This window comes from Fundulus heteroclitus, chromosome 10, assembly GCF_011125445.2.
Source record: "Fundulus heteroclitus isolate FHET01 chromosome 10, MU-UCD_Fhet_4.1, whole genome shotgun sequence".
In the NCBI taxonomy this organism is placed as follows: Eukaryota; Metazoa; Chordata; class Actinopteri; order Cyprinodontiformes; family Fundulidae; genus Fundulus; species Fundulus heteroclitus.
Window position 1 is genome coordinate 12,694,713 of NC_046370.1, and position 144,179 is coordinate 12,838,891.

General features: G+C 39.0%; 3 protein-coding genes across 4 annotated transcripts; 2 read left to right on the plus strand and 1 right to left on the minus strand.

The window, feature by feature from the left end:
• Nucleotides 1–12,679: 12,679 nt before the first annotated feature.
• gpr142 (G protein-coupled receptor 142) lies at nt 12,680–23,831 on the minus strand. Its single transcript, XM_036142038.1, has 3 exons — nt 23,648–23,831; nt 15,678–15,832; nt 12,680–13,649 (listed from the first exon to the last, which is right to left on the minus strand). Exons 2-3 carry the CDS (start codon nt 15,814–15,816, stop codon nt 12,703–12,705), a joined length of 1,086 nt encoding a protein of 361 aa, XP_035997931.1. The 5' UTR covers nt 15,817–15,832; nt 23,648–23,831; the 3' UTR covers nt 12,680–12,702.
• A 13,547-nt stretch (nt 23,832–37,378) lies between these two features.
• Nucleotides 37,379–43,005, plus strand: LOC105926410 (BTB/POZ domain-containing protein 17). Of its 2 annotated transcripts, none has more exons than XM_021316507.2 (3): nt 37,379–37,544; nt 38,305–38,596; nt 41,129–43,005. In XM_021316507.2, exons 1-3 carry the CDS (start codon nt 37,466–37,468, stop codon nt 42,201–42,203), a joined length of 1,446 nt encoding a protein of 481 aa, XP_021172182.2. In that variant the 5' UTR covers nt 37,379–37,465; the 3' UTR covers nt 42,204–43,005. The 2 variants fall into 2 exon arrangements, with proteins under 2 accessions (XP_021172182.2, XP_012718175.2); XM_012862721.3 differs by having other exon boundaries at nt 37,380–37,544; nt 38,302–38,596.
• Nucleotides 43,006–45,498: 2,493 nt separating this feature from the next.
• map2k6 (mitogen-activated protein kinase kinase 6) lies at nt 45,499–89,948 on the plus strand. Its single transcript, XM_012862848.3, has 12 exons — nt 45,499–45,880; nt 74,824–74,887; nt 75,945–75,993; nt 76,455–76,568; nt 79,113–79,232; nt 80,300–80,416; nt 80,512–80,563; nt 81,579–81,706; nt 81,949–82,026; nt 82,629–82,768; nt 86,504–86,549; nt 88,795–89,948. Exons 1-12 carry the CDS (start codon nt 45,790–45,792, stop codon nt 88,870–88,872), a joined length of 1,077 nt encoding a protein of 358 aa, XP_012718302.1. The 5' UTR covers nt 45,499–45,789; the 3' UTR covers nt 88,873–89,948.
• The last annotated feature ends 54,231 nt before the right edge of the window (nt 89,949–144,179 follow it).

Below are 144,179 nucleotides of genomic sequence, written 5' to 3' on the forward strand. Positions count from 1 at the left end.
TGAGAAGTTATCTGTCCAAGGAAACCCAGTTGATTGCATCAAGTGAGTGATTTTGCAGCAATCCCTGGATAGAGCCTGTGGCAACAGGGATGAGGAGCCACCTTTTGCCATGGTGTGGCAGGGGTTAGCTCTGCTGTCTCATAAGAAAAGGAGCCTGGGTTAAAATTAGTGTAATTTGAATGACAGCCCTTACTTACATATTCCAAAAACATGGTTGGTTAACTGGAGATTCAAAATTATGTTCTCCCTGTAGTGGACTGATACTCCATCTAGGGTGTGTTCCCCCACCTTTCACCCACTGACAGCTGGAGATAGGTGCCAGCAGGTATGGCACAAAGATGGCTGAAGGAAGGAGCCGCAACTTTTGAATTCTGCCAGGAGACGATGCTGGGAGCCACTTTCAGGGTTTTTTCTGCAGTTTCGGAGTAAAACATCTCTGGTCTACTTGAACATATCAGTATGTGTTTAGCAAATTGATTAGACTTGTGTGAACTGACTCACTGTCCATGCACTTGTTTTCTTTGCTGGAATGCAGTAAATCATGGCAAACACAGATTAAAGGTTCCATCTGGCTGGCTTGAAAAATGAGCAATTTCAAAGGTAGATTTATAATCTAATAAACAGCCCATATAAAGGATACATTAATCTTAGCTCAGTTGCAGTAAAAGAAAAACTCACAAAAGGCGTCTTAATCCTGTTTATTTTCTTGCAGTATAATTGACCGCGTTATGTTTCTTTATTTTACACTTTCAGCTCTTTATGTGCAAATTAGTACAATTTTAATGAGTTTGTAACCCACTAAACTATTTATCATCTTAATATAACTCATTTATTCCTTTATTCCTTTATAATGCATTCTAGGGATGAGTACTTGTTTTTGTATTACCTCATACAGACAACCTGCAGATTATTCTATCCTGATTTAACCTCAAGCAAAAGTATGAAACATTAAATGTCAAGTTTACTGAAAATGTCTTTTTCATACGTTATCTCAACAAGTATACTTACGGAACGACTGGATACTCTTATTGTGTTTCATAGAGACATCTAGTGGCGGATGTAAGAAATGCGGCATGATGAGAACAAAAATACATACAATGGCTATGAAAACGATGTTTTCAATTTCGTAAAATTTATTTTCAATGCAGTTGAATTCATTTATATTATATATATTATATTATTCAGAAAAATCTAAATGTCTCACGGGTTTAGTCATATTATGTTTTTTTTTAAAAGTATGGGGAGATGAGTCTCTCAATATTGCACAGAAAATTTTAATTAATCACAGCTCATCCAACTAAAATACATGAAAACTACAGCATTGGTTGAATAAACTTTTCATTAACACAAAGGAATGAAAACATTACTTTTGACATTTAACACACTCTCCGGAATGTATTGTACTTTTTCCAACATATTAAGTCATGCAAACTACTATGTTTTCAAAATCCATGAAGTTTCTGAAACTTAGTCTCACTGAATAGAGCTAGCCAGAAGCCATGATCTGCTTTGATAATGAATTTGACAAGTTATAGTAGGTGGAAAGAGGGGAAGTGGAGGTGTTAGCAGTTTCCTGAGCATCCAACACTCAGAGACCCAGAAGATACTCCATAGACACACAGAACCAGCACTCGGCAGATTTTTATGGGAGACTTTTTGTTGCGAAATATGGTCAAACTACCAAAAAGCTGCCAAAACAAATTCAGCTGCAGGTGAACAAATGAATATACCCTGTATCTCAACTATACAAATTAACCAACAGGGTGCAGCAAATAGTCCATCAAAACTACATTCAGTTTAAGATTCACCCTGAATGGAATGCAAGACATGTCCTGAAATATATAACATTTGACTTCAGGTTGTCCCTTTTTTCTTACTTTTACTACTTTTTCCTTTTGCTTCTGTATCTGGTTTTATTCGTTTTGTTCCACTTTGGATCTCCCTTGATGAGAGGATTCTCTTACATTTCCACTTTCTGCTTCTTTTTTGGATATAAAATGTTCTCCACCCTCATTGGCACCCCTGTTAAAGATGCGTCAAACCCTTTAAATAAATTCCTCTTTTAGTGTAGCAGTGCATTTTCACACTCAAAAGTACAGAAAAATCCCTCATCAGCAATATTGTTTTTGAACGACATCAGAAGCTCAACACCTATCGGCAACCCTAAAAATTAAGTGTGCTGTATTCTGTTAATGTCAGTGTAGTAATTATCCAGCATAAAGCAGTGGTTAACACATTTTTTTCTTTGTTGTAACAACGGTTCGTAATACGTCAACCGTATGCCTGTTTTCCCTTAAATGGTTCCAGATTTCTAAGGAAAATATACATATTTGTGGTTTGCATCAATGAAAAAAAAGGGCCAAATCCTCACTGCTAATGCCAACCATAGAGGATTTGGCTGGGAAAAAGTGCTGTAGTTTGGGGCTACATGTCACTCACTAGAAAAGCAAGGCTTGTCACAATTGTAATCTGAATCCAGACTGATGTTGAGCCAAGTTGCTGCATATTTTCACCCCTGAGGAGGGAACGTTATCCTCCATGATGTCAACGCTTTCTTTCGTAGAGTGAGGTTTACCACAAACTAACACAAAATTTGAGGAGTGGAGAAAATGGAAGGGCCTCCCTGCGGTCCTGACCTCATCCCAATTGAACACTTATGGGATCATCTTGGGTGTGCTGTTTGTGCGCCCACATCCCCATTGGCTGACTAGCTGCAAGTGCTGGCTGTGGAAGGGGATGCACTCCCACAGTAGCGTTTGACCAAGCTGGTAACCAGGATTATGAGGAAGAGGTACCAGGCTGTTCTGGCTGTTTGTGGCTCTTCAAGGTTCTATAGTGGCACCTTTTCGTTCAATAGAAAAGTTCCAAATATGTCTGTTATATGATCTAATAAATGATACCAAATACAAGTCTAGAGCAGATTTAGCAGTTTGCCACGGCCAGAGAGGATTTGGCATATTTTCTTATGGCTAGCAGCCATAAAACTCTGTTGCTTAACCTACAAATGCCTTTTCTTTAGAAATATTTTATCGTTTAAAGGTAAATTAACAGGTTTTCCGGCAGTATTAGATGTTTCAAAGTAGCATTGTCAGAGTAAATAGTCAAGCTAACACAAATATCTTTACTTTATGTACTAATTTTACATGTTTTTTTTACTTTGTTGAACTTTAGGGGTTTATTTTGATAATTGTCAAAAATGAATTGAAATTCATCATCAACAGCAAATGCTATTGTCACATTTGATAAAAGAAAATTAAGATAGTAGATCATTGACTTTTTGCTTTTTCGTTTTAAGATGTAAGTAACGGATAGTCTTGTTACACTGACATCAGTTCAAAGAAATCCTGTGTAAAAATAGGAAAAATGTCAAATTAATTACTGCTGGGGACAAATCTGCAGCCTTTAATCTGCATGTATTCAAAAATATGCTGCAGTGATATTGCTGCAAAGAAAGATAGAAACATAGAAAAGACTAACATACATTCAAAAGAAAGTGTGTAAACTAAATAAACTACGTCTGAAATCTGTGTTAAAACAGCAGAATGTATTAACACAATATTTCAGTCACTGGGCAGTTGTCCAATACAAAGTAGGAACAAAAATCTTTGTGCATCTTCAACAGCAAAATCAAATGTAACCACTTTCAGTTTGCTGGTTTGCTTAGAAGAAGATGCAGAAGAAAATATGCAAGCTGAGAGCTGAAGAAAAAAGAAAGAATTGCAATCACAGTTTCTTTTTTAAATTGTGCAACACACTTTTGAAAATTGAAGTCAACATACTTTTCCACAATTAGCAAAATGGAAACAGCACAGTTTGTACATTTGAAATGATTCACAGTATTTTTTTACAATGTTGTTCATGTTACTGAGAGTTTATCATTCGATCTGTCTGAACAATGAAGCTGTTTCACAATTATTATCTTTTTCTTTAAGAAAACAATCAAAGAACAGTACAAATATATATAAGAAGAATGCTTGGTTGGGTTCATCTAAACAGCACCGCCCTGATGTAGTTAGCAGGTTTTCTGGAGACAGCTTGTACGTGCTGATAGTACCTTTAAGGTGTGTTAGGTTTCAGTCAATTATTAAAGGAACAGTCCGTGCAGAAACTCACACTTGTTGCTCAAGAGCTGATTTTTGCAGCTTCATTTGTCCCATGCAGGGAGGCTGATCTTTGTGGAGTAGTTTGAACCGGCTCCTCCATTTGGCCCTTCACCGATAGGAAGTCGTGCTTTTAGCTTTCCATTCCCCATGATTAAGTCCTCCACCTGGCCTTGGATCCTGTTATCTGGGCTGCATTTCTCTCATCGCTTCCCTCCGCTGGGTCGCTCAATTGACTTTTTCCAGATATCCATCAGGAAACATCTGAGCTCCGCTTTATCTCATTCTTGAGTTCATCCCATATTACATCATCCGTGCAGGTCTTTCAGGCTGCTTTCATATTGATCACTTCACCGTCTCCTCAATTCAAATCCCTAGGGAAGCATTGAAGGTAAAGTATTGTTCTTTTTAGAGTCCCTAATCGAGCAGCTGTATTTTACATGGAACTGGTTCATTATCGATTAAACTTTACATATTTTAAAACCAGAACCCTCTCAGTATGAACTGAGTAAAGTTTTTGATGACACTTATGGTATAGCTGCAAACAGAATGCATCTGTGTCCCTTTGTAGAAGTTTTTTTCTTTATATTTTAAAATAGTTTTAAAAACACTTAAAGTGCTAATTATTTGCATGTAAGATATTTCAATACTGGGGTGGATGGTGCCTATCTCCATTGGTCGTAAGGCAAGAGGTAGAGTTCACCATGGACAAGTTGCCATTGGGGAGAACACGCATATTTAAATTGATAATAATCACATAATTTAAAATGATCACATTTACTGAACAATGCACTTTTTTAGTGTTGGATGTTGTTTTGCTGTTGTTGGTAGACCAAAGTGCACGTAATTCAATTCAATTCAATTCAATTCAATATAATTTAATTCAATTCAATTTTATTTATATAGCGCCAATTCATGAAACATGTCATCTCGAGGCACTTTACAAAGTCAGATCAATCAGATTATACAGATTGGTCAAAAGCTTCCTATATAAGGGAACCAGTTGATTGCTTCAAATTCCCGACAAGCAGCATTCACTCCTGGAGAAGCGTAGAGCCACAGGGACAGTCGTCTGCATTGTACATGGCTTTGCAGCAATCCCTCATACTGAGCAAGCATGAAGCGATAGTGGAAAGGCAAAAAACCATCCATTAGCGGAAAAACTTCCAGCAGAACCGGGCTCAGTATGAACGGTCATCTGCCTCGACCGACTGGGGGTCGGTCGAGGCAGATGACCCGGTGATCTGTCTTCTCTTGATGATGTCACAGTTAACAGAACGTCAGACCAGGTGTTCCCACTATGAAGAAAAAAGAGGAAAGATGACAGACAAAGGGGTCTGTCCAGTCATATTCTAGGGTTTTTGATAATGCCCCTCCTTCTGAAATACAGGGGTTGGACAATGAAACTGAAACACTTGGTTTTAGACCACAATAATTTATTAGTATGGTGTAGGGCCTCCTTTTGCGGCCAATACAACGTCAATTCGTCTTGGGAATGACATATACAAGTCCTGCACAGAGGTCAGAGGGATTTTAAGCCATTCTTCTTGCAGGATAGTAGCCAGGTCTCGACATGATGCTGGTGGAGGGAAATGTTTCCTGACTCGCTCCTCCAAAACACCCCAAAGTGGCTCAATAATATTTAGATCTGGTGACTGTGCAGGCCATGGGAGATGTTCAACTTCACTTTCATGTTCATCAAACCAATCTTTCACCAGCCTTGCTGTGTGTATTGGTGCATTGTCAGCCTGATACACGGCACCTCCTTCAGGATGCAATGTTTGAACCATTTGATGAACATGGTCCTCCAGAATGGTTCGGTAGTCCTTGGCAGTGACGCGCCCATCTAGCACAAGTATATTGCGAAATGTTGACAGCGGAAGTCTGTGCCGTTTTTACGTCACGTCTGCAGTTTCTCTGATTGGTTTACTTTGTCTGTGAACCCCGCCCCAGAAGAAGCCCTCAGTGGGAGCAGTTCCAGACTAACTTCAGGCGTGTCGAAGAGAGGCAAAAGTTAGTTGGACTGGCCATGCTAGGAAAACTCCCCTTTAAAAGGAAGAAACTTCCAGCGGAACCAGGACCAGGCTCAGTGTGAACAGCCATCTGCCATGACCGACTGGAGGTTTGACAGGACAAAGACACAAAAAGAGCGCACAAGCACTGACTATGTGAAAAAAGAAAAAGCGTAATCTGTAGGAGAGAAACACAGCTTGGCAGATCAACACTGAGTCAGTTTTGACGTCTCGATGATGAAAGAGAACAGTTAGTCGCAGTAATAGCTCAGTCAATAGCTACGTCTAGGAGAGAGACAGGGTGAAAGACGGGGCCAACTGTCTCATCTATAAGTGAACATGAAGTTGTTGGCAGCAGTAGCTCAGCCAAGGCCCCCGTAAACAATGCCTGGCCAGATGTAGCTAATATAGCTATATGTAGCTAATATAAAGAAAAGAAACAGAGAGAGGTCTGAAATAATATCAAAAAATGCAAAATTGGACAGTAGTAGGAGAATTAAGCAGGGTGAGGAAAAGTGGTCTTGATGTCCTCCAGCAGCCTAAGCCCATAGCAGGACAAGCTAAGCCACTTTAACCATCAGCTTTATCAAAAAAGGACTGTTTTTAAGCCTAGCCTCAGAAGTAGAAAGGGCATGGCTGTGGGAAATGGGCGTGCTGGGGATGCTGCAGCACCCTCTAGTGGCGAGAGGGCGATTATTAAAAAAAATATTAAAAATACTTTGTACAATTTTTAAATTTCTTAAGAATATTTTGGGAAATTATTTAGACTTTTTTATTTTACTATTACATGTATTTGGATTTAAATTTAATTATTTTGAGTCCAAATCAACACAAGTTCATGGCAAGTTGCTCCCCCGGCAGCAGACTAGTAATAGGCCGTGGGCCAGAATCTGTATATAATCTGTATATATTCACCTGAGAACTGATGATGTCTGTGTGTTACAGACCCTGGTTGCGTGCACTGAAGTGTATATGACAAAGTAGTGAATCTCAATCTATTTATTTATTTTTAATTGTATTTTAAATAGGCCTATAGGCTCATAGTTCTTTTGTCCAAAAAAATAAGATAATTAGATATCCCAAAAAAATTTCACAGCACCCCTTGTTCAAAATTACTTCCAGCGGCCCTGTCTAACAATATCAGACCATACAGAGACATAAAAAATTTTGAACAGTCCTTTTTTTACAATCTCTATATTGCTACCATGTCCTCTCTTTTGATCTTTTGTCTTTAACTCACAAAAATGTTCTCTTTAGGATTAAGTGGGAACAGCGATTGGCATTGTAGGAGGTCGGTTTAGTCTCTTTGAAGTCTCTCAGTATTTCAGAGCTCAATATGCAACGCACTTTAGTAAAGTTTCGGGGACCTTCGGTAGAGAAACGGGCCTAAAGGATCACAAATCCTCCACTCTGTCCTACAGCAGGCCATGAGGCCTGTCCACATATCCGTCCTTCATTTCTTGCTTGATCCATCGGGAGTGTTTGTTGTTAAAAAGCTCAATCTTAGTCTCATCTGAACAAAGGACACAATTCCAGACAAGGAAGAGCTTGTCGAACTCTACATCAAACGACACATGTTTACATCTGCAACAAAAGCACAGTAAATTACTTTTTCTGGCATGCCTCTCTAACAACCAGTTGGCATGAACATCAAGTCTGCTGGTTGCTATGGAAATTTGGTGATGCCCCTAGATGCAACTTACTGCTTCACTTCTCTATCAGAGCTTTGGAAATTCTCGTTACCTCCAATGCCATCGTCCTCCAAGTACATGGCAGCGAGTCTTGCGGCAATTGACTTGAGAAAAAAAAGAGTCCCTGGCTCCAACGGACTACTTTCAAAAATAGGTCCTTTTTTGTCTGAGTGATTGTTGTTCAGTTGGTTGCCTGCTACTGGGAGCTGTAAAACAAATTGCCCTATAGGGACAATAAAGGTTCCTTGACCCTTGAACATAGCTCCTGTTCCTAGCTCCTGTTCCTTGACCTTTCATGGGGTCAACAATAAGAACTCTATCATGGAGAGGAAAGGAGGTTTGGACCGCTGTGCCGATTTTGAAAGGCCTTTAACACCGACGTCATTATGTGACGAAAATGCACACGGGTGATTCGAGTCAAACATGAGCCTACAGCCATGCCAAAATGCTTTTTTCTGTTATCGATTGATACAATAGTAGCCACAATTTTTTACTTGAACAAACAGGGGCCTCAGTTCCGCGTTGAGGAATCTTGCAAAGCCACAGCGGCCTGTCACAACCTCATCCTAATGGTCACCAGCTTGGTCACACGCTGCTGTGGGAGGGCATCACGTTCCTCACCAAACCTCTGTTCCAAGTAAACAAGTACGGTTGTGCTGATTATGCTGGGTCAATCAGCAACCTCAAGGTGATCTCACAGTGGTTGAATGAAGTTGAGATCAAGACTCAGGGCAGGCCGGTCCATCCCCTGCAATCATACATTCTGGTGGCATTCTCTGATAAACCCTTGAAGAACAGAATTAAGTCATAAACTGTGAACATAGGGAATTGCCAGTTGCTGTAAAGTTGTCCTATGAGGGAGATGCTGTCCCACACTCAAACTAACATGGGTGAATATCACACTCAACATTTTCTTAAACAACTTAAGAGTAAATTATCTGCTTTTTCAACTGCACAGATTGACAAGCAGCATTGTTACAACAATGGAAAAAGGCTTCCAAACACACATTTCCTTACTTTTTCTGTGTTTGCTTCTCTTGTGACTAATTTCCAGGGTACAGTGCGTTTTGAGCAGACTAGGCGAACTTCCTTTGAGTACCCATTAGGTTGAGCTTCCTGTTTCTCTTGAGTGAGTGAATCTGTCACCGTCTGAAGTGTTTCATTTGATGCTTTGTGACAGGAAGAAGGGCTGAATGGGAGCTGAGTCAGGGGATGTCAGCAGGTGTTTGAACAGGCACAAAGAACAGGTGGCAGGCAGGCAAAGGGACGTGTCGCTGTGGGGGTTTACCTGCTCCGTGGAGCCCTCACCTCCCACCTGTACTCTCTGCTGCCTGACACCATAAGCAGCGAAGCAGCAGCTCTGATTTAACAAATCGAAGCCTGTTCAGACACCTCAATGGCAGATTGTGCTAGTTCATTCATCACTTCACACCCCCCCCCCCCCTTCCCCCGCTGTCCCTATGAGCATCAAATTGCTATCAACGCATGCTGTCTTAGCCCCCACCTCTGTTATTGTCGGACAGCAGGAAGTGGCTTCAAAGAAAAGGTTCATATCATCATCTGCGCATGAAGCCCAAGATCTGAGCTTAGGCCACATGAGCCAGACTTCAGGAATGAACACTACGTCTCGTACTGTTACTGTAAACACAATGGTGGAGCAGACGGTTTAAACTGAGAGCTTCAGATGAGAGAGTGTGTGGGAGGATGAAATTTAGAACGTATACAGAAAATAAAAATGCTACACTCTTAATATTTGGACCGATAGCTTTGATTATAACAATTTATTATAGTCATTTTAAGTCATGTCACCACATTTATACCCATTCAAAGCTGCATTCTTTTTTTTTTTTTGTCAGTGCTTTGTCCTGAAAATACGCAAGTTAAACAGCTGTGCAAAGTCTTCTCCAGCATGTCTTCAAGATTCATCAGGCGTCCAAAAACAATGTCTCCGTCTTCCCGAATCACTTGTTTTTACAGTTTGAGTCTGAATCCTGGAAATGGCATCTGAAATATGCTGATATACATCCAAGGAAGCGAAACACAGTCTATTTCAGGTAATCAGCTGACCTAATTGTCTGGTCACATGATGTTGCTGAACAGTGACCTCACCAACTGAATATCTCCAGGCTTGGAGGAGAATGGCGGCAGCAGTGGTATCTCATCCATGTTGTGTTCGCTGTGCTCAGAGAATTTGAACTTGGACCTACCATGCTGAAGCTACAACCTCATCGTCTCACACAATGTTGGCAGCAACAATGCTAGCTTGGCTGCTAAGCACACCGTCACCTGCCACCGCTCTGGCTTCAATACAAGCAATCTGACCGAACGGCTGACACAAACAATCGGCAATTTCTGCAGTGTTAAATGCATTGCAACAATTCGACTCATTGCACATAAAGGTCAGTGTTTGCCGGTCTCCTCTTCCAACTGTTGTGAAGCGCACTCACCTCCATATTGGGCATATAAAACAAGTTGATGTGGGTCCTAGGCATATAGGTTGTGAGCGTCTCAGGCTGCATTTTCACTAGATGATATATCTCTGCCGGGGATTGTTTTTTTTTTTTTTTTTTTTTTTTGCAATAAGGAGGGTCGATAAGGCCAACGCAGAAGCTCATATAGTTTATTATAATAATTTACAACAGATTCTGTGTTCCGGCTTTAGAGCCTATGTGATCAGCTTACACTGCAAAAAGGGAACTTAAAGTAAGTAAAGTTTTCTTGAAATTAGTATATTTCCCTTGATTTGAACAGCTGAATAACACTTTTTGCCAATGGAATGAGTATTTTTATCCCTAAAATGAGATAATTAGATATTCTGCACTTGAAATAAGACGATGGAGATGAATTGTTCTTATTTTAAGTGCAAATATCTTATTCCATTGGCAAATAGTCTTATTCAAGGAATATCAAGGAAAAATACAAAAAATGCAAGAAAATTTTACTTATTTCGAGTTCCCTTTTTGCAGTGTATAAATTGGCAATATAGATAGATGTTGGATTTTGAGTACATGCTACCTTCTGAATGTGCAAAGAGCACGCCGCCTGGTTAAAATAATTTCACAAGATGCAAAGTGCTCTGAACAGAGCACTACCTGAGTTGCATACTCACACTGTTTATGAGCTAATAGAAGTCCGAATGTTGTTTGTTCCTCCACAGCAAGGCTGAAACATGGGGGTGCTGAAACCTCCCATAAGCATAGGAAAACTATGTTGATTGTTTCGAAACATCTTAGTGCAGATCTGACATTCATGGCATCAAAAGCAGCAGGAAAAAACATCAAAATAACCTAGCAGGCAGAAACCATGAAGAAAAGACTGTGACAACTAAAAGAACAGCTTTCTGGATCATCAACAAGTCCTGTGCTGAGGCTCAGTTAGAGTAAACAAGACTTCAGGATGCCCAGGATGTGTTCAGCCAGTTCCAGGGGGGTCTCCTAAGAAAAGAGGACACTACAGAGTTATTTCCCCTCCAGATCAGAGAGTGCTTAACACTTCAACCAGGTGGATGTGGGGGCATTTGACTGCACAGTGAGGCGATCATGCTTGTTCATGAATGGCAGCACAGCGGCCACATGAGAAAAATACCAAGGACAGATGGGGATGAAGATTAGCGCATAAATAGTTTTTCTTTAAATCCTCCTTCTGATTGTTTTGGTCACCAGGATGATGGACTGTTTCACGGCAGCAATGAAACAAGTAAAGACAAATGCCAAATACAACCTCAAAACACACAAATGAAACGATCAAAGAGTCTGCTTGGGTCAGTTTGTCATTCCAAAGACCGATAAATGAAGATTTCAGAATTCATTTATAATAAAAAATTTATTTCAAATAATTTTTTTTACAAAAAAAACATTTAACATTAACTTCCGTCTTAACAGAGAGTGTTGCATGAACAATAAAAATAACACATTAGATACGATACGTCACTTTGTTAACAATCAGGTGTAGCGGGAACTGTCGTAAACACACAGTTGCAGGTAATACGTTTAAAGACAGTTGTACCTGATGCAGCTTTCACGAGGCCTCATTGATTCGCTGCTTTGCTGCGAGTGGAAATGTACCAGCTGGCTATGCGTGCACATGGTCATGCATGCATGAGAGGCTTGTACCGGGTTCTCTGCGTGTGTTTGCGCACACACCCGTGGCCGATCTGCAGTTTGCTTCGCCGGAGCTGAAGTGGTGTTGGCTGGTGTCGCAGCAGATTGAGGGCTTGTTTAAAGAGCGGGGTCTCATCCCCCACCTCATAAACAGCTTTTTCATTTTTAGTGTCCAACGGGCTGCGTTTAACGGAAAATCTACTCCCGATTCAGACAGCAGCAGATTTTGTTCCTGAGAGCGTGCTGTGGTGTAAAATTGCTTTGCTCGACTGGCGTAGATTAGTGTTGTATGACTCCATATATAACCCAACTGCTTACGAGTGAACTGGTCACATTTCCAACTTTTTCTCTTTTGCTAGACTCACATAACGGAAGAGACACAGCAGACTTTTTTTTCCTTTTTTTTTTTGTTTTTTTACAGCTAGCGGCACATATGATTTATTCTTTTATTTTCCTCCCCTTGATGTCAAAGTTTGAAAAACATGTCACATTTCTACCATGTATGGAGAAGGGAAAAAAAAACACCCACTTTTATTTTATCACATTCCTTGTAGCAAAAATAAATAAGCGTCCGTGCTGTTTGATTTACTGAGACAAACAGCATCAGGTCAGAGAAGAACAAAAACCATGAGAGTTCAAATCGTTTCGGAGCCCTGTGAGACAGCTTCGGGGCAGACTGGCTGCTGTCCACAGTTGCCTTGGAACGCAACGCTGGTCCCTGGGGTTTGAAGTGCACCGGGACCGTGGGACGGCGGGTGTTTTGGATTAATGGGGGGGGGGGGGGGGGGGAAACACCGGGTCAAGAGGGCTTTCTGTTCCGGCGAGGTGACAAAGGAGTGGAGTCCCGCTGCGAGCGCTTGTTGTTCCCACTGTACAGAGAGGAGATGGAGGCGTTGGTGGGGGCCTGCTGCTGGGGCAGAGCCCGGCCTGGGTGCAGCGGCCCTCCTCGGAGCAGCATGATGTCCCGCACGGCGCCGCGGAAAGGCCTGCTGACGAAGCAGTACAGGAAAAAGTTGACCGCCGTGTTGAGCATGGCCAACATGTTGGACAGGTCGTAGGCCAGGTGGACGCGCCAGTCCTGGTGAACCGAGGACACGTACAGGTGGTAGATGACTACGACGGTTCGAGGGGCCCACAGAACCGAGAACATGGAGGTGAGGGCCATCAGCATGGCCGTGGTTTTCCCCAGGCGACGCGGGGGCCCGCGCTCCTCCTGGCACGGCTGCTGTCTCTGCCGGATCCTCAGCGTGTGGATTATCAAAGAGTTCAGCACCAAGAAGATGCTGCAGGGCAGGAAATAAATGATGGTCACGTGCGTCCATATGAGAACGGCGTCCAGCGAGGTGGGAGGGTGGCTGTCCCTCCAAACGTCCGACCACCAGAAGAAAGGCACGCCCGACGCGAGCGACAGCACCAGCACCGCCGCGATGATCTTCCTGGCCCGTGCCGGGTAGCTGATCTGCCGGTGGAGCAGGGGGTGGCACAGCGCCACGTACCGGTCCACGGTCAGGGGCACGGTGGACCAGATGGAGGCGTGGTTGGCGGCAAACTCTGCGGCACTGACCACGTGCAGCAGGAGCGTAGGGACGTCGCGATGGAACACAGCCGTCTCCAGCAGGAAGCCGACGAAGATGATGAAGAGCTGGGAAAGGATGTCTGAGCCCGTCACTGCTAGGAGGTAGTAGTAGAGAGCTTTCTTGGTGCGGGCTGCCAGTCGGCACAAGGCCACCGCTGTGAGGATGTTCACTGAAATAACAAATAAATAAAAAGAAATTATTTTACCCATAGAGGAGGCTTGTCCAGCTACAGTCTTCGTGGTCTCATATTAGTTTAAGACAAAAACAAAAACGTTTCATTGTTTTATTGTATATAAAAAATTAGTGGCATGTTTTATTTAATGGTTATAATGATTCTTGTATTTTATAGTGACCTCTCGCTTTAGGTGCTATAAAATTATTGGACAAAATGTAATTAGAATTCACAACTCTAGTTAATGAAAACATTTCCCCTGGTATAAACTTGGAACTAATTCACTGGTTGATCTCAGAAATTGGCAATTATAGTCAGTTAAACATATTTGTAATGTTCTTACTTTTCAGCAGTAGTATACATAGTATTATACACGGCTTTGTATAGTCTGCACTTCTGTTTCTAGAGAAATGTTTGTTTTTAATTGTTTTAATTATCAGATTCATGCAATTTTTAGTAAATCTATCACCATTTGTTACATTCAGTTCCATTCAAAAATACAAAATTAGGAGTTAATGCTCAATATTTTTGCTACAAACAAAGAAAAAAAAAACACTAAAGATTTTTGAACACTCTACACACCAATGAACAAGATTAGCTAAAGCCTAATGTCCAAAATCTGAGTTAAAAAAATTACGTTGCCAACATTTAACTGCTTAATTTGGTCATTCTTTGTCTTACTGAGGCCTGCTCCGTTATGGGCCATAAGAAAATCATCAATCACATTTTGTAAACAGCGTGGCTGCTACTTTATGACAAGAAGCTGAGGTTGCTAGTTCACTTTTATTTTGGCTAAACCTTGTTTATATATAGAGGAGGAAAGAGTAATCACAGGAAACATAAATTACGAAATAAAAAGTAATCACTGCATCTATTCTCATAAAATGTCTGACCTTTACATTTTCAACATTCCTATTCTAGTTTTGGGTTTATTTTTTGTGTAGGCCTCCCAATTGGAATGTTTCAATGCCAAAGGGTTCTGGACAGATGGCCTCCAAGTGAGCTGTTAAAGATTCTCGTTGAGCCCTGCTCTCTGCGCTGTTTGTGTCATTCTTCATCCAATAAGATTCATTCATAATACATGTCAATCAAAGTCACACCCAGCTTAGATGCGTAGGCGCGAATGTCATTTAAACATACAAATGTAAATGGAAGAGTTAGACAATGACGACAAGACAGGAGAGAATGATGCAGCAAAAGAAAAATGGGTAATTTCTTTACAAAATTATAATTTCACAAGCCTTTTTCTGGAGGAAAAAAAGTGGATAAAGGAACTTGGGCTGGACCAACAAAACTTAAAAATCCAGCAGTAGGCAAGTGACCATGGAAGGATATATGTTCAGATAGAGTTCAATGCTGAATTTGACCTTTAGTGGGATTGTATTAAGGTTTAAAACAATGCTGTACTTGTTTGGTATGTATGTGTACCAAACCGAAAGGGCTTTGGTGAACAGTTTTTTAGTATGAATTTGCTTACCTTTACACCCCTGGTATATATGTAGGGCTATAAACTGTGAAACATGTATGCATTGTACATAGTGATCATAATCTAGTATTATTCATTTGATTATTTAATGGACCTTTGGTTTTAAAATCACATTGGGAACAGAAACAGAACATCAGTGTTAATGGTCTTTTCAATGAATTGTTGTCGTGTAAAGATCACTTAAATGTGATGATGCCTCTTCTTCTTTTTTATAGCCCCTTTGGATCAATATCAAATGGCCTTTGGATAGGAAGAAGCAATGAATTAAGCATTTGTCCATCATGTATTTGCCCTGAATGGCTGAGCTGGTAAAAAAATCCAGGAAAAAAAACTGACAATGGTTGGATTTATTAATTATTTGACATATTTGGCTAAATTCAAATGAGCATAACCTGTAAGAAGAACCATCAGCACACATTGCATGATTGTAGAACAGTACGAGTAATATGCTGCTACTTCGCCTTTTGTTTTGATTATTTATTTTGTGTCCAGTTCTGCCCTTAGTTAAATCTAAACTGTGAATTAGTCGAACAGTATACCTGGTACTCCCACACAAAGCAGAACACTGTAGTAAATGACGGGAAAGAAACCAAGGACACATTTGGATCTCCGCAGCTCCTCAGGTTTTAGGCCCAGCTCCTCATTGCTGGACTCTGTCACATTAGGCCAGTCGATCATGGCCTTGGTGCTTCCTCTGAAGAATAGAAATGACAAAACACAAGGCAGAGAGAAAACTGAGTTCAAGTTTTTGAGAAACAGTCGAAACAGCAGAAAATGGAGATCTAGATCATATATTCTATGGAAAGTCAGAGTAATGGGAACTGTCTGGTGGAAACTTTTGGTTTTGAAGGCTTACTTTGAGTGCTTATGGTCTATAATTCCTGCTGAAAAAGTAAGAGTCCAGATTTTAGAGCTGTTAAAACATCAAAGTGTGACCACTTATTAGCCTGCAGAGCAACACACTTTAAAATCAGGTCTGCGTTGCTTTCCTTCTCTCTGCATGACTTCTTTATACTTGGACTGTTGAAGTTAACCTTATGTTGTTACGCTCCTGAGCCACCAAGGGTGCCTTTAAAAGCTATATTTGGGCCGTCACTTTGCTGATTTTTCTTGTGTAGGCGCACTTGATTGCAGGACATGGCGAGCTCGAGTGGTTGACTTGTGAAAGTTAAGAGAGCTTGAAGAAAGGCTTGTGCTTAAGTGACGTAAATGAAAAAGGTCTTTTGTTGTAAAGCTGCCACTGTTTTGATTATACAAAACCTTTTTACATTTCAGAGTAGCTTTTTTTTTGGTTAAAACAATAACAATTTTAGTTAGGTTTGTATCTACAGTGCCCTGCTAAAGAATAGATATAAACCTTTTAAAAATTTTTAATATTGCAACTTTAAACCTCAATATATTTTACAGGTATTTTATGCAATAGACAAACAGAATGTAGTGCACAGTTGTAAAATGGAAGGAAGATGATACATAATAATGTTTTACAAAAGTAAAAGTGTATCTATTTTCATCAAAGAATGAATGCATTTAAGTGTTTTAGCAGTACCTTTTGAAAATAACCTTTAAGCAGATGCAAAACACACTTTTCATAAAGCCCACATTTATTAAAAATGTATTTTTATTGAAATTTCTCATATTTATCATTGTCCACTAAGAATGATTGAATCTGGATACTATGCTGCGTCCCAGTTGCAGTCGGGAACTCGGAAATTCAGACATCCGAGTCAGAAGAGTCAACTGGACTGGCCCCTAAAGTCAGACTTCCCACTCAGAAAGTGGGAGAAATTTTTTAAGGCCTATTGTCAGATCCAATATGGCAGCTCCACGCATCAACAACAGGAAAGCTTTTTATTTTCTAAGGTACAGTCTTAAGAGTGCATCTAAAATGTTACATGTATTGGCTGCAATGCTGAACCGCGCAAATTAAAAGTGGTGTTTCCATTTGGAAAGTACAGCTTTAAGGGACGTTGGTAAAGGGTACTACAAACAAAACAACAGCTTTCCGAGCCGTCGCCACATTGGAATCCAGACCTTTAATTTTTTTGTTTTTTGAAATCCCGACTTCTCCGACTGTGTTAAATGGACCACTACTAAGTCAGGTTTTACACCATTCCCATCTCCTAGTTCCGACTTCCGGGGTAAATGGAATGCATCATTAAATCCAGGGTATGAGGTAAACAAGGAGGAGACTTTCCAACCTCTAACACTGGGAGTGAGCTCCTCACAAATAGAAATTGTCAAAATATCAGTGGAAATACGCAGAAAGTCCTTAGCAATTATAAGGATTTGACTGCTGTAATGCCAACAAAGATTGTTCCACTGATGTTTCCAAAGGGTATACATAATTTACAACATGCCATTTTTTAGTTAGAATTTATTCAAAACCACATTAAGGATTTTATCCTTTTGCATTGTTTCATTATAGATGGATGATTCCTATCAGCCTTGCTCCAAGAAACATACTTAGCTGAATAAAAATATTTTTTTGTTTAAACCTGGAAGGGGTATGAATAATTTTGCAAACAATAATTGATTATACTGACGGTATTCTCTTGTCTTTGCCCTGTTTTTGTTGTCCACTCGGAACACTACTACAGGATTTGTAATCGCTTTTTAAAATCTTTTCATTTTTGCAGACAATTAATAAATCACATATTTAATTTAAAAGAGGTTTTGTTTGATTAACACTAAAGATACATCTTGCAGACTAATAAATTGTTTTCTGCAGCAGAAGTAATGACGACGAATATATTGGGGGGAAAAACCCTCAAATAAACTACTTTGCAGATGAAATGCTGCTGTATGTTAATGCAAATTCTCGAAAGGTCCTAGAGAAACGATGTTTGCACAGCCAAACGCATATAAACAGTGTCAGTCAATGCACTCATTCAGTTAAACTGCACGTTCACAACAACAGATGGGCTGACGCATTGACCCTATTAACCTCCTATTTCTCAATATACCGCTGCCTTCTGAGTATGACCTTTTCACCCAAGTGACGTTCACTCTTTCTTTATCTGCTGATGCACGGCCAGCCCCCGAATTTTCTTCGCTCATCCATGTCACCAGATTTGGACTGTACTATCTCCCAGTCATTTGTAGACACACGCCCGGCATAAACAGCACTTTCGAGTCAACTCATTCATGAAACCTTCTTCCTGATGTGCGCAGGGCAATCACTTCTCTGAGCAGTTTGTAGTATTTAATTACTGCCACAGTAAAGGTGTTTTATGTGCCAAAACCCCGAACAAGCACTGGATGACTGACACTTTTATGGCCTGCGGCAGTAAATTGATGATAAGCCTGAGCGGCATCGAATTCATTTGCAAGCGGCTGCTTTATTTCATCTTAGCGGCGGCAGAAGGGCTTGAACCAAATTGAAGTTATGAAGATCAATGAACGGTGCGACTGCACGTCTTTCTGAAATGAGTTCCTCTTGATCTGCAGGCATTCTGGAGTGGAACCACCTGTCAGAACTCTGAATAGATCTTGATTTACTTGTCAGCTTTTTAGCTCCATAAAGCACTTATTCACAGACACTGATTTCCATGAAACTTTAATATTCTACAGGTTTTTTTTTTTCATCTGCCAAAGACCTAAAATGACTTGTCAGACATGCTAGAAGACATTCTAAAACTAAACAGTAATTTATTTTGCTAAGTATTATTTACATAAATATTGAGATCAATTTTCTTTTATTTACAGAGTTACCACTTAGCTCAAGGATTTTACACCAAGCAGACGTATGCTGTTTTGTTTTAATTGTCTGCATCTATTTAGTTTTGTCCTGAATGCATCACCCCCAAACTTCAAATATATTTCATAAGACTTAATTCATGGGGAGATGTTCTTCCGTTGTATCTCATTCTTTCATTAATATTAATTTATTTGCCATCTTCTTGCAAGCAAGGGGATTTTCACAGGTTGTTGGCTTTTGTTTTGTTTTTTGGGAACTTTTGCTGACTGATCAGACAGAGCTGATAACAAAAAGGAATGAAATTAGTTATTTTCATGTTAACATCTAGTGCAACATCCACTATCTCTCCACCCTGACCTTCACATCTTCTGTGTGGCACTGAATACAACAATAATTCAAGAATGCTTTCAAAATTGAATGCCACTTTGAGATGAAATGAAATATCTCTACAGGCAGTTTGGGAAGCCTTGATTTCATTTTATTTATTTTTTTATTTTGCAATATGGGTGCAGTCGGGTCGAGGAGGGGTTTTGGTGTAGGGCTACTTTTTAGGAGCTTGGCCCTGTCCCTCAGTTCCAGTGAAATTCTTTAAGACTTCAAAATACCAAGACATTTCAGAGCAATTTTATGCCCTCAACTTTGCCTGGTGGAACATGTATTGGATGGATTAGGGTGGAGACCTTGAGCCGTGGCATCTCAGCTAGCATCAGTGTCTGACCTCACAAACACGCTTCTGGAAGAAAATTCAAAATCCCCAAACACAGACTCTTAAACCTTGTAGAAGACTTGACCCTGTTGTAGTTGCAGTAAAAGGTTTTTGTGTTAAAAACAGGATGCCGTTAAAGCTCAAGTGTGTGTTAAGGCAATGGCCTCAATACCTTCGGCAATATGACACAGATGTAGTCACCTACTGACAACTGAAAAGCGATGAGACGCACTGTGGTGTTTAAACTTTGCAGTGTTTTGCTTCACAAGATTTCAAAGCACTTTATTTGGAATACATTTGGGAAACTTATGTATGATATGGTTTAACCAGTTACTGTCCACAACTCTCTACCATATGTGAAAACTGATGCTTAAAGGATCTGAAAAATGTTCAGTTGCATTGATCCATGAAATTAATATACTGTGATTTAGCTTTTTTTTTGTAAACAAGGAAAAAAAAGCAAAAAGGAGGTTTGATTTGTTTTTTTGCAAACACTTTTGTAATTCTGAGTAATTCTGTTTACTCTGCTTCGGGGGGAAAGATGGACGTCTGCAACATCTGCAAGGTCAGGAGAAAAGGACAAAGACACACTGAGATGTTTACGTAACATTTATCGGACCAAAAAGCTCCAGAACACAACTTTCAGTGGCTGTTTTGTCAAGAGTGAACTTTCACAGAGACTTCAATCCGGAACCATAAATAGCTGCCACATCCCCGAACTTTCGGGGAAAACAAGAGCTTAGAGTCGTTCCAGTTTCTTGCTTTTTTAGGCGGTTTGTTTATCGATAAAAAAGCCTCTCGTATTTCCCTTTGCTTTATCTAATAGGGTAGAGAGCTGCGATAAGATGTCCTGTTCAGTATTAATAGGTACATACAGCTCCCACAGGAGGTGCAGTGTGTGTTTGGAGGGATACATCATCCCTGCAGTTTTACACAAGGCGCCACTGTAACATGTGAGCTGCAGTCTTACAAACAGCATCCACAGTCCTGCGTTACATCTCAGAGTTCACTCAGTTTACTGATTTAGTTTTGTTCTCTTATATGTGCACCATTCAAAGACATGGTGTTTGAGTTACTATTATCTAAAGACTAAAAACGTCTCAAATTATTTCACATAGATATTCCGCAGTAGAAACGGAATATATTTACCTTGCTGATTTCCTTCACGTTGTTCTTACAGCGTATCGCAAACAAATTCATACCGCTTACGTTTCTCCACATTCTGTCACAATATGGCCCCAAACTACAAAGTAATTGTCTGAGAGTTTTTGTCACTGGCAAATGCAAAGCTACTCATAATTAGGAAGTTGACGGAAAATGATACGTGACCCCAAGATTTGACCTGCTATTTCTGCTGCAGGTCTTTTGGGGTCTGTCTCTAACAGATTTGCACCTGTTTTTCCCCCTTGTTTGCAAAATAGCTAATTCTCTGTCAGGTATAACGTCTTGCCAAAGTTTCCCAATTGGATTTAGACACGTTTCCATGTCCCTGCTACAGGAAGGCCTCCCCACAGCTTGATGCTGGCACTACTGTTTGTCAAGGAGAAACTTTCTGTCACAAATAGGGTGTTGGATGTTAGTCATAACGTTCAGTTTTAGTCTCATGTGACCGTGAATGTACTTTTGCATGTTTGCCCTCTTCCCCACATTTATTTTAGTCCAGTGTATTTATATGGTGCTGATTGACAACTAATGTTGTCTCAGGCACTTTACGAAACAAAAAGATCCAATTTCTGTACAAAATTGTGCCAACAATTCAATCCAGTCATAAAGATTCAAGGTCAATTATATACACTCAAAATCAATCGTAGATCTAAAATTCTACAGTGAAGTTCTGCCCATTGTTAATTATTCTTTCTCTTTAAGGTAGATTACACTGAGTCACTGATTTTACAGCGATACCCTCTCCTGAACGAGCGTGTAGCAACAGTGGACAGGTAATTGCGTTAAGTCGCTAGGTTACAAGAATCATTCAGCTGAAACAAATCACTTTTTAGTTTTTCTTTGAAGATAAGAGTGCATCAACAATGAGCAATTACAACAGAAAGATGAGTATTTGTTACAGATGTTGAAGAAGGAGTGGGTTGAAGTAAAACTTAATTGTTCCCAAAAGAGTCTATACAAAAAAAAAAACTAGAAGCACTTGTCCAATAGTCCTTTCTATAATAAGACAAATAAGAGGTATAGTAAAGACAGCAGTTGCTCCTTTAGTGGCTTCGTCTAGGATAGAGACATGGCTAAGCATGTAAGCTTTGAGCCAGTAGTAAAATATATGCCATGAAGAAAATGCCACATATAATTATAGGTAGGATAGCCACTCAAGCTGCTTTATTCTGGAGAGAGACGGGGTCAGAGGCAGAAAGACAGAGCTAAGTGTGTAATAAGGAGAGAAAGAGAGCGCGTAATGTTATTAGCAGCAGCAGCTCACTCCACAAAGGTAAGACGTCAGACCAGATGTAACTTCTACAAATAAATAAAAAACTGAGAGAGAACATGAAGTTAATACCGTAGTTATAACCACAGGCGATGCACAAATGGAGAGCAGTAGGAGAAGAAAAGCAATGTGAGGAAAAGTGGTCAGTATGTCTTCTAGCAGCCTAAGCCTATAGCAGGATAATATTAATGCCTTCTTTGCTTGCCCTCTCAGTAATGCAGTAACATCTAAAGACAACTGACTGCACTAGATTTTATTCAGGGGTAAGAGTAAAGGGGGTAAACATGAAGTCACACCACACCTGCCCCATTTTGTTTAAAATCAAAATCTATGTCAAATTTTCTTTTGCACTGTACGAAAATGCAAAACTTTGTGTTGGTCGATAAGATAAACGTTCATTAAAATTAGGTAATATCCGTGGTTGTGACATAAAAAAGATGAAAAATTGGGTGTGTGCAAGACACTCTTTATCCATTAACCCAAGAGTGCCGTCACTCATAAATCAGAAAACAATTTTTTTTTTTAACATTAAGATCTCATTTTGAGTAACCGTACTGGCAGAGGTTGTGCCCAAAATATAGTCTTCACAATTTGAGCTACAATTGAATATTATTTCTCTTGCCAAACCGTCGGCCTGTGACGACACCCGATCTGTTTCCTCGCTCGCCTCGGCTCAGGACCAGCAGTGAGAAAGATGATCGCTATGAATGAGAAGGTCGTAGGGCTGCTGGCTAAATGTGAGACAAAGACCTGCGAACACTACTGGTGATCAATAACCCTGCAGACGTCCTAGAGACCGGCCAAAAAGAGTTCTGCATCTCCTGCATCTCAGACAATTCCCTGACACCTTCATTCCCGAGAGCGCCGCGGATCCTGGAGGCAGAGATTCTTTTCTTTTCTCACTTTTCTCGCTCCAGACGTGTTTTATTAAATCATCCTGCAGACAGCTAAAGATGTGTGACACAGAGGAAATAAAAACAACTCAAAGCCTCAACGGAATCATCTCCACCTGTCAAGTGTCAGAGCAGAGGAGCTGCAACGGGTCAGTGGGATGCTTCCAATCAAAGAGAGGAAAAAGTTTTCCCAAGACCGAGATGCAAGCGGAGGCTGCAGGACACGGCTCTGCAGGGGGTTGGGGGGGGGGGGGGGGGGGGGGGCTCAGAACCCAGGATGGCGAACCAAACTCTGCACGCCTCTCAATTATTCATCACCTGAAACAACAGCATAAGTGCACAACGGATGGATCAGCGCTTCGCATGACAAGCATGACTCTACGGGTTTTTGGAGAACGGTGAAACGTTTCTTTATGGATATATTGTGGGAGGGGAAGAAGAAATCCCAGGAAAAGGAGCCGCTGACAGATGACAGTGGAAAGAAATTTTTTTGTCCAGCTTGGTTTTGGAGTTGGACGCCACAACGCTGACCTACGGTGGGAGCTTTTAAAGGAGATTGAATCCAGAAGTACATTCTGACACCAGAAATGAGGATGAATGTGTTTCAGGAAAATGTGTGAGGACGAAGTAACAAGAAAGCAGTTAGAGTCAGCTTTTAAAACGGAGACATGCTTCCATAAAATACTTAAACTCACAACTTTCTCCAAATCCAGAACACTTTAAAGCAGATGTGATACACATTTATTAACATACACTCCTTTCCCAATATGCCGTGTTACCTTCAGATCCAGCTTTCAGGGCGTTTTTCTCTCCTCCTGGATCACAACCGGTCCTCTTCAGCTTTGCTTCCCCCCAAACGCTCCTACAGAGTCCCAGCCGGGCGACCAGTGAGGAGACGAGGAGGAAGATGAAGAGGAGGAGCACGGAGGTCCAGGCAGCTGGTACATTGCTGCAAAAACTGAACCGAGGGAGAGGGGAGAAATAAGGTAGAGTGGGAGTGAAAATGAAGAGTGGAGGGGTCGAGGGGGAGAGGAGGGGGGGAGGAGACTGATGTGTGAAGAAGGAGGGAACGGCTCAGATGAAGTGGAGAAAACGAAGGGAGACCAAACCGAGCCTGACAGGGGATATAAAGTGGCCATCTTTCATGCTCAGTCAGGGATCTAATGGGAATTCGGTTTGAAGTGTTTTCTCACTGGAGAGGTGACAAAATAAAGTCAAAGCTGCCAGACTCCAATCCATAAACTAACCTCATCCAACTGAATTATGCAACCCCGCTGAGAGAATCTGCAGGCCTGAACAGCCGTAATTTGAGGTGTCCGTGCAATTTCTTTTGGTAGATTTTTTTTTTACCCCCTTATTTGAATTCAGGTTAATCATAATTATTAAGAAAAAAGTAACGAGCAGTGTAAACATAATATTTTCTCATTCATGGTTTCTTGTAACATCAAGTCAGCTGTCGGCCCCTTGATGACAGTTTAGCCTTTTTGGAGACTACTTTTAGGGTCTCGAGGTCTGATTTAAATGTCCACCTCTTGCTGCATATTTTCCATTCAGGCTGATTTCTTATTGTTTAAACACTTAGGGTCTTGCTACATCTTCCTTCTAAAGGCCCCCGGCTTCTTTTTCAATTTCACCACGGTGTTCATTCTCACTTCATCAGTCAGGAGCTCACCAAACTAAATGTCTGAGGTTTAAACAAGACAAACTTCGTTCAGAATGAGGCCTGTGTCATTCTTGTCAATCTAAGCAAAATAAATGTGGGGATCATCTACTTTATCCCTCACAAGAAACAGCTCATTACATTTGTAAAAAACAAAAAACAACTATATTTTATTTTCAGCATTGTCAAACTTGATTAAATATCCATATGTCCCAATATGGTGGATTATCTACGATTTTTGTTATAGAGCGTTGTAAGGTTTTTCCACATGACCTAATCTGTGTTTACTTTTTATCGTTTAATTAAATGTAATAAATTAAAAGAATAGGTTTTTAATTCCATGGAGAAATTACACTGATTAAATCATTTCAATTTCAATGTATAATTATTATTACCAGTGTTCATTTGTGTCTAAATTATGAAATTGTCATTTTATATTAATAATTGCTTTGGAAATAACTTTTTGCATTATTAGAATAATACTTGTAATGCATTCTTACACCTTTGTTATTCATTCTATCATGAGATCATTCCTTTCTATTCCAATGTATTTATTTTAAACAGTTCTATTATAACAACTTGTATATAACAGTATAATTGTACCTCAAAAAGCAACAGTCCTCTTCAGTTTGTATAAATGCATTATTGAAACAGTTAATCAGATCGTCAAAGTTCCCTTGTCAAAGCTTTTATTATTATTATTATTATTATTATTATTATTATTATTAATAAGTCATCAGTCTCCTTTTCCACTTTTATTTTTTTGTGAATTTATTAACTCTGTTAATAAATCTGTTTTGTTTCTGAGGCAGAATTGATTGGTTGAGGGAACCTCACAAATTCAAAAGTTTTTAAAGTGAAATGCCACGTGTCAACCTTTAGAAAACTGGATTTAGCTACTCTACGTGAAAACAGCATCTTAGCATACAGACAAAGACAGGTCAGGTTGCTAAATGATGAATCCACAATAAAGTCATTGAATTATTGTGGCAGTATTAAAACAACCTGGGCCCCTCAGAGAGAGAAGCAGAAAAGATCACAATTATTTAATGTGTATATCTTTATTTCGCTGCTTCCAGCCAAAGTGGCGGCTTTAATTAGAATTTTTAACAACATTTTATCAGTTGTTGCTAATTATCACTTGTGGTCTAACAGGGATTGCGTAGAGAAGATCTTCCTCAATCCGACTCATGCTGCGTGATTTTATTTACCGTATGAGCACTTATTATTTAAACTGGTGTCATTATCTCGAGCACAAATTTCTGTTTTGAGCAAAAATGACAAAAAGGATGTCATTAGGTTGACAGCAAAACAAATGTCGGCAACATTTTCAAATCTAAAAAGTCTTCTATGAATTGACTGTTGGTTAAAATAAAATGTTAAAGGGGAAAAACAGAAATGCTCACCTGTGCAACAGCCCAAACTAAATTTACCACAAACTGGAGGTGTTATTCCATCATTATCATACTCTCAGTTATGTTGGCAGCGGATTGGGAAAGTTGGGGTTAGAAAATATTATCCAATAGATAAATAGCCTGATCTCTCTGTGGGCCCATTTTTGATCTTCAAGAAAGGCAGAATCGAACATAGAAGAGGGAAAATTAAGTATTTTGGACTTTTCAGAGTAAAAAAAAAACAAGATGTTTGTAGTAAAAGACCCAGACAGTTCACCTACCGGTCTGAGGTGATGAGGAAGTGGTTTCCTGTCCTGTGTCAGGAGACAGGAACCGAGCAGGAGACAGCTCCTTCAGCTCAGGTTTACATTTCATCCAAAGCTGGATCGCATTAAATACACCGCATTAAGCCACCAAAGTTAGCCTGGTAAAGGAATGCTCTGATTATTCGCAAACATTTCAACTGAGGAAGTAAACCAAGTCAACATAAATGAAGTGACTACAGAGGCTTGAGTGAGGTGTGTAAGCACAATTTCCACGTGAAAAAGACAAAATTAGTCTCTGTTGGTGTTATTTGCTTTTTTATAACATGTCTTGGATACCATACTGTCGAAAACTGACGGTGATCAAATTTTTTCTGATGTAAAACCCAGAAGGCTATCTAATACAATGCCGTTTTTTCAGTAAGGAGATGCTATGAGATTTTTTTGTTATTTGGTGTGAGAGTAAGTTTGGCTGCAAAGACACAAAGTTTTCTTCCAGTAAAATTATGTTTTATTTTCCGAGAGCTCTTGGGGCTTTTAAATTTGAAGCTTAGTGAGGCTTTGCACTGAATCAGAGGCTTGGAGTCTGTCTTCTATGACTTTTATGTATTGTTTTAGAAATTAAATAAAACACTAAGGTGAAAGTAAATCAGAACATTACAGTTTCAGATAAACACATATAGTAAACAGGGGTACGATAAAATTCAACAGACATACTCAATTTAAAACTGTAAAAGTTATGGATACATTATTTTATATTAACTGTAAAAACTGAAATTCAGCTATATTTGGATGTTATTATCAATTTTAGATCATACAAACCCTTTGTTAAGTATTTAGAGTAGAACTATAAATCAATGCTGTGCGTACTGACAGCACTGGCTCCAAACTGTATGCACAAGAGACTTTTAAGATTTTAGGTGTGAAATAAGCAGAATTGTTGAAGTTATGTGTTTTTCCCAAACGTTTAAGCGCATCCAAAACGCTGCATCTTATGCACAAAACCCATTTAGTAGATGATCATGAATGGAAAGAAAAGATGTAAACGGGTTCATATTAGAAATGCATCTTGCTCAAAATCAAAAAAAATCTGTTATTCACCTTGAGACTGGGGCACAGCGGTGTGTGTAATGTCCTCTGGGAGTGTCAGCCTGCAGCAGCAGCTTTCTAATTTCTCTCACGTATTCTTTGCAGCATTTGAAACTAACACAATTACATGGGAGCAAATCGGCACCATCAGTGGATCTGGGAGCCGACTTGTTGTTTTGAGCAAGACAAATGTTTCCTTAATTTAACTAAACCCTTTAAGGAAGCACGTCTCAGGGCTGCAAATTGTTGACGATAGCAGAGCTCCAAAGCAAACAGAGCGTCAAATGAGCAGATCCGACGGCCTAATTCATCCAAAGCTTGTTGAGGAACCATTTACAAACCTGATCCCTACGTGAGCTTGCTATGACCCAACATGGCTGACCCTCAGCCTGCAGCCGCATATTATTGAGTGTTTATCCGACATACAGTGTTATAGCCCTGACCTTGCCCTGCAGCAGGGGTCAGTCAAGCCAATAATGAAGCGTGCAGCTGATGATGATTCACAGACACGACTCCATCAATCAGACATGCTGGGAGTGAAGAAGTAAAAGGGATATATGTTAATCTCCTTTTATAGGCAGGAATAACAACAGAAATCTAGAATCCTACTGCTGATCCCAGACATGTTCTTTTTTTTTATATATTGCAATTATAATGTAGGATTAATGATGGCTAATTTCCCCTCTAGTTCCTCTCAGGGTTGAAGATCCTTTTATTATTTTAACAGCTCTCTCATGCACACAGCTAGCTTTAAATACGAGCAGAGTAGTGATCTCAGACCAGGGCTGTTGATAGATATGGGGCTATACCGTATTTTTCGGACCATAAGGCGCACCGGATTATAAGGTACACTGTGAATTTACGTGTCTATGTGTGTCTTTGTCCACACATAAGCCGGACCAGATTATAAGCATTAAATATTCTTCCCAAAGTGTGTAGTATTACTCCAGCCCTTCACGGCCCTGAAAGGGAGAGCTGTCTGTCTCTGTTGGGAGGACAGAGTAGCTGGACTGCACTGCCCTGTTTCTGACATAAAGCCTAAATAAACATAACTTTTATATTGAATTAACTTACTTGGTTTATTGTTGCTAGCGCATACTGCGGGCTAGTTCTGCCTTACACTAATGCACTTCTAGTTTAGACATTACAGTCAGGCAGTCTTGTAGACTACTCAGGGGTCCTGTTACAGGGTCGACCAGGTAGTGGCTGGTAATGCTCTGAATAACCATTAAGTGGAGCGGCTCCATTGCTAACCAAAGTCATATTTATACATTTTAACAGATTTTTGAGCACATTGTACCACAAAAAAATCAGTCAGTAAGCACAACAGTATCACATATAAGGCGCACCAGATTATAACTCGCACCATCAAGTTTTTAAAAAAATTTAAGGATGTTTAGGAAATTTACGTGCGGCTTATAGTCCGAAAAATGCGTTAAACTAAACTGTGGCCAACATCCGCAGAGCATGATGCTGCCACCACCGTGTTTAATTTTAGCTAGAGTGTTTTCAGCATGATATGAAGTTTTTGTTTTACACCCCACAAAGAAATTTGCGCCTTAATCAATATACCCCTCCTCAGACAATCAAAAAAAAAAATCTTTATTGGCATCATGCTCTGTATAAGTATCTTAATGTTTAGAAAAACTGTCTGTACACTAGATTAAACATGCAAGTTGGTCAGCAAACTGCAAAGCCGTGACAGCTGTATTGGCATTGAAGTTTTTTCCATTGATTACTAGAAGGGTGTTCATAGTTTTGTAGATGCCAATTTTTAATAAAAAAGTTAGTAATTCTATTAGTAATAATTGATACCCTTTTATATATTTTTTTTTATATTTTGACAGGGTCAATTTGATTCAATTTTATTTATTTAGTGGCAATTCACAAGATATGTCATCTCAAGTCACTTTACAAAGTCAGTTCAACTAAATCATAGGGACAGATTGGTTAAAACGTTTTCTATCTGAGTAAACCCAGCAAACTACATTGAATCAGTGACTTGCAGCATTCACTCCTCCTGAACAGTCATCTGTACTGTGTCATTGAATTTGCAGCGATCCCTCATACCAAACAAACACGTAGACACAGTCTCATTTCCGCAAATAAAGAAACATCTTGGCCGAAAAACTATTTCAAACCTATACCTGCCAGGCATTTGAAGAACTATGGCCCTTTTGAGATCACATATTTCTGTCCACAATAATAAAAGCACAAAACCACATTTTCTCACTTTCTGACACACGGCTTTCCTGTTGTGGGTGTGTTTAGGATGACCCAAATTCTTTATTTAGCAGTATTTAGGAGCTACAATTCAAATTGGAGTTTAAAGGTAATCAGATGTGAGAACATAACTTCAACTGAGTTGTGCCTCACTTGAAATCAAATGTAAGATTACACTCCCTCTATCCACGCAGCGACATATTTTCTATATTCTGTCATTTTTGATCGACTCAGGTAAGTGGCAAACTGGTTTTATGATATTAAATCTTCTAAAGTGAAGCTGAGGTTCAGTACCCCTAAAGTTGCCACATGCTTACTCTGTGAATATCTTGTAAATGCTGCTGTGTGGTTGGGATCACTTTTTAGACAAGGACTAAGAAAAACACTGTCCAAAATGCTTGGGTGTATGAAGCTGGCCCCAAGAGTGTGTGCCCTAATTAAAAAAGTAGAGTTGGGTTTTTAGAGTTGGCATAGAGTCCGATGAGCTGCACTCAGTCAGTCATCAGGATCTGATCTGCTTTACCTCCGCTCTGCCGCACTGTCAAATTCTAGCTTCTGCTTCAGTCATTATTCTCACCGGTGTCTTTTGGTTTTCATCATTTTCTTTTTCCCCCTGAGTCTTATTTTTCCCAGCGTTAATCCTAAACTCTGTTTTTCCAGTAAACCATCCCGCTCCAAGCGCAGTCCCAGATCTCAGCTTCAACGCTTCGTTTCCATGCCGCATCCAAACCGCAGCTCTCAGTTCCTCTGTCCGCTCGAAACACACGTGAAAATCCATCTGCGCAGATCACTTATAAAAACTTAAAAGACAACAAATCTGAATCCTATCTCATTCAGGCACAAAAAAAAGCAACCAAAGTTTGTGGATAAGCTTCAAAACAAGCTTCAGAGAGACTGAAGAACTATTGATCAAAATCACTTTAAAGGATTAGAAGATAGTCCAGCTCATTGGAGGCAAAATAAAAAGAAATTAGGGGTGCTTTAATCATTGTTTGCAAAGTAACTTTTCTTGAATTATGAATCTGCAATTAAATGTGTTTCATTTGTCTGATTGATGACTCATTAATTAACCATGATTCATTGTACAGTGATGCTTTGATAAACCTTTAAATACTAAACCTCTTTCAGCAGAAGATCCCCGTGTAATTCACTGTAGATAATTCATCGTCAGGGAGCTTGGTGCATGGATTTAAGATTCATGACACCAGTTGCACGTCCCTATGTCTGTTTGCAGCTAATTTATATTCGGCCTTTACCGGCATGATGCTGTGAAAGAGATACAGCTGCTAGAGGAGTGGAAGACAGAGAAAACGGAGCTCACGGTGGCGGCTGAGTGAGATGAAGCGATGCTGAAGCCGAGCTCGTCTCCCGGGTCACCCTGAGCCTGGACGCCTGCCATAGCCTCCTCCCTCCGAACTGTCCCTGCGTGCAGCCGTCCTGCAACCAGACACTTGATCTGTAACTGCAGCACCTTTGCAGACAAACAAATTATCTCCCATCAGACACTCACTTTGACTGCACTGAAACACCAATCCCTTTGAAAACGTCTGACAGAGATTTGTGTTTTGTTCCCGCTTTTGCTTTATATTCACGATTATGTAAATCGATTATTGTGAGTGAAAGGTTTTAATGGATCCAAGAAATGGGGAAAGTATTTTCAGATTTTTTTTATTAAAGGAATTGAGCTCCTGATCGCAATTCAGAGCTGATCAGGGGTTTTATTGGAACATGTTTAATTTTAAGTAGTGCCGTGAAAAGGTTTTCACCCCCTTCTGCATCCCGTCTGTGTTTGGATTATTATCACAATTAAATGTTTCAGCAGATGAAACACTTTTTAATATCAAAGATAACTTTATCAAATACAAAGGGCAGGTTTGAGGTGATAATTTCATTAATAAAAGAAACAGTTCAAACTCGCTCCACTCAAATAACCAAAGTAATTAGTAATCCCCCTTAAACATAATAACTAGATTGCCACACTTGGAGGCAGCCACGGCTATCGAGCATTTGCAAAGAATTTTGCCGCACTCCTCTTTTGTAATTAGTTTAATTAAGCCACAATGAGGTGGTTTTGAGCGTGAGTGGTCTATTTAAAGATGCAGAGAATCTGAATTAATTTGACTCTCGTTGGATGGATTTCATTCCGCAGAGCTCCACACATCCATCTTGGATCGCTCCATTGGAGATGTATTTCAGAAGGAAGTTTCTTATCAAAAATTCTTGCATATGACTGGATAAACGTCTTGTCCGTCATCTTTACTGATGCGCTACTTCAACCACTCTCATCGTAACCAACCTGTGACGCTGACGAGAGCGTCGCAGGAAAAAAACAAAACAGAACAGCCGCCATTGTAGATATAGTAAGACGCCGGTAAATTACCAATGTCGTCTGTGCGTGGAAAATCTGGGTATAAAAGGCTACATTATGTACAGGGACAACACTGATGAAATACCAGCATCAATGTTACCGCTTGCTTCCTTGCTGCAAGTTGCCATTGTTGATTGAATCCAAACAGTCGCTTCTCTGATCACTTCTCCGCCCGCTGATCCTGATTGGCTCGTCCACTTCATGTGGTGTTGAAATCCCCCCCAATGGCAGCAATTCCAGATGGATGTGTGGAGCTCTGTGGAACTACATCCATCTGGCGAAAGTCAGGTTACAGCTGCAGTTTAACTCCAATGGATGCTATTTTTGCCCATTGAAATTGTTAATGTGGGATCATGAACACTGACCTTATCAGTGGCAAATGAGGCCTACAGTGCTCTACTCTCTGGGTTCTTTTGGTTTCCTCTTGAATTAGTTGCTGATGTGCTCTTGGAGTAATATGGGTAGAATGGCCACTCTTAGAAAGGTTTGCCATAGCTTCATGTTTTGTTTTTTGTTTTTTTTTACTAACCATGGATCTGACTGTGATTCACTGACTTCCCAAAGACTTAGGATTGGCTTTTGAAACTTTTCCACAATAAGAGATATAGATTACTTTTTACCATCTGTTCTTGAATTTTTTTAGCTCAGGGCATGATGTGCTGTTTTTTGGGGATCTCAGCCCGACAGGTTTAAAGAATTGGGGTTTCTTGACTCCACAGGTCTTGCTGCAATCATGCTTGGGAGAGGCTATCAAAAGTGTTCACAGCTTTTCAGAAAATGTAGCTAACCACAGTAAATGTATTATTTGACATGTGGAAATTACTTTTTCCACACAAGGGTAGGTTGTTTTTTTCTTCTTTAAACATGTAATGGAACCATTGTGTACTTACTCAGGTTATCACTGATATTAGAACATTTAAACTGACCACAAAAGCAAAATCTGAAAAAGCCTGTAAGGCCATTGTAGCACTGTATTTGCATTATTGAATATAGAATTACTTCAACCGGTAAGTTTTTCATTGAAAAAGAAAAATCTAATTTCTGTTTTATCAGTCATACCAGAGCAAGGACTCCAGTGTCACATTAATTCCCTAATTTGGATCTGTACTTGACTTTTTGCTGTAAAGAAAAGAAGACATCAGTCTTAACATTATGACCAGAGTCCACGTGATTACAGACAGATTTAAACACCGTTGTAGATGAAACAATTAAGTTCATGAATTTATTTAATAAAGACAAAGAGTTGTAGAGTAAAAGCAGGCAGCTTTATATGTATGAGATAACAACTTTCCACTTTCATATATTTGGATTATGAGTGTTGGGTGACAGTTTTATAGCAGAAATGTAAAAAGAAGCATTTTATTGTCAGTTGCTGTATATAATCAGCTACATAAAATAAAATATGCTTTTGCCCTTTCTTATAATCATAAAACACATAGAGAGACACCCACAGACTGGACAAGGTCAATAGGAGGGCGAGCTCTGTGATTGGTCTCAGACTGAAGATCCATTATGGACAACCTGGACTGTCCCCCCCCCCCCCCCCCCCCCCCCCCGTCTCACACTGGACAGACAGAGGAGCACCTTCTCCAACAGACTGTCACAGCTCCTCTATCGAACAGACTCATACAAAAAATCTCTCCTTCCACATGTCATCACCCTGTACAATAACTTACTATAACTTTTACTGACACTTTTCTGAATCACCTATTGCTGACTTTCACTTGCATGCTGCAAACATTGCACATTACTTTTAATTTCTGCTGCACAATTGCCCCTATAGAATGTAAATACGTCTGGATATTTTAAGATTTTCTACTTCATATCTCTCAGTCTTATGTTGAGCTTGTCCCTGTTGTGCTATGTTATGCTTCAGTCCAATACATTCCTAATTCGGGGATCAATAAAATGCGTCTTGTATTATCGTATTATCTTATAATAGGTACAGCTGTAACTTTATTGTTTATCATGATTTTTAAAAAGCTACACGAACAGCTTGCAGAATTAGTTGAATTTTAGAAACATCAACCTTCTATCCAGATATCCAGTTTGGATCCCCCATTTATTTAATCCACGTGAACATAAAGCTTGCAGGTGAGTGTGCCCTAAATTAAATTAGTGTTAAAGTTTACATTTTACAGTGGATACACAAAGTCTATGCAATACTTTTGCGATAAGACCAAAATAAATCGTTGTAAAATATTTTCCTTATCTTTTAGAATTCACCTGAAAAAACATGATTGGTCAGAGGTACACAAAAAGCTGGTTTACACTTGAAATATATACATACAATTTATCCCAGAATTATACATACCACAGGCAGATTTACATGAATAACTTAGTTTGAGGCAAGAATCTCTCAAAAATAGCGAAACAATGTGAAGTAGTATAGCATTAAAAAAAATAATTGTTATTTTTTACATTCAAAAATGATATGTCAGGAATCACATATACTCTTTTTAGCAATCACTGGAAAAATCTTCAATGCTTAACATTGAAGTTCCAATTTTCCCCTTCTGAGCAAACATGTGCTTCTGTCTGTGATTCACATCCAAGATCCAAGCTAAAGACTCGATTTGCAAATAAGTAAAAATAAAAAAAGTTAAAAAAAACTGCTTCAAACTAAGACTGGCTCAGTAAATGTATGGATATCCAGGAGGATGCTAAGTTATTTAAAACAATAGAAAATAGAAGCAGGTTTAGAAATAGTCCAGCATGACACATGTCCATGCTTTAAACTTTAATGATTCTCTAGTTCCCTGATTCATCCAATGTTGACTGATTCATTCCACTTAAAGCCTGGGTTCTGATTACCGGCTAACTTTTAATTCTAACTGCAGATTTAAAAAAAGAACAGGAAAGTAATAATTACATACTAGTTTAAACAATAGCTTGCGTTATTGTCACTGTCTGCAAGCTACAGTCAGAATACCCTCTAGTGGAAGCAATATGTAAGTACAACTCACAGAATATCAGTGGAGATTGTTGGTGTAAGCTGGCTGTTGCTGTCCTGTAGTTAAACATCTTTTTCAGATTACAAATTTAACTATAAATTCAGCATCTGGCGAGCCCCTGAGGACAAGTTTTCTAAAGATTAATGGTTTGGATCAGTTCTTTTGTTCCTTGTTCCTTTCTTTGTAGTGTCTTTATATTGTTCGGCTACTTCTACTCTTCCCAGTGTCATTACTTCTTTCCTTTCTTATGTTATTTATTTCTGTCTTTGCCTACTTTAATGCTACCTCACTTCCTCCCTTGTGTCCTTACCTTCCTTACAGCTTCTGTCTTTCCAGAATCTATCCACTGCCATCTTTAGAAATGTCTGCCATAAATTCATACTAGATATTTTAAGTCAAAAGATAAAGGGCTGAGATCTCAAAACTTGATTTCCAGCCCAACTATGGAACAGTGAGGAAGATTTAAGCGTTCTGATCAATAAAGGGAGTTGTATGAACTCAGGCACGCTTTGCCTCACATTTGAGGGTTCTGCGCTGACAAACACAAATAGAAAACAGCCGAAGACTCTGTGGGCATGTGCTTCATGTTCAAAGGTGTTCAGACCAAATGTCTGCATGCTGCGAGCGCTGTAACTAAAGTCAGATTATTTGATTGTGCCAACAATCATGGCCACTTAATGCTGATTCTGATTCTGAGCTGAAAGAAAATGACATTGAGATAATATTGATTGTGCATCTCACTGTCCTTCCTAATGAGGCGTTTTGTAGCCCGAAGCTGGAAATAAATTGCATTTGACAAAGTGTCACTCTCGTCGGTAGAACTGGGTGGACACACTGACATGCATGACTATGAAGAACCAGTCTCCACTATGAAGTTACCAGACTGAGTGTCAAATCTTAGAGAGTTAAACAAATATTTAAAGAAAAATAAATAATTGTTACTAAAAAGAAATTTTTTACCTAAATTTAGGACACCTGAATTTGGTTGATTAGAGCTTTGAAGCTACAAAATTTGTTTTACTGATGTTTATTTTTTTCACCGAGAGGTTTTCAGTAAGGACCTTATAATAATCATTAAATATGTGTTGTTGGGAAATATTTCATTAATGTTGAATAATTGTCTATATTTCCAATATAAACATTAATTTTAACAGATCTCAAATGTTTAAGTAAATGGGCTATATGTTAACTTTGTATTTCTCTGCCATTAATGTTATGTCAAGGTGTCAAAAAGTGATACATGTAATCTCAAGGCACTTTACAAAGTCAAATTATACGAATTGGTCAAAAAGTTTCCTATCTAAGGAAACCCAGCGGATTGCATCGAGTCTTGACAAGCAGCATTCACTCCTCCAGAAGAAGCGAAGAGCCACAGTGGACAGTCATCTGCATTGTCCATGTACTTTTTTTTAGAATCAGGTTCCCAAAACATGTTTGCCTACAGCTAGTGTAAAACCTGAGCACGTTTTCCCAGCCATTTAGTTTCCATTACTGACTCCCAGTTTATGTCCAAAGTTTTTTATTTGTTGTTAAGCCTCTTGATAATGTTGCCTGTTTTATCTGCATGAACTAAAGTCTCCATATGTCAAGTTGCCTCAGATCAGTAGACCAGATGCTTGTAGAGCTTCCAAAGACATGATGTAAACTGAATGGGTAGAGCTTTTTCTTTAGCAGCTCTTAAATCATGGAAAGCACATCATCCAGGCTCATTTTCTCATTTTAATCCCATTCACTCCATGGCCTTCAACTCAAGGTGAGGTGTTGATGTTTTTCTTTTACTTTTATGGATTTTCTGTCTGTATTGTTTGTCCGTTTACCTTTTGACCTGCATTTGTATTTTATTCTGGGTTTCATTGTGTAAGGTATGTTGGTCAGCCTTCCAATTGTTTTTCAAAGTGCTACATTAACCAAACGATAGGTTATGGTTAATGATTTGGGTTTGCAGCCACAGGAACTGAGCACCCTGCAGTCACTGAATTGACCATGAACTCCTCTTTTACACGGAAGCATGCTAAATTCAAGTGTGAGGCCATCTGTCCGACAGCCGACGCAAACTGGGTCACCAATGAGGCAACGATCCCAAAATCAGCAGCAAATGTACAATCGACTATCAGAAAAACAAAAAACAAAAAAAAAAACAAACTAAAGTGACTCAAAGGTCAAAGTCAAGATCTCAACTTCAATTAATTGCTTTTGCTGGATTTTAAGAGTGTTGCATTAAAGCAATTATCTGCAAATATCAATGAACTATAGCAACATTGGTGAGACGATTGGGCCAAATTTCTGTCCCAACAACTAAAGTGACTGATCAAGTCAGATAGAAATTGGCTGCACAGAGTTATTGATGATTAAAAAAAAACGTTTTCTTCCAGCTCTGGAATCTTATTTATAATCAGTGAAACTCTTTTCTTTTCCCTTTCAGAGTATTAAGCTCTGTGAGGTTCATCAGCCTCATTAGATCAAACGATCAATGCCATCCAACCAGTACTGATGAGGATAGAAAAAGTCAGTCATAGTGATAAGCGCAGCATCAACCCCAGTTTCCGCCCACCAATCAATGATGGTAGCAAGGTCCCCTCAGATTTTCACATAGCCGGGCTCCTGGAATCAGACGTCTAACGGCAGTGAGGACGGGCAAGAGGGAAGATGATTAAACGGGGGGATCTTGTCCACGCAGGAATGTTGCTTCTGACCGTGTGGCTGCAGATGGAGGCAGCTGCTGCAGGTAAGCCATAACTAAAACTAAACCAGTCAGCATTGTTTTCATTTTAGGAGACCGGGCAATATATTGCAAAGGAGAGTTTGATGAGATGTAACAAAACTGAAGTAGAGATAGAGGTGGGGATAAGAAGTAAATTACTCTTTTTTTTTTTACTAAAAGTAGAATAATTGGACTTTGGAGCATTACAACTGAACACAAGAGTTCATATAGTGGTAATCAAGTTAAATATATTTAAAAAAAAACATGTTGGGTGACTCCTCTAAAATGGAAAACCTGAGTAACTAACTGATTTCTGTGACTTTTGGACTCCACTATAAAAGATTTCTGCCGTCTGTGCATTGACTCACTAGGAACCTCACAGCCAGCGGATGAGTTCACAGTGCGTTCTGTCTGCATGAAGCTTGGGGAAGGAAGTGTTACACATTTGTGAGAATCAGAAAGAGGAACCGGAGTTAGACACAAATCTAGGCTCAAACCCCTGCAGTTACATGAAACCGCCCAGTCCAGCAGAAAATGAGCTGCAGGAGGTGGTGAGCTGAGACAGAGATTTAATTAAACATGACCCACAATCCTTCATTATCCACACAGCAAGTGCAGCTGGGCCGATCAATGCCATGGATTTTCATGACACTTCCCCACTATCTGCCCCAATAAATAGTCACATGCAACTGGTTGGCAAGCTCTGAATGTGAGCTGAATTCTGGGCGTGACATGCACTAACTTCCCCAGTGCCTCCCTTTTATTCTTCCCTCTGTTGAAGCAGGCCTGCTGAAAGCTGACCTCGCCCAGGACGGAAGCAGCGACACGAACACCATCAGCCACTCCCAAGCCCTGGTGCAGCGCCTGGAGGCCCTGCTGGTTCAGGGGAATGGAAGTGATGTGTCCCTGCGTGTGGAGACGCCCAATGCAGACGAGGTGAAAGTGATCCAAGCCCACTCCCTGGTGCTCTCCCTGCAGAGCCCGGTGTTCGAGGAGATGCTGCTGAGCCGCAACAGCAGCACCGTGGTGCTTAGAGAGAGCTCCGACTGTGCCGCTGTGTTCGACAGGTTCATCAGGTGAGGCTGGAAGTGTAAATCCTAACCCCATCCCACCATTAGAGCCTAACTGAGTTATCTTGTGACCCAGCGGGTTGTGCCATGCCTTACACCTAAAACGAAAAAACAAAACAAAACAAAACAAAAGAAGCAAAGACTTATTATAAGACCAAGAGAAAACTGATGAATGAGGAGAATTGCTGAGCTGCTCATTGAGATCTGTGGTGCAACTATAAGATGATTATATAACTGATTGGACTGCACAGAGACAATAATCATTATAATTAATGCACAAATATATATTTTTTATTTCACATGCACTAATGAGGTTCTTCAATACCAGAATCTTTCCTTTTTCTGGACTGATAAAATAATCTTGTTCAAGCCCGAGGCTGAGCCTTTCAGCGCAGAAACAATTGAACAAACTCAATGTTGGACATTATTTACATTTTGTACTTCAGCTATAGAGAATTAGGATAGTTGAGTTTTCAAAGTAAAACTCATAGATTTTAGACTCATAAGATAACAGCATTTAACAGAAAAAAACATTTAGCTAACCAAATCCTTTTATCTGTATGTGCATCTCTCATCCACATGCAAAAAAATGAATCTAGCATTTATCCTTTATCTTCTTTTCACACTTGCACAATATCACGTTGTGCACAATGCCTCAATAGCAAATAAGCTATTTTTTTTTTATTTGGAGGTTTTTCACTTTATTGGCATGCTTTCTTTTTAACACAGTAGGCTGACAGGAAAGGGGCTGGAAGAGGGAGAGAGACATGCGGCAAAGGACCGTGAGTCGGAGTCGAACCCGGGTCGACGACTAAGGCCTCCGTACATGGGTCGCGCTACCCACTGTGCCACTAGAGCAAATAAGCTATTTTGGAAAGTTATTATTATAATTCTGACAATATATGTCCTGACTGTTGCTGGCCATATTGCCACATTGCCATGTTGCTGGCATTGTTGACTTGCAGCAAGAAGGTCCTGGATTCAAATCCCAGTCTGGGGTCTTTCTACATGGAATTTGCATATTCGTACCTGCCCTTAGTTGCAAGTATGATTGTGTGCATGGTTGTTTGCCATCTGGATTATGCTGTGTTGCCCTGTGATGGACTGATGACCTGTACAGGCCTAACCCTGCCCCTTATCCAATGACCGTGACCCTTTACGGATAAGTGGGTATAGACAATGGATGCATGATGGATGGATGGATGGATGATGAACATATAAGAAAGAAAACACATTAAAAAAGTACATTGCAATGGCATGATAAAGGAAAGTAGACTTGTTTGGTTCTGAATCTAGGGAGGTGGACTTGTCTTGAACCAGAAGGCCTGGGTGCTAAACACATCTTTAATATATTTAAGTGCTAACCTTGTGATGGATCAGGGTGTCCAAGATATAGTCCGCCTCTCACCCAGTGATGGCTGGAGGTAGGCAGATGATGATCTATGATGTCCATGATGGTGATCTATGATGAACATTGGATCGCTAACGATGGATTATCCTGCACTTACAAGTTACAATCTGTCATGAAATGCAAAGGTCACATTGTATACTTACAGGAATTGTGTGCATTTTCAGAATATAAAAGGTTACTTTCTTGGAATTTGCTAATTACTTTGTGATACAGGCTTACCATTATCCAGAAAACAACAGAACTACCTGTTCTGCTTTCTGGAACATATGGCATCTATGGCAAACATTGTCAGTTCCACGTGTAGCTTCAGCATCCTTAAACTTGGAATACAAAATAACAGTGAAAAAACAGGAAAATGGCGCATTTATGAAATGTACAAGCTGGAAGTCCATGATGTTGTTTAGCAGTTCAGCAGCAAATACCGTGATGTACAGTAGTTGTTCAAAAAATGCAATAGAGAATAGAGAAAACTGAAAGGTTTGACCCAAACAGCATATAAAGATATGTACACAGAATCTGGAGAGACTCCAGTCAACTTTACGGCTCTCTTAGAGACTTCTTTGCGTAAGGGCTATTTCACTTTGGGACAAATCGTGATCGCTGATTGGTCAGTTACAGACTAGCCTCAAAGATTGATTGACAGGTGGCGACACGACAATTCAGCAACCAGATGTTTAGAACTGTTACACCTCGCAATTGAAACGTATGTATTTAGGCATACACTTAAAGATAACTCCAAAATGTAACGGGAACAGTTTTTGCCTGCAATTTTGATTGGGGCGATGCACTATAGCAGCCCAAATAAAAAGCCCCTGTTCAAAAGGTTCGAATGGTTTTAAGATGTACTGAGAAAAATGTAAGTTCAGATAATAATTGAAAACCTAAAATAAAAACTGGTCATTAAAAGCAACAAAACCACCGAGAATTATCAACCCAACCTCAAATCTTAACAGCAGGTCTTAGCTTCTTTAGCTCACAGTTCTGCTGATTGTTTGAGTTTTCTCTACAGATTGCTAATTACCTGCTCAGCAATACATTTTCAAAACAAACATTTATAAATATGTGCAAGATTTGTTTGTTTGGCGGGTAACACTCGAAAATGTGAACCCGTTGTCCTCTTTTCGCAGATATCTGTATTGCGGAGACATTTCGCTTCGTCTCGACCAGGCCACACCTCTGCACAAGCTGGCCACCAAGTACCAAGTGCAGAGTCTCCAGCAGGGTGTCACCCTCTACATGACCCAGAATATGGCCAGACACTCCCCTTCAGGTCATGTGGCAGGCTGGTACGAATATGCCCTGCAAGCGGGGGACGTTGTGCTGAGGGATAGCTGTCTGCAGTACCTGGCCTGGAACCTTTCAGTAGTGCTGCAGAGCGGGGAGTGGGTGACAATTAGCAGCGAGCTGCTCATGACGCTGCTGCAGCGCTCCGACCTCGTCCTGCAGAGCGAAGTGGAACTCTTTGCGGCTCTTGAGGCCTGGATTATAAAGAATGAGCCTGATGGTTTGACGGCAGAGAACGCGTTAAGAGCTATACGTTATGCCATGATGTCCCCTAGGGAGCTGTTCCGCCTGCAGACCCAGTCTAGAGTCCTGGCTCACTATCAGGAGTCAGTCCGTGACCTGCTCTACATGTCCTACCAGTTTCACTCGGCATCGCCGCTACAGATGGCCAAATACTTTGACGTGAACTGTAGCCTCTTTGTCCCGAGGAACTACCTGTCTACAGTGTGGGGTTCGCCTTGGATCATCAACAATCCAACGCGAGATGACCGCAGCACCAGCTTCCAAACCCAGCTGGGGCCCAGCAGCCACGATGCCAGCAAACGAGTGACCTGGAACGCCTTGTTTTCGCCGCGCTGGTTGCCCCTCAGCATGAGGCCGATGTACACAGAGACTGGCGCCATGCAGCCGACACGTGTGGAAGGAGGGCGCCCTCGCATCATCATCACTCCAGCCACATCCAGCGCAGACTTTGCCGGAGTGAATTTCCAGAAGACGGTTCTTGTGATGGCTCAGCAGCACGGTAGGCTGGTCGTCAAGCACGTGTACAACTTCCACCAGAGCACCGAGGAAAACGGTGACTTCTTGGCCGAAGCCAATCTGTATCGACGCACGTCCGATTACCTCATCGACAGCTCCCTCTTCCTCCATGTCGTGGTGAAACCATTATACCAAACCCTCATCACCGCCAAGAACTGACTCCCGCTATTTGACCAATCCAGCCTTCACTCATATCTGAATACTGGTCAGGTCTCTTTTTCGTTTTCTTTGGGCAACTAAGATTTTGAGTGTTCTTTTCTGGTGGCAAGTTTCTAGAGGAAAATCATGGATACACATGTCGTAGCTTGGTGCTATATTCAGTTTTCGTACTGTCAGAAATTTACAAATCCAAATTCATCCCAATAGCCTGCATAACAACCTTAAAAAAGATACCAATGTGGTTCAAAAGTTTGAAAATTTCATGATTTTGTTGTGAATTATTGAGAGTGGGAAGAACAAAGAACATTCAGCAAGGTAAATACTACTTGTTATGGTGCTATTCACTCAGTCTGGGCTTGCACACAATTACCATTGATAAAATGATTTGTTCTTCAAAGGTATTTAAAAATACAATTTTTTGAACGTTGAAGGAAATTTAGCTGATAAGATCTCAGCAGGTATGACAACTGTGAAATGTGGTTTTCCTGAAGAAATTATTAGGACCAGGCAAAAAATTACAAGTATTTGCATTTCATACCAATGGATCATACAGAGGTTATAAATGATCTTCATTTACTAAGACCACATTTTTGATAAATAAATCATTAAATTATTGCTAACTGGGAAACAAATATTGATCCCAAGAATAGATCTTTCTCTTTAATTTAATTTCTTTATTTCTTTTACCCTCCAGTAAAAAACAGTAGATATCCCAACACTTACACACTTAGTTTATTAAGGGTATGATTATTTGTGTATAGATTCATGTTACCTATTAATAAAGACTTTTATGGTTTTGTGAGTCTTTTGTGAGATTTGTAAAAAGATAATGCACTCCTACCTCCTGTCTCATTAAACTAAGTAGTCCATAATCTTCAAGTGCAAGAAAGAAAAAAATGCATTTTCAACACTTTTTACAAATGAAAATCTGAAGAGTTTTCCTTAACAAACTACTTAATTAGGAACATGGGTCTCTATTTGGGTAATTTAACTTTGAATAAATACAACTGTTCTATGTTTGCTTTCGTTAGAGAATATTAGAAAACAAACACCACCATGAAGACCAAGAAACACAGCAGACAGGTCAGGGAGAATGTTTTGGAGACATTGGGTTATAAAACAGTATCTCAATGTTTTAGCATCTCGGAGAGTACTGTTCAATCCAGCATCGTAAAACTGAGTGTAGCCAAACCGCAAACCTACAAGGTTATAGCCATTCTCCTTCGTTGAAAAGTTTGGCAAGGAAATGGTTAGAGAAACAGGCAAGAGGTTTATGGTAACTATAGAGGAGCTGCAGGAAGAATCTGTGGACAGGAAAAATACTAGTCATTCAATTCACGAACTTGGCTTTTATGGAAGAGTAGCAACAAGAAAACCATTGATGAAAATTTTGTTTGCATTTTGTCATAGGCTGTGTAGGGGACACTGCAAACTTGTGGAAGAAGACGCTCTTGTCAAATGACACCAAAAGTGAACTTTTTGACCTACATGCAAAATGCTGTGTGCGGAGAAACACTAACACTGCACCCTGAACAGAACATCGCTGCAGAACAGCACTACAGTAAAATGCTCTGGGAATGCTTTTCCTTCAGCAGGGACAGCAGAGGTGGTCAGTGGGGGTGGCAATGAGGATGGGACTAAACACAGGGAAATCATGGAAGAAAAACGGTTGGAAGCTCCAAACGACTTGAGACTGTGGCAAACAACCTTAAACAGACAGACCCAAACCTAATTGAGAACCTGTCATGATAAAAACATAAAATCCTTAAATTGGCCAATTTTCCTATGTTCTGATGGATTTCACACATCAACTTTCATCTATTCATTCATTGTCTGAACCTACTTATCCCTGGAGAGTCCGAGGGGGGTGGTCCCTAGCTCCATTTGCTATTGGCCAAAATGTAAGATGCAGGTTTGCCATTAGGGCAACACCTCAACCCGCACTACAGCAAAGTTGACATAATAAAATAGGGGGAGTGTCTACAACATCCAGGTCAAATGAGATGAAAACTATAAATGTAGATTTTTTTGTACAAACTAACCCTTATCAGTATTTATAATCCTGATCGCTCTATATCAGAATAATAAATATATATCTATTTTATATGTTTCTGTTCATCTATATATGTTAAGTGTTGATAAAACATACATGCAAAAAGACAGCAGGCCATTTTATTTTTTTTTATTTGTCTTTGCACGTGATTTTTTTTTTTTAAACATAAGACAAAACACTCATCCAAATTCATCAAAATGTGTGTGTTTAGTATTCCCCTCCGATGGACATATCAAGGTTTTTGCTATTTGGTTCTATTATATTTTCATTAATTTATTAAATTAGATTTTGGATTGCATTTATATTTGATGTTTGCACATCTTAATATGCAAACATTAAATTTATTTTAATCATTTAAAACTAAATTAGAATTATATAACAATTCACTATTAGTTTATTCATTCTGAATTTATTTACTTATAAAAATACATTCTTTTATTTACAAGACACTATGACGACAGTAATTGCGCTCAAGCAGATTAAGGTATTTGTTTAAGTACATGAAGCGTGGGATTATATCTTATTCTGGTAATTTATTTTATCTTGCAATTTTATGAGAAAAATTAAATAATGAGAATATACAATTATAGAGATACACAATGAAACTGAAGAACGAAGGAAATTGAGGTTAAAGTTGTAAAGTGATTATTTAGAAGCTGTATTTCATTCTCATGTCTAAAAATGAATGTGCAAAGCTGGAATTTGGTTAGATTTTTTTTTTATGTTGACAATAATAATGACAACATATAATAATCCCATAATAGAGTTGAATCATTTGTCCTCCACTCCTTGCGGTCGCAAAGCAAATTCGTCACTCTATGACATCATTGCCCAAATATGGTAGAGGGGATGATTTTTGTTATCGGGCTCATGTTAATAGGAAATTTTTTTTTTTAAATATCTGTTCTCTTCCAGATTTGTCAGAATATTTTTTGATATTCTGATAATACATTTACGTTTAATATATAAAATAATATATTGTAAAACACATTGTTTATTTTTTTTATTCATATTTTTAAATTTTTATAGACCACAAAGAAAAAAAAACGAAAAGGCTTTCTCCGGTTCAATGTTTTGTATTGTAAAACGAAAATGAAATACGGTCCTCTTAATACGATTCTGGGTTTTATAGTTTAGGCTGGTGAAGCAATCTCTATTTGACGAAAACTCAAAGGGAGCCAACGGCAGTCATTGAAAGCTTCGCGCCGTTTCAAACCCGCGACTTCATTTCCCACAATCCTCCGCGCTCCAAGCAGGAAGAACGTCGTCTCGCAGGGGCTCACTCTGATCCAAGTTAGGAGCTTTCAGCTGCCAGCCTTGGCTCATCATGTAAGTGCTGCGGAGAATTCTTTGCAGCGCATTTGCAAAATAACCCGCTTACCCGACGACTGCGCGGGCTGTGCATCCGTACCCGCGCCCCCTGCACGGACACGCACGGCGCGGACCCAAGAAGGCTCCAAGTGCATGAAGATCGAGGCTTGTATTTTGCATCTTTGTTGCAAAGCAAGCCGCTAAAGCTCCAGTACGAGGGCGATGGAGGGAGGGAGCGAGAAAGAAGGCAAAGTCTTTTGTGCTTCCCCTCCCCCTCATCAAAGCAGAGGGGAAATGCCTCAGCCAAAGGGAGGTAAGAACATGAAGCCGATCTGTGCAAAACTAGCCACATGCAATCACAGCTGCACGGTTTCCAACGTGCACGGCTGCAGCCCAGGCACGGCCGGTGCATTTTAAAGTTACAAGGCTTAGGAGGGTCAGTTGCATTTCCTGTTTGAGATCTTCCCCTTTGCACAGTTCCTGGTAAGACGATGCTGTGTATGCTCATACTGACGCTAATAGCAGCGCACAGGCAAGGGGATGTTGGGCACAGTCACGAGAAAAGACAAGGACACTTGAACTCTTCCTAATCAACTCTGCACGAGTTGATGCATGCCGCTCAAGGTAAATCCTAAGTGCCATGTCACGTCCAGGGCCAAAAGTGTGCAGCTTTTGGGGGTGCAGGAGAGCAGTACAAACCTGCAGCTGTCAGTGCTCAGATCCATGTCTGATTCTTAGAGACAAAATAATAGAAAAAAAAAATCTATAAATAGAAAGTGAGCTTTAAGGAGGCGGAGAGCTGCAAAGCTGCATATTCTTTTTAAAAGTCTGCAGGGAAAGAGCGTCAGCTGCTGCTTTTGTACAGGAAACTGGATATCAGCGAAACACCTGGGTGTCCACTGATGTGCAGCGTGCTCGTCACACTTTGACCCCCAAGTTAGGCAGCCTGCTGCAGCTACAGTTCCCTGCAGGCACCCAGCTCCTCAATATCTTCAGTGCAGGCTGTTTGCATGTAACTCTTGGGGGGGGGGGGGTAGCTGCAGTAAATGCAGCTCAGGGATTTTTTTTTTCTTTCCTCTTCCTCCCCTCTCTGTGTTTTCCCAGAAGTCCAAAGTGAAGCTGGTTTATTGCACAACATGCAGAGCGCACACAGAGCACACACACTCTTAACTGCAACAGGAGGGGTTGAACAGGTAGGAGAGAGAGAGAGAGAAAGTCCCGGATGGTCAGGGCCTGTTTATCAGCTACAGTCAAATGTCCACCCACCCACACAGAGGAACTGTCTTGTTGCAGCCAGCTTATCCTGTGATGAATAATGCACACGTTTTATTTATGTTCTGTACATGAATGAGTCGGTCAGGGGCTTTCCTGATAGCAGAAGTGGTTTTCGGTTGTCACTCGCTGACGTCGTTTAGTGCGCCAGGCCGCCGCCGTGCAGTCACCTAAATCTTTCATTTCAGATTTTTCTCTCATTTCTGATTTTGATTTGCAGATTCCTGAAAGAGCAAAAACGGTGCTGGCGCTAAATAGTGCTCCCACTGGTCAGCTTCAGGCCAAACAGCTGCAGATGTGAGACACTAACAGTCCTCAGTGATTTAGAGTTGGTTCGAGCAAACTATGCTGGAAGGTTTGTTGTCTGCAGCTCGTCTAGTGAGTTATTTCAAAATTAGCTGAACTGGGAAATCAGACGGTTTATTTCAAATTAGATAATTTTTTTTTTTTTTTGCCATTTTCAGGCAGTTGGCATTTATTTTATCCAGCTGGTAAACGAGAAGAGCTGCAGAAAGTAAAGTTGAAAATGCAGAGGTTTTGCATCACATTTTAATGTTTTTTTATCAGTCACAAAACTGAGAAAAACTGCAATGAGGCAACCTTTTGAACCAAGAGATCCTCAGATAATATTTATTTTTTAATTTTTTTGGAGGAATTCATATGTTATAGCTAGTTCTAACCTTGACTTAAAAGCTGGTGCCAAGCACACAACATTTAGAAGATCACGTCAAATCACAGGCAGAGGAAAAGCAATTGTCACATAAGGTTGCTTTGAAGAAATATTGATTTATCGGACCTAATGTTTTTATAGAGCTAGATGACATAGTAATTTTATCATCACTGTATTATTGTTGTACATAATATCGTAGTTGCAAAGAACTTATGGATCCATAATCTGTTTAATAATTTTGGTGATGGTTTTGGTTTATCACAGCAGAAAATGTTCTTCAAGAGCATTAATATATTCTTCTAAGGTCATTAGGAAACTATTCTAGTTCTAAGTTGGAAATTGCCAACACAGCTGCCACAGTCGATCCATTTCCATTCAGTTTATATACATAGTGCCAATTCAAAGTCATTGAAATCCATTGTATCTTTTGCGGGACAAATGGGTCCGATTTTTTTTCAACAAATATATAATCAAAATCAGTCCAATAATATAGACAGATTTAGATTCAGTTACTAACAGTCTATTTTGAGCCTAGCTGTCATACATTGCAGTTTTGTATGCCATATGGTTCAAAGCAGCCCCTCCTCTTGAACATGCATGTGGTGATGGTGGGAAGCAACATTTTTTTTAACAGGAAGACACCTGACTTCGCTACCCAAAGTAGCGCAGTACTATTCTTAGTGCAGATGCCAAAAAAAAAACCACACAAACACAAAAGCACTGCTCCAGGATTTTTATGGAAAATTATCACATCCTGCTGGCGTATTAGTTATTATTTTGGCGCTTTGTTTTTTGCTCAATTTGTTAGTAAGCAAAGCCCTTCGTGTTTATTTCTAACAACAACGGAAGTACGACACTGCACGTGTGCAGCGGGGTATGAACAAGGAAGCAGCTAACAGCTATTAGCATCTACCAGCAAACTGTGGAAACAATAAAGAAAGACTATTATACAACGCTGGGAATACCGTATGAACGTTGATGTTCACTGAAGCTGAAGCTAAAGCTGCTGAGGCTCAGATGTGACTGCAGAGTTGATTAACGTGAGTAAATGTCCATATTAATACTGTGATAATAGTAATAGCAATCTTCTTAGCCTCTACGGTCTAAAGTACAAACATAAATAGATCGATTGATTTATTGGTTCCTACCTCGATGCTGTGTCCCTGTTTCCGTTTATGAATGGGGAATTTTATTTCTCCATGGTGTCCTGATATGAGGCTCCCAGAGTTGCTGTACATTGGTTTGTTTAATTGATAGCGGTTGGTCTTCAATCCCGCCGAGCTGCCGCTTTACCGCAAGGCATTGCAGAGAGTCAGGCTTGGTTTGGCATTATTTAGTAGTGATTTATTAGTCGCCATCTGGCTTTCTGATAGTTCTGTAGTACTGCCGGTAAATGGCGCCACGTCTGTTTATATCTGCTCATCGCGCCCGATGATGTAGGTATTTTTAGGCTCAAAAAGGATTATCAAAACACTATCTGGACAGACGCCTGTAGTATATAGCCTTACTTTATCATAATCAACTGGATTTTGGTCTTTTTGGTATAGACATATATCGTGGCTATATAGCTTTTAAAAAGTCCCAAATTAGATTACTATGGATTTTTTTTTTATTGATGTTGGAAAGGTTTTTATTTTGTTTTACTTTGTTGTTTTTACACACATTTTCTATAGGACGCAGAATGATGCTTAATAGATATAGTTTAGATTTTACATTGCTTTATATTTAAAATTGCATTTTACTAATCAGTACTTTTGTTTTTGACTGACAAGATTGGCATTAGTGCTATAACAAAAGCAACATTTAGTATAGGATATTCTAGTTGAAATAGAGCTAATTTTTAGTCCAAGTACCAAATAAGCAGTGAAGTAGCTCCATACCATGCTCTTGAACGTATTGTTTTGTTTCATGATTTGTGGAACCTACAGGTAATAAGACCCAAATATTATTCAAGGTTTTAAGGGTTGTTTTGTATGTGTCAAATGTTATAAAAAAAAAACAAGCAACATGAGCCTTGAAAATATATAGGAACCCTGAACAGTGGACTGAATTAGAGATGCTAAGAAATTAGTATTTTTCTGGGACTTTTTGTTATTTCTACAATTATATAGGTAAGGCAAGACAAGATAAGTTTATTTGTATAGCACATTTCAATCACAAGACAATTCACAGTGCTGTACATGAACAAAGACAACTCTTAACAAATAGGTTTTTAACCTTGATTTAAAGGAATTCAAGGTTTTAGCACTTATCCCAGTTTCTATAGAGTTTGTTCCAGATAAGTGGGGCATTAGAACTAAATGCTGTTTCTCCATGTTTTGTTCTGGGTATACAGAGTAGATTTGAGCCAGAAGACCTTAGTGGTCTAGAGGGCTGACACTCTGATAAGTCTGTGATGTATTTAGGTGTTAAGCCATTCAGTGATTAATAGACAAACAGACTTCTTTTAAAGTCTATTCTCTGAAATACAAAGAGCCAGTGTAAAGACATTAAAACTGGGGTGATGTGCTCTTCTTTCTCAGCGCTCTTAATCAACTGCAGCTGTTTGATCATCTTTTTTGGCAGACCTGTGAAGACACCGTTGCACTAATCAATTTGACTAAAGATAAACGCGTGGATTTGTTTTTCGAGATCCTGCTTTGACATTAGCCCTTTAATCCTGGACATGTCCTTCAGGTGACAGACTTTAGGTACCTTTGAAGGTTCAGGCCTGAGTCCATCACTGCACCCAGATTTTGGGCCTGATCAGTACTTACTAGCTGAGGCAACCGAAGCTGTCTGCTAACTCTTGATCGCTCCTCAGTTGGTCAAAAAAATGATTACGTTAGTTTTGTTTTTGTTCGACTGTCGAAAACATCCATTCATTGATTTCTTCTAAACATTTACTCAGCGCTTGAATAGGTTCATAGTCACCTGGTGACAATGTGATGTAGAGCTGTGTGTCTAATAATGATAATGAATAGGAGAGGACCCAAGAGGGATCCTTGGGGAACCCCCCGCATGTGACGTAGAGTTACCTACTGACAAAAAAAAGTTCCTGTCCTCTTAAGTAGGATTTAAACCAGTCGAGTGCTGTACCAGAAAGACCGAGCCAGTTTTCCAGGCACTCTAAATGATTGGACTGATCAACTATATCGAATGCTGCACTCAGATCCAGTAATACTGCGGTTCTTCCACAGTCTGCATATACACGGATGTCATTGAACACCTTGCCAAGGGCAGTCTCTATACTGTGGTGAGCACAGAAACCTCTCTAGAAAACGTCAAAGCGGCTGGTTATTGTTGTTTAACTTTTGAAACACGGCTTTTTTTTCAAAACTCTTACTGATAAAAGGGAGGTTTGGAGATGAGCGTGTAGTTCTGCAGTAGTAGTTTTTCAACAGCGGTTTAATAATTGGTTTTAGGGACTGAGGGAAAACACCTGACGGAAGGGACGTGTTTATTATCTGAGTCAAATCAGAAGTTAAGACAGGCAAAACTTTCTTAAAGAAAGCTGTAGGCAGAACATCGAGACAGACCCTAGTTGGTTTACAGTTTCTTCTAAGCATTTGTAGTTTATTTTGCAGATTTGGGACAAGGTAGTTTTCTTATAAACCAGCAGCGGGTTTAGTGGTCAGTTCAGCCACAGTGATGGCTCACAAATAAAACTACTCTCCTGGCCAGATTTACGTGCAGCCGCTCAGTGCTGCCCTTGTAAGCTTCCATTTTTGACTCCCTGAATGCTCACGAAGCAGCAGGTCCTCTTTGTGCTTTCAAGGCTTTCAAGTTTTTGATTAGCCAACATGGAGTTTGGAGTTTTAGTAATACACAAGGAAAATATGAACATCAAACTAAAGTGTCCATGGCTGAATGGCTGATTTGTGCTCAGCAGGGTCACCAGATGGCTCACCTGGCTGAAGGCTTTGCAGCTTTTTTTAAAGTATTTTCTGACTTAATAACGGGATAGCATCTCTTTTTAAGCTTCCTCCTCATGGTTGTGCTTATCACTCATGAAGACACATTATAGGATTCAGTGGTATCATTTAACCGTCTCATTTCTTCTCTCGTGGAAGGTAAATAAAGCTACTGGTTTGTAAAAGATAAAAGTAACACTACCTCATGAAATTTCTACCTCAATCATGAAAATGTTTTACTCTTTCTTTGTAAGAGAGTAACATACTGCAATCTTTAAAATCGAAACACGGAACCAAAATCACAGTTCTTTAACCAAAAAAAAACAAAGATTTTTAAATTGCAAATACAAAATGTGATAAGCTATTTTTTTGAATGGCTACATACAGTTAAGCAAAAAATTATTCATATCTCTGGTGTATTTATTTAAAAATGTTTTAATTATGATTATTGTGAGACAGACATCTCACAAAAGAAAACCAAATAATGTATTAGTTGTATCAATTTTGTAATACAATCCACATTCTATTAAAGAATGGTGCATTGGAAGTGATTTATAATCTTCTCAATAATCAATGGAAAACAATTTCTTAACATTAACTTACAGCAATCAACCAGTTCCTAAATTTCCTAAACCAGGATTTTCCATGTTTTTTTCCATGAAATGTTAATATGACTTCAAGTCAGAAGAAATGTGTTGGTAAAAATTACTCTAAACTTAAATGTGCCATAGGTACGAATCGTTTTGGGGGTAATTTGTATACGTGCCACACATTTCTGATTTTTAATTCTGAAAAAGTTTTTAAATCCATGTTCCACTTCCCTTCCATGTCAATATTATGCACTACTTAGTGATCATCTATTAAACTTCCAATATTTCCAGCTATGTAGTTTTGACGTTAGAAAACGTGAAGAGTGCAAGTGGGACACTTTGGTTCGTCAGCGTCTTCAACACTCTTATAAGACTGGTCACTTTTAAAGCGAGAAGCATCCGAGCTTTGGGTGCAGTCGTGAGTGTTTTTTATCTACAAAGCTGTGGGGTTGGGTCTCCAGGGGAATGAATGCTCTGCAAAACAGGAGATTCTCCCTGAGACGATTACGTTGTGATAAATCAAATTCCGGGCTGATTTACCAAAACTAAGCAGGACATGTAACATTAAAACTGCCCTGCCATTACCTTTGATATACCTGTTAATTACTAGATAAAAACTATGTTTGCTTCGTTGCCTCTAATGTTTTACCTCTATCTCTGTGCACATCAGCCGCAGCCCCAGTCTTGCACAATCCCTCCTGTTTGGCTGGCGATTTCTGCTGTTTTCACCAAATTTGCCTGTTTTGATGGGCGTTGATGATTGCTGTTGTTTAGTACACAGTGGTTCAAATGATTAACCACATCCATAAAAGAAATAATGGCTTCTTAGTGTAGCACTTGTTTGCAGAGAACAAAAAGGTGTTCATGCGACTGTGTGTGTGCCGGGCTGAGAAGGAGAGACGCACAAATTCAGGTGTATTTGTCGGGGGTTGGCAGCAGGTTTCAGGTTCTTGTTTGCTGAGATGAAAAGGAGGGTGAGAATCAGAGGAGATGTGGTGTTGCACCGAAGCAGACCAAAAGAGTGCAAGTGAAGCGATGCAAATTAAGTGATGGATGTTCCTTGTGTGGCTGCTGCATGCCTTTTATCTTAGCTGCTAAATTTGGACCGGAATGAGAATATCTCCAAATGTTGCTTTTCTTTGCTTCTCCTTCTTCTGACTCGGATCTGTTAAACGTCTTTGGAGCATGACTTTCAGAAACTGACTGAATTATCCTGCAACTGTTTGATTCACACGTTTGAAATGAAAACCAGTAGTGATGCAGGTTTCTTCCTTCCGTCCATCATTTCAGCCACTTCTATCATTGGATCCATCCTATTCCATTCCATTTGGTCTGTTAACATTATGTGCCTACCGATATACCTGGATAACCTCCACAGGGATCCATCCAGGAGACATTTCTAATCAGATTTCTGAATCGTCTCAGCAGGCTTTTTTAATGTTGAGAAGCTTCTGCCCTTCACTCTTCAACTGTCTGGATGACTGTTCTCTTCACACGGTTTTTAAGACAGAGCTCATTTAAGCCACTTTCATCCCGAATCCTATTCTTTACATGTAGTTCTTTACGTCATGGCCATGGATGCATTCAAATGTCGACCATTAAGTATGCAAAGAGGTTTTTCCTTTGGCTTAGCTCCCTTTTCACTAAGGCAGCCTGATCATTACTTTAGATGTTCCTTGATCCAACAGCCCCTCTCCCAATTATTTCTACTTTCCTATCACTTGTGACCAAAAAAAAAAAAAAAGGTGGATTCCAATGCTCCTCCGCCTAGGACTGCAACTTGTAATCAGCAGGTATTTATTATAACATCCACAGCTCCAATTAACACCTCAATAATAGCCAAAAAAACTGTTTCAGGATTAAAAAAAGTGACTGTGCTGTTTTCTCCTTCAGTTAGTTGCTGGTTTATGAAGACAAACCTTCAGTAACAGAATATAAGCAAAACCTGAAAATCTGCTTTGTGGGATAAACGTGTCCTGCAGCTGGGGACACACTACACAACTTTTTCCAATCTTGACAGATTTCGAAGAGACTTTGTTCAAATTAGCTATTTTACGACTGAAAGTCTGTAGATAACTTATTTAACTGTGCTTGCTGCTGGACCACAGAGTGATCATCTAAAGTGCATTAAACTAAAGTCGAAACGGGTATACCAGTAGATTTTATTTTTTTGGGGGGAGTGTAACAGAAGATATTGTCAGAAAATGAAAGAGATGTCATTCAGAATGATGATATAATAATTTGTTAAAGGAAGTTTAACAAACAAGTGAACATGGTTTGGATGTTGTTGACCCGTTTCTTCCTTATTTTCATGTTGAGAGGGTGGCACGTGTGATTCGTGTTGTTGTGGTGGTTTTTTTTTTGGGCTTTTTTGCGGCTCTAGTGGCTCGCTTTTTATGAAAGTAGGCTGACAGGAAGGGGGTAGAAGAGAGGGAGAGACATGCGGCAAAGGACCGCGGGTCGGATTCAAACCCCGGGTCGACCGCGTCGAAGACTACGGCCTCCGTACATGGGTCGCGCTACCCGCTGCGCCACGAGCGCGCCCCGTGTTTCATGTTGTTTGTGGGTCTTGGAGTGACTTTCAATCTTGGGTTTATTCTAAAAATGTTTATTAGTTTGATCTTCACACATAACAATGTATTTGGGCCGAAAAAAAAAAGAAGAATGAATGATAAATAGGTTTATTCTAAGTGGAAACTTATTTATTCAGAAATATGAATTAGTTAAATTACGTGTCATTACTTTTAAGAGGGATAGGTGTATTGTTTGGTTTATTTCAATAAGACGTTTCATACTGTATTTTAGTCGTGAATATCCGAGTAGCTCTCAGCTGTTTTTATTTTTTGTCACCACATAACTGTAATTAGTCTGTATTATGCTCATTACTGTTAAGTGTTCATAATGTTGTATAGTTACAAATATTTAAAAAAGAAGTTGCCTCACAGCTGATGCTGTGTCCCACTCTCTCTTTTTCATTGGCTGTCAGCAACAGATGTTTGCAGCTGGGTGGCTGACCCGCTCACACTACCTGACCGCCTCCAGATCTGCCTCAAAAGATTCAAACATGTTTGTTAGACTGCGACTATGTCCGGGTCGAGTCTGTTCTCCTCACGCACTCGCAGGCTCCAGTCTTCGCCACCTCGTCCTGCCGACTGACCACAACTTCTACAGACTGACGCACGCTTTCCCCGGCAGGGAGTCATGGGTAAAATCGGGCAAAAAAAAAAAATGTGTGTAGTGTCGCTCAAGCTTAAGGTGTTTAAAATATATTTTTTTAAATGTTATAAACGGCGAGGAATCAGCTTTTGCTCCATAAAGGGAAGACAGAGCTCTGGTGTTTTGGGAGAAGATGTAACCTTAACCAGACACGAATGTGAGCGTCTGTTGATTTTGAAGCGGCCATCTGAATGAGTGAGTAAGCTATAATTTCAAGCTGGAGTCAAATGACTCAGTCTGTCTAAAGACAGGGTTTCTCACACCTGCATAGAGTAGTCAATGAAATGTCCTTTATTATTTTCATAGGAGATGAGTCGTATAAAAAGCGCCGGTATTTAAATACTTTCAGAGTTAGACGTGGCAGCCCTAAAGAGACATGGAAAAAAAAAAAGCAAAATTAAGACTAAGTTTTGGTCTTTAGGTCAGGGGTTTTCTTTAACAAATAGCTCAGATGATTTTATTTCACAAAAATGTACAATCTCTGCAGTAAAATTAAAAATGTGTTTCTAACTTAATGGATCTCAAAAGGATTTTCCAGCTACTTCTGACTGACCTTTTGAGTAACCACAGTTTAACTGTTTTCGCTTTATGGTTTTTAGTTTACAGCTAATTGCGTCCAAATGAGTGGTGCAGAGCACGCTCTGTTCACAAAGCTACAGTGATCGTGAGCAAAGAGGGATTTGCTCAAGAGGGACATCGCTTTTTAAACTTTTGCACTCAGAAATGCAAAGGTGGAGTTTGTAAAAATTCACTTTCACAAGTTATTCGATTTTTTTTTTTCCCCCCCAGCAAAAAACAGCTTTGCAAAGAGATGATTGCTGCAGATGCAGAATATAGAACTTATTTAGTTGAAAATGCATCTAAGTTTTTATTTTAACAGAGAACCAAGATGTGTTTTGGTTCCTTCAACATGCAGTTGTCTTTTACTCGAGCCCAAATAGTTTCTCGAAAACAACCATTTTAAATTTGAAACTGGAGTCGATGCCACGCTTTCAGATGGCCCCTCTGATAATCAGCAGAACCGTCCGTATCAGTCGTTTTGATCCAACTTCACAGGAGTTGTAGTGCGAGCCAAAGACAACGTCATTCCCAAAAGAGCATCCAGCAGCTGTAACCTAAAGGAGCTGCCATCTTTGGAAGTGTAGAGTATCTCACAAACTGCCAGAGCGGTCGGAGGGGGCAAACGGCCAGGGGCGCCGGCTGGAGTTATTTTCAAATCCTGCTCTGCCTACAGCCTCCCTCCCCTCTGTCTTCCTGTCTTTTTTTTTTTTTTTTTCCCCTGTCCCTTCTTGTGTCAGTGTGTGCGGTTAACTGCCTCCCTCCCTCTGCGATTGATCCGTCTTCCTCTTGCTCTGTGGAATTCCATTGAGAAGCTTTGGGATTGTTTGAATTCCAGCTGGGGTGCATGTGTGGGTTAGCAGCTGGCACCGTGTATTCCCAGTCATCTGGGCTCATTATCCTGCCAGGACATTGCCTGCCTTCACAGTTTTTTTTTTCTACCTCTGGTTCTGCAGCTCAAATCGCCGTGCAAACCTTTCTTGTCGGTGCCAGGAAAGTAACAAGCTCCAGCAAAGCAACGAGCTGACATGCGTGCATGACGCAGCCAGTGGCGTGCATGCACACATGCTTGACGGGCGTGGCAACAACCGGGAACATTGTCTCCCTCAGCTGTTCCCTTCTCGCCGTCACTTCTTGAGAAAAGGATAGGGGCATTCTTTGCAGCGAAGCCAGCATCTCAACCTCTCTCGTTTGTGCCGGTTTGGAAGAAGGAGTATCCCAGCACAGGCATCTCCTGTGGCCTCCCTCTGGCATTCTCTCCTCAATCGTGTGCTCATGTGCTAGAAATTACTTGGAATTATGCGTACTGCTGCTTTTAACTAACCCACACTGCCTAGCATGGTTTACCACTTTTAAACCGAGCATAGCAGGAAGAGCAAGAACAAGGAAAGAATTGTGCATGCCAATTATGCATATAACCTGAAGAAAGGCTGAATGGGGTTATTTTTTTACTTTTAAATATAAAAAAAAGGAAATACGATGCATAAATATTAAATATTTTAACTGCTACCAGACGCCAAGTGTTGGTTCTTATGCGTTTATACCAAGGACATTTTTGGATTATTAAAATCAAACTTCTATAAATAAACCATAACCGAGGAATGCAATATTTGACAGTTCTTTGAGATGCAGGTCCCATTGATGCCTCTTATCTAAATGTTTAATCAGAGTTTTTCGTACCAACTCAGTCAATTCAGATTTACACGGATCTGTTTGAGTGGTGCATGAATACAGTATGCACACCTAAAAACATAGACGTCGAAGAAAATCTACTGAGAATCCATTACTATAGAAACGGTCCATTATCCGTTGTTGTTTGTCTGGTTGGACAATGAAAGCTCATAAAATATTAATTGAAATTTTATGCATTTTTGCTTTTTTTTTAAATTGTATAATAATCAATAAATATACTTTTACTGTTCCTCTAAGCTAGAAGTGGTTACTGCTGAGCATTTAAAAGGCTTGATTAATCAATCGATTAACAGCTTTCCACACTGTTGAGTAGCTCTTTGAACCTTGTTTTTTTTGTCTTGTTTGCGTTGTTAAATTATTGTGATGTTTTGGCAAATCAGCTGATATTTACAACTGAAATGCTGGAGACTTTCTACTGTATTTCAATAGTCCTAATCCCTTTTCATTGCTCTTCCAAATTCAAGTTCCCTACTCAGACACTGTAGGATGGTCATGGTTTGCAACATTAATAGTAAGTCCCTGTAAAGCACAAAGCCTACTACTGATTTGTCATTTTTATGAGACAAAGCAATGATCAAAACATTTACCATGAAGGATATTTGTAATAAAAACTACTAAAGACATTGCTTCAGCTTGAATCAAAGCTTTATTCCAAAGGTCTCCCAGGCACATTTAACAAACTGCTGTAGATAAATATGAGATAAAGCTGTAAAATAACCTACTGGAATACATAAAAGTATAATTAGAATGCATCATAGCTTTGTCTGTCTTTGATCATGCTGGATTTGCAGATTTTGGGAGTGTTTTAAGTCTCAGAGATTATGTTAAAGATCTGCAGTCTCCTGACAATACAAATAGAGACGTAAGGGTGGCTAAGGTAACCATGCTAACCTCTAATTTTAGATAGTGAAGATGGTTTAAAAAGTCAACATTGAATTTATTTTTTTATATAATAATGAAAAAAATATAGTTCTAATGTGTCGGTATATTCTTCTGCTATTGCTTTTGTTATTTGCAGATCAAAGCTTGACAAAAAGTGGAAATCGGCCACATATATAATAAATGATCAATTGGAAAAAAATAATTCACAATTGTTTGTAATATTTTAAAATCATGATGTCAAACATCGAGTTGTGTTTTTGCCAGCATATTAATCTTAACCTGATCCATATAGGAAAAAAACTGGCTAAAGATGTTTTTAGTTTTATTTTGTATCTTTCATATGTTTGTGAATAACATGTTCTCTGCAATACCCATTCCACTCTGCTTCTTTAAATCCTGGGTTTTAATGATGGTGTTTTTTGGCTTTAATAACTGACATATTTTTGCGCTTGATGATGGAAGAAATCAGAATTGCAATTACTTGTTTATTTTTTTTGTAAATCACAATTACCAAATATGATTATTAATAAATGCATTAATTTAATAGGAAAACATTGAATAGGTTGCACGTTATTAAAAAACAAGTGATGTTGCACTATATGAAAAGTGAAACTGAAATACACATTGGATTAACGGCACATTTCTGCCATTGCATAATGTTTATTGGACCATAAAATGAAGAGGAGAAGGATTGTTCACAGGCATTGTGCAAGCGGGTGTGATGTTGACATAGTGGAGCTCGAGATCTGGAGCACTCACTGCACTAACCTTACGCAGTCGTAGATGTTCCTACAGAGAAGATGATATCAACTCATCAGAAACTGCAGCAAAAGAAGTCAAGTAGGAACTGCGTATATAATTCCTGATAAAATGGAAACATGAGCAAGTTAGGACACCCTTTAACAACCCGCGTTTTACTATTTGCAAGTATAAATATCTGATATCAATTTGAACAGTACTCAAAACAATAAAAACTGAAGTAAATCATCTTTTTTTATATATATAATAAAATGTAATAAAAGTGTCATGCAATTTCTGATGAATAAGAAATCAGGACACTTTGTAAAAATATGTTATATTCCTACTTATAATGCATAAAATTCCATGCATGCCTATTAAATCAGATGAACATGATCACAATCACATGGCATTTTGAAGGAGGTTTGCATTGTTTAATAATCAGAAATGTAGTTCTCTGTGCTGACTGTGGAGGTGAGAGCGAACAGTATGGGACTTCAGAAAAATGAATTTGGCTGCTAAGTCATTTAAAGGAGTCCGAAAAAGGATTTGAAATCAGCCATCATACTGTACAGAAAATAGTCTATATGTGGAGGAAATTCAAAACAACCGCCAGCATGCCCAGATCTGGCTGTCCAAGCTACTTCACCCTGAACGCAGGCTGCAAGATGCTAAAAGAAGCCGCCGATACCCCCAAAATGTCATCATGGGGAAATGCTGCTTGCTCTTACTACTGCTGAGCCGAAGGTGCACGTCTGTACAATCAGAGAGACGCTGCAGAAGTTTAAATTTCATATGAGGCACGCAAGGAGGAAACGTTTGCTCTCTTAAGAATAACATGTAGACCAGGCTATTAGTATGTGCATAAATACCAGTAGTTCTGGAAAGTGTGCTTTGTACAGACATGTCTAGAATTCTAATTATTAGGATACCAGAACGGAGCTCATGCTTGGTGTAAGGTCTTTCTCATGCTATCTTATCAGGAGCTGTCGAGCTATCACAGCATCTACTATGCATTTTACCATGAGGATGCCTAAGGATTTAAAAAATAAATAAAGCTGAAGCAGAACCTGACCCTACAAAATGACAATGGCCCTACACATAGCAGGGAATCCATCAAGGGTAGTGTGGGAATTAAGAAATGTATTGTCCCTGGCCTAGTCAAAGTCTCTAAATTGAAGTTCTTTGTGTTGACTTGCTTGTACTTGCAAGAAACTCCTCAAACATCTCACTGCTGAAAGGAGGAGGACCAGATTTCTCAGACCAATGTCAGACACTGATAGATGGCAAACATTTTTGTTTAAGTCAAAGAGCATTAGTTATTAGTTTTAAAGTGCAAGAGAATTCATAAATTACAAATTTTCATCCATAATAAACAGTTTTAAGATTTTTTTTGCTTTGTGTTCACTGCAAAAAACGGATCTAAAAATAAGTAAAATGTCCTTAAAGTTCATGTATTTATCCTTGATTTGAGCAGGTAAATAATATTATCTGCCAATGGAATGAGTATTTTGACCCCTAAAATAAGATATTTAGACATCCTGCACTTGAAATAAGATGATGGAGATGAGTTGTTCCTATTTTAAGTGCAAACATCTTATTCCATTGGCAAATTATCGTATTTACCTGCTCAAATCAAGGACAAATACATCCATTTTAAAGAATATTTTACTTATTTCTAGTTCCGTTTTTGCAGTGTTTGGGTTTCATGTCTCACAACTGTGGAAGTGAGAGGATGTAGGTTTAGGACCTGTCAGTCCTGCCTGTTTTTAACATCAATTTCAAAAGTCTGCTGTCAGCCGAGTGTCTGATGCTGCTGCTGATAAATCAGCCCTGATTTGGTGGTTTACTCAGTATTGGGCAGGGTGTAACAATGGCTGGTTGTTATTTTTATTTTTTTTTGGAGCTGCTTTAAGCAGTTGTCTTTTCCTGGAATAGCTTTATGTGAATGATTAATGCATCCATGGGCTTTTCTACTTGTCGGCCTTTCAGTAATTGTGACATCCTGTCTCTAACTGTAAGTTAAGGCTCTGAATTTGTCTTCCACCATTGCTTCACATATTTTGAAACGGCAGAGCTGCTGCTTATTCCTTCCAGCCACACACATTACATAATCCTCTGCCCCTCCGACCCCCACCACCTCTTCTCGCTTGCTTTTCTACACCTCGGCGCTCCTCCTGTCATTTCTGCTCGCATAGCTGCAGTCCTAACCAATGCCGTGCAAGCCCTGCGTCGCTGTTAGTGGAGACATGCCACTGCACACTTTGCATACGTATCTGCACCTACATGTGGTGATGTTTGCCTTGTCAGTCTTTGTTCGTGTTTTTGCATGGTAATACCTGAGCAGGGGTCTGAAAAACACTTCGGTTCTTTAGCTGTGAGGAACGTGCTGCTTCTTGTCTCATGATCTGAGCACAGCAGAAGCATTTCTCAGTCCATTTCATAAAGGGGGGTGGAAACTATGCTGTCACTTTGTTGTGATCACGCAGCTGGCCTTTTGTTAATGCATTGTTTTAGATCAGTGATGTGAAACGCTTCTGATTGATGGTCCTTCTTCCTCTTCCTCCACTTCTGCTACAGTATATTTTTCATGTTAAAGTTGCTTGTAGCCTTTTTGGAAAGATTCAAGCAAAATTTGGTGAGGGACTCATTCAGTCGTCCGGGCTCAGCTAATCTTGCACTTAAAGCTCATATTTAGTAATTTCCCATATTACGAGGCAGAATTAATTTTTTTTGTCTTGGGTTATATTTGTCGTCTTCAACATATTGAAGTCATATATGCTAAAAAAAAACAGCATCACAAATCACATTTATCTTGATCTTTTATTAATAAGTGATAAACAGAAGCTGCTCATTAACTGTAAATGGTCCGTGGCCTGTCAGCTTTCTGTTTATTTTGCGCTCAGTGTCAAGTTAACAGCGGGAACTGTGTAAACTATGAGACTGAATGGGTACGTGTTTGTGTCTATAAATATCTACGGTACGGTCTATTTTTGTTTATATAAATTGTATTTGTTTATGTAGACTGGAAATGCAAACGGTGACTCGTGAACGAATTCAGACCCCAGAAAGCTTTCCACATCATGCAACATTTTATTTATTTTATTTATTTATTTATTTATTCGAACATGATACAAATATAAAAATAAAATAGTGCACAGTAACAAGAAGTGCATAAGAAAGAAGAGAAAATACAGATTTTTGTTTCAGTTAACATATCATGCTCAAAACGGGGTAGGAAGAAGTGAGAACTTATAAACTCCTACCCCTAAACACTTGAGATTTTAGAGTCCTACTGTCATTAAAGAAATAAAAAAATAATAAATCAAAATCAAAGTGGCAGTTTGAAGTAACAGTTACTAATATTTACCTATACATTTTCCCATTTTATGCTGGTTTATCTTTCTAAACCCTTACACCAAGTTATTATCTTCAATACACACCTTATTGCTTTCTGTCACCATGTGTATATCTATTGAAAATTACCTCTTTGTACCTTCTTTTGAATTGTGTTAAACTATTGCTTTGTTTTAAATCTTCATGTAACTTATTCCATAACTTTACACCTTTAATTGAAATACAGAAGCTTTTCCTTGTTGTTCTAAAATTGCGGATCTTGAAGATTGAGTGACCCCTTAAGTTATACCCCCCTTCTCTTTCAGAAAACGTGCTCTGTATGTGCTCAGGTAACAACTTCTTTGATACCTTGAACATAAATTGAGCCATTTTAAATTCTACAAGGTCGTCAAATTTGAGAATTCTGGATATTATGAAGAGCGGGTTTGTATGCTCATAATAACCGACATTATGGATGATTCTAATGGCTCGTTTCTGTAGGACGGTTACCGGATGTAAAGAGCTCTTGTAATTAACTCCCCACACTTCACAGCAATATGATAAATATGGTAAAATCAGAGAGTTATATAGAGTATGAAGTGATTTAGCATTCAATACATGTCTAGCTCTGGCCAATATGGATATACTTCTACTGAGTTTACTCTGTAAGTGTTGAATATGAGGTTTCCAACTGATTTTGTCATCTATTATTAAACCGAGGAACTTATTAGCAAAAACCCTTTCTAGAGTTACGTCCTCTATTTGAACTTGAATTTCAATATTTTTATAACAGTTCCCAAAGACCATGAATTTCGTCTTGTCCAAATTTAGGGATAATTTGTTATGGTCAAACCATATCTTTAACTTACTAATCTCTGAAGTGACTGTTGAGAGAAGATGCTCTAAATTATCTCCTGAGGCTAGAATATTTGTGTCATCAGCGAATAAGATAAATTTTAATGCATTGGACACTTTACTGATATCATTTATATAAAGATTAAATAAAATTGGTCCCAATACTGATCCTTGTGGTACTCCACAGACAGTCTCCTGCCAATCAGATTCCACATCTCCCAATTTCACAAATTGTTTCCGGCTCTTTAAATAACTCCTCATCCAGTCAGAAACTACTCCCCTAATTCCATAGCGTTCTAATTTTTTAAGTAGGATTTCATGATTTATTGTATCAAAAGCTTTCTTTAAATCTATAAATATCCCTACTGCCAGTTTCTTACTATCTATTGCGTTGGTTATTTCTTCTATTAAGTCAGTTACGGCCAGCGATGTTGACCGGTTTGCTCTGAATCCATATTGACTGCTGATAAGTAGCGAATGTTTTTCTATGAATTGTTCCAGTCTTTTCTTAAAGAGTTTTTCCAGTATTTTAGAAAATTGTGGGAGAAGAGAAACAGGCCTGTAGTTAGTGAAGAGGTGTTTGTTGCCAGTTTTATACATTGGTTTGACCTTTGCTATTTTCATTTTGTTGGGAAATGATCCTGTTTGAAATGATAAATTGCAAATATAAGTTAGTGGTTTAGAGATTCCTTTAATTACTATTTTAATAGTTTTCATGTCCAGATCATCACAGTCAGTGGAAGTCTTATTTGTACAGTTATTCACAATGTTTATGATTTCTTCTTCTAGTACAGGGTTGAGATATAAGGAGCTGGGATTATTCTCAATTAGATATTGCTGAGTTGCAGTTTTTGTAGTCGGTATTTTTTCTGCTAATTGAGGTCCTATATTAACAAAAAATCTATTAAATTTATTGACGACACTTTTCAAATCAGTTATATTCTGTTCATTATCTATAAAATAGTCTGGATATTTGTTATTGTTAACTTTTCTAATGACTCTATTTAAAATATTCCATGTTTCCTTAATGTTGTTTTTATTCCTATCCAGTAATTTATAATAATAGTCCTTTTTACATGTTTTTATAATATTAGTTAACTTATTTTTATATTTCTTATATTTGTTTTCTGATTCAGACGTTCTATGTTTTAGAAATTCTCTATAAAGTTTGTTTTTCTTTTTACATGCCTTTTGTATTCCTTTTGTGATCCACTGTTCATTTTTTTGATTGCTTTTCCTGTTATATTGTTTGATTGGGCAGTGCTTGTTATATAATATTTTAAATATTTTTAAAAATTCATCATATGCTGAATTCACATCATTCATTTTATATATTAATCTCCAATCATAGGCCAACAACTCGGCTTCTAGAGCTCTTAGTGTCTCTTCAGACGTAACCCGTTTGTAATGCGTCTCTATTTTTTGATTGTCTGTTTTGCACTTACAGTCGTAGACTATGAACACTGGTAAGTGATCGGTTATGTCATTCATTAATATTCCACTAGTTAAATTATTTTCCAGCACATTTGTAAAAATATTATCAATTAAGGTAGCGCAGTGCGATGTAATGCGACTGGGCCTGGTGATTTTAGGATACAAGCTTAAACTGAACATGGTGTTAATAAATTCTTCAGTCATTCTATGTCTATTTGGATTGAGAAGGTCAATATTGAAATCCCCACAGAAAAATATTATTTTTTGATTAATTGTTATAAATTTTTCTTCTATCCAGTTGTTGAATACTTCAATGTTTGATCCAGGGGCTCTATAAATGCAACTCACTAAGACATTTTTCCTTTTTTCCATGAGTATTTCTATAGTCACACATTCAAACATGTTGTCCATCACAGTTGACATTGTTTCAATCAACTTATAATTAATCTTCTTATCAACATATAAAGCTACTCCTCCTCCATTTTTGTTTTCTCTGTTCTTACAAACCATTTCATAACCATTGATTTCAAAGTCTATGCCCTTATCACTATTGAGCCAAGTTTCTGATAAGGCAATAACATTGAATGTCTGTGAAAGTTGTTGGAGGTATTGTTTGATGCTGTCAAAATTTGCATAGAGGCTTCTGCTATTAAAGTGAATTATTGACAGCTTTTGTTCCATTTTAATGCTGTTATTGAACTGATCATCACTGTAATAGTGACAACTATCATTGCTGACATTATAGAAGTTGTTATCAGGATCAATGTCAATTTCAATATCTTGCTGATGATAGTTTCTGTGTTGGAATACGGGTAGCTCTATATCCTCATAGGCCGTGATATGTTGCATGTTTCTCATTCAGAAGTGAACGTCAGCTATGTCTGGCTGTCTGTCATACATTGTTGGATAATTTAGGGGTACTAGTACGTGGATGGGTGATCAACTTATCATAACGTAGGTAAGCAATGTCCCCTCTTTGACGTGCTGCTTTTAAGTCCGGCATTAGTTCCGCCCTCCTTTTCCTTACTGCATCCGTGAAGTCTTCGTTAATAAAAATCTTAGATCCCTTAAGTGCCTTGGTGCTCTGCAGAATAGTTGATCTGTCCTTGTATCGTAAAAATTTGACAACAATGGGCCTGGGTCTGTCTCCTCTATGTTTACCGGTGCGGTGAGCTCTCTCAATGTCAACCTTATGTTGAAAGTTTAGCTTTTCATTTAAAATAGTTTTCACTTTCTCCTCAGTCTCAGCCCAAGTCTCATTTGGTGATTCAGGAATTCCATCAAAAACCAAATTATTTCTCCTTGATTGCCCCTCAAGGTACTCCATTTTATCCGTGATAGTCATCATACCCTCACATACTTTAAATATGTCTGACTGCACCGTGTCATTTCGGTCCTTGTGCTTAGCACTTTCTACTTTAATGTCGTCAATGTCTTTCTGTGTAAATTGCAGACTGGTTTTAATGTCCTGTAGTTCTCGTGTCATTGCGTCCATTCTGGTGTTAGTAGTGTCCACAATGATTTTAACAAAACCCTTAAAATTGTCCTGTTGTTGTTGGAGTAACTCCATATACATTTGCTTTTGCTGGCTCAGCAACTCTTTGACTTGCGTGAGTGATACATAGTCCTCATCTTGTCTCCCGTCGGTCTTGGATCCTTTTGGAGGCATTATTTTGCTTCTTTTTGCCTGCCGCTTCCTTAAGGCTCCTGCTCAGCAGTTGGAGGCCACTGCGCTGTCTCTCTGTGAACACAGACACCCTGGGCCAGACGCGTTGTTCAAGCACAGCCGATCTCTCGCTGTTCAGCTAACTGTGGTGAGTAGCGGTACTTACGGACAAGGCAGAGTTTTACCTCTGCCTGTTGTCAATCCAACGCGTCGTTTTCCACTGGTTGTTTTCTCTGTTAGGTCGGTTAGCTGCCGGACGTTGGATAGTTCCGTTACAAAAACACTTTTTTTTTTTGGGTATTTTTTGGTGGTGGTGGGGTAGATTAATCATTACATATTTGTGCATAATTGTGAAGAAGGAAAAGGATCCTGTTTTACAACTCTTTTACCAATAAAAATCTGGAAAGTCTAGTGTGTGTTTTAATGAAGCCCACCACAGTCTTTTGGGGTTATTTTTTATATTTTATCTCTTATCTTGAAACTGAAATTCTTGCCCTTTCTGCTTTACTGATAGTTCAGTCTCAAATTCAACAGAAAATCTGTAAAAAAAAAAAAAGTCTCACCAGAGATTTTCAATTGGATTTAGGTATAGAGTTTGGGCCCTTCAATGTGATAAATAGATAGTATTTTCATCTAAAGCATTCAGTATTATCTGTGGTTTCATGTGTTTGTCTCCATCAATGTTCACTAGGACTGTACAATTAATTGCATTTGCACTATAATAAAAAAAAACAACAAGACAATTTCCAAGTCACAGAGGCATGCAATTGGTGGTCATGTAAACTTTTAACGAGATTTAGACATGTCGTTTCCATCTCCAGTCCTTAGGGTGGTGGTAAAACACTTAAAGTATTTTTGTCAAGAGGAATGATCAGTGCCATCGAGCTAGAAGTAAGCACTTCCACCCAACAGTAATGTGCGTGACAATGGACTCTTGACAAGAGAGCATTCAATATTTCACTGATGTTAAGTATTTAATAATTTATTTAATGTATTATAGGTATTTGTTAATTTAATTTCAGTATTGTTTGCAGTTTTATCTTCCGAAAACGTATAAATTTTTCCAAGTGCACCCAATATTTGTAAACAGACGACTACTTCAGTCTGTGTTTTTTACTGATTAGCGATAAGTGAGATCATTTCAATTTATTAGTTAGATCAGAGTTTATTAGATTATTGCTTAATTGCTTTCAGGAATTTTATCATTTGATTTAGAAAAAAGTTTATTACATATCCTTGCTTATTATCTGCACTTTACTTATTGTGTTGAACAAAGACTGATGCTCAACTCAACAAGCTATTCTCTTCCGCTGAATAAAAAGGTTTTATAGAGGTATAAGGTTTAATAGACCTTGTCTACAATCATGCATATCTATAGTGTATATTTGTTTTTTTGTGAATAATAGACAGGAAAATATCAAAATAAAATCGCAATTGCAATGTTGGTTGAAAAAGAAAATCGCAATTTTTATTTTTGGGAAAATCGCACAGCCCTAATCTTCACATCAACTCTGACAAGTTTTGCTGTTCCTGCTGTGGAAATGATGGCCCCCAGCATGATGTTGCCACTACCATGTTGTCTAATTGTGGAGATAGAATGTTTAGGGTTATAGCGTGTTGCTGCATCCCCTTCCTAATTTATAGCAAACTTGAAAACTGACCTCTTGTAGCTTATTTTCCCCCCAACAATGTCTTTATTCTTCCTGATGTTAGATAAAAGTCAGATTTGTGGTGTGCATGGCTAATAGTTGTTCTGTCAACAGGTTCTCTCCCCTGAGATGGGTTCAGGTCAGAGAACCTGTCTCTGCTGCTCCTCCAGTTTTAAAACATGGGCTGCTTCCCTGATTAATGCTCTCCTTGTCCGACCTGTCATTTTAGGTGAACGGCCGTGTCTTGGTATATTTACAGTTCTGCCACAAAAACAAATTTTGCTGGACGATGCATTTTTTTTTTTTATTACTGCGATAACTCATACCATTGTCATTTGGAGACCTTTTTTCAAATAATACGATAATGGCATAACGCAAGCACATAGTCTCGACATACTGCCTCAGAAAGGTCGGCCGCCGTCATTTGGCTTAAACCCAACAAACCCCCCCACCCTGCAGCGGTCGTGTTCGGCTTTGACACCAATTCCATTTTCCTTTCAAACTCGAGTTTCTCTGGCTCTCCCTCATGAGTCTTACACTTTAAACTCCTCTTACACCGAGGAAACGAGAAGGAAGTGGTGAGTGAACGCTGATGCACCGCACTAAAACCTTTTGTTTTCCAGTCTCAGAGAGGAGAGGGAAACACAAAGGGGGGGGGGGGGGGGCAAGCATGCATATGCCAGTTATCAAGCTTATTTTAATGAATCGTTTGATTAAAATTTCTCATCCGATTAATTGATTTATTGTTTATTGTAAAAGGCCTTCTGCCATAGCTGTTCCATTTACAGACCATGGATGGAACAGTGCTATGTGATTATGCTGAGTGTTGTGTGTTTTTTATAATGTGATTAAAGAACACACTGGTAGACTCTACTAATTAGTTGACTTCTCAAAGTGATTGGTTACAGTCTATATTTTTAGGGCTACCAGAGTAAAGGGGGTTCAGGCCATACTGTACAAGGTCTTTTATTCTGTAACAAAATTTAGAAAATCAATTCACCGCTATTTTATTATTATGCAGTACTCCATGTTGCATGCATAACAGATTTTTGGCTGTAACGTGAAGAAAAAAAATGTAAAAGCTGAAAGGGCACAAATGCTTCACGAGGTACTTGACCGTTTTGTAATTTATAATCACAAAACAGAGGACTTTTTGTGTTTTACAATATAGTTTTTCTTTTTCTACAATTATTTTTTTTTTAAGTTTAAGGTTATGAACAGGAGGAAGTATACCACAGATGTTTCAGTGAGGTTCGTGTGGAATTTGTTTCTGCAGATAGCGTTAATTCAATTGCACGGCTTTGTGCAGACTCGATGCAGGTGTTGACTCTCCTGTTTGCTGGTTTCCAGTGTGAGTTGTTATGCCGTTGCCGGTTTCCAGTTACTATTGTTGTCTGTGTAAATGCACGTAGGAGGGGCTCAAAGTGACATTTTGCAACAAAGCTGCTTTGGAAAGTGGAGACTAGGAGGCCTGCAGCATGAGGCTGCCAGTGGAGGACGCATGGTAGCGTCACACCCTGCACTGTTGGATGAAACCAGGACACGCCACGCTGTATGCGTGTGTTGGAAACCTTCAGGAAAGCTCTGTGAAGGACAGCTCCATCCACTCCTGCTTGTGTTTGTATTTGCCCTCGAGACAACAATGTGAGAAATTCCAGTTATCCCTCTGGAGCCGCTCCACGCTCTCTGAAGAGACACACCTTCCGTGTTGCTTTAAATAGTGCGGTATGACATCAGTTGCTTAGACGATCACACACATTTCCAAACATTGTGAGGATAAAAAAAGAACTCTGGTAAAGATCCAGTTGCCGGTGCGATTAATGCATTACTTGATTGTTAGCTTCCTATGACTCAAACAGATGAATTTCAAGGAAAATTAGCCTTCTTTTAATTGTTAGTTTATTTTAAGTAATGTTCATTGCCTCCCTCTGGTTGGAGGATGCAATGATAAATTTCAAAAGCAGGTACAAAACCTATTAGACATTCCTGTCAAACAGAAACCATCAGAGGGAATTTTATCAAGCATGTCCGCAGCGTTTTGCTGTGGTAGACTTTGTCCTTTTTAATACGTAATTTTGGATATCAGAAGGAGAAAATCTGAAAGCAGGGTTAGACATTAGGACTCACACGGAAAGCTGTTTTAGCCCACAAACATTTGTGTTGTGAAAGTTAGTGATTGAGCTAATATTTAAGTTTAGTTTTAGAAGAAAATACTTCCCTAATTTCAGTAAGGGTATTTTTGAATTAAGAAAAATAAATACTAACAGAAGTAACAAGTGGCATATAGTAATAACTAGGGCTGTCAATCGATTAAAAAAATGAATCTAATTAATTACATACTCTGTAATTATTAATCTAAATTAATCACATATAATTTTTGCTGTGAAAGTATTTTAAATATTTAAATTCAAATGATTCAATGAATAATCCGCATTAGATACATTAAAGTTCAAAAACTCTTATTCACATTTCATATGTGGCACACAGTAACGTAATGAAAATAAATGAACACTCCCCTCAATATCAACACTTTACAACAGTAAAGTGACGTCCGCGCTACTTCTGGGTTACGCCGGTAGGCAAAAGCAGGACTGTTCTCGCCAAACACCGTGACAAAACGGGTGAATTAGAGCGCGCTTTTAATTACGGTAGTTTATTTTCGAAATGTAAACAATGCCTACGACTTCGATCAGCCCTGCAGCCAAGCGCTGCTCTGGCCTATTGGCCACCACGGGGGTTTGCGCACCGCTGGCCGCCAGCCACCTCAGAAGTTGTCACGCATTTTCTCTGCCCGTCCACTGGGCAATACACACGAACGCGTTGGGCAGCGCTCGCCCACGACTCACAAAAAATCTAGTGCAGATCGGTCGATGCAGCGAGGAGATACAGCCGTTGAATAATGATAATGCATTTGGCCACCGGGCCGGACTAAATCGTTTGGCCAGCATTCACAGACTCGCTATCTTGACGGTATCTAGCAATCTGATACCATCAACCATCAACTTACTCGTCGTTTGCTCTGTTTGCGTCTGCCACTGCGCTCGCCTTCTGCCTTCCAGTCCGGCGCGCACTGTGCGAAAAACCCGGATGAAAACAATAGCAGTGAACTACCCACATTGATTACCCGACATTGATTAATTTGCGTTATTTTTTTAATCCATTATTTTTTTTTAAATTAATTAATCGAAATTAACGCGTTATTTTGACAGCCCTAGTAATAACTCATAATCTCAAAATAAAAGCAAATAGATCTAGAGTGACAGTACAAAGAAAATGCACACTTCTTGGGTTTTATATATCAGGATATAGTTAAAGCAACCTGGTGAAAGCTGGGGTTTAAAATAATTTCAATCAAAATGTACGAAACACTACAGGTTACAGATTACACTTAATATTATTTTTTTGGAATAATAAAAAATATACTTGCTGTGTGATTTTAAATGTTTTTTGAGGGGTAGTTGGCTCTTGATGTAATCCCAGCAGAGATGTGGCTATTTTTAAATATTTTAGCGGGCTAGCTAAATTCTGACATAGCACTAACTGTGTTGTTACTGTTTTTCCTAATAATTTTAATGTTTACATTACTTTTTTTTATTTTTACTTTTTTTTAGCCTTTGTTGTGATGTTAGCAGCATATCAAGCTAAGAGCTTAGCTTTGCAATGAGCTTCTCAGTTTCCTGCTGAGTTATCAGTGTTCAGTATTCCTAATTATGAGTAATTTCTCCGAAGTAGTTAGCTTACACATTGATGTTAGCTTTGTTACTGTTTTATTTAATGACTATGAGCTTTGTTGGTAGTTTAGGGTGCAAAGTAAGGTGTGTTGCCACTATTGTTTATTAGGAAATAATTTTTGTTTTGTACTCGGCGTTTCTCTTAATGTTGTGTTGTTGCTGGCTTCCTTTAATGTTGCGTTAGTTGGGATGTTATCCGTTTTTAATGACTTAATGTGCGACCGGCCTTTTATTTAGCCTCAATTAAAGAGGCCTAGTCACGTACTATGATGATGCATTTCTAAGCCAGTAGCTCACCCCGGGTTTGCGTAAAGAATAGCGCCCTCTTGTCTTATTAAATTAAATTTCTGTGTTTTACGCTTTGTTTTTGCTCCATTTGTTAGTAAACAAAGCGTTTTTGGTGTATACTTATCATAACAGTAGTAGTACCTGACATGGGCCCCTTTTAACCCTCAAGCCCAACAAAATTGTAATTGTAATTTATCCGTAAAGCAGTTTTTAGTGGTCAGTAAGGGTCCAACAACAGATCCTTTCCATTGCCCCCTGGAGACCTTAATCCAGCCATGAGTAAATACTGCCTGGGTTGATCTTCTGCTACCCGGTCTGAGGAGGTTTGAGCCAGACCCAGCCTGCAAACCAGCGGCTCACATAAAGCAGTTATGTTTAGCAAAGCGTGCTGTTGTTAAACTGTCAGTGCGGCAGCGTCATAGGAGGTGAAAACACCTGGGCTGCCAGACCTCCACTTCCTCTCGTGTCTCACGTTTAGTTAGGATCTGGAGCCAGACACTGCATTTAACCGTGAGTACTGATGATGAAAATGGGACGCGGTAGAATAGCTGTAATCCACCTGAACGCATTCATAATTTAAGTGACTTCACGCAGGCCGAAACACTCAGGGGAGGGATGATGGTATAGTTTTGTTTTTTAGCTGGAGTAAACGTGCATCAAACATCTGGATTTTTACAGCTCAAGTTTAAACATTAGCTGGCAGTTATTTGTGTGCAAATCTGCAGCTGTTGTTGTTTCTTTAGGAACTTCTCATCAGTTTATATATAACTGATTTTTTTTAAATTTATTTATTTATATATAGTTAGCTCTTCAGACTGTGTTCTCTGCTGTGGTTTAAAAAAAAAAGACAGAGCAGAAAGCTGAGCAGGACGATCAACTGTTCTTTTATCCGGAGCTATGTTGAGAAGCTAAGTATGCTTTCATCTTGTGGTATGCTCTGCTGCCAGTGAAACCATCCTCTGGAGTCTCATCATTCTGCTCTCCTTTCTCACTCGGACTCCAGGATTACACAAGTTTGCCTGAGCTAGTACACAGACAGTTACAGAAGGTTTGCAGCAGATATTGCGTTTAGCTTTCTAAGACAAGCATGTCAGTTTGTGGTTCTTGCATGTGAAACTTGAACTTTCTAACTTTATCGCGAATACTGTTTGAGATCTTAACCATCAGACAATCGGAAGTCACAGGAAGATGCCTGTGTGAAGTCTAGTGGAGTTGGACGTACATTTGGGCTGCAAAGATTGGCCATCTGATAATAAAAAGCTACCAAAGGAAGTTGCAGCAGTCTGGGGAATAAGCGTTGATAGCCTGATTTATTACTGGCAATTAAGTTTTGGTTTAATTCTGTATAAATCTGGTTTTGTCTTTTTAGATATGGAGAAAACATCAAACGAATGTGTTTTGCATTTTGGAGAACAGCTTGGTTTTAGATTTTTTTTTCTCAAGTTAAATCTTGGTAAAGTTCAGAAACATTCAGTTACCAACAGATGTAGAAATAAACTCTAACTTGAATTGCTTCTGCGTTCTGTCATCCTGCCTTAATTTTTGAATCTCGTTCGGAGACAGTTGTTCTGACTCTTGCCGATCCTTAAATACATGTCTTGTTGTTATTTTAAGTATTTTAGGCTTTTGTTTTATGTAGTCTTTTTCCAATTATTGATGTTAAACCAACATTAACTTTAGATATTTGATTTTTCTTTTCTCTCTTTAGTGTTATTGATGTGGTTTTATAAAATTTTAGAACTCTATATATTGTATTTAAAAAAAATCAGATCAACTTGCACAGTGTGTTCCACCACAGGATTTAAGGTATTTTATTGTGTTATTAAAGTGTTCATGCAGGCTGTGATCATCAGGGTTTTGTCTGCCACTTAATACCGTTTTTTTTTTTTTTTTTATCTGAACATAATGCCTATTTGAGACATAAGCAATGCCATTACATGCTCGACCTCCAGCTTATTTCTCACCCCTTTCATATCTGCTGTAGCTGATATTGTCTCGTCGGTTTGCAAAGATCGAAAACATTAGTTTTCAATGCTCCCGCATAATGGTTAAACTTTGCTCTTATCTGGAACATAGAGCGGCGTCTCTGATGCAAAAGCGTTTTATCTACACTGAGTGAACTTATAGAACACAAAAGGACTGGATTGTAACGATTATAAACATTTTAGTTTTTTTACTATCCCTTGTAATTGTGCAGATTCCTTTTTGTAGATGTGATCTCCGTATTAGCTCTTTGACAGATAATCTTAGATCTTGTTACAGGAAACTGTTACATGAACATTGTTGTTTTTATGAATAGAAGAGGTTGTGAAAGGGCCTCTGGGTTTCTGAACAGTAAATCCCCAGATGGCAGGATGACGTCACACACAGTGTCGGGTATAATTATCAACTTTAACTATTCTCAGTCAGTTGCAGCCGTTTGCTGTTGTTTTGCAGCGTGTAGTTTTTGATCAGCATTTCCTGCACTGATCCTGTTCCTAATAGGGCAAAAAAACAGAATAGAAATATCATTTATTGTCCCCCAGTTGGGAAACTGAGTGAAAGTGGGTACTTCATGTTTTTAGAATTTATTTTAGTTAGCAAAGAGTGTTTGGTATCGATGTCTACTCAGTATAAATATCAAAGCTAAGACTAATAAAAAGAGAAAATATGTTGAAGTGACTTGATACACACAGGGGTGACTTTGGCAGCTAGAAAAGCTCAAAAGCTGTTAAAAAGGTGGCCTTTGTCGACGTCAGCAGTTGGCTACATTTCTTTCTCTGACACTCTTCCTGTTTGTTTTGCAGGTAAGAAGAAGCCGGTGCTGAAGCTCTCCAAAGAGGTGTTTGAGCAGCCCACACCTGCTGCAGTGTAAGAGTCTTTACTTCCAACATGCGCCCATAAATCCCGCGCTTTATTGATCCTCAGTTCCTGATCTTATCTGCACTCTGTCAGACTGCTGAACATGGGAAATACAAATCCACAGAACAGGAAGAAGCCACGTTCCTGCAAAATCAGCAGTCAGATTTCTGCTCTCTGCTTGTTTTTGATCACAAGTACCTTAAACCTTGTTTAAGGTATTTTATTTCAATTTGAAAATGAATGACGTGTTTTTAAGATAGAGATAGCTATAGAATGATTGAAGTGCTGTAGATGCCGACTGTTTAATAATAATTATGCACATTCGTTTGTAGTGCTGCTTTTGAAAAAAAAAAAGTTTTTATATTTCACGTTGTTAGCTTTATTTTACTTTTTGCATTCTAAATTTTATTTTGAAAGACGTTGCTTTTAGAATGAAATTCTTTTATATTTTTAATTTATTCCTTGTGTTGTATTACCTTTTTTTTTTTTTTCCTATATAGGTGTTTTTCCTCAGACATGTCCTGAATTTATTTACCTGTACTCTTATTTTCTGTGGAAAATATATAGTGTAACAACAAGAAATGTTCAGCTGTGTTATTGTTTCAATGCAGATAGATGTTAATACTTTTTACTTAACATCTATTTTTTAAGGTATGTATTTTCATAGAGAATCTACCACTTTAAAAATCAAACTTTTTAAATGTTAACGAATACAGTGTGTATATATATATATATATATATATATATATATATATATATATATATATATATATATATATATATATATATATATATATATACTCTAATAGCAGTGTCAATGTGATCTAAATGATACTCATGAAGTAAGGCCCTGCAATACTGGTGAAAAGCACTTTAAAGTCAACAGCAAACCTTGAAATAGTTTTTTTCCTTTTAATTTAACACTTTTAAGTGTTGATTTTTTTTGGGTCACTTTTTTGTTTTTTGGAGGCTTTATTTTGCTTGCCATTTTTCATGTTTGATGTCTTTTTTGCGGCCTTAAAAAGTCCACTTTATATATAATAACTCTTCATTTTGTGTTTTTTAGACCCCCCAGAGATTTGGATTCAAAGGCTTGTGTAACAATCGGAGAAAAGGTAATTTTGTTTTTTTTTCACTTGTTCCACCTTTCCTGACCCCATTCAAGCTTTTATGGCTGCGATAACATCTCACTGTGGACTTATAGTCCTTCTCCTGGTGTATTTATTGTTTATCCGCTCTGGCTGGCTCAGGGCAGCCTCTGTTAGCCGTAAAGTACGCTCCAGTGGGCATTACAGCTGTCTCTAGCTACTTCTGATTGTGGGGAGACTGGAATGCTCTTTAATACCCATCATGCTATAAAAACATTTATTTTAAACTCGTCAAATAGTAGGAATTTTCCGTTGGCAGAGAGGCTTGATTTTTTTTTTTCCATTATAGAGTTTTTTTTTTTTTTTTTCTACTCCTTGTATATTAATAAAAACTTAAAGCCGTCTGGCAGCTTTGCAGACATGAAACAGCGATCCGTTCTGAAATGTTTTCCCCCTCTGACGCTGTTCTCTTGCTGTGTATGGAGCAGAAATGTGAAGTGAAAGCGGATGATCTGGAGCAGATCTGCGAGCTCGGTCGAGGAGCGTACGGTGTGGTGGATAAGATGAGGCATGTGCCGAGTGGTCTGATCATGGCTGTTAAGGTGAGTAAATTAAAATATCACCCAGAAGATCAGCTACAGTCGGAATTAGTCAGTCTGTCTCTGCTCACCGACTTTGCCCACACACCTACTTTAAATGTGATGTTTCTCATTGGTTAGTTAGTAATTATCACTGTGATTGAAAACTGTTTAAAATGTGCATCCTTCCTGCAAAGAGCACTCTTTGAGCTCTGCAAAATGACTGAAAGTGTTATGCAAATTGGTGTTTCTATTCAAAACGTTTTCTTTGGTTCGGATTTGTGAAGGCATCAGCTGCCAGTACCGTACCTTCAGAAAACTGTAGCCTGCATCACAGTTTGGAGGCCGTGTGTTAACACAATGCCAGGGTTGAAAACCTTTAGCAATGACCTTAGAAAAGAAACAATTGCCGTGCATCAATCAGAAAAGGTTTGTGAGGCCAACTATTTGAAACCCATTATTCAACAGTGTGAAAGATTATTCACATCTGGAAAAACACCTAAAACAGCTGGTAGTGTTCCCACTATTGAACATCCCAGAATTACACCCCCAAAAACAGATTGCAGAATGGTCAGAGAAATAAAAAAAAATACCTAAAACACCATTTGAGACTGTAGATGCCTCTTTTAGCTTGTTAGGCAAGGCAAGTTTATTTATAAAGTACTTTTCAGTAACAAGACGATTGAAAGTGCTGTACATGAACAAAAAAGCATTAAAGAGTAAATAAAACATTATAGAGACAAAGGGAAAACATTACAGAGGAAAGCACATTGCAGTGGAATAGTAGCAGCAGGTCAAGCTATAAGACAAGTTGCACTACAAACTTCAACATTAACATTCAAAGGCAATTCTAAAGAAATAGGTTTTTAACCCTGATTTTAAAGGAGCTCCAGGTTTCAGCACTTTTAAAGTTTTCTAGGAGTTAGTTCCAGATAAGTGGAGCATAAGAACTTCCCCATGTTTGGTTCTGGTTCTGGATATGTAGATTAGATTTGAGCCAGAAGACCTAAGTGGTCTGGAGGGTGGATGCACTGATAACAAGCCTGTAATGTATTTAGGTGCTAAGCCACTCAGAGATTCATAGACTAACAGAAGTATTTTAAAGGGAGCCGGTGTAAGGACTTTAGAACTGGGGTGATGTGCTCTACTTTCTTAGTCTTAGTGAGGATGCGAGCAGCAGCCTTCTGGATCAGCTGCAGCTGTCTGATTAACTTTTGTTGGCAGGCCTGTGAAAACACCGTTGCAGTAATCAAGTTGACTAAAAATAAAGGCATGGAATAGTTTTTCCAGATACCACTGAGATATTAGTCCTTTAATCCTGAAAATGTTCTTCAGGTGATGGAAGGCCAACTTTGCAATTGTCTTTAGATGCTTTTAGAGGTTCATGTCTGAGTCCATCACTACACCCAGATTTCGGGCCTGATCAGTGGTTTCTAGCTGAAGCGACTAATGCTGTGACCTAACCTTTGATCTCTCTATTGGTCCAAAAATTATTACTTCAGTTTTATTTTTACTCAACTGAAGGAAATTTTGGCATATCCATGCATTGATTTCTTCTAAGGATTTACTCAACACTTGAAGGGGTTCATAGTCACCTAATGACATGGTGATGTAGAGCTGTGTGTCGTCTGCATAGTTATGGTTGCTGATATTGTTGTGTTTTATGATCTGAGCTAGAGGGAGCATATAGCTATTGAATAAGAGGGGACCCAGGATGGACCCTTGGGGAACCCCACATGTGATTTTTGTCATCTCTGATGTAAAGTTACCTACTGTCACAAATAAGTACCTGTCCTTTTAGTAGGACTTAAACCAGTCGAGAGCTGTACCAGACAAGCCGACCCAGTTTTCCAGGCTCTCTGACAGAATGGAATGGTCGACCGTATCAAATGCTGCACCGAGGTCCAATAATACAAGCACTGTGGTTCTTCCATAGTCTGCATTTATGTGGATGTCATCTGTTAAACATTAATGGTTATAACAGAACCATTGCAAACAAGTATGACTTGTCAGGACGGGTTGTAGGAAAAAGCGTCTTCTCTCCAAAATGAGTATGGCTTTATAATTTACACCTATAAAGTTGCATCTGAATCAACTACATGACTTGTAACAATGTCTTTGGATCATGCCTGGTGAAAACCAAACACCTTGTACCATGTGCACTACTGATTCCGGCTTGTTTTGTTGGCACCAAACTTGAACACCTTGTTGTTAATGAATACACCAGGATCTCCTCAGTATACTAAATTATTCTAGAGGGAAATGTGAGGCCAGCTGTCTGGCTGCTGAAGCTTTAGCCAACCGGGTCATCCACAGGTCAAAGTTACCAAACACAGCAGCAATTCCACTAAGAACTGCTGAGTAAGAACAGAATCAACGTGTTGTGAGAGCTGTGCACCAACAGATTTCTGCAAACCTAAATGAGCTGTAAAGAGGGGTGGGCCAAAGTTTTCCAAAATTGGGGTGTTCCCCATGATTTGGCTTCATTGGATTCTAGCCAAATTTAACACAAATGCAAGTACCCTTGTGAGCATCATTAAAGCAAATATTTCCTGCCACCCCTTCCAGCGGATTCGGGCCACTGTTAACACCCAGGAGCAGAAGAGGCTGTTGATGGACCTGGACATTTCCATGAGGACAGTGGATTGTTTTTACACCGTCACCTTCTACGGAGCGCTGTTCAGAGAGGTATGCTTATTATTTATGAAGCCTAAGGTGAGAAACAGTAATTATTAGGAGTCCTTTCTGTTTTTTCGGTCACAGTTGTGACTCCGTTGGTGGTGTTGCTCGAACGGCGCATGCGTGAAGGGCATATTCAATGCTTTCAGCACCGCCCTCTGGAGGTCATACGGGACTCACACAACTGTAGTTACATACCTAACATTCGTTTCTTATTGTTTATTAGTTTCTTAATTACAGTATAAAACAATGAAAGTCTTGAAGAGATAAATAAGCCACTTATCTGGATAATTTGCAAGTTGCACATGTTTTTTTTTTCCTCCTGCACACACATCCAGGTTTAGCCTGGGAGAGGAAATTCTCTTTATAGCATATACAATCTTTTTCTTTAATCTTTCCTAAACACAATGTAAAGACCATACATTTCTAAGGTGTCTCCTGCACCTTTAACCTTTTTAAAACTTGGCTCCTTAGAGTGATGAACTTCAACACGTTTTTATTTTTTATTTTATGTGATAAGCCAACACAAGGTGAGCATAATTGTGCACAATTATGAGCAACTTTGATACTTGGCTTCCACAATTGTTTTACCATCTAAAAATCAGACCGTCTGCATGCATCTGTGTTTAGCGTCCTTTACTCCGACACCTTGAAATAGAATTATAGTAATTAGTAATTAGCAAGTACAATCTAATCTCCTGTTTTTTTGATCTATGGCACTAGTAAGATTATTTCCCCGAGATACTGAGAACCCATAAAATAAAATAAAGCAACAGCAGAAAAAAAAGAGATGTATCTCTTTTATTAGAAAATAAGCTTTACATGTTAGGATAATGGCTATATGAGCTGGGTTTCTACATCCATTGGTCACCACTGTTTTAGTCATAACATTCTGGTGATTAAAAGCCTCTTCTGAAGAATTTTTGGATGCAGAAAACTTCCCGCAGCAACGCATGAATGAATGATCAGGATTTCCTCGTCATGCCTCCTGCATCCTGCCTGGTGGTAATCCGTCTGGCTACTTTGTGTCCTAATCCCTTTCCAAATCCCCCCCACCCCCACCCATCTGTTGCCAGGGTGACGTCTGGATCTGCATGGAGCTGATGGACACTTCCCTGGACAAGTTCTACAAGCAGGTGATCGAGAAGGGCTTGACCATTCCCGAGGACATCCTGGGAAAAATTGCCGTCTCTGTGAGTTCATTTCACCGACAGCATCACATGAAGACATGCTTCAGATTCTTGTTATGGGACTCTCATTTGCTTATTTATGCTCTCTGTTATTACAGATAGTAAAGGCTCTGGAGCATCTGCACAGCAATCTGCAAGTCATCCACAGAGGTAAGAGCCTGAGTGGAAACTCATTTAACTCTCAGAGATGCCTTTCAATATGCAGTCAGCTGCTTCCTTCCTTTAGACTATTTCCAGATCCTATTAAAGGATCATAACACAGCCATTATGACTCTGTACTCCAAAAAGTTATGAAATGTGCATCTGTCTCCGGTGAATGTCTTAGGTTTCCTGTCTCTGTGCTCATCAACTCTGCTCTTCAGTCAGTGACTGAAACAAAGAAGAAAAAGAAAAAAACTACAGGAATCTTACATACCTAATTTGATGCACTGCTCTCTTGTGAGAAATCTGTTAAAAGGCCTTCAGAAAAACTGAAGGACTCCTGATCCAGATCACCTGAATAGATTCCTCGAGAGTCTGGCTGTCTGCAGGAAAAAAGAAATCAAGCAGTGCAGAGTATTTTACTGCACATGCATAAACTTGTAACTAACTCGGAATTACAGAACAGATTGCTATACAGATCCCTTTTTAAATTTTTTTCGTACCTCTGGTTGCCTGAACATCAACTTTTAGTTTGATCTGATTTGTCTAAAGTTATAGGTCGGAGTTTTTGCCCCAGTGCTTCACAATGTAAGGGAAACATGCAATTTTAATAGCTTGCTGAATGTTACGATGATGACACTGGTTGCAATAAATCCACATTTACCCCACGTCCACCTCGCTGCTACGACTCTTCCTACTACCTGTTGTCACCTTTGGACATCTCGGCCGCTTCCATCCATGTCAGGCGTGGCCATCAATGCAGTGAGACGGCATCCAACAGGCAGAACGTCCTAAAAGAATGCAGAAACCGATTTTCTGTCACTTGGACTATAATAGCCAACAAACTTTGCGTCCAACACATTCCTTTCTGTTATTATCATTGTGCACAGTGGTACAGTGATTAAGATATACATTTTTTTGTTATTCATGTGCCAGCCCTGCTACTTTTTAATAATTTGTTCACCGCTGAATAAATTTTTTATTTTATTTAGTTTTTTTGCTGATGAAACTGTTGTCTCTGCAGATGTGAAGCCCTCCAACGTGCTCATCAACACTCAGGGCCAGGTGAAGATGTGCGACTTCGGTATCAGCGGCTACCTAGTGGACTCTGTGGCTAAAACCATGGACGCCGGCTGCAAACCCTACATGGCCGTGAGCAACATCCTTTTCCTTTAATGAAACAGGAATCTTGGCCTGTTTTTATGTTGAAATACATCAGACATTTAAAACGGTTCTTTTGTGTAGCTTTAGCAAAAGTTTCAGCAAAAAGGGCAGGATGTGATAGATGGTAAATGCTCTGCAGAAGGCATTAATATAATTGATAATATAGTTGTTGTTTTTTTTTTTTTTTTTAAAAAGAAGAGTTACTAACTGTTATATTTCTTCAACCTCAGCCGGAAAGGATCAACCCCGAGACGAACCAGAAAGGCTACAACGTCAAATCCGACATCTGGAGTTTAGGAATCACAATGGTAAGACGGCAATGAGACAACTCAAAGGAATAAATAAAGGATTTGCCATTGCGGGGCAATAAAGGAATTCTTATTCGTGTTCTTCTCACTTCCATTCATACGTTTATTTCTTCTTAATTTGTTCACCTCGACTTCACTAAATACTTTTAATGATCCTAAACAAGCTAGACTTTCTTTAAAGGGTCGAGTGAACAGTAAAAAGTCAAGAGGTGTAAATACTTCCTATCGGAGGTTTTCATTAGTTTCAGTTATAATCATCAAAATTAAAAGAAACAAACACTTGAAATGTATCAGTCTGTGTGTAATGAATGGATATAATATACAAGTTTCACTTTCTGAATGGAATTACTGAAAAAAAAAAATCACATTTTTCATGATATCCTAATTTTATTACCGGCAGTGGCAAGCACTTTTTAAGTGGAGCACATCCCTGCTGTCTGACACTGTTACCTATTTGGATATTTTCATCATTAGAGAAAAAGGAACAATAATGTTGCCTGTCTGCTTATTTCACACATCCATCGCTCTGTGTAAATGTGTGTCACCTTCATTGAAGTATAATAAACGGGTTTGTGCGTGTGTGTGTGTGTGTGTGTGCTCAGATCGAGCTTGCCATCCTGCGCTTTCCGTACGACGTGTGGGGAACGCCCTTTCAGCAGCTGAAGCAGGTGGTGGAAGAACCTTCGCCCCAGCTTCCTGCCGACCAGTTCTCCCCTGACTTTGTGGATTTCACCTCTCAGTGGTACGTCCTCAATGTCGCTCTGTCCTGATCCACTACCCAGGAAGCACAACAAACCACATATAAGACAGGAAGTCATTGCTACGGTGTCTTTTCTGATACAATTGGTGCTTTATTGTGTCCTAAAAACTTTAATCTCTGTATCTTAACTGGAAGTTGCATAACTATCTAGTTAGCTCGAAAACAGCTTTTTGGTGGATAGTGGGTCAATAAGATTGCGACCAAATCAGGTAACCCAAACAATCTTCCACCAATGATTTATTTTAAATTGTTTCATTGAATGAAGTATCAGGACATGCTGCAGCCGTCAGATTCGGCAAAACTCAGTGAATCACGGCAGAAATTTTAGAATCCCTCCCCATCTGAGAGCCACACCAGAATGATACCAAAGTTACATTTGACTGTCATAGTTATTGTTAGCAAACTTCTTTTGCTTTCTAAGTTCTAAATGTAAAAAACTCCCATAAAAACAGCAAGAATTGTATTTAATTTAAAATTAAACTGTTCTCCTTTCTGAGCCACAGTTGCCTCACTGATCACAGATCAGAAACAAGGAGCCAGAGCAGACCATTAGCAAACACTGTCTGATGTTTGAAACAGTCTTTTTAAATTGATCTGGTGGTATTGTGACGCCTGTGTGCAGGGATACTGAGATGAATAATGTAACCTGTGCCCAGATGTGTCTCTGAGCAGGCTCTCTGGCTATTTACCTACTTTCTTACATTCCAACCTGCGATTTAAATGTTTTTTTGTAATCTCATTTCATGTGATGCATCGGCACAAGATAGTCTTAAATTGGTGAAGTGACATGGAAAAAATATAGCTATAAAAAATTAAAAAAGAAAAACTGAAAATTGGCTTATACATATGTATTCACCCCTTTCTCTATGAAACCCCTAAAAAGTGCTGGTGCAACCAACCTTAAAGTCCACCTGTGTGCAAATCTGTCACATGACCTGTCAGTATAAACACACCTTTTCTGAAAGGCGGCAGTGGCTTCAAAATCACTAAGCTAATAACTGTTTGTTATTTGGTGTGCTGTGAGATAATACATCTTCAAGGTTGTTGGCATGTTCTGTAAAGGACACATTGCAAACTGTAACTATCCGTCTTAATTCCAGGTTATGAGGCAACAAAACAATAACAAAAAACGCCAAGGGGGTGAATACTTTTGCAAGGCACTGTATTCCCATGGCTGATCAAATCTGTTGGCAGCCATTCAAATGACAACAGAACACATTATTCTGAGGTCTGATTTGGACTTGTCTCCGTGTCCACCCGGTGTTCATTTTTAATTTTGTCTCCTCTTATTTCCTGCCGCTGGTTTTGTTTCCTCCTTTCTCAGTTGCCTAGTTACATATGCAGGTATTGTTGTAGCAAGAAGCTGCATCCTGTAACTGCGTGGAAGGATCTCTTTATAAAAGAGAAGCGTGTGAAAAGCCTGGCTTCTGCCTTTTTTTTTGAAAACTAATGAAATCATTCACACTTTTTGTTGAATTAGTTACAATTAGGTTCAGTGCAGGATACGTGAACGATTTGATCTTTTTTGCATTTAAAAATTTCAATGATTTGTGCTCTTGAAATGAATCATAGTGTTTGTCGTGTCAGCATAAAAAGGACAACTCATTTATGAACTTGTCCTTCTCAGTTCATGTTGTTTTCAATTCTAATAATGGAGAGTTTCATATATATATATATATATATATATATATATATATATATATATATATATATATATATATATATATATATATATATATATATATATATATACACACACATCATACAGTACTTATGAAGCACATCTATGATACGGTCAGATTTAAAAAAAAAATTCAGGCCTTTAACCTGCTGATATTGATTTTTACAATTTATCTTTCAAAGCTTTAATGTAAGTCTATTGTAGAACATTTATATTGTTTTCTACTGTGTCATGTGACATCACTAAGTATTTATACAGTTAACTTCAAGGTTTATTAATTATGGGTTGCAGCTAATGAAAACCTAAGGTTTAGTTTTTCAAAAAATTCTTATACACATAAGACCATTAAAAATATATGTTTAATACATCAATGTTACAGTATGGGCTACACAGTTGTGGGAAAGACTCCTGACTTGACACCCTCCACAAGGAGGGCAAACCGTAAAAGATAGCTTTTTTTTTAAGAAGCTGTCTGTTCAGTGTGATGTATCCATAAATGTTAATGAAAAGTTGAGTGGAAGGAAAACATGTGGTACGGAAAGGTACACAAACAGCAGGGATAACTGCAGCCTTGAGGATTATTGAAGCAAAGCCTATTCAATAGTATGAAGGAGATAGATTCAGAGCAATAAGAGTCAAAAGGCATGGAGGTATCCACATTGGCTAGAAATGTCACGTTCCTTGTCTTAAGCCATTTCTGAACATGACAATGAGAAAACGGACTGGAGTGTTGCTCAGTGGTCAAAAGCCCTTTTTTCCCCAGATGAAAGCAAGTTTAGCATTTTATTTGGAAATCCAGGTACTCCTTCATCTGCTTCAAGGTCACTGGAAAATTTCTCAGGGCATCTCTACTGATGTTACTATTCACCTTGGACAATGCACAGGAAAAAAGGATGCATTAAGTACAGCTGTAGGCTTAACTATTGTGTGTTACTGAATGATCCTGTGAGATAGATTTCACACCCTCAACAAAGTACGGTTTGGATATAAGATTTTGGGACATTTGTGTGTTGGAAAAGTCATATGGAATATCAGAAAGCTGGATTAATAAATCCATAAATTAAATAAATTGCCTCGGCGATCACAACAGGCAGGCGGTGTACTACTGAAGAGTGTTTGCTTTATCAACAGGGTTGGAATATTTTATGTTGTTTCCTATCAATCAAAACCATGTTGCCAATTTATGGTAAATTTGGCAGTCGTGTTGTGTCAGGAGGAAACATGCCGGTGTCTGATTGTTTTTTTTAGATGACGGGGTTAACGAGGAGCAACAACTCCTAACATCTGACCGTCAGCATAAAATGCACAAAAATAATTCCCATAGAAGTCAGTGTCAGTAAACCATAATGTCCTTTAGATGGTGTAATTGAGTTGCAGGCTACAGCATTGTCCATTAATAAGGATCCTGATGGTGTATTCTGATGAATTTTGTGTGATAGCATTTGAACTCGTTATTGCTGCCCATGCTGCTAAAGGCCCTGCAAGACATTTCTCTCTCGTTCTCGGGGAAGTTTGTGTTATTACCACCAGCTTGATGAAATATTCCATTTTATAAGACAGCAGTCGTTGCCTTCGTTTCAGGTATTCCAGGCCTGTAGAGCAGGTTTGTCCTCTGTAGATGTAGGTTGCTGGCTGTATATCCAGACCATCGTGGTTCTGTTTGGAGGCGCGGTCTCGTTGTTCCACTGCCAATACCAATCTGTTGATGTTCAGAGTCCACAGTGCCATAAACTGTTTGTGATATTCACCCGAGACTCCAGATTCTGCTGCAGAATGGACATTTCTTTTTACTCTTCCAGCACTTTGAGCTATCCTGTCAGCTAATGGTTTCTCAGAAAATGGCGCCAGCTAAGATTTACTTGCAGAAATACGCCTCTCTTCGTATCTCATCGGTCATCACACTAATAGGCTCAAATAAATGTTGCTTGTTTCATGTTAACTGTGAAACTGTCGGTTCATTGAAACGAGTTGGAACAATTTGTTGTGGAGTAATGCTTATTTTGCTGCTGTTGTTTTTTTTTTCTCTCTCCCCGCAGCTTAAAGAAAATCGCCAAAGAGCGGCCAACATACACAGAACTAATGGTGAGTTTTCCTTTTGTTTTCACTTTCTTCTGTTCATTTTTTACAGTCATATTATTGTTTATTGTCCACTTGTCACGGCTGTTATTACTCACTAGGGGGTAAATAAAGACTACCTTTGTGGAAAATAACCCTCCATTACACCTGACTACACAAGGATCCTAACAGATGACATTTCCGAGAAGATGTTCAAAAAGCTATGTATGCACAGATGAAAGTCAGCCAAACAAAGCTGAACGAACAAAAGACAACAAAACAAAACCACCCCAGACCAAAGCAGTTATCTGGCACATTGTGGCGGTCAGTTATGTCCCGCTGCACAATATAGACGGAAAACCTACAAAGAGACAAATTATAGCCACAAAAAAGAAAGAGAAAAAAAAAACACAAAAAAATGTCCAATTACACAATGCATTAAAAAAAATCCCCTGAGACATGAAAATGAACAGAGATGGGGTACTACAACATATAGAGATGCATTGATCTCAAAAATAGGAGACATACAATGACAACAGATTGACCACAGCTGTAGAAATACAAATCCGCAAAAAAAGAAAATCTACAAATTACCGGAGAGATCAACTGAACCAAAAAGAGTATCGAATGAAGGGCAACGAGTCACGCAAAGCCGCATCTAACAGAACACAGCAGAAGGTAAACTAAAACTAGGAAACTTCAGAAGAATTTAAGTTTTGTAAATGCAACCATTGCCTGAAATGCCAAAATACGTCAACTTTCTTCTATTAGTCGTGCAAGAAAGACAAAGCAGCTGAGTTATGTAAATAAATGCTGAATCACAGGTTGCCATTTTACGAGAACTTATGCCTCATATCAACAGTTGCTTTTTGAAGACTAAAATCTTTATAAACCCATTTCTTAAACCATGATTGGCAGAACCTTCTGGTTTTCTAACATGCAGTTTTTTTTGTGCTTTACGGGCATTTTTATGCAGGCCTGTGTCAGGTTAGAGAGGTCTTTCAATTCCAGTTTTAAAGGAATAACTTCAAGATAAGATGTGGGAGTGAATTGGAGCTTTGGTGGATGTATTCTGCTCCCTGGGTTGTTTTTAACCAAAAAAATAGGAGTCCCTTGTAATTGGATTGAAAGACAGAAAAATGTCTGCTTTTTGATGTAGAAATGAAAATATTTTCTATGATAGAAAATCCTGCCCTGAGACTCTAAGCTGAGTTTTTTTGTGGTGATTTCACTGGGATTTCTGCTGGGAAGTGTGGCTGAGCGACGTGTGGCCCCCAAAAGCTAGAAAAGCTCAAGACTATTTTCTTTCTCATTTATTTTTTATTTTTTTTTATTTTTTTTGCAAATTGTGTAAACACTTTTAATGTGTCTTTATCAGAATTAATGACACTTTATTCCTGATCATGTTATATGATGGGGATTTTTGTTGTTGTTGGTGTTTATATATATGTTTTAAACAAACTGAATATCATGGCTAAAACAGAATTACATGAAGAAACATGCTGAGTTGTAAGAATTATGTTTTATAGTTGTTGTTTTTTTTTTTTTTGTTTTTTTGCACTGATAGCCGGAATAATCATACTAAAGAGATGACAAAACAACAAACATCTCCACCAGTCAGTGGACGAGAGGCGGGATACACCCTGAACAAGTCGTCAGTCCTTCAGACAAGCGAGAAAAGATGAAACGAGAACACAGAAAACAATTACAGCCCCTGTTTTGAGTCTTCAGCCTTCAACAATTATAGAAACAGGAACAAAACAATTATTACTGGGTTCTGTAACAAAATTGGACATCCAGACGGACGTGGCTTTAAGCGTGGCCACTAGAAGGCGCCAAAGCAGTACAGAAAGATGCTAAACTTCTATAAGATGCAGATTCATCCAAAACCTATTATGTAAAAGACCTAATATTTTAACAAGTAGATTCGACACAAAAAGGCCCAAACTGATGCCTGTAAGATGACAACCTCTGAGAAAACATAAATCCTCAGGAAAAAAAAAAGGATTTTAAAATCAAAACAATAAGATAAATGAAGAAATTATCATAAATTAGCAACTTTGGGGTAAAACAGCTTTGTAAGGTGAAATTTATCTGGAAAGACTTCCAATGACTCCTACTAGGTAAGACAGGCATTATTAAGTAAAGTTTAATCTTTCTGTCAAAATGAAAACAGAGTTACGAAAAATGACAAGCAGGAGCATCCTAAACAGTCACCCTGACATGACTCCTGATTTCCCCCCGACTAACCTGACCTCCGTCTCCTCCTCAGCAACATCCCTTCTTCACCTCCCACGAGGCCAAAGAAACCGACGTGGCTAGCTTTGTGAAAGTCATCCTGGGGGACTGAGCTCTACAGACGTGCACGGAGGGAGGAAAACCTAAAAACCCATCCTACAAAAAAAAAAAAAAAAAGCCCCCCCCCCCATTACCCGCAGGTCTCCCTCTCACCCCCACCCTCCTCCCCAGAGTCAGACAGACGAATACCAGAGGACGAAGCAGAACGAGGAGGCAGCCTCCGCGTGTGTCCTCTGTGAGGTGGTGGGAGGGGTGTGGGGGGGGTCTCGTCTATAATGTGGAATAATCCAAGGTGTCTGTATGCAAAAACCTCCCCCTGTGATCAGCTTAGCTCCCACCCAACCAACTACTCCCGTCATAATTAGCGAGCTGACCACGGCATCCACCATTGTGTTCAAACTCTTGTTTTCTTCACTGAAAAGCAGTGGAAGATGTGCAGATTGTATAAAAAAGAAAAGAAAAAAAAAGATGGATGATGTAACGCTTTCTGTGTATAATCTAAATGTCTGCCTACTCGAAGCAAAAGTCTCGCATAAGATTATTAACTGACTGCATGTACAGAATATATCTCTGGCAGCCACAGATGGCCAATGATGAGCAGCTGTAAAGCCTGGTTGTAGACTTCAGATCCCCTCCCCCCTAGTGGCCATTAATAGGTACTGCAGCGCGACTGCTTCCTCCACCCAATGACATATCTACACCTTTTAGGCTCTGTGGCTGCATGTCAGCGTGTGTGATTGCGTGCGTGAGCTGATGGATGCGTTGAACCTGGTGGAGGTAGAGCCAGAGTATTGTTCCTTTTGATTTGAAGTCACAGAGAAAGGTCGGCCGGTGTTCGGATGTAACCTTTGTTCAGCGTTTCAGGCCAGTGAGCTGCACCAAATTAATCGTAACGTTAAACTTTATCGATCGCTTTCACGACACCATCAGCTACTTCGTTTTGACTTCTAAAGGAAAAATAGAGAGACCCGCAAAGTTGGTCAGTACTTGTTGACAAGCAGCGGTATTTAAAAAGCAACAGAATAAAAACTGTATGATGTCCAAAAACTGATTGAAGAATACTTTTAGCTGCTTTTCTGTGCTTCTTAAGTTCAGAGTGTGAATATAAGGAACTTGCTTTTACCTAAATATTTCTTTGTTTTTGTTTTTTTTAGGCCAGGAAACACTTCTAGGTGCTCTGCGGAAAGATCACGGATCATTGCCTTAGCTGTCATATTCTTGATTTAATGTAATTTGAGCAGCAAATGCTTTCAGAAAAAAATTATTCCACTCTTCTTTTAGCTGAAAAAGACTGACATTGTCATATCTGGTTGAAGAAATCTTAAAATGAACATTAGCCATTAGATTTTGGGAAGCTACGACCTGCCAATACCACTTGAAGCAAATTAAAAAAAATTTTGCTTTAGTGTGTGTTTACAAGAACAAAAGTGGAAATAACTGGAAATCTGTTTTTCATTCATTTGGAGCATAGGTGACTTCGTTTTGGGTGTGAGAGGGAAGATATTGCCATAAAATGGGGTTTTACTTTCTTTACGCAGAAACGAAGTGATTAAAGTGTTGACGTTTTTTTTTATCTTCATCATCTTACATTGACAATGAATGCTGCTAACATGAGGTATATTCCCCAACTTAACCTAACGTTGACTCCAGTCAACATCTGATTTGCTAATGCAGGTCCTGATCTTTTGTAGAGTCACAGGAGAACTGAAACTGTCTGCACAATAATGCTCCAAACCATTAAAAACCTTTAAAGTCTGTAAAAGTCTGTGCTTTACCCGATGCGCGCTTAAGTGTCGTCATAAAATATAATTACGTCTTGCCAAACACAATGATTATCCACGAGCTGCATATTTAATGTAGACGGTCCTGGAAAGGAACAGATCGAACTCTTTTTTTAACCAGGAAACTGTAAACCTTTATCAAACGTCACTCTGTTGGGCCATTTGTGGGTGCTTAATTGTTTTTTTGCACCTTTTCCTTTGAGTTTAAGGTAACTTCTTAAGGGACAAACGCCTTCTCCTGCTGGACAGTGGCCAAAAATGTGTTCTAAATTTCAATTTAATCTCGCTCTTTAGAGCTCCGCTCATAAATGTCGTCTCTTTATACATCTTCGTGGTTTTTCCAGTCCGGATCTTCGTGTTCAAGGTTATTTGGCATGTCGGTTTGAGCAAAGTGAGACCAAATAAATAAAGATTTTGCAATGATGGCGGAGAATGGCCATAAAAAGTTCTGAATATCCCTTTAATGGAACAGTGTTAAAACTTTTTCATTTCCTCACCGTTTACCTGTAGCAGTAAGCGGTGAGCCTTCAGGTTGATTTGTTGCAGCTCACGGTCTCGGTGATGCTGGATGCCGGCGCAGACCTCCACATGCTTTTATTTGCAGTGTGCGTTTTTGTGTTGCAGGAGAACACTCTCCCATTATCCTCCTTGTTTTCTGTACTGAGCCAATCGCAACCCTCTCCACTCCATGGTCAACATAAAAGGAACTGGACATTGTTGCTAGCATTGTTGCTGTTGTTGTTAATATTATATTAATGTTATTATAGGTCCAACCCCCCCCCCACCCTTTATGCACACCTCCCAATCCACCTTACACACATTAACTGCAGTTATTCTTATTTATTACAACTGCTGTGTCCTTTTGAAGACTTGAGCGATCCACTAGAGACTTTTTTTCTCGCTTTCCTCTGCGGGCTGCGTGTTTTTTGTCGTGTTTTTTTTTTTTTTATTTAATTTTTTTCTCGGCTCAAACAGGTAAATGCTTTTAAAATGTAACTCTTATGCCTTCTATGTGCCTCTATAATGAAGAAAAACAGCAAAGTTTAATTAAAATAAGGACGATGCAGGGTTGGGCTCCCTCCCTCTTCACACACTGCATGGCATCATATTCCCCCTCCCTGCTGGCTTCGAGGACTTTGTGTTTTTGTTTTTTTGTTTTTTTTTGTGATGTTGCTCTTGCTGTAGCTCGAGGGTGTTTGTATTTGTGCCTGTTGTTGCCTTGGTGGCTTCTGAGGGTTAGAAGGTTTGAAGATGGTGAGGGAAATTCTAATGATACTCTCGCCTTACCTTTTAATCTTAAGCTCTGTTTATTTTCCGTCACCTTTTGTTGAGTTTGTCTCATTTTGGAGCTCAATCTGGGATCTAATGATGTGAGTTTATGCACTGTCGAGATGCTAATTCTTTGGACTTCAGAAGCAACTTTCTACCCTCAGCCCACGTCAGTCTCTCGTTTTGCCTTGAGATTTCCTGTGTTGTTGCGGATTAAAATCCTCCCTCCTTTCACCCCATAACCTGATCCCAGCTTGGCTCGTGTCCCACGACCTTTAGCTCAGAGAACTCCTGGAAGTGTTGAAGTCCTCGAACACACGGTCGCCCTCCTCTGTTTGTTCCGGCTACAAAGCGTCGGCGGCAGTCGTGGCAGCGCCTGCTGAACGGCGAGTGTGTTTTTTTTTTTTTTTGTGTGTGTTTTTACTGCGGCCAATCGGGATGAATCGAACCGTTTGTGGGGCAGCACACCAAGGGCTCCGTCATTATTACATTTCCGTGACAAAATTATCTAAATTCAAGGATCCTTTTTGTCAAGTTGTAAAGATTTTCACAAATTTTCTAAATATGACCAAAGAGGAGTAACCCAGGATCCTATTGTTCATATCTTCATGTGTTTGCGATGTTTGTGGGTGTCTTAAGTGCCTAACAATGCTTATTTTTTTTTATTTATTTTTTTTGTGGTCACACATACACACCTAAACTCTCCTCTGTGTTCAGGCATAACACCTAAACACTATTTTGGTCCTACAGTTGCTCTGCTGGACCCGGTGACACTGCATGTTTCCGTGATGTTTTGCACTGTACTAAGGAGCCACAATCACAGCGTGTACGGAAAGTCGGCATTCAGTCATTGAAGAGTTGCTGTGTGTAGACGGTGGGATTTAAAGCTGCGTAGAGAGCTGAAAATGTTTAAAGTTTGCAAAAGAATCGGCTAGTTAAATTCCTCAGGAACAACCTTCCTTCACATTTTTAATCTTATATGATTCAAAACTCAGTTACGCCACCAGATGTCAGAATCTTCACATTGTGATTTCAGAGTTGAAGTGAATAGAATGTTATTATAAACTGCTTTTAATTCTATAGTTTAAAGTAGGTCAGTCATTTAAATATGAGCATTCTTACAGAAAATAATAATTTGATATAGTTTTGTGCTCATAAGGCTTCCTGTCTTGAATACTTGGCCTATCAAGGTAATTTGAGGTTAAAATTAAATAGTTTTAAAGGTTCTATGTATAAAATTTAGGAATGTCTATACTGGACATGTCAAAAAACTCAGTCTTTTTCCTAAGTTATTGAGTTTTAATTCATCTATGTTAATTAAAAGCAACTGTTCTTATTTTAAGATGATTCTATACCAGGGCTCAGTGCCTTCTGAATTTAGTAAGCCATGAGTCCTGAGCTCCAACTAAAAAAATTAATCAAAAGTTACAACAACCTCTGCAACCTTCAGAAAGATTGTCAAAGACAACTCAGTTCTGAGTTGATTTTATTTTTGTTAAATGTAATAATTTCACTTGGAATATTTTATTAGAATAAAGAAAAATAGGCACATCATGCCTCATTTTCAGCAGATTTTTAATATTGAATGAAATGGCTGCTTCCAAAAGTTATTCCAAGACCGCATCATCTTCTCATCCAGTGGCTCACAAAACCGAATTAGAATCCGCTTTAGTTGCCAAGTTGGTTCATATAACAAGGGATATGACTTTGGTTTTGCTTTGCTCTCTATTAAGACATTTTAGTGCAGATAGACATAAAAAAGTAGAATTGGAAGATTTTTCTTGTAAATTTGCATACAGGTTTCTAAAAAAACAAACATGTAAAGCACTGTAGGCGTCACTTACCTCAGTTGATAAAATACCTGTCTTGTATTTGCCCAAAAACATCTTAATACTCTCAGAGACTTTTGCAAAAAAAAATATTATATGGACTGAAAAAAAAAACAGAATTGGGACTTTTTGGAAGGCCTCATTTCATCTAAACTAATTTCAGAAAAAGAAATGCTGAAAAACAAAAAATGGTGGTCGGAGCGTGACGTCAGGGGCCGCTTTGCTGCTTTGAATGACTTGGAATAATTGATGGATCATGGATTTTAATCTCCAGCCATTAGTCTGTGACATTAAACTTAGATACACTTAGACTATGCAGGAGGAAAATGTTCAAGCACACCAGCAAGTTCACCTCTGAGTTTCTAGAAAAAAAAAAAAACTGTTTAAGGTTTCGGAGTGGCCTAGTCAATGTTAGGTTTTAAATCATTGGTTTCTATACCATGACCTTAACTGCCCGTTCATGATAAAAAAAACTGTCAGATGTAGCTGAGTCGAAACAATTTTTCAAAGAAGAGTGAGTAAAAATTCTTCAGCAATGATGTAAAGGACTGATTGGATAAATTTTTAGGTTTAGAGGAGTCTCCTGTGACAAAAAAGGCCAAAACAGAAGACGTCTGTAAGGGGCTTTATCACAGCACTTCCCATTGCCTAATTACTTAAAAGAACGGAGCAGTGTAATTCTGTTGTTTGATACCTAACGTCAAATAGAAAAAAAAGCACAAAAAAAATAGCCGTCCCCATTGACTTTATTGGTCAAAACATCGTCAAGCCCACTACAGAGGGGCTAAAGAGCCACATGCTGCTCTGGTGCCACAGGTTGCAGAGACCCCACGTTCTAGAATAAATGTTTTTATTCCAACCTATTTCCTAACGTTTACACACTGCAACTTCAATATTGTTGTCGTTCTGGACAAAATGTAAAAATTTTACCTCATCTTGGTTTTTTCCGTGGAGCTTTCGCTTTTTGATTTTCCCAAAGTTTTTTTTTTTTTGGGTTTAGATGTTTCATATCTGACAACAAACTACTTCTTCCTTTTTCCTTTTAGCAAAAAAAGAAAAGTTTTTCCTGTCAGCAAGAAAAGGAAAAAGAAAAAAAAAACTATACAAAAATAGTCACGTTATGTAGAAATAGTGGTCAGATGGGCACAGCTGTGTCGAGCAGGAGGAATTCTGTAAAGAATTGTAAAGAGATTTGTGTTTTTTGGTAAAGCGCTTTTGCTGGAGGCGGTGAGGTAGAAAAAACAAGCCTCGTCATCGCTGGAGGCCACCTTAAAGTAGAAGTCCTCACCCCCCCCCCCCTTTGAACACTTGTGGGATCAGCTTGGGCTTGCCGCGTTTGCCACGGTCGCCAACACGACCACGTTCTGCTGACTGGCGACAAAAGGCTGGTTGAATGATGGGATTCCCTCCCACAGCATTGTGTGAACCAAGATGGTGACTGGCAGAAAGGATGAGGTCGTCTCGCACAATAGGTCTCGTTTCTTCTAACGTTAATCATCCAATCAGATTAATACTAATAATAATTTTTAATGGCACAAACATCTTCATCGCTACTGCTTAACCCACAAATCCATTTTCCCTACAATGGTGTCACCACTTGGAAAGAGAAATCCGGGTTCACTGCTGTAAGATTTATCGTAAAGAAGCATTGTAGCAGCAGAGATATAATGGACCAAGCACAAATCTCCTTACTTTTCTTGCTACGTATATATTACGCTGTACTGGTTAAGCTCAGATATTTTGAAGCCTGCTCTCTCTCTCTCTCTCTCTCTCTGCTTATGACACTTCCAGCCACAGTTTAACCTACGGAGAGTTTTTAGAGGAAAATCCTGTCTTACACCACATCATATCTTCCTGCTTTTATGTCCGTCCCAGTCCGGTAAATTGTTTAAAGGGGCAGAGCTGCCTGCATCTTCCCGTCTTTGGAGAAAATGGCAAAAACGTCGGCATAGCCTCGAAAAATCTGCAGCGTCCTTCTTTTGTCGTCTTTTGTCTTTCCTGTGAGCGTTCGTGTCTGTCTGCGTGCCTGTAGGAAGTCTATTTCCATCCTGGCATCACCTGCCAGGCGACCTTTGCTCGCCGGGGTCAAGGCGTCCGCGTGGGAAACATCCCATGATAACCTGACTCCATCCCAGCAGCAGGCACGTATGCGTGGATGATGCAGCTTTTTGCCCGTAACCGTTTTATTTATTTTGCCGTTGAAGGTCATAAAGAGATGTGAGGCTCGGGGAGAATTGGAGGAATTTTTATTTTTATTTTTTACCTTCCACCCATTCAAAGTTTATCTAAAGAATTATCAGAAAGCCTGCGGATGAGGGAAACTTTAAACCATTTACAGACTTTTTTTTTTTTTATGTTTTTTTTTTTTTTTTAAGGATCATTTCAGGTGTAAATCTGTCGTTTGTGCGTGCGCACATTTGTCATGCTGCGACATGACTTGTGACCCCGTGGAGCTTTCTGTTGGTAAACTGCTGGTACACACAGCTGTATGTGACTTCTGATGTTGCGGTGTTGTGCTCTTTAATCCGGGATCGGGAGGGAAGTAAATCCAGGGATGCCACTGTGCGTGGAAGAGGCTCTTTTTGTTGCTGTCGGGCGGGCTTGGGGAGGGTTACTTTGGGTTTACAGCTCCATGGGAAGTGAAGTTCTCAGTATATTTCCACGTCTCTTAAGCCTCCGCTAAAGACTGATGACTGTTCACCTAGAGCTCAATGAATTTCTATAAATAATTTAGATTGCTCAAAATGATTGTGTGCAATTGTAATGATGGAAATTCAATAAAAAAAGAGGTATTTTTACACAATATGTTCTGCATCTGTTTCTTGTGTTTTGTATCATGTTGCTGTAGGAGCTAATGCAAACAAAACGTGATGCCAACTGTTTATGATTTAATTCCCCTTTAACCAAAAAACCCCAGCATTTCAAGAAAGCTGATGCTATATTTCATATGGTGCTGTTTTTTTTTTTTTTTCAAACATACACTGCAAAAAGAGTACTAAAAATAAGTAAAATTGTCTTGAAATGAATGTAATTGCTCTTGATTTGAGCAGGTAAATGAGATTATTTGCCAATGGAACGAGTATTTCTAGCCCTAAAATAAGATAATTAGATATACTGCACTTGAAATAAGATGATGGAGATGAATTTTTCCCATTTTAAGTGCAAAAATCTCATTCCATTGGCAAATAATCTAATTTACCTGCTCAAATCAAGGGCAAATACATTCATTTCAAGAAAATTTTACTTATTTTTAGTTCTATTTTTGCAGTGTACATCTTGGAATTGATTCCTATGGACAATACTTTTGTTCAAAATTTTTTATAGAGATTTTAGCCTGGCCTGGTTGTTTTCAAGAATAAAAAAAAAAAATCCGAACTTCTGTCTGGCAACGGAAAATTAGATAATGTGTTGACATGTAGAACACAACCTGTTGATAATGGCCAAAGCTCCTTTACTTCACCTCTTGGTATTGTCCCTGAGCATTTTCAATACCCATCATGCGTACATGCAAACTCTCCTAGGGGCAATTTAGAGGCTCAAATTAACAAAATGTGTGTGACAATGATAGGAAGTTGGAGTTTCCAGACATGACCCACTCATGCACAAGGAGAACATAGAAACTGTAGGCCAGCATTCAAACCCACAATGTCCTTGCTGCAAAGTAACAGTGCTAAGCGCTGAATCACTGTGCAGCCCGACATGTAAAATGCTTTAACATTTTTCCCACCATTCTCCTGCCTTATATCTTTGTACCTATGCCTATTTAGTCCCTCTGCAAACTATGGCTTCTGCTAAGGGAACAAATGAACAGATGTCAGAGAAATCCTGCTAGACCAGCTGAACTTTATTTCATGTTTTGTCGTTCTCACTGTAATTACGTAATTGGTGTGAACTCAAGAAGACTGAATGCTGAAATGGAACCAAAACGTGACGCAATAATTCAGGGTTTGCACACTTATGCAACCAGGCTATTTAAACTCTTTTGTCGTTTTATGTTTTTCTTATCAAATATTTGTTTTTCAGTTAAAGGTTAAACTCTGAAAAGGATTTATTCTGGTCTCAAATCTCAGGATTTTTAATATGACTCTGATTTTGATGAGCCTTACATGAACCTTACATTACTTTTAGTTTTTCTGTATTGTTTCAAACTGTCGCTATTTGTGAGTTCAGACAGTGAATACACACGACATGCCATGTCGTGTGTATTCAGCTCTAAGGTGTGGTTTTCTGAGCTTCATAAATGAGGGAGTTGTGCAACGGTGGCATAAAGAGAAAACGGAAGTTTGGGTGTCAGAGGATCTGGGAGAAAACATAAGAGTTTAAATTGCTAACTGACAATTGTCCAAAGAAAGGAGAATGGCAAACATCTCCCTGAGATCCTTTGGCCTAATTCACAAAAACGGTGAAGAACTTCCCTCCAGTCTGAAAAAAAAAAGCAAACTGTCACAGGTTCTGACTTTCTATGAATGCAGGATGGAGTTTTCCAAACTCGGGGTTGAACTTTGCTCACAGATCTCTGAGAGATGGTCGTTGGGGGAAGGAAGGAAGATGCAGCGAGAAGCCAAAAATACCCACATTAAAGTCCAGGAGGGTGGATGTGCGTCAGATCAGACTGTAAGCAGGAGCAGGTGGTGTGAGAAACCAAGAGTTGCAGGTTGTTACTTTGTTGTGCTGAACTTCTGATGGCTTTGTTTTCCGTCGCTCAGCCCTCATCTCGCTTACTGTTTGTAGGAGTCTGCAGCCGATTCTGTTATTATTTGCCTTTTCTTTTGCACGCGACATCCTCATACTGTACGAGTTCAACAGGTCCATTTCCCAGATCTGAAACTGGCTTCGACCTGCTTTTGGAGCGCTGCGCTACGTGACTCTCTGCCGAGCAAAACAAGATGCCATGAGGGCAACAGCGTAATGACAGACGGCAGAATCTGATATAGAGATATGGAGTTCAGAAAATGTTTGTGCTTCAGTTAGGGCTGGGCGATATGGATTAAAAAATAAATCTCAGATTTTATCATACCAAATCCGATTAATCGATTTTTTTTTCCTCCTTTTTGTTTCCTAAAAAGAAATTAAAGAAATTATTTTAAAACCTTGCTTTTTATGTTAAGCATTTCATCAGGGAGTTGACCTGAATTCAAAGTGCAACTAAAAACAAGCTGTGAAACATGCAAAACAAGATGGCAGCCGTGCCATTATAAACAATGAAAATATAACATTTGCTGCTAGTGGTATTACACATTGAGCTAAGAACAGGCTTCGCTGCACTTGTGAACTTCAAACTAAGTTAAAAAAAAGTAAATAAGTAAATGAAGTACCTCGTATTATGGTAAAAAAAAGTTTCCACTTAATAATATTTTGACAATAATTTTGCCTAAACATATATTCAGCATCACATGCTGTTCTCTTCATGGAAACCCAATGAGTGTATTGGCAAAATAAAATCCAGATTTTCAAAAAATTAAATCTTAAAGAATTGTAAATTCGAATTAATCGATTAAATCGGTTTATCGCCCAGCCCTAGCTTCAGTGCCAACTAATGCTGAAATTAGAATATAAACCAGAGATCCTCTGAACTTTAATTTTCACATAGGAAAGAATGAGGAGAGAGGGAAAACAGAATGACGGGAGGATATGAATGAAAATAAAACAAAATGGAGAGTAAAAATGTAGAAAGTATGTTGAAAATCAATAGAAAGTAAGTTGGAAAAATGACAAACTGCATTAAACAGGAGAAAAGCAAGGACAAGACAAAGAAAATAGGAACACGAAGGAGAATGAGAGAATAAAGCAAAAATGAAAACATTTAAAGTAAAAAGGTAAAATAAAGAGAGACAACAGTAGTAACATCAGAAAACAGTTTGAGGAGAAAATGAAGGAGAGAAAAACACATAAATTTCAGGTGGGAATAGAGAATAACAGCAATTATGTTAGTAAAAAATCTAAAACGCAATGACAAGAAACTGTTGAAAATTAACAAATAAAACAAACACCATAAGAAAGCTGAACAAAGGTGGAAACAATCCAGTTATGAAAAAAGAAAAAGAACCGATAAAGAAAAAATTATATAACAAAACACCTATGAAAACACTAGGTTTTATGAATTAAATAATGGAATTTTTGGGGGAAGATCAATATTAATTTATTGATAAACTAAGAAAAAAAGACTTTAGAACAGACAAAAACACATTTTTACTGATTTCAGGAGTCTGAAGCTTAAAGAAACAAACAAAAAACTGACAAAAACGAATTTTGTTATTTTTTGAAAATCCAAACAATTTAAATTCAGAATTAAGCACTCTTCTGAAAAGTATTTCCATGCGCTCAGTACATGTCGGGGCTCCTTTTGCATGAATTACTGCATAAAAGTGGCATGAAGGCAGTCAGCCTGTGGATCTGCTGAAGTGTAATGAAGGTTTGATGGTTTGATAGCGGCCCTCCAATTATCTGCATAGTTGGGTCTGGTGTCCATCTTCCTCTTCAAACCTGCCTGACCTACACCCCACTGATTCTCCATGAGGTTTTATAAAGCGGCTAACCCTTCTTGTGGAGGGCTGTCTTCTGGACATCTGACTCAGACCAAGAGACCATTTAGAGGCTCAGGAAACCTTTGCAGGTGTTTTGAGTTAATTAGCTGATTAAGGTGTGACACCTTGACTTTCCAAAAACTGACTTTGCCTCATTATTTTAAGTTACTCCCCCAACAATGGCAATTTTTTGCAGAACAACTTTGCACTATGTAACTCATTAGAAAGTAAAAATATTTAAAAATACTTTTCATAATTGGTTTAGACAAACTGATGGGTAGTTTTTAAACGTGTCTCAGTTTAAATTGGTAAAATTGCTAAGAAAACATTCAAGATTTTGTTTTTTGTGTTTCCAAAATTAGAATTATAGCTTCATAAAACCCAAATGGTGTTTTTAAATAAGCTATCTTGTCCAGTTGAGTTCTGATCCCTGTAATAACATAGGATTACCTAAAAATCATATGTCTGCGGGCATATGTGGTACACAAGACAGCTTTTTATTTCATAATGGCTGTAAAGTTGCAGCTTCTTTAACTTTCTCCCTGACCCATCTGCTGGGTTCCTCGGTCTTCGTGATGCTTATTTTCTAACAAACCAACTGGACTGTCCTGCGTTTACATTTTACACAGGTGAACTCTGCTAACTAGTGCTTAAGGTAATGGGTTACTGCAGATTTTATTTAGGGGAATCGCAGTAAAGGGGAGTTGATATAAATGTAATGAGTTGTTGCTAACATTGAGTTCAGCTAAAAACCACTGACTCCGGGTGTACGTCTTCCAAACTGCTCAGACGGATGATTTAAGGGTCTTTATCAAACAAGAGCATGACATTCCTCGCTTGCAAGCCTGCCATCCTGCTGGTGCCCTGCTTTGAATTTCCGTCTATAAGCGACCGGCTTTTCCATACCGACAGCTGATGATGTAATGGAAACTCTTCTGAGCAGTGCACTTAAAAACTGAAGAATGATTTATAATGAAAGGCAGCTCCGCCACTCTGTACTGCTTTCTTCTGAGGAGGGGATGTGAGGTTCAGGCTCAGAGCTGGATGTGGGGGGAAAAGAATTATGCCTCTGTGTGACAATAAGCAGCCATTCCATCCAGCCAGGCCCAGCCTGCAGAGATGAGGGATTATTTTACCTCTGCGGCTTCTAAAAGCAACTGTAACTCCGTCACATCTCACCTGACCCTTTGTTTCACCTCTACAGCAAACGGCAGTCAGCTCAGGCCTCAAGCTCTGCAGCCTGACATGCAGATGGATGGACTTTCTCTCCTCATAATGGGGGAAAATCTGTTATATAAGAGAAAAGCTGCACTGTCTTTGTAAATCTCCAAAGTGGGGCCAATAAATCGGCCATGCCAAGAGGTGCAAATAAAATATAGGGTTCATAAGAAGGAAGTTCTGGATTTATTCCAGCAAAGGGTCATGGTTTTGATGGAGAAGTTTGGAGATGGAGCAGCTCGTGCACCTGTGACAGCACAGCTTTCTGGGTAAGAGGAAAAAAAACAGGATCTAAAACTTTAAACAACATCCTGCTAACAACGTCCCCCTCTCCCCATCCCATTTGTTTATGCTGCTTTTCCTGCTCCGTTCTGCAGAAACAGGACAGATGAATCAGACTGGGGTGGAAATGGGGGGGGGGGGGGGACATCCTCCTCATCTGCATTCAAATATCCCCATTCAGTCCCCTCTCTGCTCAACAACAGCTAATCAGATCCTGATGGACTGAATGAAAGCATAACAACTAATCGCCCGCTTCCTTTCATCTTCAAATATAGCTGCAGACAGTGACACCTCTTCTCGTATCCTGAACTTTCTTCCTATCAGGAAGTTTGGAAATAGAGGGAAATTTCCCTGCAACAAAACCCCAAAATATTGTTGGGAATCGCCCATGTGCTCACGTCTTTTAAATTGAATTAATCACTTCGCAGATTGTCCTTTTTGTTCATATTTGGCCTTTATCCTGCCATTATTTGTTGTTAATTCTGAGCAACACTTAATTTTTTTTCTTTCATCTTGCTTCCTGAAATCTGATGATGGTGCACCAATATTTCTGTAGAATACAAATTCAGCAGGTTACCAACATCTAAAAAGCTGCTTAAACATAATTGTATATATTCACATAAGCATTGTTTAGAAAATGGTAATCAGCCTACAAACTGAACAATTTAAAAATGCTAAATATTCCTCACAGTCTGTATTGCTGTATTGAGTACTTTCTAATCTGTGTGCCTCATGTGCCCCCATTCATTTTGTGCATTTGAGACTTTTTTTCTGTATTATTGAATACTTATAAATTAATTTACATTTCAAGTAATGAAATAAGAATCATTTCAAGTATTATTTCTGGACGGCTTGATGATAGTCTCTCTCTGTTAAAATAAATCTAAAACACCAATTCCAGATCACTGATTTTGTTGCAAAGAAGTAAACTTAAAAAAAAAAAAGTTTAGCTGGAGATCAAATACCTCCTGTTCTAATTATTGTGACAGTGTTTTAAAGTATTTAGCAGATCTGTAAAATATCAACAAAAGCTTGCCGTTGCTTTACAAATGTGGTCTCGCCACACTATCAGAGGGGCACGTTTTTCTCGCAGTCCACAGAGGAAGTGACTACCAAAGAGGAAGTGACTGTGAACGGAAGAAGAAGTGTTAAAGTTACGAGCCAGGCGGGAGGGTCGCATTCAGGAAGCATCTTGTGCACAACAAAATGCTTCCTGCTCCGCTCTCCGACACCACAAGACAGCCAGAAAGAGGGTGTTTGACTAAGCTTGGATGGAAACGGCGAGCTGAAGCCTGCTGAGCCTCATGGCTGAAAACAGGTGGAAAAAATCAGATGCTTGCATGAAAACTCTGTCTCTCCATCAAAGATATAGATGCAATCAAACACCAAAGTGGGAAAATGTATTCTTTCTTTCATCAGTTGTATTCCTTCACAAACAAAGGCACCCACCGAGGGCCCGCTCCTGACACACAAAGTGGAAAGCATTTTAAACTTAAAAGAATTCCAGATTATCATGAAATGACTGCAAAAAAGTGTGATGCAACAGCCGACTAAAGCCGAATTCCTGGCTGAATGCCTGCCGCAGGGATGAGCACCTCTGGACCTGAACCCGACAGTGATCTGATGAGGCTCATCAAAATCAGAATAATCAGAGGTGGAACTTTTAATCCCTAAATCTGCACAAACCCTTCTCTCTGCTGCCGTTGGTTCTCTGGTTCATTACTGAATAAGCTTTTATGGATGAAATGGTCAACATGTATAATGGCAATAAGTAGCTACTGATTGGTCCAGTTTTAAGATCAACCTTTGGGAGCATGTCCTCCTAAATGTCACATTTTGCTTTGCCTTAGAAAACATGTGTTTGTGCACAACAACGTTGTCAATTTAATTTTATGCCACATGGATTGCTTTATCCCTGTGATGGACAGGCGACCTGTCCAAGGTGTACCTTGCCCAATGACTGCTGGAGTCCAGCCCCAAAGGAAAAGTTGATCACAATCATTGTTTCTCAAAGGAAGTCCAAACCAATTTGGTTACCTCTTTGACTAAAGCGCCACCTCAAAAGACCAATCTGTGGTGAAACCACCAGTGTTCACCTGGTATGTTTCAACGTGTCACTTTCTCTCATCCTGACCACAGCCCTGCTTAACCACCACACCCCGACACTCCACTGCATGCTCGTCTCCACACATAGCCGTGCCCCTCGGTCTCTCTTGACACCGCCCACTTTGGTGGTATTTTAAAAATGTTTTTATAGGGGCTAGTTATGCTTTTACATCGGGGTGAAGTTTTTGATAAAAAGTTCCACTAAAGTACATTCCAAGATTTCCAAGCACCACTCTCTTGACAGACATTTTTAATAATATTAGCACCGCAGGACTTTGGTATACTTAGTTTGTGTTTCGTCTGCAAACACAACAAACATGCATGAATGGTTGATGGATATATTTGAAATATATTTTAAAAGAAATGGACATTTTGAATTATGAATTTGGAAAAATAACCAGAAGGGTCCCTAGAACTAAAATATATATATAATGGCAAAGCGGTGAGTTTACCAATCCTGATTTAAAATGTCCAAAATGATAATATAATATCCTATGAAACTTGCTGAATTCTGCAGTAAAAAATGAGAGAAATTCACCTCTGATGATTTGCATTTTCGGATAACCAATATTATTCAACCTCCTTCTGTTAACATGTTGCTAGGATGTTTTAATGTACAAAACACAAAGAAATATGCAATATTTGGCTTGTGTTGCCTAATGTTTTTTTTCTAGGTAGTGGGCAATGTCATTTTGGGTTGTGGGTTTTTACAAACTTCTGTGTTTTGATTTTTCTCATCTAGTCATCTGTTCCATATTGAGTTAATCAGACTAACTTGTCTGTTGTTCACCTTATCACCCTTCCCTGTACTGACCCTCGTTTGTTTGCAGGCTTTGTCAGATCCATCTGTGGTCTTCCCTATGCCTAGCAGTTCATTCTTTTTGTGGATCCCTTTATGCCAGTGCCTGCTTTTGTAAAAAACAAACAAACAAAAAACTCATCAAATATCCATCTACCTGGATCCCATCTTTTTTTTTTTTTTTTGTACTGAATTTGGGGTTTGAATTCACAGCAACGCAGTAACATTCTTACTCCACAAAGCTACAGTCTTTACCAGCTGCTGTTAAGTATAGGTCCTCATTAGAAATCATAAGAACGTGTGGAAACACTGTCTCGTCCTTGGAAGTACTTTCTCAGTTTCACCGCAAAACCCAATTCACACAATGTTGCATGCCCTTTTATTTAGCTGCATAAGCAACCACACAGTCTGATGTGGTGTGAAAGTCCCAGACAAAACTAAGTCACATGTCCCACTTAAGAGAGTATTCAAGTTTTCATATCAGCCCTCAGGTGGGGAAAAAAAAACGTGTCCAAAGACATTTTCATAAAGATTGTGTGGTTACTCTAATTGGGCTATATTTAACAAAAAGTTATAAAAGCTTTATCAGAATTTCAAGAGTCTGTCACTTTGTTTAAGTAAGCTCCCTTTTATAAAAATAAATTTGATCAAAATGGGATTTTTGAAAACTTTGTTTGATTTTAGCAAGCATTTGGTCTTACAGCCATCTTTATCTTAGAAACTAACCCTGAATGCCCCCCTAAACATGTTTAGGCCTGTCCATTTGCACCTAAGCTGTTGATGCCCCTGTTATGCCTACGTGATGTGCCCCATTGCCAAGCAGATGCCCCACCCTGACAAAAAGTCACATCCCCTTTATCCAGCCTGCTAACTTTTGTCTGGGTCTTTGGCAATCGCAAGCTCAGCTGTTCTCTGCTGTCTTCTGGCTGTCCTGCCTCTATCAATAAAAAAAAAAGAAGGTCTAACACATGCCCTGTCCAGCCACTGTTACCCCACCTCTCTTGTCAACAGCAATTTCTTCATATGTATGTAAATATCAGGCAGTTAGCTGGATGCTAGAGCTGCCTGAAATCACAGCTAGAGTAATGTGAGAGTTCACATTACGGTATAGTGTGCTCTTATTGCACTGAATCCTGCAGATGATTGAAGTGTGGCAAAAGGTGTCATCAAAACAGTGAGAGGGCAATAAACTCTCCAGCCGGTGTGAGCTAAAGACCAGAAACAATCAGAAAAAAACACAAGTAAGAGCAAACCCGTGATTATCCTGGAATGAGTATAGTCGGACTATTTTTGAAAAATACAATTGGCCAAAGCTAGTTCCAGCTAAAACAGCAGATTTTGGACAAAGTTTCAGTCAATCAGAAACAACTCTGTTGTTTCCCCCTCCCACAGACTCAGGTTGTTGTCTTGTGGCCAATACCTGAACCTTGCCTGCAAGCTGAATTCTCGCGGTATTTGTGCGTTCACAAACACACGAGAAGCCATCTTGTCCCACACCCTCTTGAAATGTACGAAAACCGACACAAAACGGGTCGGCCAGTCACGTTGCAGTATTATGGTTTAAGACCATAATTCATGCAGAGCCCACAGGAGAGCCAAAATAAACACGGCAGCGCAGGAGGATGCATGCGTAGCTCTCACATCTGTTTTCCCAGAATCAGAGTGTCACTATCCTAATAAACGCACCTTAACCAGCGTAACTTGTTGTGGTTTCTCATGGAGCCTTCTGCTTACAGCCTTTTCATTTGATACTATGATTGGCTAAAACCGACCTTTGGTTCGTTCAATCAGCTCAGAATTTTCTTTATTACAAATCAAGAAAACATTTGTAAAAGAGGCTTGCACCTCAGACTACTCCAGATATCTTTAAGCAATCGTTTTTTTCATCCATTGTTAGAAGAAATGCGCAGCTACCTAAAAGGCTGTGATATTTATTCCATGGATCTAATTGTGGACAATGGAGACATGACTGACATCAAATCTTAAAAACTAAACAAATGTAGCTTGTGTTTTGTTTAAAATCATTTTAGAGTTATTAACATTTTCCGGGTGCAACCCCAACGCCTCCAGTTACATTTAAAGTTGGAAGCAAACCATGATACAAACAAGTGTGCTCGTGTGCTTTTAGGACAGAAAGCCATTCTAGAAACATTCAGCTGTAAAGTTTTCTTATTTACAACACAAAAAGTTTTTTTTGTTTTTTTTTTAATGGCTATTAGGCTCATAGAGCTTTAGATGGCTGTTTTGTTTAGTCCCATGGCATCTGTTAGCTGAAAACAGACATCTGCTGGGGAAGCTTCTTAACTATTTATCATGCTCCCATTGGGGCTTTTTCCCAGTTTTAGACCTCAAAACACAACTTAATTAGCTAAGCTGTTGCTTAGATATTAAATGTTAATGTTAGAATTTGTAAATTTGGTATGCCAATGGCCTAAATAAATGTAGGATAATTATAAAATAACAGCTTTAAAATTGCCTTTGACTGTTCTAGTTAAACTGTTCTACTGTTTTTAATGTTCTTTTTTGTTACTACATTCTATCCCTACTTGCTTTTATTCTATTTTCTATCTACATTTTATTATTTTGGTATATCTTAATCATGTAAAGCACTTTGTATTGTCTTGTACTGAATTGTGCTATATAAATAAATTTGCCTTGCCTTGCCTTTAACGGGATTTTAAAATGGTTGTAAAGTTCAGCTGTATTTCTCTAATTAGTGGATGAATTTGTCTATGTTCAAGAGTTGTTGTTTTTTATATAAAATGACCCATGTGCTGTGGTTTCTGGTAAACATCGGCTGACCATGCTGACCTTCACACAGGCGATCCAGCACGTGTTACAAACCTGATACAGTACTCTGCGCTGCCCTTAAGGGGCTGCTTCCAGGCTCTGGACTTTCAGGGTCACCAGTTTAGGAACCGAGGATTAGATTGACAGTCCAACAATGCCACTGCACCAGAAACTCTACCCAGTAACAACAAGTCTCTGTGTTTAAGATGACAACATGAAGGTGTCTCTCAATGTCCCGCTGGAGAGTACGTGCCCAGTGCCACTGTGGGCTAATGGCCTGAACAAACCCCCATTAGCTTTAAAAAGTAAAGAACGTAAAGATCTAGGCTGGCATCCCCTGTGAGGGGGATATCCTATGCGTCTCACTGTGAGGGCATGACAACATAGGGGACCCAGATGCATTGATGGGGTGTGGGATACCACAGACTGTTCAAATTGTTTATGTTAAAAAAAACTGAGTGCAAGAAAGTTCAAAGGAAGTACTCTTACATCAATGTACTGATAACAAAGGTAAAAAGAATGTCTAAAAGAGAAAACCAGCTACAATAAAGCACATTCATGATTTACAGTAACATCAGTATAGGTGAAAACTGTTATTAACAATTTGATGACATGTCTGACATGTTTCTAGTTAAATATATCACAAAGATGCAGAACAACTGGTTCTATTTCAGCTTTGCTCTCACAGTTCCCTTCTTCTTAACACCAGGTTTTCAAAAGGTAGAGCGAACCAGTCAGTTTTACAGGGGAAAAAAATTAACAAGTGACGCTGAAGGACCAATTGTTGGCTCTGTGCCGTCATCAAAACACAATACTTGATACAAATTAACAAAACGTAATGCACTTTAAAAATTCACTAAATATTATTGTCTGAACAGAGAAGCTTGGACTAAGAACTGGCAAACATTATAACCCTTTCTTTTTTTTTGCGAGATTCGTTATAGATTATGTAAGTAAAGAAAAAAGTGCATTTCATGCTACTTTTTACCCACAAAATCCCTGTTATTGTCATGATTTAGGATTGTTTGCTTTGTTTTGGACTTTTCTGGACTAGTTAATTTCCTTTCCCCTCACCCAACTGCCATCTGTCACCATCAAATCAGTTCAATCCACTCCTCTGTCACCAGTCTGTTAGCTCAGATCAGCTCCACCTGCTGCCATTAATTGCTCCCAACTCTGCTCACCTGTGCCCATCTATATATATCTGCCTCAGCCAACTCATCCCGCCAGCTTGTCTTGTCAGATGTGGTCTGCTTCTACCAGTTCCTGTGTGCTCAGCTAGTTGAACTCTTCTGCTTCGTTTGTGTTTTCAGCCCCCATTGTTGTATCCTGTCATTGTCTGTATGCTGCACAACTCTGCCTGTTTCCCAGTGAGTTCCAGCTGCTTGCTCTGCCCATTCTGGTGGTTCTTCAGTCCACATTGCCTGTTGTGGTCAGCCCCTGCTTTCATCATTCTGCTCAAGTCTGTCACTGCCTGCAACTCCTGTTCTGTATTGGTTCTGCCATTCAACCCACCTGCATCCTCTGGTCTTCTGCCCATTACTGCCTGCCGGCTTCATCTGCCATTAATGACATTCTGCAATAAATTTTTAAGAAACCAAGCTCTGTGTCCAGCTGATTATCAGGTTCTCCAGCAGCATCCATAACAGTTATCTCTAATAATTGGATATTTTTGTCTTTTATACATAACCACTTATCTAACATATCAAGAAATATTAAGAGGGGTCAATGGAAGAAATGAAGTACAAACCTGTAAAAATTTAGTTACTGAGGAGTGATGGTGATAGGTTTGGAACACCAAACTCAAGCTTTGATGCATAAGAAAAAGCCACCTAGTAAACGTTAAAAGTAAAAGTGTTGATAGTAAAGTCATATATGTACATTTGCATAGCGTAGTGTCCAGTTTACCTTAGATTCAGTATAGTGGGAAATGACTGCTTGTGACACACGTTATCATTAAAAAATCTTAAGGAAAACATCAGTTTTGCTCCAGTTCTGACCAAGCATTGTTACCATGACCAGTGCAGATGTTAACTCTCCAATTACATTGAAAAACAGTTTAAAAGTGCGTATGGGTAAAGTACTGAAAGTAACGTGTGCAAATAGACCCAACAATTTAATGAAAAAAACTAAAGTTTTGCTGTTAAACTGACTCCACTGAAACAAAAGTCCATGTTGACAAAACACTAGTAATGAACCGAGTTAAGCCTCTTTTTTTTACCAATCACTGTAACTTTGACAGAAAGGGATCCGCTCTTGTGTCTTTGCTTCTCTTTTCATCTCTTTCTTTCCTTATGTTTCACTGTGTATTTATACCACACTGGCATCAAGCAGCAACAAACCTTTATCATTACTCTTACTGGTCCTGTATCTGTTCTTTGCACTCAGGAGCTAGCCAGACAACTCGGTTAGTGAGCGATGTGACAGTTAAAACCAATGAGCTCCTGGCTGTTTTCTCACTGCATCCTGTAACCATGGAAATATTAAAATATGTAATGCTGAAACAAGTCTGTGTTGCAAAAGTGGAGGTCTACAGAACAGATCTGCTTCCAAAAATTAAGTTTATGATAAATTAATGAACACCAGGGAGGCCACCTGTCTCGTCTGCCCTGGGTGTGCGCCCCACCCTCAACAATATCCTGCAACTTTTAGATGCAATTTAGATGCAACAAACAGCACTTCTGCAGAGCTGAATGACCTGTCACTGAGGAAATTCAGTCATTTGATTCAGGTATGATGGAGATGACATTCATCTAAAAGTTGCTAATAGTAGCTCTCAACGACACAACTTGGGCTGGGTGGTTTAAATGATTAGGCAGTCGAACTCTGCTTTCACAGGGGATGCATCAGCATCCAAATATGATTATGCATTTCCATTTTAGAGAGATGTGCCTCCAAAATGCTCTTTATATGTCTTATCTGACACATAAAGAGCCTTTATGTGTCAGAAAAGAGGTTTATAATTACTGACCGATATAGTAACTGTATGTTTCACACTTTTTAAGATTTATATGTTATCTGGCTCTATAACATGATAATATTAACCTTTTAAAAAGACAGACTTTTCAAAACAACTTCACTTTGAATTTCTCGCCTTCTTCGAGATGAGGTGGCAAATTTAAAAACTGTCCTTAAAAAAAACTAACAAGCTTTACATTTGATTTGATTTTGACAGGGATCAGAGCTCTAAAAACAATTGACTTCCTTATAACCCAGCCAAGAATTCTACTGGCAGAACCAGTCAGACAGAACGCAAATGGTTGGGTAACCCAACAGTTTCTCTTAAACACTTTCCCTTTTCACACTAAGTGAAACCGTCATATCTGAAAACATCTTGCTTGTCTGCATTAACTGTAGCTTCAATGGTAATTGAATAAAATAATTAATGCAGTGATATTCAAGGACTGCATCTTCTAATAAAGTCAATGTAGGACACTCAGCATAAGTGTTCTCCAAGTTAAAAGTGCACACAGATAAATTATAAATAAATTATGAGGGCGAGAAACCAAGCAGAAAGTCTTTCTCCCTGGTGTCGCGATACATATTATATATATATATATATATATATATATATATATATATATATATATATATATATATATATATATATATATATATATATATAAAAAAATTTCTACAGAATTAGCAGGATTTCGGGGAGTAAAGTGAAACTATTTTAAATAATCTTGTTTTTTAGATAATTAAATTATTACCAATTTTTACCATATAAATGTGTGCACATAAAGTCAAAACTAAACTTCCACCTTTTAAGTTCTGCAGTCTTAAGGGTGTTGCATGCATGAAATGTTATGGCATGCATAAATTGCTTTGTTTATGTGGAAACAAAAAAAAATACTGAACAAGTTAAATACACAGTACAAAGAACAAGACGAAACATGTGATCTGTCTCATTGCTATACTTAAAAAGTCAAAATATAAACTGAGATTCAATAAGAACCAGAGACTAATCCTATGAAACTACTTCACAAGCTTCTTTTAAATTGGGTTTTGCTATTATAATAGGCTCACATATGAATTTATACTAGTGTCAAACAGAATGCCACTCATAATACATCAAGAAAAGCATTTAAAAGCTCAGTTTGAGTGAGGTAAAGAGCTTTAAACGAAAAGGAGGATCTTGAGTATATAACAGACTGTACCTAGAAAAAATACAACCCTTTTCAAAATATTTCACAAGGAAGCATGTTTCAAAATGGGCAAATGCTTAATACAACAGGAAGTCAAGACTGTTTTTTTTTTTTTTTTTTTTTTTTTTATGTGTCCTGTCTGGCAATGTAGCATTAAGAATTGCTGCCTCAATGCCAAAGAGATCTCAACAGATTTACTTTCAAAAGTGGAGCATTACTACTTTCGCTTTAGTTCTCCGCTTGACATAAATGTATGCAAAAAAACTAGGATTATTTTAAATTCAATGGACACAGAAACTGAAAGCTAAAAGAGAAAGACAGGAAGAGAAAAAAATGAGATAAATCATTATAAGGGATAAAAGGTGACAAAAATTGAGCAGAGGAAAAAGAGAGTACAAAACAACACCCTCAGAGTCTGCTTCTACACCTGCAGAGAGATATATAAACAGAACAGCAAAACCAACCAAAATAGTATTATAGGTAAAAACAACCAACACCTATGATAACAGCACTGGAAAATATGCAGTATTATTTAATATAAGATGTATTTAGTGACAGCCAAAGCTAATTATAGGGTTTATCTGTATAGAAGTCAATCTGTAAACACATGAATCTAAGCACCTGTGGGTGTTTTTGAGAGTTCACTTGTATATGTAAGGTTTATCCTTAAGAAAAATGCTCAGTAGTGGTTGTGAGGAGCCAAAGACCCGTCCCCCAGAGCACTGAGGCAGACACCAGGGAGACCAGAACCCCATATGGGCCCCAAAAGCACAGGAGCCTAAGGACCAACACAGGGATAGCTGTGTCCGCCATCCCAAAGTGGGGAGAGCAGAGGAGAGCCCCAGGAAATCCCCCATCAGCCACAGTGCCAAAGCCCCCGGGAGCTGCAGCGACAAGCCCTGGGGGCTCCAGCATCAGCCAGCTACGTCAGAGTGGATCCAGTCATGGGCCCAGAGACCCAAGGCCCAGGGGAACCCCTCCCCCCATCAGGGCCCCAACAGAGCCATGGAGCCCAGGCCCTGTGTGAGCCAGGACACACCAGGGACCACCAGCGGGTCAAGGCACCAACCACTGGAAGGGAACCTGACGGGAAGGTTGAGGCTCCACACTTAGTGGGGATCTGAGATGCCCCAGGAGAGAGGGCAGTCTAAAACCCAATTTAACAAAAAGACAAACACAAAACCAGGTACGGTCACATTCACACGTTGCCACCCTAGTACCCCCAAATGCTAATAACCACACACAAGACAAAAAAAGCACACTGTACAAACACTTGCACTTGCCACACACATCCTATACTCCCAGGTCCAGGCACCCTAGAGGTGTATCCAGCCCCCAGAAAATGGAAAGTATTTAGGAGGAACTGTTGGACTACTTAAACAGGGAAGTAGTGAGTTCTGTCTGAGTTATTACCACACAATTTCAGACAATTGGCACCAGTTTGTTCAGAATTGTGTATCTTCCTACAGTCCAGGGCAATATGTTACCATGGATGAGCAGTTAATACCATCAAATGCTTGTGTCCCCTTTCTGCAGTACATTGCATCCAAGCCTGACAAGTTTGGAATTAAGTTTTGGCTTGCAGCAGAACTGGACAAGAAGTACACATGTATCACATGCACACGGCCCTTACTTGGGAGAAGATCCTACTCATCCGACGGGAGAGAGGCTGTCAGAGGATGTTGACCAGGGAAGAAAAGTAACGGTGGACATTTTTTTCACCATTCTGGTTTTGGCTAAAGGGCTTCTTCAATGAAAAACAACTCTGCTTTGCACCATCACCAAAAATCGTCGAGAGCTACCAGCAACTGCAAAGGAAACCTTGCACCAACAGTTGTTCTCCACACAGGTACAGAGATGGCCTTGCTGATAGTGTATGCAACAAATAAAAAGTCATCTAGGCAAGGCAAAGCAAGGCAAATTTATTTATATAGCACAATTCAGTACAAAGACAATGCAAAGTGCATTACATGATTAAAATATAGCAAAATAAAACAGAATAAAAGCAAGTAGGAATAAAATATAGATAGAAAATAGAACAAAAAAGTGGTGATTCAGTTAACTAGGACAGTTGAAGGCAATTTTAAACAAATGTGTTTTTAATCTTGATTTAAAAAAACTCAGGCTTTCCGCACTTTTACAGTTTTCTGGAAGTTTGTTCCAGATAATTGGAGCATAGGAACTAAATGCTGCTTCTCCATGTTTGGTTCTGGTTCTAGGTATGCAGAGCAGGCTGGAGCCAGAAGACCTGAGTGGTCTGGATGGTTTATACGCTGATAACAAGTCTGTGATGTATTTAGGAGCTAAGCCATTTAAGGATTTATAGACTAACAGAAGTATTTTAAAGTCTATTCTCTGAGATACAGGGAGCCAGTGTAAGGACTTTAGAACTGGTGTTATGTGCTCTACTTTCTTAGTCTTAGTGAGGACGCGGGCAGCAGCGTTCTGGATCAGCTGCAACTGTCTGATCCACTTTTTAGGCAGACCTGTGAAGACACCGTTGCAGTAATCAATTCGACTAAAAATAAACGCATGGATTAGTTTTTCTAGATCCTGCTGAGACATCAGTCCTTTAATCCTAGAAATGTTCTTCAGGTGATAGAAAGCCGACCTTGTAACTGTCTTTAGATGCTTTTGGAGGTTCAGGTCTGAGTCCATCACTACTCCCAGATTTCGGGCCTGATTAGTGGTTTTTAGCTGAAGCGACTGAAGCCATCTGTTTGTCTTCTGAGGACCATTGATCAGACAGTGGAAAATGTGGACACCCAAAGACAAAAAACAAACACTGTTGTGGATTACAACCATTTCAAATGTGTTGTTAACATCATGAATCAGCAACTACTCCATGCATGTAGGAACACGTGATGGCCCATGGCTATGTTTTACATCCTGCTTGACATGGCTGTTGCAAATACACGAGTCTTGACACCACACGCACAGGATCCATAGAAAGGTGGCAATTGTTCGTGCTGGAGCTTGCAAAAGAACTCCAGAACAGGCTTTTACAGGAAAAGGCACAAAGGGACGAGCACAAACAGCAGCCTTGTGAGATGAGGCAATGACCCAGTGCCAGGTGCACATACTCTGCAAAAATACCAGAAGCACCAAACTTTGTGGACACTGCCGCAAATGCACCTGGGGCAAATGTGGGACAGACTCACCTTGCCCTCACCCCTCTGACATTGTAAGCTTTGCAGAGGAACTTGACGTTGAAACTTGTGTGTAACATACAACCAAATAGCCCTTCTCAAAGGACTTTCATCAGAAATACCTCTGTTACAAGTACGCCCATGGCTATGTTTCAGGAGCATTTTCTGTAACTGAATTAATGGTATAAGCTTCTGGAACAAGATATTATGCAGAATGTGAATGTGAGAGGGTCTGAGGAGGAAGGCAACGGACATTAGATGACAGACCAGAAACAACGGTCAGGTACCGCTCAGGAGGACTAATGCTCCGATGCCTTTCTTCCGTCTCCGGTCGCCTTAAGTCTGCCTCCAATTAGCTGATGATGAGAAACACCTGCTGCTTCAGTCTGCCTGTCGCTACCTGCTGGAGACACGTAAGACCCCCACACTACAGCTGCCCTGAATTACACACCTGCACAAAACCTTTGAAAACCTTACTTACAGAAGGTAATTGCATACATGTACAAGCTTACATAGTACTTCTAGAGAGAATATCAGCTGTTTATTCACTTGACCCTTTAAATGGCACAGCAGACTCAGCAGATTTAAAATAACATTAGTAACCTGAAGCTTGTTTATAAACTAAAAGTCTCACCAGGGACCAAAAAATGCACCAGGCACGTATGCCTGTCTGGTGCATTTTTGTTTAAAAGATGCTTGATCTTCATTTAGGGAAGTAACCCAAGCTGGGTCAAAGAGCCAGAAAGTACTCAAGTAAGAGTAGTTTTACTTCATAATAAACTTACTCAAGTAGAAATGAAAAGTATGGGGCAGTAGAAGTACTTTTTTTTTAATATGTCACTTGATAAATGTAACTGAGTGAATAGCTAGTTAGCACCCACCCATTTACAGTAAAATGGAGGTATTTGCAAAAAAAAATTACACACCCACATAAATCTTGGCACAGTTACAAGGAAGCAAAGAGGCTTTATGGAATCACAGTGTGCCTGTCTTTGCATAACTGTCAAATGAAACCACTATGATTTCTTGGAAGTGGGGAAGTTGACTTGAAGGAGAGTAGAACGGGAAGTTAAGTATTTACAGTAAATGTCATGTGTGCATAGAGGTTGGAGTTTAATTTAATAGCTTTGTTACACTCCTATCAGTAGCAGGAAAAACTTTGAAGGAGGTGTTTTTTAAAAATATCCTGTTTTTGAATTAAATATTATATCTAAAACATTATTAATATTAGTGATGCACCACTCAGTTGGCCAGTAATCACAATCAGTTATTCCCCAATTGTCTGTGCAGCAAAATATATTTAAGGGCTAAAATAATGGATTGCATGATATAGCCCCTGTAAGCCTTTTTCCTTTAGTAAAAACTTCCACACTGAAGAGTGTTGTCAGAGTGACTTAAAGTGCTTACGGTCAGTTATTGATTGCTCTGTTGGCGCCAGTCACACTGAAAATTGTTCGATTCCGGTCACCTGCAAACGTAACTCCACTGGAAGTCACCCATTAAAAGTCTGATCAGTGCATTTCCACTCAAAACAGCAAGGCTATAAACCTTTACCCTTAAACCTCTAAGAAATGGGTCTTAGTGGACTCTTTCCACCCAAAGAGTCTTGGCTGGAAAAAAGTGCTGAGCCAAGAGGCCAGAGGTTGACTGAGCTGCAAGTTGGTTTACCGTCTGCACAGAAAATCCACAATCCTGCCACCATGAAAATGTTTTGCATTTCCTTCATGACATTGGTAGTCTGTCAAACAATGAAATACCACTAATTTTAAAATAGACATGGATACTACATTCTGACAATGACCGTTTATTGTTAGCAAGATGGACATCCAAATAAGTGTTTAGTACATAGAAGATTTCAGCAATAAATCCACATTCATGTCTGAGGTTTGGGAGTGAGAGAACATGGGGAAAGTGTTGGAACCCTCCCACGGTTTTCCCTCTTGTCCTGCCACAGTATCATATGTCTGCTGCCTTGCTTTGTTTCCACTCATGCTTCCTCTGTGTTATATAGGACCACACAACACAACTGGCTGAAGCTCGGGATTAAGTTGAAACATCAAAGTGGAGTTGCTGAGTGGATAAAAAGGGACTAGAGTTTTTTGTTTTTTTTGCCCCCCCCACACTTGCACTGTTTTGACTCATCACATTTTTCCATCTGAAAAGCCGGGGCTGATCATATTCCTCACTTACACTTTGTTTTTCATTTGTTTAAGACCAAATAGAGTTATATTTTGCTATAACGAATATCTGCTTGGACACTGTGCTATTTTGAATCCTCTCGGGTATGTTTGTTTTTATCCTCCTGCAAATGGCAGTGAGGAGAGACCAGATGATTTTTGATGGATGAGTTTGATAAAATATTAAGAGGCAGCTTTCAACATCATCATCATCATCATCATCATCATCATCGTCATCACACAGAGTTTAACTGACATAGCTTTAAAACAACTGGACATATCATTGTATGACGTTTTCAGTGAATGAAAGTGAAAAGTATAACAATATAACAACATATATTTAGATGGAATATGGTTAAACATCACACACCATCTCTATGTGTTGTTCTCCAGTCTCTTGCTTACATAGCCGGGCAGGCTGTGCGTGCATGGTAACAGCTGCCACTAAGGGCTAGCCCACTCCCAGCCCATAAAATGCCATCACCAGGCACAAAATGGCCGAGAGCACACGCATTGGATCAAACAGTTCTCTTGCTAACAGCATTATATAGTTATGAGTTACTTACTTCTTCTCTAGACATGTTTCTCCAAAAGGTTATGCTGTTTTACATATATTTATGCTTTGCAAATAATTAATTTATGCTTTATTTATTTATGATTTGCAAATATGTGCGTATGAGCCGGGGAAATATAGCGTGGTAAAGACAGGCCTAGTTAATACACATCTTGTTTTGGTCTACAGACAGTGCTTAAACTCCATCGCGTATTGCTCCTTTAAAGATGTATTTTGACCTGATTTCACCTTATTAAATTACAAGCCATGCTGTGGAACGTGGACTGAAAAACATTGGATGAGTCATGCATGTATGATATAGATAAAAACAATTTACACTAGTGGAAAAAGACAAAATATTAGGAACTTGCTATTGTGCTTTGGATCATTGTCCTGCTGCAAAACATAGGTGTGCTTCACCTTCAAGGTATGGTGGATGATTTTTTTTTTCTGGGTTCAAATTCCGGGGAGGGGGCAGGGGGTAATCTTATCTGTTGGTTGTCCTACATGCCAATGATTGTCACATGCTCACCTGTTGCTAATATGCATGCTCATTTCTTGCTAGCCTCCTCTTGCTGGGATGCACACTTCTAGTGTCTACGTATCCTGTGAGCTTCTGTTTAAGCTGTTCATTGTTCCTTGACTGCTCTCACCATATACAATGAAATAGCTGGGAGTAGCAAGAATCAAACTGTTACAAGTTTATGAGAAGAGAGGAAGGCTTCAGAAGAAAGAAATAAGACCAGAGCGTATTTGGGAGATTATTTCATGCAATCCCCCATAAGAGCAGAAGAGCAGGTAGGATGGTCTTGCACATGTCCAGTGACTACGACGTTTCTTAGCTAAATTTCCTGAAAAATCACCTACTCTACCTTTCAGGTCACAAACATGACATTCTTCTTGAGATTTTTTTGCTAGAAAGTATAATTCATTATTCAAGTTGTCCCGTTTAAGAAAATAAGACCTAGAATAACTTACTGGTGAGAAATTAGTGTACTCTTTCTTTTTAATTTGGTTACTCTTCTTGTGTCAAAGTTTCCTCCAGAATCCTTTGCAACATTGGTGTTTTTTAGGGCAGATTAACAACACAGACTTAAGTGAACCAGATCACTTTACTGGGTGACTCAATTCAAATCCATAAAATGAATCAGGTTTACCACCTCTTGTAGCAGGTCTAGGGAAATTTTATTTGGACATATGTCTGGTGATGCCTATGTGCATCACTCTGAAAGCTATGAATGAACAAATAGATGAATGACTGACAAAGGATGGATGGATGGATACAACCTTTAGACAATAGCCCTATTCCACTGCAGGAACTTTACACCATTTTCTGGGGTTTTGAGAGCCCAAGTAATTTAAATTTCCTGGGTCCACACATTCCCGGATAAAATATCCTGGTCTGGGGCTAAGACTTTCAGATTACACCAGGATTGTTGAGGGTCAGGTTTGAAACAGATTGTTCAAACTGAAGTGACATTGGTGGAAAAGTGTGGCAAAAACTGTTTATTATACTTAATGTCACATTAAAAGAAAGATATCACACTTGCAGCCAATTTGCATTGCCTTTTTAAACTTCTACTAGCTTTCACCAATGAGTCAAAGTTTAACTGAGATACAATTCAGTCAGATGATTTGTAACGGTTCATGTTTGGTTTATTTAATTTGTCACAGTGCAAATTGGTTTGGCTGAGATTAAAGTTCAACTTCATAATAGGGTAGATTTTTAAAATTTAACTGTAACAATTCACTGGAGAGAAAATATAGAAATTAATAATTTGGTAATCTTTAACATACCTTTGACAACCGTGCAACCACTTGAGTTCCTTGGGGATTAGATAAAAGACAAAATTAAGCAAAGGTTTTGGCTCCAATATAAAATCTTCACTACTCTGCACTTCACACTGTCAAAGTTTCTAGATGAAAAAAGTCTACTTTATTTGAGATTCATATTTAAGGTTTTAAGATTTCATATTACTGCCACCCATTGGATTGGAGGTGTAGTGCAGATTTCTTAGTTAGACTGATTTTAAATACATTTTCAGCAGTCTTTAGGAGCAATGGAAACAGAAACCACACGTTAAGTAGGATTTCTTTTACCTGGGTAAAAATATTAGGTTGCGGAGGACCACACCACACTGATGGGATGTTTTAATTTAAAAGATTAGTTCGTTGTGCTTAGTATCACACTGTGTACTGTTACTCAGTCCAGTTGGAGTCGAGTAAGCGAGGTGATCAAACCTAGCTCCTGTGTTGTCTTTCTTACTCCTCTACAGGGTATCTAAACCTTGTCTCTTTTAGTTGAAAAGGGGCTAATGGGTTAGGGAATCAAGTCCACCAATAGAATTAATTTCCCACAGTGTGGGAACAACCAGAATTGGAAAATTCTTAAACCAAATTGCAGGCTTTTCAAAACCATTCTTAGGAACTCTGGGAGCTGCCCAGACACACAACAGACAACTTAGCAAAGAATGACTGAAACCATTTAAATTTTATGTTAACAAACGTCTGTCACAAAGACATGTTTTGTTCCCATATTGTTGACAGTATCTGTGGAAAATACCCCCAGAAATAACAGTTTAATAGATAGAAAATAGGTTTTCACCTATAATAGCTTTTGTTACAAGAATTCTGCTTCTGTCACATAAATCTTCTAAACCTGCTGAACAAATATACAATTTTAACCAGTCTGCGTTTACTTAGTCGAGCTATTTTCTTTTGCATGCAAATCCATCTTGCTGCTAATTCTTTGGATCAATCACACCCTGTGTGATTGCTTCGACTTCCAACAGTGATTTACAACCTACTGACGAATCTGAAATTTCTCCAATATTCAACCCTGACAGAGTGATGGGTGGAAAATATAAGAGACCACACTTGTGTCTATTACAAAGATGGGACCATTTGGAGGACGCCAGCAAATTCAGAAATTCCCAATGCCAATCAGTCTTTAAATAGGCGGTTAGGAAACACCAGCAAGAACATTTGAAGCCTGGGTATCTCTGGCTCGTGCTCTCAACTCTGAGCTTAAAGTGAGAATGATTTAAAAGGAGCTATTTTTAAATTGAGCCTTGAAGAGGAAGGTGACAAACAATGTTTACCTGCCATGAAGCAGGACAGCTGCCTGCCTACACACAACAAACTGTAAACAAACACGTCCAAGCAATGAACCGGGTTGCTTGACGCTCTTCTGGGAGGGAGCCGATAAATTCAGTCAGCAGGCAGATTTCACTTGGTTTTACCCAAATTAAGCAAGAAGAGTGTTTCGAAAGACATTGCGGTAATGCTTTTGTGGAAAGATTTACAAAGAGGAAGGATTTTCATGTTCAGGATTCAGATCAGCCCCTGGCCTCCCCGTCCCCCAACATCCAAACATTACTGTTTCTTTTTTATTCAGTTAAGCCTGAATTCTGAGTTCAATGAAAAGTAACTGCCCTCTAAACCTAATAACTGTTGTTCCACCGTTGTTAGTAAAAACTACCAAGAGTAATGTGTAATGAGTGGCAACATATCTTTTACATTTTGGGCAACTCTTATTTGCAGATTTGTTTTGGTCAGAGACCAATGGACTGGAACGAAGCACCGATCACAATATCAACACCTTGTTCCACTGTTGCTATAAATGTTAAAAAATGGTTTTATACCATATGCAATGGGATGCTCATTTTCCAGAAGAATAGCGGGGCACAGTTGCAAGCACTGTTACCTTGCAGCAAAAACAGGTCCGACCCTCAGGTTTAACTTGGGGTCATTCTCCAAGGAGTTTGCATATAATGCCCATGGATGCATGGGTTCTCTCTGGGTACTCTGGATCCCACCTACAGTAAAAAACAAAAACAAAACATAACTGTTAGGTTAATGCGGTACCGCGCGCGAGCTATTTTTAGAAACACAACGTCACAATGACGTCACATCACGTGGTACGCAGTGGGGCAAACTCCTGAAACCCGCCGCTGCTTTGCTTTAAAAGAGACATGCGTTAGCCTAGGTTTTACTCAGTAAACGACTGCTTTTTCCAAATCTAAGACCATGGTTTTTAAACATTGTTGCTATGGAACGGGCAACAGCGACTCGAGGTACGCTGATCGGCCGCATATGAAGGATGTTTTCTTCAAGACTGCCAAGGAGAAATGTGTGCGCTGGGACCGGGGCGGTCGGCCTACACAACAGTTCAACCCGGAAAAAGTTACCAAATTCAAGTACATATGTAGCAAGCATTTTGTCGGAGGAAAGGGCCCAACCGAATAACATCCTGACCCAATTCCAGCGACATCAAGTCAAGGTAAGAGTATTTTGGTGGCCGACATGTTAATAAAGTAGTGCCTGCTACCATGACAGCATATAGGCTATCATGGTAGCAGGCGCTAACATGATAGCCTGCTACCAGGATAGCTTACTCAAAAACATTTCAAATGAGACAAACATTAAACATATACCCATTCCTGGACGGTGATTGCAAACAACAAAAAAAAAAAAAAACGGCCGACGCTGCCATGACCGCCGCGCAGGAAAAAAACCCAAAGCTTACCGTTCATCATCTCGGCCAGTTTTCCAGTCTTTTTAAGCCCTCGAACCTCAAGCCATCGTTTGAGCTGAAGGTTGGTGTGTTCTTCGACAGTGCGACCAGTAATCCGTGTGCCTGGGACATCGTCTTGGGAAAGTTTAACGGCTGTAAAGTCGGTCATATCCGTTATCCGTGCGTTCTCTCCTGTATGCGTTCTCTCCTGTATGCCCTACCTAAGCGGCAAAAGGGGCGTTGCTCTTGAGACGGTGACGTCACGTGCGCGGTACCGCATTGGTCCTTCTAAATTGCCCTTAGGTGTGAGTGCGTGCAAGCATGGTTGTTTGCTGTGTGATGGACTGGCAACCTATTGAAGGGTAACCTGTTCAGTGACTGTCCTGTCTCCAGCAGTCATTGCTGCAGTCACTGCAACAATCCAACAGTCACTCCAAGAGATAGGCTCTTGAGTCTACATTCTGACAGTGATCAGGCCTGGGTTTGGCTTGTGAAATTACTTAAATCAATTACAGACAATTCATGATTTAACAAGGGGACAATCATATTTCCCTTAATGACAAGTTAATTGACACTGAGATGGCACATGCTGACCCCTCATCTACGTCATATTCAGTGATTCAGATTCACCTGTTTTTTTTTTTCGTCATTTGACATTATCAGGTCCTTCTGTTACCTGCTCTTTGTCGTTGTCCGCTGTTGGTTTTCCACTATATAGTGTCCCCAGTTTTAATATGAGCCTCCCTGCTTTCTGTCAGCAGTTGGGTCTACACCACACGAAAATGTTTTATATATGATAAATGTAAAATTCTGTTATTAAGATGTAAAACCCTCTTATAGAAAATACAATTATGAAAATCACTGATTATGACTTTTTTCACGACACCTCAACAGAGTTAAAAAGAATTTCCAGTGAGTGTAAAACTGTTAAAGTGCCAGGTTTCTGTGATGTTGAAAAGTAGAACAAGCAGATCACAAATATTTTCACACCCTTAAATCAATACTTTGTTAAATACCTTTGAATAATTTTCAGCATTTACTCTTCTTGAGTTAATCCTTGCCATCATTTACATCTGATTAACTTGAAATAAAGTTAAACATTCCAAGGTTTACTTTCCTGACATTTGCTTTACTTAGTGAATGCCTCATTTTCAGAGGCTTAAAATAGTTACTGCACAAAGTTATCAGTGAGGATGAAGTAACAAAAAAAATAAAATAAAAAATCCACGGCATCGCATATGTAAAGAGTAAAGTCAGTCATCAATAATTAAAGAAACTATGATGAAACTGTGAGATTGCAAAAACTGAATGTTTCCCCAAAACTGATAAAAACTCTACTTAGCAACTGGTCAGGGAGGCTCCTAAAAGCCCAACAGAAACACAGAAGATAAAAGTTCTTCTTCTTCTTCTTTTAGGTTTTTTTGGCGGTTGGCAAACAACTTATAGGTGCATTACCGCCACCTTCCAGACTGGAGTATAGATTAGATGTCCTATCACTATAATCTTCCCATAAGACCTGATTTCCTAAGATAACTAAACATGCTATTAAATATTACATCTTAAGAGGACCTTTGCAGCAGATTTTTAATATCTAAAATTACTTTATTTCTTTTTAACTCTCTGACTAATATCTCTCTTTCCCGATTGTACTTATCACAATCTAGAAAAATATGCTGCACTGTTTCTGACTCTCCACAATAATTACACAACCCTGTACTATGTTTATTAATTATTTTCAAAGTACTATTTAGCCCCGTATGCCCAAACCTTAATCTGGATATAATATCCTCTTCTTTTCTATTCCTATTACCTTCCCTACATTCCCCTACTTTTCTTTGAATGTTATAGTAAAATCTTGCCTTTTCTTCTCTATCCCATAATTCCTGCCATTTAGATAAAAGTTATCTGGCCTGTCTGCTGTCATCATCATGCCACTCCTACCATGCTTAGTGATAATTGAGCCTAATGCCCTGCACCTGTGAGCCTGCCTTCCCACTGCTCTACAATCAACTAATTTCACACGCATGCTTCTTGCTCTTTTTAAGCTCACTGCAGACAGCAGAGCAGCAACAGATTATTGAAAGCTTTTGGTGGGTAGGTGTCCAAGATTTTTCATGCCAGCTTATCATATTCTGTCCATGACCATGTTTTCTGGATTTTCCTGCCTTGTTGGACATTTACCTTAGCATTTGTTTTCTACATCATGACCTGGACTTTACCACGAGCCTTGCCAAGCCCATGAATTAGTCTTCCCTGTGACTGACCTCCCATGCATGACCCAAGTCTGTCTTCAGGACTCAGACCAAGTTTCTGCCATTCTGTCTGTCTCCTCTGCAAAGGGTAAGCCACTGTTCACCTCTGCCTCTGGATCGAATTTCATGTTCTCTGCTTGTCCAGGTCACATAGCAGCAGTAGCTACATGCTGTGGGACAATTAAGGATCTTTTCTTTTCATTGCTGAGGCATCGTCCAGACCCTCAGCAACGAGAGCAGAAGCTATGGGTTGTGTGAGCAGAAGCTGAACCAGAGGTGGGAACAGAAGCAGAAGCATCCTCTGGATCCCGAGAGACGAGAGCAGAAGCTGAGGAGTCCTCTGAACCCTCCTTGGCATGTCCACACTGTGCAGACGAGGAAGAGGCAGGGATGTTAGCTAGACCTACAGAGGCAGATGGGTGCTGTTGCTGAGATGAAGGTGGGCCTCAGTTAAACTCTGCCAAAGCAGCCTTGTAGATTGTGCTCCATCTACCCCATCCGCTTCATGAATCCCAGGGTAGGACAGAGATGAGCAAGATCTTTTAAAAATTTGCTTGCCGGCTGCTGACAAACCTTCCCTCAGGCTATCAACGGTCGCAACTGCAGACACCTGGTGTGACAAGTAAATTCTGTCAGGGTTGTGTTTCTTGACACCACCTTAAATGGTTTTGTGAAAAGGGTTTCAGTTTTGGGTGTGCAAACATTTGCAGCCAGGCTATTGCACCCCTTTGAACATTATTATATTTTGTCATTAACAGATCTTTTATTTGAATTGTAGGTGATGTATGTCAAATTAAATGTGGGGAAAAACAACTTTTGTAAGAATTTTCTCCACCCTCATTTTAAAGAGAGGTATATTCACTTTCAACGTGCATAGCAGCAGACAAAGCCAAATACACTTCTAATATATCAACAATTTGTCTGTTCTTTCTGTTTAGCATTTCACTTTATAAGCGTTTCAGACAGGGCATAGTATAAATGACCATATGCTGTGTACCCAGCTTAATTTTCATGACTGATAAGATAAACGGTGTTATTAGAAAAACATCTGAAGAAGGTTGAATTTCTCTGCACCACACTCAGGTCTGGAGGGCCACACTGCAATAAACTTTCAGAGTCCTGACGTAGGCTGACATCCGGCCTCGTTTGAGTGGTTGGCTGCATGTAAACAGCTTTTCTACTGTGTCACACCAACTCCTGCAGCAGCTGGTTCCTTCCATTGTTCCCGTCTGCCTAAGAAAGCATCACAAGCTGAACAGCAACGCCTCTCAAGGGTGTCTGCAGAGTGGCCTGGAGCGCCTTTTTTCACACAATTCATCACAATTCATGTCAGGAAAATGGAGGCTGAGTGTGTAATGGAGACGTCAAAGATACTCAGGCAATTCGATGTAGAACAGAATATTTTAATCAGGAACCTGTTGACCTGCAGCCAGAAAGTTCCATAGTGATGAATTCAAACTCAAACAGTTGTTGTGAGTCAATTCAATTCAGTTTTATTTATATAGTGCCTATCAACAACACGTCATCTCAAGGTACTTTACAAATCAAATCATCCAGACGGATTATTCAAAAAGTTTCCTATCTAAGCAAACCCAGCAGATTGCATCAAGTCGTGACAAGTGGAATTCACTCCTCCTGAAAGAGCGTAGAGCCACAGTGGACTATTGTCTGCATTGTTGATGGCTTTGCAGCAATCCCTCATACTGAAGATGACTCAAGCGACAGTGGAGAGGAAAACTCCCCTTCAACAGGGAGGAAAACCTCCAGCAGAACCAGGCTCAGTGTGAACGGCCATCTGCCTCGACTGATGGGGTTAGAGAAATCAGAGCAGAGACACAAAAAGCACAGAAGCACACATTGATCCAGGAATCCTTTCTATGTTATATGGTAATAGCAGATGATCTGTCTCCCCTGGATGATGTCACAGCTAACAGAACGACAGACCAGGTGTACCTACAAGGAAGAGAAAAAAGACAGAGAACAAAAAGTTAAAAGTTGAAATAACTTTAAGCCTAGTCTTAAAACTAAACTGGTTATCTGCTCATGGACCAAAACTGGGAGTTAGTTGTTTGTGGACTTTCTGATAGTAAATCTTTACAATAGTCCAGCCTTGAAGTAACAAAAGCATGGAGTAGTTTTTCAGCAACAATGGCTGTGACAAGTGTCTAGAATCTGATTTACTTTTGTCTAATTTCCAATTTTTGTCTAATTTGATATTCAAATTTTTGAATCGTTATGATTATGATTATTGTGAGTTTTAACTGATTTAACGTTTGCCCTAGCTTGCAAAGAAACACACATTGATTGCTTATTACAATTTTAACTGACAACTATCATTTGTGACACAATTGTGTTTAACCTTGAAACTCAAAATATTTATATTAATTTAATTTCTAAAATTGAGAGACATTTAGAAAAAAAGAAATAAAAACACACATCAATCATGAAGTCTGAGAAGCTGTAAGCAGGCCACCAGAACCAAAGATAGAGATATTAAAGTACGTAGCACTAATTTGATTTCATAAAGATGATGTTTATATGATGAAGTATCCAGTGAGGTGGAGAAATTCAGAAGAAATTCTGAGTCCAGTAGCTTGGAGTCATGACAAACTAGCTCCCTACAGAGGGATTTAGTGAGCTCAGTCTGACTGTTATTTACCACAGAGGAGAGTGATCACTTCTGACAAAAACTGTAATTCCAAACACAAAACTTCATTCAGCTTTCAGATAGATATAGTTTCTCGCCTTGCTCTAACTAGCAGTTGTACTCTGATGCGCATCCACGACAGCAATTACAATTTTCCAAAAATGTACTATTACCTGGATACTTTATAGTTGGGAGCAATGCTGTCATTGTTGAAGTCTCACATTTCTCCACATAATCAGTCAATGTTTAACTCATAAAGGGAAAACTGCACTACAGTGATACAGATGTCAAACTGTCATTACTAGGCCCCCCCCCCCCCCCACACACACACACACGGACTTCCTGCTTAAGCTGTCCATATCTATCATCCATATATAGAAGTGCTACCTTTTTCAGAGGACGTGACATAAAAAAATCTTTTTTGTGTCAGATTTTTTTTTTTTTTTAAACAACCTATCTACTTTAAAGACATTGGAAATGCCGATGGTTATTTGTGTGTATTTTATTATTCAAAGAAAAACAATTTTTGGCTCAAAAATATATAATTTGCATACTTTAATATCAACAAGTTCATCAAAAAAAGTTCACCTTATTTATGCTTTAGCATGTTGTGGTTTTGCAAATCATTTAGTGTTTTTCTATTTATTTAGGATTAGTTGAAGCTTTAACGTTTTCTGTGCAAAAAGCCTTACTTGACCTTGACTGTAGCAAAAATAGCAATTATTAGTACTGATGCACTTTGATGAAGGTCAACCATACATAACATCTGAACAGACAGGAACTGCTGTTGATTCAAGTCTTGGCAAATACTTTGTGTGTTTGTGTGTGAAGCCATACATTGTGCCTGCGGTGGGTTGGATCCTTTCCAGCTGCGAGTGAATAAATCCCAAACAGGTGTACAGATTTTTTCCAACAGCATGATGGACTCGCTTGTAGCCAGCCATAGTTTTATTGCAGAGGAGCCACATGTAGTTTTCAGATGTGATCAAAGAGATAGTACTCAAAAATATAACTTGCCACCTTGTTTGACTTTATGGAGTCATCATGATATGTGGCCGCTTTGTTTACTGTCTGTTTGTTTTTAGTCACCAGGGGACTGTTTGAGAGGAAATTAGCCAGAGGATCTGAATCCGGCGATTCCTTCTATCATTTTCCTGAAGTTAGGAAGTCTATGTATATTTAGATCACTACAGTCCGTTATGGAAATATTCAAGGCCCTAAGTTCACCTCACAGAAGGCAAGCACAAGTTGAACAGGGTTACAGGCTTTAACGTGGAAACACTAATAGCACAAATCCTCTTAATGAATAAACATCTAGTGGCTCTGGTTTCCTGCAGCCTTTTTTTTTTTCATTTATATTTGTAAATTTAAAAGATTCCCAGGAGGTAGAATAATTTTGCCTTTCCTTTTTCCTGGTTTAAGTCTTTTTGATTTCAAATTTTCTCAGAAAACTTGACATCAAACTGGTCATCTTTCAGTTTAAAGCTAGATTTCATCTTCACGCTTGCTAATCATCAGAGACTTCATTGCAAAATCTTGACTCTTAGCTGTAAATGCACACCACACTTTAGAGATTTCGATTTACTAAGAAAATCTATCACCTTCCTAACATTACACAAGTCTGCTTCTCATTGTGTTGGTCCAACACATGCAATCACATTAAAATACATAGCACTGTGTGGTACAGTGGCAAACTGTGAAAAAGATCAAGGGAGAGGGCTGCTTTTGCAAGGCTTTTGTAGATGAACTTTGTTTTTAGTTTACTGTCAATGTTAGTGGCTTCAGAAGCAGTTTAATAATGAGATATCTCATCCTCTTATACAATTAATTGTTTATCAAATCATAATATTGAAACAAAGAGCCGGAAGAATATATATTTTCCAAAATCTGTTCATATTCTTAGAGATATGAACAATAACAAAAAAGGAATAATCATTAATCTTCATTTTTTTTAAATTGCTGACAGATACTGATTATTTATCAGCTGCTCCTCATCACTTCCCAAACCTCCCGCCTGGGATTTCCCAGAGCTCTTAGGGATTCCACACCATCGTGACCTTGATAATGTGCACGTTCCCTTCTGCCAGCTGTCATCCCACTCGTGTAAAAACAGCTGTGTGTGAAAGGAAAAAGGGTGCGACGGACGGCAGACAATGACTGTTGGAGGGCCGACGTCCGTTTTTAGACTCCACTGACCCGTTTTTTTCAGTGTCATCCAAAGATTCCACTTGGGCTGGGAGAGTTTGCGCTGCTGTTGCAGGAAGGGCTGAACAACTGGGCTGCTACTTGATACTTCAGAGAGCTTCTGAAAATATAGATTTCATCCCTCAGTAAAGGCGTTTCTATGTGGAGGTTAGTGGACTGCGTACTACTGTGTTCCTGGAATTGTCTGGATCATGGTTATGTTCCATGACTAAACAGAAATCCATGTTCAACAATTTCCCAAAACAAATGTTTATTGCCAAAAAAAATTCAGACCTTGTTCCTTTTCATGAATAATTATTGGCATATTTACACTTTTTAGAGCAAGACAGTCAAAATATTATACTTTTTCCTGTTGAAGACATTTTTATTTGCTAATTTCCTGAGGCTTTATTGGAAAGAGTTAGGTTCATGATTGTCTGAAAGATCCAAAGAAGCAAACTGAGAAACCATCCTAGGGAAATATAGAGGGAGCTTCTATTTGTCAAAACTTGGGAGTCCTATGATCACAAGATAAGAAATCACAAACCATATCTGAGAGCTTTAGTTGGGTGTAGAATCACAAGGTCAAATGTCAGCTGGCCAGTACAAGTTGTGAGCAGCTTAAACCTTCACAAGAGTCTCTGTAGCTGCATTGGCATTCGGCTCACCCAGGGTGCAGATCAACTTACAACTAACTTTTAATAACCCAAAAAATGGAGACCAGACAGTGCAACAGCTTTTATTTTATGCAGCAGTTATTACAATATTAGAACAATATTATCTAAATTATATTATCAATATGCTCTTGATATGAATTCCATTTTTAAAAACATTTTGACTCATTGCGCAAAAAAACCTATAACTTTCCTTTTCTAGTTTAAATCTTCTTTCATTGCCATTTTTGCAGTTTAGAAGTAATACTTCCTATATTGCATCACTAAATGCTGTTTGAAAGATGTAGTTCATTTGGAGTTCTGCATACTCTGATGCTTATTTTATATCTGGCTCAGTGTGTTGCTGATGAGAGACAACTTTCTGGCAATATCATGTTCACTTTATAGCTTGATAAACACTCTTGTATTGACTTTCATGACAGAGCTTCTCAAGATTTCTGTCCCTTCCAAACTTACTTACAACTGTTACACTTTTTCACATTTTGTTCCAATTGAACCCTAAGCTTCAATTAGTTGTATTTTGATTGGCCAATACATAGAAATATGGAAGGATCAAGGATCGATATTCAACAGGATGATCACCCTTAACGTACAGCGATAATGACATTGTTTAGATAAAAGCATAGACTGAACAATTGGTAAATAGATGCTTGCAACCCGGTCTAACTTAGCTTAATCTTTTTTGCACAGTAAAAATTTCTTGTGGGTAAATTTAAGGGAGTGAGTCTCAAGCTGCAATGTTTGCCTAAGGACCGAGAGGAGAAAGGTGCTACACGAACAATAATGTACGTAGATAATTAGACCATCTATAAAACACCAAAAATAAACTTAGTAATAAAATATCACAAGCCTGTCTAGGTACTTCAAAACTGCATTATTTTAGGGAAGCTTAAAGGTATATAGCCACATTATATGCCTATAAAAAAGACCAAAAACTGTTTGATCATGATAAAATCAGGTTGTATAAACCAAGCGTCCATCCTGATAGTATATTGGTAGTCCTTTTTGCGGCTAAAAATATCCCTAGCACTGGGCGCAATGGGCAGATATAAACAAACGTGGTGCCATCTACCGGCAGTACCACAGAACCATCAGAAAACATAACTATAAATAAAATAAAAATTAATAAATCACTATTAATAATAATGCTGAACCGAGCCTGACCCTCTAACAACAACTCTAAGAGCCTCAAATCAGAACACCATGGAGAAATTTATTTTCCGTTTATAAACGCAAACAGGGACTCAGCATCAAGGTAAGAACCAATCAATCAATTGATCTATTTATATTTATAAAGCGCATTACTATTATTAATATCACAGTATAACTCAGAACATTTACTCACGTCAATCAACTCTACAGTCACATCCTGACAGCTTAGCGTTAGCGTACGCTTCAGTGAACACCAACGTTCATACTGTATTACCAGCACTATTAAAGTATTTCCCCTCTTGGAATCATATATTTTTGGGGATTTTCTTTTCACTGGATCTTGGATCATTGTTTCCATTACTTCCCTGGGAGTTGCTAATAACCGTTAGCGGCTTCCTGGTTTAGCCAATGCCAAGCACGTGCAATTTTGTCCTTCCGTTGCTATTGTAAATAAACATCAACAGCTTTATTTACTAACAAATTGAGCAGAAATAAAGCGTAAAACACCAAAATAGTAACTAAAATGTCAGGGCCGTACCACGAGTAAGCCTCAACATTACCTTCCATCAGGCTTAAATGTGCTCTGGTGAGAAGTGGCAAATATTTGGCCAAAATCAGATGTTCCAGGTGGAAGCTGTGGTCACTTCGTGTTTGGTGGTGAAGGATCAATGAAGACTTCCTGTCATGTTAAGAAGGAGGAATCAAGAAAAAGTCATTCACTTTGTACTCAGTGGACGGGGGTAAAGTGATGTCATCAACTGACTATGCCCACCTCTCAAATAGTCATCCCTGGTGAAGCTCACCAGATTTGGTGAGGATTTGTTTAAGTATCAAGGAGATACAGCATTTTAAGTGTACTAGGGTGCACCCTTGGTCTATATTCTAATCTAATCTATTGGAGCTTTTGATAGGGTGAAAAAGATAATTCGGTTTCAGGCAAATTGGATTATGCATGTACCATTCAGAGCCAAACGTATGGAAACTGCTTGCTATGGAAATTCACCACTGCACACTGTCCAGCCAACTGTTACATTTCAGAGTAAAATTCGGCATCAACATGTTATGTTGGCTCACATTTTGCTTGAAAGTGGTGTCTAAATGAAAAAATGCGGACATCAATCAATGAAAATGGAAACTTCCTGTTTGAAGTGGCCGCCCACTAATCTGATGTCATCAAATAGGCATATGATTGTAGTCTTATTTGAGATGACTCACATGAAGCTTGGAGCTGCTGTGACTTTGTGTGTTAACATTATTGCAGTTTTGTCTTTTATGGCAAGATGTTAGGCTTTGAGGCTTGGCCACACCCACAAGCTTTCATGCAACAAATAGATTTTGATCATTTTTGGTCTCCATTATGTTGAGAGTATACAGCCTGATTTTGAAGAGTCTAAGTCAAAACCCCTAGGAGGAGATAGAGAAACTGGTAAGTCCGAGAGATTTGAAATTCAATACGTAGGCAGATCTTCCCAATTCAAGAAAAAGAGTCTCTTTGAGGTATAGCTTAAAGCAAACGGGAAATCGGACATTTTGAGTCAAAGTGTCGTTTTTGGCAATTTTTCAAAGCTTAATGAACTCTTCCTAGGGAAGAGTTTGAAGTTTCTGCTTCAAGCTTGGTCATAGTTGACCTTCTCGGCAGAAATTCCAAATGTTTTAATGTTCACATTGAAAGGGCAAATTAAAATAAATTTGGGATTATTGAACCCTGTCAGGTGACCCACAATTCTATGTGGCCAAATGCTGACATCAAAGCCACGCCCCTGGAGAACAGGAAGTCACTTTTTTCAGTTGGAAATGTCCCTCTCGGACCCTATTGACCTAATCAACTTGAAAATGAGTCAGAAGACAGATAACACATCAATCTTACGTCCTTTAGAGCACAGACAGTTTTTCGTTGGAGGACATGGCCGTGTCGGCGTGGTAGAGTGCTGCATCACGCCATGACCACACGTTTGGCTCTAATTTCCACATTGATCATTGAATTTACACCAAAATCAACATGATTATTCCTACTCCAACCCCTCACAGGATTCCAGCCCAGCATTTAGTGTATGTGGCCTATTTCCTCTTCATCAACCCCCAGCAGCCCTAAACGATTGAGCCCCAAGTCACGTTTTGTCCGAGGATTATGAAATTCAGTACACATAAGCAACATCTCAGGACCTACAAAAAAGTCTCTTTGAGTGTTGGCTTTGATTAAAAATGGCTGCCTTCTTGTAGTGTTTGAACCCCCATTTTGTGCCTGTGACTCATGTCCTATTTGAGCAAACTCCCATTAGGGGGCGCTGTGGAGCTGTTTGGCCACGTCCATTTTGAATTTCATAAAAATACTAACATTTCACACGGGGGAGATTTTGGGTAAAGTTTGGTGAGTTTTGGAATATGTTTAGGCCTCCGAACTGGCGCTTCTATTAGAAGGAGAATTGTAATAATGCACATTTGCATTACAATAGGCCTTCGCAGCGCTTAGCTGCTCTGGCTTAATAATCAGTTCCAAGAGTAAGTCAGTACAATAACCAGTTACTCCAGTGCATTCGGAAATGGGTGTTTAAAAAAAAAAAAAAAAACTGTTTATTGCATGATTAACTGGTTTACCAGTTGCTATTATGCAGTCTACTTACTGTCTTTCGTTCTGACATTTCATTGCCGTGCTATTGTTTAAGTATCATTTCTCAGATGCAAAAGTGAAACAATCTTTTTTCAGTGTGTGTCTTCTTAGGAAAAATAGACATGGTGTAATTGCTAGTGTAAAACCTCTGTTCTGCCTCTAAAAAAACAGGAAAAAACAGACAAAGCACTCAAAATTCAAGCCAGATACTGAATTGAAAAAATAGAAAAATGCTGATAACGAGCGCTTACTTTGGATAATTTTTTTAAAATGAGATTCAAGTCAGTTTACAGTGGCTAAAATCCCGATATTTGTGCAGTGTCACTGCAAAGACAACAGACAGGATGGCAGAGATTAGTCAGTAATCAAAGGGGCAGGTGAGGATCATACTCTGGTGATCGGAAGTAGACAGACAAATCCAAAATGTAAGGGAAGGTCATAGGTCAGAGAAAAGAAAACAGGTGTTGGTCCTGATGTCAGAAACTTTGTAGAAGTTCGACAAAGGTAAGGCAAGCCAGGCCATGGAAATCCGAGGAACCAAAAAAGGTTGTAAAGATATCTATCAGGCATGGAAAACTGTTAGCCATCTACTAGCAAGAGCTTTCAATGAAAATGATCAAAAAAGCATCGCCTTGGATCAAAAACTAAAAAACCTTTGCAGCTTATTTTTCCTTTGTTTGGAGCTTTCAGGTAACCCATACCTCTGTGACAGCACTTGATAGGATATTCCCCCACTGAGTCCTGAAGAGTTTTATCTTTAGACCTTTAATCAGCTTTCAATAGCCATGTGGTGTTTTGTTTTATTAAAATCTACTCATTTGTGTTGAACACATGCAGGGTGTGTATTACAGGTACCACTGAGCAGTGGGTTGAGTGGAAAAGTACAATGGGCTCATGTCTGAGTGCTGATCTAGGCCCAGTGGTTAATGTACATGTAGAGCAAAGGAACACTGAACACTCTGAAAACAAACCCAAGGCCCTGTATGGTCTGCAGTGACAGGACCAGGCAGACATAAACACCACCTTGCAACTGGAGGAGCATTCGGTTTAAGGTATGAAACGCGGTTTTGTCAGTCACTTTCCTTGCATTTTTGACATTGTGTTAAATATTTCAAGCTGTTTCTTTTAGCTTTAAAAATAATGATGTGTAAAGGTTATTGTAAAGGCATTTTATATTTAAATGTGGTCTATGCATATCAATTTATGTTTTCAGTTAAGCCAGTGAAGGAAGTCTTGGAAAAGAAATGTTTCATATTCAATTTAAACTTTTTTTTTTTTTTTTAAATCCCATTAACACAAATTTTACCGTGCAGGTACTGTGAATGATAGCATGGGGAACATATTATTCAGTGAGGCTCATCAGTCTTGAAATTAGTTGTTTACATTTAATAGTTAACATTTAATACCTAAACTAACCATCTAAGGAACATTGAGTGTGTTGTTTAGATAAATAATATCTAAAACAAAGACAGAATTTTGAAACTGGCCTGTTTATCTGTTTCAGCCCGAATTATAAGCTCTTCTTAACCGTAAAAGTTTTAATGGACAATCTTTTTTTGGTTTCGAGTTCTGGGAGAATCATCTTATCTATTGTTTGTCCTACATGCCAATTAATGTAACTTGCTCATGTAAAGCCAATGTGCATGCACATTCTTGGATAGTTTCCTCCCGCTGGCTTCTAAACTGTAAATAAGAAGCACTAATACATAAACTGATAGTGGAACTGAAAGTAAAGAGTAAACAAATGGAAACAAATCTGATAAAAAAAAACATGCAACTTGTTTTTTCTTTAGCAGAATTCCAGTAAAAATGCTTAACGGACTGCATCAATCAACCTCATCTCCTTTCTACGTAGCCTGTAAGTCAAACAAACACTTGGTGACTTTTGTGTTGACTTGGAAACCCTCCAAGAAGACAATGTAAGATTTAAGATAATATGTCTTAAACTAGTGTTTTTTTCTAAAATGTGGACAATTTATTCACTATATTCGTTCGTTTTGGGAAGTGTTTTGGTTAGGAGCTGGGGTCATTTAAACAATGGTAAGTGTTAATATTTGCTCTAAATCATATCATAAATAACCCATATCTTGAGCAGTTTCTATACATTTGAAATAAGCATAGCCTTTTAACCACAGGCTTGTGTTATGACAAACAACTTGTACTGTCAGTGGCAAAGCTTTAAACCTAATGAAATTATCAGAGAGACATGGGGCGGCTGGTGATATGGAGGTACAGTTAAGGCCAAAATGATATATGCCTGACAGATTGGGGTTTACAGTAATCTTTAAAATTCATCACGTCTCTTCTGTATTGTATGTGATAGACAATCTGTGAAGACAACTAATGATCAGAGAATGGCAAGGAGGCCTGCAAAAAGCTGCTCAGCTAATATTAACAGGGTTTGACTGCTGTTCTGACAACAAGGATTTTCCCATTAATGATCAACAAAGGTTGAAACCATTTTCAACATGCCATTGTTCAGTGCCCTGAAACTATAAACAGATTTTTTTCTTTTCAAAACTGATAATATTTCTACATTGTTTTAATTATTGTAATCCTTGGATGAATAACTTGGTGCTAAACTATGTTTAATGATTGAAAAAAATACCTGCTTGAATTTTCTGTCATACCAATTCTACCACTTAAAGGTATAATAGACAATTTGTTTTGGCTTCGAGTTCTGGGGGGATCGTCTTATCTATTGGTTGTCCCACATGCCACTCATTGTAATGGGCTCACATAACGGCAATTTGCATGCATGTTCCTTGCTAGTTTCCTCTTGCTGGCTTCTAGTCTTTATGTATCCAGTGAGCTTCGGTTTCAGCCGATCATTATACCTCCACTGCTGTATATTTTGAGAATGGCTGAGACTCGCAAAAAGCTAAATGTCTTATAAATTTATAATAAGAAGAGGAAGGCCTCAAAAGAAATAAATAAGACCATAGTGTATTTGGGGGATTCTTTCACACGTTCCCCCATTAGGAGTAGAAAAGCAGGTAGGATGGTCTTGCTCATGCGCAGTTGTTCAAAAAGTGACTTGGTAGTTTCTTACCTACATCTTCAGAAAAGTTGTCCACTATACCTTTAAAAGTGTTTTAATTTCAAACTTTTCTGGACTTGTTAGTGGGCCTAACCAGAATTCTAAGCTGCCTAGCTGTAAATAAGAAGCACAAATACATAAACTGATAGTGAAACTGAAAGTAAAAAGTAAACGAATGAAAACAATTCTGATAAAAAAACATGCAACTCGTTTCTCTTTAACAGAATTCCCTGAAGTAAAAATGCTTAATGGACGGCATCAATCAACCTCACCTCTTTTCTACGTAGCCTGTAAGTCAAACAAACACTTGGTGACTTTTGGCTTGACTTGGAAACCCTCCAAGATGACAATGTAAGATTTAAGATAATATGGGGGACTTGAGCAACCAGTAAACTGGTTTTTACACCTTCATTCTGATTGTGTATGAAAAGTGCAAATAAACAAATAAAGATATAAAAACTAAATATTGCTTTAAAGTTTTTAAGATTTTAAGATTTTTAAAGCTGTTTTACATTTTTCCCCAGTAACAGTTCTGTTGTTGTTGTTGTTTTTTTCAAGTGACTCGTATAGGTGGCATTAATCGTTAAAACATCTAAAGTGATTCAACTGCTAAATTTTTTACATCACAAAGACCTGGTATTTTAACAAAGGGTTGTACACTTCTCGTAAAACCTGTGTTTCATTTTCCCGGGGGCATTAAATTATACAATTCTTTACTTGGCCGTTATACAGAATAAACTGAGTCAAATTCTTACCTTCCTTATAAATATTATTTGCATCTTTTAATTACTAATTTAAGGATTTTAACCTGAGACGCGCTGGAGCCAGGAGACAGACGACATAATTTCAGTTTAAAAAAAGCTTCATCTTACCCCTTTCTTCATCTCAGCGTTTCAAAGACATGAGAGGAGATGCCCTGTTCAAACAAACAGCTCCATTGATGATTGAATAAGAGGTACTTCTCTTTCCCTGAATCCCTATCTCAGGATGCATCTCAGGCCTCTAATACCTGCCATCCTGATTAGATGTGGTGACAAAGCACTGTTTCATCCTTCCTTGCCCTAATCGCATCATCTTGGACTGATCACCTTGCAGCTAAATATGATACGTTTTTTTTAAATAGTTTGCAGAGCACACATCCAAACTCAGCTGAATTGCAAAGAAAAGGAGGCCGAAAGCAGGTTTTGATTTTGCAGGAGTATTTACTTCCCATGTGGCGACTCTAATCAGACTAATGGTTTGACAATGACCCAAAATTAAAAACACCTACTCCCCCATCTTTACGGGAAATAAGTCTATGGACAGTTTAAAAAAAATACATTGATTGAATGGTAGTGGTAATTCAGCTTACTGTTTAAGCCTTGTTATACAATTATTGATTTACATATTCAATAAATACGAGACTCAGAAAGAACACAGATTTTAAGTATGTCATCCACAAAACATATTTAAAGATCATGGTACCCAATAGAAGACATTTCTAGGATTTTTCTTTTGTATAGCTGAGGCATAAATGAACTTGACATGTAACTGTTTCATGGTGCAGTAGATCTCAATTATTTTCATTTATGTAATCAGCCCACATATAACCTGGAATCATTCACTTTGTGTAAGAGAGAAGCAAGGTGGAGATAATGTGATTAAATATATGTTTACTTTATCCACACACACCCCTGGTTTCTATGGAGAGGCAGGAGCTGCAAACTGAAGTGTCTGGGATAAAGACTCAGGCTGTGGTGACAGCAGGACTACCAAGCCAGGTGACAGTAGCAAACACACGCACACAAGCGCACACAGACACACGATACCATTAGCCTCCATGAAAGGCCAGGCCCTGTCAGCATTAATCAACCCGGGACTGTTATTGTGAACTTTTTAGCCGAGGTGTTCCTGGACACCAAACGGCAGGTTTTCCTCATCATTGTGTGTGCACAAGCCATTTGATAGAAAGGACAGCTAGGTCCTTGTGCCCTGTTGTTCTCCACTGCCTGGAAATTTTAAACCTTTTTTCACCATAACACTGTACGGTATCAGCTTGATTTTTCCTGTTGAGACAACATCCTGTTGATATTACCGGGATCCGCAGATTATCAGTCTGTTTGAGGCTGCAGTGACACAGGGAGGTAGGCACTAAGCTGAGTTGGTGAATAAATCTAAAAAGGGGCATGGAGTGAACACCAATCCACTATACTCAAAGTAAAAAGCAATTTACTGGTTCTACAGTCCCAGCTTCATATATCTAAGCTCCAGGCCTTGGCCAATTAGCAGTAGTAAGATCCATCAAGACTTTGAAAGCTTGTGATTTCAAACTTTTACATCATCCAAGTCCTTTTAATGGGAAACTAGTGAAAGTACTGGAGTAGCTGAAGGTTTATCTAGCTGTCTGGAGAGTAACACAGTGCTGTCCGTCCCTAACATGCTGCTGTGCACTGCCTGTTAGCTGGGTGACAGATTGCTACTACAGTTTTTCCTCACTTGTAAGACAATCTTTGTTTCTTGGAAATGTCTTTAAGACAATGTCTTGCAGCTGACTGTAGTCTGACTACATTAGCACTGAGCCTAACTAATTCGCCAGCTAATAATCCACTTTTTAAACTCGTCTTACTCTATAAAAAGAAACAAAAACATAATTGGGAAATACAAGCACATTTAGCAGGTGTCTATTTCAAGGTTATGTTTGAGTCAACGACAAAAAAAATCTAAGTATACAAAACAATTATACCAATTATAACAACATACAGTTGCGCCAAAAAGTATTCATGCCAAGAATACATTTAGGTTTAACGTAATCTTTCCATTTTACCAAATTGTTTCAACTCACTTGTTTATGAAAATTATCTTAAAGGCAGACCTCATAAACCAAGGATGTGCCTTGCTAAGATTAGATTTGTCACCATAGACAACTGCAGCTTTAAGGTGAACTGTGGAGTTATTTAGATTGTAGTTTTCTATGCTAATTAATTTCATGACAAACAGAGCTTTAAGTATTATTCAACCCTTATTGGTAAAGCTATATCTTCACAATAAGCAATTTAGAATTATAGCTACCCGGGCTAATAGTTCCTATTCAGGTCATCAGTCAACACTGTCAACTGGTCATTTAAAAGCTGAGCAGATATTTTGTAACCTGTTCAGGGAATTAGGAATGGATTTCATACTGGCTAACACACTCTCACGCTCTAATCGCTTCACTGAGCAGACTAAAAAGGAAGGAGCTTTAAGCTCTTGAAAAGAACGTGCTATGCTGCAGGATGGGTGCTACGTGTTTACCTTCGAGCTTACTCGTGAAGTGAACATTACAAACAGACAGCGTTCTGAAAATGAACAAGTGAAAATAAGGTTGTAGTAAAAGATAGGTGACACATGAGAAGTTGATTTGAAGTCGAACAGTTTTGCAAGTCATTTATTTCTTTGTTGCAACAACCTTGAGATTGTATTGATATGTACTCCAATTTCTCAGCCAACTGACCCCATCAAGTCTGAGTACGCCACCATAGGTTTTCACATTAATATACAATTTCTTTTGAAGGTTAATTATAAGTGTCTTGCTCATTCTGTACAGTAGAGCGTGATGATGTTTCTGTTTTAGAAACTTTGCCCACTCCATTACACTTACAGTAGTATTACATTGTTTTGTGTGTTGCGCCTAAAAAGGTGTATTTATGCTGAGACCTGGATGGAAATCAGTGATCCTCCGCAGGGGCAACCAGGAGACCAGGCAGAGGTGAGAACTGGCTTACTCCCTGCAGAGGAGACCAGCAGAATTGCTGAGGCTTGGTTAAAGTCTTGGAGGCAGGCTTGGGTCATACATAGAGAGAGACAAAGCTTAGCAGCTGTCCGTATAAAATGATAGAAAGCCTCGGTAGATATGTGGATCTGATACAGTGTGTCTGCACACAAAGCTAAAGTGCTCTTTTTCTGTTCTTTTTTTCCTTCAGGCGTGGTTCATGGTTTGTAAATAGTAAAATTATATTTTGCTCTGATCCACTCCATTCATGGTGGTCCTTAATATTAATGTTGTCGCTCTTCAGTTTTTCTGGGCATCCTCAAGTAAAAACCTTCTCATTTCTCCTCACCTTTGGCCACGCATTGAAAAGCAGTGTGTTCATGTCAAAACTCTGCTCGAGTCCACTCAATTTGACACTGCTGTTGAACAGCGCTTGAGAAAACCAAAAAGGGCTAATCATGACATAATATCTAGGAGTAGAGGGGAAGAAACAGGGCATTGACTCAATATCCATGGAGATATATTTATATATATATATATATATATATATATATATATATATATATATATATATATATATATATATATATATATATATATATATTACACAATGGTTAAATTCAAGCGTGAGAAATGGTTTTGTATACAAAATGGAAGAAGATTGAGAATAACAATGCCTGCATGTGAATAATGGGCTTGAGCTGCTGAAATGGTAAATTGACCCAGAGGCATCATTGTTTTAGTTACCCTTGTGTGTACCCTTGTAAGTATGTGCTTACAATCAATTTTTTTTACTCCTTTGTGTCAACCCTGTGCTGTATGGATTTAGAGCTCTTGTAATGTCACCCACTACTAGACAAAAATTAGTTATCAGATTGTGGTTTTGGTACCTGTAATGCTGGAGTAGGGAGTTCTGAGAAAACAATGGTCTTAGCCTGGAATTTTGAACTAGCACATCTTACATGTCCCTCCCCCATTGTTTCTGCTGCACTACAGCCCTCCTTCCACAGCTCCTCCCCCAAAGCAGAGCCTGCTGTGCTGCTCCAACGTTTACCCTCATTTTATTTAGGGCTTGCTCTAACTTTTTCTTTTCAGCTTGATTTTTGTCATCAGTCTTTTTCCGTTTACCTGTCTTTGTTTTTCTGAACAGGTGCCACTCGAGAAGTTGGCAGTTTTCCAGTAAATAATTTTTTTTTTTCTGCCATTTCCCCACACAGCTGCAAGCACACTGGCATTCTTCAACTTCAACAATAATACGGGCGGTGCGGGGAAGGGTTGTGAGAGCAGCACATACGCAAGCGTGATTGACACTGCTAAGACATTCCTCCTGGCTTTGATTGGTTGTTTCTGACCGGGAGCGGTGTATTTCTGCATATGGCAGGACCACTGACAGGAGCCAGAGGAGTTGGATTTTTTTTGACAGGGTATTTCATATTTTACTATCAGGACATAGTGACAGTTTTAACAATTATGCAAAAACCTTCCGTTATATTTCCACTTCAGTGGAGGATTCTGACTAGCCATTATGGTTTTTAAAAATATTTGTTCAGCCTTTAGTAAATAAAGGCTCTTGGTTGGTTGCCCTGGTGCAGACAGTACTATATTAGGCCTCTAATTGAAGTTGAGTCAGATGCTTTTGTTCCAGAAATGTGCTGCTCTCCCTTCCTGCACACTATTAATAAAACTAGGTACATTGCTTCCATGAAAAAGGACCAAGAGACTTACATGCTGTCCCATCCATAATAAGTGAGCAGTTCTATGATTTAAGCAGACTGACCATTTAGGGACTTTTTTATCTTCTGTGGACAAATGATGCCTTTTTAACAATAATGCATTTGGTTCTTAAACACCTTGAAAAATCCTCTGTATATGTCAGACTCTTTCCTTCGTTTTAGTTCAGCATTAATTATTTTTTTTTCTGAAAAACTGCTCCATTAAACACAAATACCTTTTTGATTAAATTATACCATTCTTTCTTTTCAATTAAATGTGAAATTTACTTCTGCTCTGTCAGACTTAACTCTCAGGGGCATTTGGGCGCCTCACAATGCAAAAGTTCACCATTTCTGTCTACATGATACACTGTGGACAGTGTTTGTTCTGAGCCCGGTGTTCTCAGCTTGTTAACACAAGTCTTTGTTCCAGGCAGCCACAGAGCGGCAGTGGACAGATTAGTAGTCTGTGTGATGTGTCTTTAACAGCAAATTAACACGCGAAAGACATAGGAGATGTTAATGGGCCCTCAATCCACTGGTGACTGGATGCCTGTGGCAAGGGTCAAAACGTTAAACAGGTTGAGTCACACAAATGTTTAGGTGTTCACATAGACAGTAACTTCAGTTGGGAAAACATGTAAAGGTTTGTGCACATATTCATAAGCACCTTCATTTATCAGAAGACTATAAAGACATCACATTAATCATTTACAAAGTAACTATAGAATCCATGTTCCAAAACAGTATAACCAGCTAGTTTGGAAATGTAATAATTAAATGTGAATCTCAACTAAAATATCAGGTTACGACCGCTGGTAAAATCATTGGCACACTGGCCGTCCGGTCACCTCATAAACTTTTTTTTTTCTCAGTAAACTGTCAGACAAGCACAAAACATGACGTGTGATACCACACATGTTGAACCCTGAAAATTTGATTGAAATTAGGAAAATGAGAAAAGATTCCACTCTGTAAACAACACCAATATAGAAATGAATTCAACCCTCTATCAACCTCATGAATTATTTAAAAAAAGATAAATTAGCTGGAATACAGGAGGCCTCTGCGGGCCTGTTGAATAAAATGAATAAGAATGACTCCGTAGAATATGTGAGCAGGTGATTGGATGCTGATGTTGTGATGAGTATTTCATCCATTTTTCTAAGTTGACAGTTTTTTTTTTCTTCTATGCTATTTATTGGTCATTTTGCTTGTGGACTGTTGGTTGTGATTTTTGTAGCACCTTTCCCCAGTCCAGAAAGGATTTCTCCCAAGTGTGACAAAAAAAAATAAAAAATTAATCTTGGGATTTAAGAAAATTGTCTTACATTATCTTGTGCAAATAAGTGAATAATTGTTATTATTTTAAGTGTAAGAATGGCGTGTTTGCAGTTTTCATTTAAAGTGCAGAATCTATGTTTCTAAATATCATTTAACAATGAGTCATCTAATTTTATTTATTTATTTTTCTATTATTTTTAAAAGCTAAATTAGAGATTTGATTTAATAAAACTGGTAAATTTTTTGATTAAACTTGCTTTAATTTTTAACAAGTGATAAAAAAGAGAGAGCTGTATAGCAGTTCTTGCTAATAGTGGTGAACATCAATCATCCAAGGAAAAATGGAAGAATTTCCTTAACTTATCTTTTAGGCTGAAAGTCTGAGTTCTTTTAAATCAACATTAAAAACATGTTTGTTTAGGATTGCCTTTGCATGTTAAACTGTTTATTGAAACATCATAAGTTTAAGTTTGTAGATTTTTTGTTTCCTACTTTTTATCCTAATTTACTTTTTCCTATGTTTTAATCATGCGTAGTCCTTGTACTGAAATGAGCCACACAAATAAATTAGTCTTGCCTTTTTAAATCAGAGTGAACAGAGAAAAGCAGATGGTTTTCTTGCTCACTTGTGACTAAATCGGGTTTGACAAACTCAACCTTATGGTTTTGAAGTGTCTTTACATTTTTAAAACAAATTATCCTTGGGTGTAAAAATTAGTCTGCCTATGTCTAATGTGAGCTGAGAAGGGAACGTGCTGGTCAAACAGTGTCGCTTCCAACTCTGTATAAATCAATTACAGGATGCTCAGAGTCAACATGGTATCTCTGTCTGGCTAATTACTTGTAACAGTTTGTTTTTAACTCATGTGCTTGTATGTACCTGTTCCTTCTACACTGGTCTCCCTTGGGGGTCTGGACCCTGAGGTGACGTGGCTGGT

What these genes read in the sequence shown, in the direction of transcription:
- LOC105926410 (XM_012862721.3), top strand. Translation starts at nt 37,466, where the DNA reads ATGATTAAACGGGGGGATCTTGTCCACGCAGGAATGTTGCTTCTGACC. An exon ending in GATGGAGGCAGCTGCTGCAG is followed by an intron (nt 37,545 to 38,301) that starts GTAAGCCATAAC and finishes CCTCTGTTGAAG; the next exon opens with CAGGCCTGCTGAAAGCTGAC. An exon ending in GTGTTCGACAGGTTCATCAG is followed by an intron (nt 38,597 to 41,128) that starts GTGAGGCTGGAA and finishes CTCTTTTCGCAG; the next exon opens with ATATCTGTATTGCGGAGACA.
- gpr142 (XM_036142038.1), bottom strand. Translation starts at nt 15,816, where the DNA reads ATGATCGACTGGCCTAATGTGACAGAGTCCAGCAATGAGGAGCTGGGC. An exon ending in GCTTTGTGTGGGAGTACCAG is followed by an intron (nt 13,650 to 15,677) that starts GTATACTGTTCG and finishes TTGTTATTTCAG; the next exon opens with TGAACATCCTCACAGCGGTG.
- map2k6 (XM_012862848.3), top strand. Translation starts at nt 45,790, where the DNA reads ATGGAGGGAGGGAGCGAGAAAGAAGGCAAAGTCTTTTGTGCTTCCCCT. An exon ending in TGGGAAAAATTGCCGTCTCT is followed by an intron (nt 80,417 to 80,511) that starts GTGAGTTCATTT and finishes CTGTTATTACAG; the next exon opens with ATAGTAAAGGCTCTGGAGCA. An exon ending in GCTGCAAACCCTACATGGCC is followed by an intron (nt 81,707 to 81,948) that starts GTGAGCAACATC and finishes CTTCAACCTCAG; the next exon opens with CCGGAAAGGATCAACCCCGA.